Consider the following 140535-nt stretch of genomic DNA (forward strand, 5'->3'; position numbering starts at 1 on the left):
CAAACAAACAAACAAAAACAAACACATTCAGTTTTTCTTTATCTGACAAGCTGTTCATCCATCAGTCAGGGTGGGGCTCCTCCTCTTCTTCTATTCTTTTTGAGTGTGTGCGTGCGTGTGTGTGTGTGTCCAGCACGAGGCTCGTTGTCTGAGTCAGGATGGAGAGATGAGGACGGGGCATCCCACTCACCCTCTGCACGGCCGGAGACACTGCTGCGCTGCTGTCATGGCAACAGCAGCAGTCACCACCGCCAGCATGGGCCTATAATGCACAGGCCAGGAGGAGTCACACACACACACACACACACACACACACACACACACACACACACACACACACACACACACACACAATGAGAGCATCACATGCAGAAAACTACCTACAGAATCTAATCTACATAGCCACAGTTTTTCCACCTTTTCACATAAAAAGTAAGAATTCAGTTAAAAATGATGCATAAACAATTCTATTCATGTTTTATTTTTCTAAATTATATTACTTTTGTTTGTGGATATTTGTATCACTGTAGAGACTATACATCATCAGAGCCTCTTCTTGAAGAACTTACTTATTTGACTGATGCTTTAGGAGAATAAAAACAGTTTATTCAATATTTTTTCTTCATAATTTATTTCAAACAAGAGTCACACAACAATGCTGCTGGTCTAAATCTCAAAAAGAAGGCATACATTTCTCACAGGGCATGATTCCTTTAAAGATATTTTATTTTCTGCACTTTCACCCACATTTTATTCTTCTGTAAATCATCATCCGTGAAATATAGTCGTCCGATCTCTAGGAAACTGTTGTTTTGTTTTTTGTTTTTTATTTTTTTTCTAGCATTTTCTTCAGACAGCATCAAACAAAATCTGCCCCCACCCTCTCTTCACCCTCCACGTCTCCAACTCGGACATTTTCTCTCTGCGTCTGCGACTTGTAAACCACACGCTGCTGCTGCTGTAAATGAAGCCAGTTGTGGTGCAGAAATGAGTGTGTGTTTTTTACGGGATAGACGGAGCAGACAGTGCGAGTGCAGTGCGGATCACATTCAAACAGGTGTGAGGAGCAGAAACAATCCCAGGTGGCGCATGTTGATCGGATATGTGGCTGCACAGAAGCTCGCTGTGAGCATTTTTTTGTAAGGGTTGAGCAACCCGCATCTGAAAATAGTGTTTGCTGTTAGAAAGTAGGTCGATAGGAACTGAGAGCGACGTTTGTTTCCACGCTTTTGTCTGTGTTCTTTGTTGTTTCGTTTAGCGAGGACTGTGGGGTTTTTTTCCTCTACCCTTTTACGCACAGGTGGGAGATACCCGCTCAGCGTACTGTAGGACAGCCCCCCTCTCTGCTCCTCAGCGGAGGATGTGAGGAAGTGACATTTTTCAGCGCTGCGGTTCGGGACAGCTACTGCTCCTCTGCAAACAGGTGTGCTGCCGTCCGGGTCACTTCAGCTGGAGGGGAACCATCGCGGAGTGGCAGCGTCCCAGAACCAGAACCAGCCAGGCTCCAGGACAGCGGGACAGCAGGGAGCAGCGGAGGAGAATCAGCCCGTTCAAGTCTTTTCTTTATTAGCCTGGGTGTTTGAACAGAGGGAGGGCGAGAGAGGGGGAGAGGGGAGCGATGGCAACGAAAAAGGCGTGCGTGGATGCGCCCAAAAGGAGCCGGAGTCCGGTCGTGCTGGAGGCGGAGATGTTCACTGAATTTCAGGACTGGTGTCTTCGGACTTATGGAGACTCCGGTAAAACAAAGACCGTCACCCGGAGAAAATACAACAAAATCATGCAGACACTGTTGCAGAACGACGAGACGGATGGCGTTTATATCGACAACAGCCACATCAACGCTAAATTCAAATTCTGGGTGAAGTCGAAAGGGTTTCAGGTCGGGACCAACGTTTTAGGAGAGCACAACAAGAAAGGAGCTCCAGGGAAACCCGTGTTATATGTCCCGGTCAAGTCAACGGTAAAGTGTGTGCGTGCATCTGTGTTTGTGTTTGTGTGACAGAGACAGAATGTGCGCGAAGTCCACGCGCATGAGATGTCCCGTTACCGTCTATAAGTTGTCATTATCTCAGGCTGCACGCATGCATCCGTCACGTGAATTTAGAGATAACTTATGAATGTTCTGTGGTCCCGGCTCGCCCTCGTCGCTCCTCATAAAGCTTCACTTTGTCCACATCCCAACCCGAGCAGCCCTACTCTCATCCCTTGCTGCCATAGCAACGCCGGTGCCTCCTGGCAGTCGCGATCGTAAAGGTAGACTATCGTGCTCAGCCATCTCACCACTGAGGGTGAAGTCCTGTCAGCGGCACGCGGCCAGCCGCAAAGCACGAGATAATTGACTATTGACAACATTTAGTTCAGACCGTGCTGTTCGGGTCTCGTGGAGACCGATATGGTGATGCTGTGCGCGCGCACGTGGATGCAACGGCATGTTCGTGTCGGGTCGGGTATGTCAGGGGTACTCCCGCGTGCTCATTGACGGACCGCAGACTGTTAACGTTAACTTAGACGGTGTCAGGTCCAGCTCCCTGCTGAGACCATCACAAGCTTTAATTGTCGCCGGTTTGTCAAAGGGCACGCGCCCTCACTGTCCCATCTGAACCGAGCACAACGGAGCGTGTCCGTGCGTCGACAGCATTCATTAGTCTTCCCCAGACTGAGAACAGATATGTTTGAAAATACGTGAATGTTTTTCTTTCTGGTGATATTTTCATGTGTGTGACAGTGAGCGTCTCAGTGCTTCTCACTTCTCATTGTCCTGGGCGGGATGCGGATCGACTCGCAGTCACTCGCTGGTTGCTCTGGCAACACCTGTGTGGTCCAGGATAGTCTGCATCTGCCGCATTTTATTGTGCACCTTCAGTCATTAAAAACCCTCTAAGCCAGTTTGATTCAATCTTTGCAAGAGAAACATCAAAAATGATTTTCTTTTCTTGAGAAGGGGAGGCAGCAGCTGTGCGTAATTGGTGACCACGTGAGGGGCTGTGGCGGAAACAAAAGGGTCTGCTCGGGACTGATAGCGACATACGCCCACAGTTAGAGCTCACACTTCACTCTGACATGTCTCTGGTGAGGTTTCAGGTTGGGGGGGTTGGAGGTGAGGTGACCGCACGACCCGTTGCACACCACTCTGTCTGCAGGTGCAGGAAGGGTTAAACCACACATTCTGCTTTTTAACTGTTTGCCAAGATAAACATGTACACGGTGAACTGTCAGCAGTGCCCTCAGAAGCTCTCTCTGTGCACACGCTCAAGATGTTTTGGGGGCCTGCTGTGCCAGAGAGGAGAAAACCACCATTTTAAATAAGCGCCTTCAGGGAATAATCCCCCCTCCCTCCCTGCTGGGACAAAGTCTCTCTGGACCCTTAAAGAGCAGAAACACATTTTCTGTTCACAAACTGGAAGAGATTTTGGCACAGATTGCAGAGTGAATCCTTTGATTTAGGTTGAATAGCACTGATCCCTCCACAGGTGCTTTACCTGTGTGAATGCTCAATTTAGATTCAGGCGCAGTGCCTTTACAAAACTCCTCTAATCTCCACTCAATATTAGGTTTCCCTCTGGGCCCAGAGGGCAGGTGTGATGTGTCTCTGCAGGTGCAGATGGTGCCTGAGACAAGCTTTTGATTAGCTTCAGCCTGTGCTTGTTGTAATTTATTGTTTATTTAAATTCTTACTGGTCCTTCTGTCCTAATCCAGACAGAATTTTATTTCATTGGTAGAAAAACTAAAATAATTCTCTGAAGTCTGATTAAACAGTTTCCGAGGCTGAGAAAGTCTCACATGTGCACTCACTTTGTAGCAAACATAAAGGAGGGGGGGCCTCCCCCTGACTCAGATCCACTCGGGAAATTTAGACAACAAACAAAACATCAGCCAAACACAAGCAGCTTCTAATGATGAGTCAGAGGCAACAAATCAAACTATTTATATGCATGTGTCTATTAGGAAGTAGGTTTTTCTTTTTATTTTTTTGATTCAGTATCACAGATTTTATAAATAGGCCGTCCTGGGCCAGTGGTGAAGTGACACACACACAATCAGACACTACATATAATGGTCAGTGGCTCCTCGTGCGGCTGCAGGGCTGGGGGCGTGTCTCTCGAGCTCCAGCATTGGATCCCCGCTGCAGCTGCTCCCAGGGTGTGCCAAGTTTGTGCACGGGGGCAGGCAGGGGGCTAAATGGCGGGCGGCTGGGTGGGGGAGGAGTGGATGGAGGATGATGTGCAGACAGAGAAGGTCTCTTCTATGTGTCAGTGAAGCACACAAGGCGGCTTCAGTGTGTGGCGGGACAGACGGGCAGGCCAGCACAGACTCAGAGTCCATCTTTTCAAGCTGCACTGAGAATTATTTCTGTTTGTATCTTTGTCCTCTCGCTCATGTTGTCTTGGCCTCTTTCTGCTGCTCCGAGAATCCAGCAGCTCTCAGTGTTGGAGATGCAACCTCGTTTAGCTCTCATTATGTCCTGATTAGAGGGGGCCGCAGAGGAGGAGGAGGAGGGGAGCAGTACCAGAAACAAACACAGAGATGCACCACATCCCACAGGGTGTGAGAACAAGACTTCCCAGAGTCTGCTGCATCCCATTTCAAAAGAGACGCTTAAATGCCCCGTGCATTTCCCGTCGGCTGACATGAGCATTGTAGTGAAAAATTTGAAGTACTGCGAGCTGTTGCTTTTTGTTTCCATGCCAACTGAAATCTGTAAATATCTCTATTCGTTCTCAGATTGGTGGACATGCTCTCACATACACACAGATATATGGATATAAATATATACATGTAGCCTCACACTTGAGAAACATTTCACATGACGTGTAGAGAGGGGAAAGTTGAGCTGTAGCTTCTTCAAACATCTTTACTTTGACTCCATTCATTAGAAAAATGGTCCTAAAAGTCTATGAGACAAAAATTTACCAAGTACTTAACTTCACCTGCAAAACAGGGAAAATATGGTTACATGAAAGACATGAAATCAAAATTTATTCAAATATAAGAAACGATTTGTTTCCTTTAGGACAATGTAACAGCAGGACTCTCGACAAGTCATCAGTGATCATTAATGGTTGTTTATGTGCTTCCCAGAAGTCTAATTGTGTTATAGTTCTGACCAATCTCGTTTTAGTTGCTCTGGTTGTACACAGAAAAAAACTTGTAGACCAAAAGAAGCAGAAAGTAAAAAATGGAAATGGAGTCCAGGGACAAACATTTAACTATCCTTGCAGATAACCATCCCATTGTGTATAGATGGTGATTTAAGCCCATCCATAGACTGTGTAGTACATGGATGTAGTCAATGTGATGTCACTCATCATCAGGGTCCTCACCTGTCAGTCAAGTCAGCTGTGCCTCAGATTCTTCAAAACTCATGACAATAGCATCTTACAAGCTGAGTTATAAAACATTTAACCTCCATCCTGCATATGCCATAAAAAAAGCTATTCAGAATAAAAGTATTTTTTCGATGCAAGGCTGTAAACATGTAAAAGTCTGCAGTAAAAAAAAAAATTTGATTGGTGTGTATGTGGTTTCTGGTCCTTCCAGAGCCAGCCTCAAGTGGACGCTTAAGGAACTGCAATTTCCCGCAGTTATCAGATATCTATCCTGTAGATATCTGTTCTGCTGATGTTTACTTTTGACACAAAAGAGGCTAAAATTTCACTTGTGGGTTCTGGGACTATTAAGAAATGAACTGATAACCACTTTACGTCTGCATAGATCTTTTATTTAAGATCTTTTTTAGATTATTATTAACACTCAAACCAAGTGTTTCCAAATGTACTGTTTGGGAAATGTAGACCAAAATTTAAGACACTTCAGAAGTAAACTCAAATCAATAAGTCTTAAAACTTTATTCAACTGATCAACTTCTTGATTTACTGCTTGCAACCTTTTTGTTGCTCAGTGGCTATTAATGCAAAATTCAGACAGTTTTTGGTGTACAACCTCTTACATGGCAGTCAGCTGAAATCTTTAAAACCATCAAATAGAATAAGAGCTCCCCTGATGCCACATTTTTTGCAGCATATTCTAGTATTTGAACAGCAGAAATAATAACACATTGATGAAGGATAATTGGCAGATAAATTAATCATGAAAATAATGGTTAGTTGCTGCCTCAAAGTGACGGGACAGAATCAAATTAAACATGACTGCCCCAAAGAGCGGGTTTCTGAGCAGAGGGGTAATCTTCCATCAGTTTTTAGGATAAGATTCATCTCGGGACGTCCTCTCCTCTAACCACCATTCAGACTCCTGAATGTTTGTACCTCACAATCAGACGAGGAAGGCGAATATCATCATTATTATCTGATTAATTAGTCCACATCTCCCCTGAGAGCTCCTCTTTGGTGGAAGGGCCACAGAGTCAAAAGAATAGGGCCCTATTATTCAGCTGCATTTTAATTCATGCTGTTTTAGCTGAGAGGAGCTCCTCTGCTTTGTCCGGTGTGGGTTTGTTTCTGAATCAACCCTCTGGCTGCTCTGATGATCACCAACATACACGCTGTATGTCACGGGCTGAACTGTAAAATCTCAGTTTGAATAAGAATCTACCTGTGTGTGTGTGTGTGTGAGAGGGAGTGTGTAAAGCTGTGATTGACACGCTCATCAAGAGCGTAAAGGTGGAGATGTGTGTGTGCGTGTGTGTCTAGAGCACACATCCTTAAAGAAATTACTTTGAACCAATATGTGTCTTTCTTACTACCAAGTGATGAAATCCGCCCAACTGCATGTATGTGGTAGTTTTTGTGCGTAAATGTGTGTGTAAGTGTGTGTGTGCTCGTTGAAAGAGGGGGTCGCTGATCGCATGCTCTGTGTTTCCTCCCTTCAGCACCCTCTCTGTTGCCATGGAGAGACCGTTCTTTGCTTTCCCATAGGAGGAGAAATTAACACCATTTTTAACTGGCCCGGGGGCCTCCCCCCTGTGTGGGAGATAGTCTGAGTTCTGCTGCTGCACACACACACGCACACACACACACACTCACACACACACAGAGTCTTTAAGACGGCAATAATCTTCCTACCACACCGCTACAGTCATTTTTAATACCTTTGCCAGGCCGACGTGTAACGAAGTGGGACAGTATGATAATAGCTCCAAACTGGCAAAATGGACTCTGGGATGTGATGATGTATGTGAGAGTCCTTGCATGTGTTTGTGTGTGTGTGTGTGTGTGTCACTTACACTCCATTTTGACTCAGTGACTGGAACGTCAACAGTGCCAGGCCGCCGGGCCGGTGGGACCGTCTGTGTCTCCGGCTCTGTGGGATATTGGGGATGTCACACACTCTATCAAATAAAGCTCATCATGGGAACAGCTGACAAAAGACACACTCACACACACACTCACACACACACAGGGACGTGGGACAGAGGGGAAGAGCTCAGAGCACCTAATGTGGATTTAATGACGGGGCTTTATAATTGAGGCAGAGAGGAGGAGGATTGTGTGAAAAGAGAAGAAATAGGAGGGGATGGATTTTATTTGAAGAATGGGGACAGTGTGGAGGTAATAGTCTGTTTCATCCTAGTTTTTTTTGTCCCTATCTTCTTTCCCTTGAAGCACACAGACACACACACACACACACACACACTGTCTCTCTTACACACACTGAAGACACAGGGATTGCTCCATTTATGTGTCCATTAGCCAGGTGATAGATTTACAGAGGGGAGATGGGGCTTTAAAAGATGACCTGTTGTCACATCTGCAGTGAGATAATCTGAGTCATGAGTACTGTTGACACAGCCATACTCACTCAGCACTCACACACACGCACACACACAGAAAATACCCTGGCACAACTTAAGCTACTTATGTGCAGCCACCTCGTCTTGTATGCTGCACCTTTGACTTTTACAGTAACATGCAATGCTTTATTAAAATTTCTGCAGAAATTTGTATCATCTGAAGCTAATTTCTTGCAGGATGCATCTTTTTTCTGTCTGCACTGGCCTGCCTTTGTGACCCAGCTGCTTCCCCATGAACCCCCTCCTCCTTCTCCTCCTCCTCCTCCTGCTGACCTGCCTGTGTGCAGGACTGCTCCTCTCTCCCCTCAGCGACTCTCTGCTACAGTGTGTGTGTGTGTGTGTGTGTGTGCGACTGCCAGCGGGGGTGGGGGCAGCAGACTCAACCCCTCCAGTCTCCTAGCAACAGAGCGGTTTGGTGCGGGACAGGGAGAGCGCACAGGGGATGGGGCCTGGTTGTACAGTGGCAGGGGAGAGCAAAGTCCTCCGGGATTAGAAAGATAGAAAGAAGGAGGAGAGGAGGAGAAGAAGGAGAGGAGAGAGGGAGAGGGAGTGAGAGTTTTGCTGTGTTGTTGGCGATTAGGGATGCTGACATGTCTCCTTTTGCTCTTTAAAACGACATGCTGCTGCTGAGGAGACCAAATATGTAGCTGGCTGTTCAACAGCTGTTCTCCTCTGAGATGCTTCAGAGCTGTGCCCAGTAGACATGTAGTGCACTTAAACACACATGGCAAACACAAACACACACACTCAGAGCATGTTGTGTTTGGGGGTGAGTGTTTAACTCCATATTGACTTGTGTTTGGGATGTAAAGAGCTTATCAGTACTGATGAGCTCAGGAAGGCCTTCAGGTGGCAGGGCTGACGCAGAATGAAATGATGTCATGGTTTAAAGTTCTTACTTGACGAGTGCTGGTAAACAAGAGCAGAGCAAAGTAACCAGAAACCATATGAGTTGATTTAATACTCCAGAATGCAAATTACTCCTTTGTGTGGGCCTCTTTCAGCTGCAGACAGTGTTGTCTCTGTTTCATATGGCTTTTTCCTACATCAGAGTCATAAATACTGCAAATTTGCCATTTTGTAAGGGCTATAATTCAACTTTTGTGTGCCATAAACTGGGCTTTAAGTGTCCTAACAATCATTGTGTAAGGTGAAAGCAGTTTACATTTACATTTACATTTTTCTCCAGACCAAACATACATATTTTTCTCTCTGGGTGTTTTCTCTCCTGTCATCAGAGTCAGAGAGTACGGGAAGTCAAGTGTACAGCCTAAACCTCCCGTAAGGTTAAACTAACTTTTAAGGCCCCCAAATGTGTTGTATACCTCAGTGGTGGCTGCTGGTCAGTCAAGGAGGGGAAACTCATTTTTTTCAGCCTACATCATGAATTTGTTTATTTATTTAAACGTAAATTCTACCCTCCGTTCCTTTTTCAAGAAAATGATCTGTGACCCTGTCGTACCAACCAGGTGTTTTTTCCAGGGATTTAACTAGTGTTCTCTCGATGCTCATCATTTTTAAGAAAGGTAAACTCGCTGGGGATCAATAAAGCCTCTGGATCAGTCCAGAACAACTGAGAAGATGCTCCAATGGACGGTTATACTTCAAGATCGCTGACTGGCTCATTTCACTGTCAATCAAAAAGGGATTCTGCCCCAGGCCAGCCCAATGCCTCATAGACCCCCAGAGACACTGAGCGTCCGATGGGCGGGACAAAGCCCAGCTTTAATCCAATGACTGTCCAGTTTCCACAGTGGAACAATCCACTCCAGGCTTCCCCGCTGAAGTCAGAAGACGCTCAGCATCCGATTGTGTTAAAGCGCTGAGACGCTGCGGGGATGAATGAGAAGGAGGTGGAGCCAGTTACCTGTGATAGGTAGCTGATTCTGAACAAAAGATGAAGGAATTCTAGCGCATATCTTGTTAATGAAATGTACACACAGCAGTTCATATCACCACTTTTTTGGGGACATTTTAGGGGAAGCTGAGCTTCCCTTGCAGTCTTAGAGCAATCGCCACTGGTAAACCTAACTTAGCAAAACATTCACCCCTTTAATAATCCAGATGATGTAAACCCCTTTTGCTACCCATCCATCATGTTAGCTTGTAAGGGACATCAGGGACCATATTAGGCCATTAGTAGAGAAAAGTTGTGGGCTGGAGGAGTAATCTGAAAGGCCTCATCACTGAGCCCTCATCCTTTTCATTACAGCATACATTAAGTATCTTGTGTTTATTTGAAATGCCACTACACTTGAACTGACTGAAGCACAGAGAACTTGATCCAAGTGATTTGCAGTTGAGCTCATGGTGCAGTCTTCCTTGATATAACTTCCATTATTAGTGTTACCCCTCCTCCTCCTTTTAAAGTGGACCCATCAGTTAAAACCAGTCCACAAAAAGACCAAAAACTGTTCACAGAAAACACTTAATAACAGTCTAAACTGCATGTCACCTATATGAATAACTATATTATAAGACTATAAGACTACAAGAGATTAAAACACAACACTATGAGAATAAGGCTGCTGCACCCAAGCCAAAAGTCTATACTACTGTTATCGCGACAGGAGGTGTAAGCATCTGGACAAGGGACAAACAGATCTTTAGGTTTATCAACTTTGTTTTCAAAAAGGAAAGATTAAAAGAAATTAAAAACCATGAGGACAGGCTCTAATACTTTCCTGTGTGTTTAACCCGTATAAACTTGGAATATTTAACTTATTAATAATGCACCATTTATGTATTAAAAGAGTAGCGCTGTTGCTTAAATTAATGTTTCATTTTCTCCCTGCAGTTGTAAAGTGTTACAATTTGTAACAATATATTTCATTCAATTTCTTTGTAGCCATTCTGTTAACTTACATAACAAAAAATGTGAATATTTAACAATAAACCTAGATCCCAATACAGCATTTACTAGACATGCACCAATTGATTGGTGCCGATTTCAGGGATTGGTGATCAGCCTATCCTACATATGAAACTGATCTTATATACATCCAGGGAGGTCTGACAGCCAGCCTTTGTTTTGTTTTTTTGCTCTGAGACCTAAAACTCAGGACACTTAATTGGTTGGTTAAGTTAAAATGTAAAGATTTTATTGTTTCACAGGTATTGTTCAGTGATTTTCAATAAAACAAGATTGGAACATTGAAGGTATATGATGTCAGTTGTGAAAAATAAAAAACGGTATTGGCAGGTCAGGCTTTTTAAAGATCGGTGATTGGCCCGAAAATTGTGATTGGTGCACCCCTAGCATTTACACTGTTGCTACAACAGAAATGCACAATACTATTCACGAGTGTTAAAATACTTCAAACCATTTGAGTTTATCAAGTTAAATAACTGTGAAAAACTATGCAAACATTTGACTGACAGCACAATCTATATAAAAAACAAAAAAAAACAAATAGCCAATATATCAGACAATAGAAGGACTGAGGACCTTAATTTTGGGAAAGTACAAAAATAAAGTAAACTCAAGTGTAAACAAACAGCTAGGCTTGCTGTTAGCCGCTAGGATGGCCATTAGCTTTAGGGCTAGCAGGTAGCAACTAGTGGGGCTACAAATAAACGACAGAAGCTATCACATAATTCAACAAACTACCAAAAGGAGAATAAAATCAATTTGTTGCTTTTATTCTAGTTTGCGCCTGCCGACCACACACGTAACACAGTAACCTATTTATATCAAGGTTTTGGTAGATATTTTTTTTATTTGCCTTCAAAACTAAAGTCCATAAAAAAAGCAAACATGTTACCCCAATTTCTGATTTACAGCAGAACCTTAACAGGTCTGTTTAAATGTTGGGGAGGGAGTGAATTGTGCTATTTCACAGACTTTTAATAATCAAGTGTCTTTCTTAAGGTTGTGGAAAGTTGGTCAAAATAACTTGCAGGTGACTAAGAGATTTTTATAGCGAGACACCAAAGTGGAGAAGGTCTGCTGCTCCTAAAAAGGTGAAAACTTTCTGGGAGATAAAAATAAACTTATTTTTTATCTAACATGAAATTTGAATGTGCATTTTTCATACATTATCACAGAGAACAGTCTCTATGATAGTGGTGGTTGCAGGTATACTCAGGATTGTAAATATGGGGATCAGATTACCTCCAGGTTTAACACTGCAAAATCTCTGAGTGTATCCTTTAGGTGGGAGAATACACTCCCAGCAGAATATCCAGTGTGTGTATGGGTATGACTGTGAGTGTGTGTGTGTGTTTGGGTATTATGCTGGGGTTGAATTCAGCAGAGGATGCAGCAGCAGTGTGGGTGCACTGCAAACCCCACAGTTGTATGAGATTATCTAAATCCAGCGTGAATGGACCTGACACCATTGTCCCAACAGCAGCAGCGGCGGCAGCGGTGGTAGCAGTGGTGGTGATGATGATGTCACCAGGGGTATGTTGATGATGATGATGATGCCTCCAAGTGCGATAGATTACAGCTGTGATGATGAGGTGGAAGATCGCTATTATTTCATTTATTATCATTACACTTAGCCCGTGCTGACAGGGGAGAGTGGATGAAAAGAGGGAGAAGGAGAGAGGGCCGGATTAAAACAAACCCGCTCTGTGAGCTGGTTTTAGTTGCCATGGCAACGATCATTACCTCGCACTTGGGAGAGCAGGAGCAAGGAGAGAGAAGGGGAGGGGGGTAGAAGAAGGAAGGAGGGGAAGAAAGACGGGACAGAGGTGTGGGATGAAGACATGGAGGGAAGCATGTGGGGGTGAAAACAGGGAAATGAAATGTCAGATCCTGGGAACTGTGCAGAAATGTCAAGAAGGGGGGGTGGAGGAGGGGAAAAGTGTGATTCCTCAATGCCAGAGGGACAACTTTTTTTGAACTCGGGACCCTCCTCTCACTCACACAGCAAAAGATCACACCCCACTTTGAACAGAAGCTCCGGTAAATGTCAGAGCTGGGCTCGCATCTGCATGAGAGAGGAGAAAACCTCATTAAAAGCTCAAATCCTGATAATTTTTTCATATTTTAAGCCAACTGAACCATGAGCAGGTGCAGAAACATGGAAACAAAATCTGTTGAGAAGTGTTCTTTCACAGGGAGCGAGGAACTTGGGAGAAAAAGATGAAGGGAGAAGAGGAGAAAAGCCCCATGTGGTGCTGCGGATGGAGGCCGTTGTCCTAGCGATCCCACTTGTACACTGTGTCACATGACCCTTTGCCCAGCACACCTGCCCGGGAGAAATCAGCGGCAGTTTCTATGGTGACAGGGTCAGCAGCATATAGAGGTGGGGGTAGGAGGAAGAGTCGGGCCTGTACGGTGTCTGTGGTGTTATTTTTAAACACTGCAGATGTGTAGTGATGGTTGCAGACCCAGTAGGCCTCAGACTTCGGCCCGCCTGGGTCTGCAACCATCACGTAACATCTGAGAGAGTGGAAGCTGGAGGAAAAGGATGAGACAAAGCAGTTATTTGAGTAGATGGGACACCTTGTGCGGAGTATGACTGAAATCACGTGACCTATGACTCATGAGCCTAAAAATCCGTCTCACGTCACACTGGTGCAGGAATCTCATATACTGTCTCTCTATGCAACACATAGGATGATTTTTTTTAAACATCAGAAGTGATGACTGATTTATCTCTTTAAACCAATATCTGCTTACGAGTGCGACTTACAGCCAGCCTCTGATAGCTCTGCTTGTTGCTGCATTGTGAAAGCAAATCAGTGATTTCCTGGACTGCATGAGATATAATTGATCCAATCTCCACTCAACAAACGAGCTGTTGAAAGTTGTTTTTTCTCCTCCTGGGCACAGACCTGACACAGCTGGAAATTTTACTTTTTGAAAATTGGTATCATAATGGTGTTATTTACTGCAAAATTGAGACTTCTACATGTAACTCACATAAAAATGGCTTCCTTTTTAGAGTTCACGTTGCTGAAGTAAAGCCTTTAAAATGCAAGCATTGGATTAGTCTGCTAGACAGCGTCGTATTTCCTGCATTGGCCGTACATTTCCACTCCTGTGATGTCTTTACTCTGTTTCTTTTTGCTATATTTGCTGAATGAATGTTAACATTTATTCGAGATTAGAGTAAGCAAGCAGAAAACATCAGACATCAGAGCCCCTACAAGCGATCCAGCAAAGTGTTACAGAGCGGCATTGGCCACAAGAGGCCAAATACACCAGATCCATCTCTTCCAAGTAGCGATTTACTGATATCGACCGGTCATCGATGTATCAGTATCGGTCAATCCAGACAAACAGCTCCTTACCTTTTAGTTTTTTTTTTACCAGCACTCTTTGCTACTTTATTTGAAATGTTGCCTCTGATGGACTTGCTTTGTTTTTTGCTGCATTACCAGTCAACAGGGTATAACAGTTTACATTTGAAAATAACTTTTGTACACTCTGAAGAATTGTTTTGATGGTAAACATTTAAATATTTCATAGTTTAAATGGATATTAACTTAAGTAATTCCATCTACTCATTTTTGCCTTTTACCCAAAACATTACCACAGTAGGGCATGCTGGTTATTATTTAACACTGGTATCGGATCAGTATCGGTTGATACCAAAGCCTAGGTATCGGTATCAAAACCAGAAAAGTTGGATCCATGTGTCAAAACAAACCAGCACCCCTCTATTGAGGCCCCATTTACACGACAACGTTTCATCTGAAAACGCTAAAACCCAGTGAAAAAATCTGTGTGTACTAGGAAATGCCGAAGGACTAAAAACGCTGTAGTAAGCATGCCAGGCATGTAGGTGGTGCTATAACTGTCTTGTCCAGAAGCCGCTTTTGGGAGATCTCCACCGAAGTAGAGTTGAGCCAGTTATCTGGTGTATTGGGGAATACTAAGTTAAAAAGTGGAGCAAAAGATGCACATTTTGTTGAAAGACAGTCAGCAGATACAGCAGATTGAGCAACACAAGCACAACACGACGATTGTAACAACGGTACTGTTGTCCTGTTGTATGCGCGCGCTCGAGGCGGAGTGTGACATCAGTGTTTCCACTGAAAACGCCGGCTTACTGTTTATGCGGCAACGGTGTCAGGAGCGTTTCAGAAAAATCCCACTCTGGAGGCCGTTTTCAAAAGTTTGCGTTTTAGGTCGGCTGAAATGCCGTTTCCGTGTAAACGCGAGGCCGAAACGCAACAAAACTTTTGCGTTTCACCCTAAAACTGTTGTCTGTAAACGGCCCCTGAGTTTGAGCTGCGTCTCAGCTATGAAAGGTCGGAGCTCACCTGGTCAGATACGCAAGACTTCTATTTTTGCAATGATCTATTGCAACGATGCATCAACTTGCACAGAGCAGACTGAGCAGGACAGGAAGTCTTGCAAAACAACCACATAAAGAGACCCGCTGACTTTCAAAATTAAATTCACTGTGTCAACACAAGATTGTAATTATAACCGTTAAACACGAGTGGAGACAGTTTGTTTTTCATTAACCAGTGGCTACGTTAAAGTGCTGGCCATCATTCCCAAGGGCGATTATTGTCATTAGATGATAGCCCATATTTGAAGAGATCCTCTGCTGTAGATGACACAAACATGTTTCCTCTGTAATCCCAGAGGTAGACATCAAACCTTTGCCTCTGTCTGTGTTTCAGTGTTCGGATGGCAATTCAGCCCAAGACAACTCCTCCCTGAAGCGTGTCGCCGTGGTGGAGGACTTCTTTGACATCATCTATGCCATGCATGTGGAGATGGGTGCAGACCCGGGCAGAGCACCCAAACATGCGGGACAAAAGAAGACATACAAAGCGGTGAGTGAATCCTACTTTGTGCCTCTAGTTTGCAACACAGATTAGCAACAGTGCTCTAAGTCTCTCTCTGTACTTGTCAATATTGAGCATGTTAACAGCAAAGTCAACATTACCCTCTGGTCTTTGCTGCTTCATCCGTATCTGTACCAAATGCTGGGCTGCTGCTGGAAGAGCAGTGCAACACAGTGAAAAAGGAAACTTTGTCTTTGCACACTGTTACTCATGTGCTCTCCAAAGACAACTTTTCTCTGCGACACTAAGAAGGAAAAATGTATTCAAGCAATGAACACTTAAAAATATACAAACAGCAGTCTGCGTTGAAACTGTCAGGCAGCTACATGCTAACACTTTGGTTTGTAATCATTCTCAACAACATTTAGCTAACACCAAGAAGTTTTGGTAGCACAATGTTGACCATGTTTATTTCACTTTTTTGTAGGTGCTGAGGTGCTAATATCTGAGTTTCACTGCTAATGTGGCTAAAACTAATAGCCCCACCTACACCAGACATACATGAGGAGGTCATTGGATTGGGGGTTCAAAGAAACCTATTACTACAATATCAATTTGAAAAGATGTAAAACTAAGATATTTCATCCTCGGTTGAACATTGGGGTTGTTTTTGATTTAGAATTACAAGAAAAGCTCACAAAGATGATGAAGATGGTAAATCCGTAAACCCTGTTTTGTAGTTGAATACCAGGTTGTTTCATGTTTACTTTCTTAATTCTCTTGAAAAACTCACTCTGAGTGTCAAATCCTTAGACTGTATATAGAGTGGACAGCGTGGCTCAGCCATTTACCATTGTACGGTTTTGAAGCCAAGATTCCCCCATCACAGGCGCCACCATTGTAGCGGTTGTGCAGCCAGAGTCTGCGCAGTAGAGACTGTGAGGGATTCTGGGAGGATCTGAGTGGAGCCGGGTGACAAAAATAATATTTTTTTTTTTTCTTTCACTCTACCTCCCGACATATTTTACAATCCCCGAAAAAAATACACAAGAACGGCAGCTGTCAATCATCGTTAAACGTGACGTAAAGCCTCGTTTTTAACCTCTCATAGCTACTGAAAACAAAACTTTTCAGAAAAAAGAGGACTTGAATACAAGGCAGCCAAATGATATCTTCAAATCACCACAACAATCAGACGTGAGAAACATTTCTACGAGGTGTATTAATTTTTTAAAGTTTGACCACAGCCCATCTGGAATGACTGGAGAGCTGGATTTTTTGACTTATACTGCAGCCAGTCAGCAGGGGGAGCAGTTTTTGCGGCGACCTAACCTTGTTCATTTTCTACCAAGCAAGCTCCTGTTTATTCTTGTCTTTCAGAACTGTACAGTTAAGGTGAGCAGCACGGAGACACAATACGTTTTTTGTTGATTTTTCAGATGAATAAAAACTTGTCAGTTCATCAGAAACATCATACGTCACCAGAGGATTTCCGTGCTTATAGGCCATTATTTGCTAAAGATCAAACTTTTCATCTCTCACAAATAAGAGTATGAAACCACTAGCAAATTTGCACCTTTTATGCATGTAATTCTTCATGCTATTCAACACATCACCCTATACGAACTGGCACCTTTACATCGAGTTGGCGAGAAATGATTTTATTTGCATCTTGTATCGACATAACATGAGTTCAAGTGTTTCAGTTCAAATCAAAATGAATTTGCTCCTGTGTCCTTGTAGCTCCTTAGTGTAAGAGGAGTTGTATCTTTAGGTCTTTAATTAAAATAAAACCTCTGTCTTACATGGGTTTTTGAAAGATCTTGCATCACTAGACCACAGTGTGCAGAAAACCTTTTCCTTTGTGCGAGATTTGTCCCACAATGAAATGCGTGAAGAAAAACCCTGATGGATCGTTTTGTTTCTCTAATGGGCCTAAAGTGAGGTTATTTTCTGTCAAGGGACGAACCTCACCCTCAGCTAAGGGCCTGGTAAACACCCTGAGACCACCGAGAATTGTTCTCCCTGAGAGAGGCAATAGACCTCACTTCTTAGCTATAGCAACATAATATATCATTTTTAGCATCAGGAGTTACCAAGGGAACAACTCTCCACCTTTACCAGGCTAAGTGGACTTGAGTTTTTAGAGTGTGGCAGAAAATGTCGCAGGAACACCGACTCCTGTGAGGTCTCAGTCGGGTGTGGTGTCCTGTCTGAACGAGGGTTTTTGTTTGCAGCTTCTGTGCCTTGTTGGGGTGGGTGTTGGCAGGACTGTGGCATCCCTCCCCTCCTCCTCCTTCTCCTCTTCCCCAACCCCCCAGGAATGAAAAAAAAACAGATCCAGTTCCTCTTGCCCTGTAGAGAGGTCCTGTCACGTCTCATAGAGTGTACCCTTTTGAGGAGGCAGCATCAGTGGGGCAGGGCATAATATGGAACTGTCACTGTGGCCTTCTGGGAGGTGCACGCTCCTCTGGGTGGCCTTTCCCTCTCTGCTGCCTCAAGGGGGCATGAGGGGTGGAGGTGGGGTGGAGGAGGGCAGGTTTAAGGGGCAAAGGGGACAGGGGGTTCTGGCAGTGAGATTGATGGTGGTGGTGTTGGTGGTGGTGGTTGTGGGCTGGTGGGGGTGGGCACCCTGCTGCCTCTCCATGGTCACGTGAAGGTCGCTTTTTACAGGGAAACACCAGAGGGGGTGAGGAAGGGATGGTGGCATCGCAGCAGACACAAACAGAGGGAGGGAGGGAGGGGGGGCTGATGGGTGGAGGAAGAAGTTGGCTACACCTGAGAGAAAAGAGTAAAAAGAGTTTAGTTTGTGGTTAATGTGCTGACAAATCATCACAAACCCTAATGAAGGTAATGTTTACACAGGTTTGATTAAAGGTCTAGCTCTCACTATTGACCGTAAAGTATTTATTAAAGCTCCTGTGAGCATTTTGTGGCTGGTTACAAAACAAACTAAAAATAATACTGATGCCTCTGAATGACACACAGAAGCAAACCAAACAACCAGCAACAGCACAGATAATTTCCACTTGTTTACGTTAAAGCTGATAACTGTCGCTGCAGGGTAGGTGTCATACATGACAATTAACAGCACACAGCAAACACAGACTTTTTTATTTTCCACAGCAAAGATTTACAGTCAAAATTTTAATCTACTTTTATATGAACAGAAAAATATAACAAAAAAAATGATCTGCTGTTTTGTCCACAAGGGGAATCAAAGTTCCTGACAGGAGCTTTAAGTCATCAAATCTGCTTTTATGCAACATTTTAATGCATCTTGTGCATTTCTGTAAAGTTTCTCTGCATTGTTCCTTTTTTAGATGAATATTTTTTAATTTAATTCTTTTTTTATTACCCTATTTGAGTTTCTTGGCAGAGAGACCACTGCTTTTCTCACTTCACTTCCTATTTTTACTCTATTTATGTCTAGCATAATGCACTAATAACATCCAGATTTATTCTTAGGATATTTAAACTTACTTGAGTTGGAAATAACTGTTTTTCACCAATGTCATGTGCATTTTTGTAATTTCACAAGTATATGAGGAGGTTTTGGGTATCGGACAGTGCTGTAGTCTGGGTATCTGAGTCTGTTTCAAAAGAAAAAAATGTTATCTGAACATCTCTGGAAATATATGCAGGGCCTCGGCTGGAATTAGGCCATCCGAACGTACAAGAGAGAGCCTACAGGGAGGATTCCTCCTCATGCCACATCGAGATAACACATAATCACTGACCCCAAACTTCTACACATGCACAGTTCAAAAACACCTGCACACAGTTTGACTCCAACCACAGCCAGAGCCAAATCTGCTGCCTCTTTTTTTCCTCTTTCTTTTCTGCTGCTGTAACCCGGTCTCCTCTGCTCGTTCCCTTGACACAGATAGCGGAGACCTACGCCTTCCTGCCCAGAGAGGCGGTGACTCGCTTCCTAATGAGCTGTGGAGAGTGTCAGAAGAGGATGCACATCAACCCCAGCACTGCAGAGTTCAAAGGTAACAGCACGCTTAAAATCCTGTGAATGTCTCACTAATTCTGGGGACATCATTAAGTGATGTTCTATTTTTGAGATTAACCTTTGAGAGCTCTCAGATCCTTCAGCATCAGGTCTGGGGAAGGGTTAATAACTGGGTAGAAAGATTGTAGAAAGGTGTCTGACCAGTTTTTTGAGAGCTTTTCTGAAATTATTTCATCAGAGGATTTATAAACATGTCTGCGCAGTGTTCCACATAAAGTAAAGGTGTTGGGTTTGTGCTTTGAATCTAAATGACAGAAACAGTAAAACACTTAATATGAACTGATATGAACTCAGGTGTTTGTACTTTGAAGACTTTCTGAATCGAACCCTCATGAATAAAACATATTGTATGCATCCATCACCAACATGATGTAACAAAGACTCAAGAGGACCACATCTCTGGGATTGTATGGACCCAATAAAATAACCACAGACCCCCTCTTGTGGCCAGTGTGGATACTGCAGACATCTCTCATTCACATTATGTGGAGTCAAAGTCAGTCTATGTGAGGATGAGTGGATTTCAACCTTTGCTGTGTTATTGCACCAAATATGTCTTACTTAGAGAAGAGCTTAATGGAGCCATTCAGTGTGGAAGGGCACAAAAACCTTTGATGTTTGCGGGCTATTAACTGGTTTAGTTCTACTCTTGACACAAGAGGTATTAAAGTGTTTACACTGTGACTGATGGAGATGTTTGTGTGACTGTTTGTTTTTTTAACAACAGGAATTATTTCATATTTTTCTCTGGCTCTGTCAAATTAAAAAACACACAGGTGAGACACATAACTCCTTCTCACTGTTACTCAAACTTTCTGAAGATTTTATTTCTTAAATACATCTTATAATATCCAGGAAAATATCCCAAGTAACATCAATAAAGTGGCAAAATGAGGCCTCAGATACCCCCTACATGCTTTAAAAATGCCTCAGTCCCTTAGAAATTAATGTCTTTTATTTCCATCAGTCTCACAACTTAATTCAAATTCATTATAAAATCTTACATCTCACAATGTAAATAACATGAAAAGGCTCTAAATTTGACAGAAATATAAACTACTTGTGTGGTTCCACAAATGATCACACTTACGAGGAGGATTCAAACATCTGTTTGGAAATGTTTTCATTATTTAGGCCAAAAACCCTTCAAAACAGTTTATAGTTAACACTGAAATGTGCTTTGAAGGTTCTTCATGTAGTGTTTTGTACCATTTAGCAGAACAGGCTAAGTAGAAATTAATTTTAACATTTGTAAGTATATAAAAATTGGAGTGGGTCCCTTTCCATGGAAGTTGCCATCTTTAACTGTCATGTTTCTACAGCAGCACAATAAGGACAAACTAGTAACAGGCCTTGAGTTGCCAACAGAATGTACTGCTAGGAAGGTGAACAGAGAAATATTTTTTCTGATAAACAATGTTTTTTTTTTTTTTTGATTGTTAACCTCAGCAATTGGAGAGTCATAACACACCACAGGAGCTTCTTGTCCCTAAAAGCTGCCGTTGCTTCACAGACAAGAAGGATGAGCAAGGGAGCGCTCTAATCTATAATCTTACCACTAGATATCACTAAATATTTCAACCATTTTAATAAATTTCTTCATCTTAAAGGACTCAATGTTTCTTGTATTTTGCTCGTGTTGTTATATCTATTATGACAGAAGAATTTTTAGGACATACAGTAAAGGCGAAAAAAGTCTTCTGGTTTTTTTTCAGATTTGTCAGGTGTTCGAAGTGTTTTCGCCACTTCTGTAAGCTGATGTTTGTCTGGTGGAAAATGGAAAAAGTCTCAAAAAATATAGCTGCCAAAAAACTGCCTGTTTACCTTGAGTATTTATGAAATCGCTAAGTTTTATTGGGAAATACAGCTCAGGTATTAGGAAATATTGTGATGGCATTGACCTATCTCTGTCCTGGGCTGTAGCCTCTATACCACCTGAACCAAAATCAACACCCATGTGTGTTTTATTTACTGTAACTTCTTGCTGATCTATTGGAACTGTTGTGGTTTTTCGTCTTTTGTCAGAAAATGACCGGCCCACCTCTCTGGTCCCTGACCTCATTGATTACAACATGCCTCTTACTGCCACCTACCTGAAACAAATGAAACTACAGTGCATGACGGCCACTGAGAGGGTGAGTATTTTCTGTTAGTACATCCTGAATGTCAATGAACTCTGAACACAGATAGATGTAAAATGTCCTGGTGGATGTATTAGAAAATCAGCAGCTGTAAGGATCTTCTTTTGACTGTATCCTTATTTGTTTGGCTGCACACAAACTCTCTAGTTTGCTCTTTGCACCAACATTAAAGCTCTGATGGGTAACACCATTCAGAGTAAGACACCCCTTCCTTTAACTTTTAGTTCAGTATTAAACAATCACAGCTCTGTAAGGAGGAGGGGCTCCATGTGAAACAAGGATTAGTAAATCCTCTGTGCCCACTGACGTCACTTGCAGACCACTCCCATGTGTGGCTGTGACAGAAACACTCAGGAACCACTGTCACTAAAGTGCAGAGAGCGCTCCTTGATGATGATAATGTCGACCCCACTCGTGCATAATTAGGATTATCCGGAACAATGACCCAGGCTGTGATTTGTGGGTGAGTACAAATTAACAAATGCTCTGAGTGTTCGCCGCATCTGTGTGCAGACTGAGAATGAGCAAAGCAATAATTTAATTATTAACCATTACAGAGGGTCATTTCATTGCTGTGGGAGAGTTGTAGTAATTTGGTTCAGCTTGAGCAGCTGCAGATTTGTTCTTTATGTCTAAAGGAGGAACAGAGATGACTTTGTGGATGTGTATCATGTCTGTTACAGTAACTGCTGACATGATGTTCTGCAGAAGTTTGAAGACTGCGCCTATTCAGCTATCTCACTCCTTTTTGCTTGAGTAAAAGAAACAAACCCAACTTACTATTCTGTCACTATAACCCCAAAGGTTCCTGTCAGTTTCCCCAACATACTCAGTGTTGTAACCTCTGTTTGACTTTTGAGACTGAGTTAGGGCCTATAGGTTTATGTGACTACTAAAATCAAGGATTAATATCTTCAGGGAAACAAACAATAAACTTATGTTATATAAAAGGGAGAAAAATCATTTAAAGATTGAGAATAAGAACTAAAAACTGCTTAAAAAGGTTGAACATAAGTCAAACTTTACTTCACTAGTAATAAGTGAGCTACAACTTAAGAAGTGTGAAGTATGATACTAGAAATTTGTACAAATTATTCATGTAACTCTGTAAAACTCAAAAAAAAAACTCAAAAAAAAAAAAACGGTAGTTTTGACTTACTGTTGAGATTTTTTCCTCCTAAATTAAACATATAGTTTGATATCTTTACAGAAATGTCTACATACACAAGGGTTTCAATCTTATAGCTCAGTGACTCATGTTGGACATTTAAGCTAATATGTCACAAAATAAATCCTTTCACCTTTTAAGTAGCTTAATTTTAGAGTCCGGTCAATTTTAAAAGCATTTTTGAAGCTACATTTACTACTTGTTCATAGAAAGTGTAATTAGTAAGTCCCTCCTTCTCTGCCTCCTCTCTCTGTAACGCTCCATCGCTCACTTGGTACCTAATGGAGCTGTCACTGAGCATTTTGGTCCCCCTTAAAACCCCACTCGCAGAGGGACAAACAGATTCCCATGAGTTGAGACCTATTTTTGTACTCGTGTATGGTGAATGATGAACTGACGGGATGTATTTCTGCTCTGTTTCCGTCACACAGTCGTAGTTTTTGCCCCTTTTCTATCTTCCAACTGACACATGACGGCGCGCGCGCGCTTGAGAGGCCACCGTCATGTTAGCATGATGCTAACAGCACAAACCTGTGTTTCCTCGGTATTTCTCCAAAATGTCTTTCGGAGGATGATTTAATTCCCGTAGTTGGAAGCTCTTGGAATAGTTTGTGTGATTATTCCGCTCTCTGTTGCTAATCCTTGCCCCCTGGTTTACTCGTACTCGTGTTACGCTACAACAAACATCTTCAGGGTCTCTACGTAACGGTTAAAAATAGCAACACTCCAAGAAACGTTTGCTTAACAGAGTAACTCCTGCATTTCTGCACTCTCCAGGAGAGTTCAGTCAAGAAAATGTGCATTTTAGTGTAGTCACGTTGACCCCTCATGTATTAACCTGCTTCATAATGAGTTCTGCAAAAAATGAACCACAATTCAGTTAAAGGTAAAATAAGATCAGTCTGGTGTAGCTGAGTAGGGTAAGGAGATTTCTTACTTAGGTTTAAGTGTGTATTGACTGAATGTAAAGAGAAAGACTACAACCTGACATTTATGCTGGCCTGATTTTATGATTGATATTCTGCTTCATTAGTTCTGTACTTTTTGTTTGGCTGCCATTGTCTTGACCAGATCTTCTTTTTAGAGCAGGTTTTTCAACAAGATTAGAGGATAAAAAATGATTAGATTTTGATAAATACCAGCTTTGAATACTTCTTTGTGCATAAGAGTATATCAACATTGGATTTTAGAAGTTTGACCCTGAAACAACCAGACATGTTTAAACACTCCTCGCCTCTCCTTTTCTTAGTCCCTTATCTAATAACTGGAAACTTTGATGTCGCTTTCTCCCCCCTCAGGATGACAGTTCGATGAGCAGCGAGGACATGAACAGCGCTGAGCCCACATGGGTCGCAGCTGAGCCTCCCCCAGTGCCTGAGCCCAGCCCGCCTAACGGGGAGAGAGTGAGCAACCCGACAGCCAGCGTCAAAGAAGAGGACGGTAAGACATCAATGACACTGATATTGAGAAAAAGGTCTTTCTGTTTATATCTAATTCCAAAGGTTTGCTCATTACTCAGGATGGTGACGGCAGCTCAGCGTTTCACAGGGAACAGCTTGCCTCGTTCTTAGTGTCCTAATCCAAATAAATCCATTCTTACAGGGGGTGGACACACCACCACAGCCCCAATCCACCGTGCACCCCTCTCTCTCAGGATGCAGGCTTAGAAAAGTAGGACAAAGGCCGATGTTAACCTACACAGATTATGAGGCTGTACAGAAAAATAACATCAGGGTGTTTTATTTGTCAAGGGAGGAAGAAACCTAGATTTCCAGGTGTAAACAGAACAAATTTGGAACAAAAAGGTGACATCAGCACATTGGAGTAAAGTGGGTTAAAAATCGTTCATATGCGCGCACCAGGAAGTGAAATCTCCTCCCCCATCAGACCCTCCTTATCCTCTTCCTCATCCCTTACTCTCTTTGCAGCTGAAACTCCTCAGATTCCACCTTCTTCCCTAACTTTCATTTATCCTGACAGCTGACCTGAATACCCACTTCCTTAATATGGGACAGGAAGTCCCACCCCCTGCACCCCCCTTTTGGTTGTACACAAACCTACATTAACACCGAATGAACAAACACACATCCACACCGCTCATCTTCGTCCTCTCGTCCTCCTCCTCCTTCCAGATGACGACTCCTCAGAGAGCGGCAGTGCCAACGGACTGCCGGCCCTGACCTCCCCGGAGGTGTTGGCTGCTGGTGGGAACCCCCCAGATGGTGGGGCCTCCTACGGGGAGGTGACAGAAAACGGGCTGGGTGCTCCCCTGGACTTCAGCACCACCTCGCCCTCGTCCTCCTCAGAGGATCAGCAGCCGGTCAATCTGAGTGACAGACTGCTGCCTCCGGGGAGTTCACCGCAAAACTCTTACCCCGCAGAAGGAAACAGGAAGTACCCTGTGAAAACAGAGTTCTCCAACAAGGTAATGAGAGAAACTTGATTTGATTTATACAAAAACTTCACCTTTATTGCATGATAGTTTTGTCTTAGCTGGTGTTAGTTCATGTAGCCTATACTGATAATGTTTGGTGTATTTTTGCGTGTGTCCAGTCCCCGCCTTACAGCTCAGGAAGCTATGACTCAGTAAAAACTGAACTGAGCATGAGTGCAGAGGACTTGACCTCTGGGCGGCCTCAGATAATTGATGATGATGACGACGATCATGATGACCACGATGACAGCGACAAGATCAACGATGCTGAGGGGATGGACCCGGAGAGACTCAAAGCCTTCAATGTAAGTGACCCACCTCGCTGTGGATGTGTCATGCAAATCATGTAGAGAGAAATATAATCAAGTCCAGATGGAGAGTTGTTATGCATAGATATTGTACTTTTATTCCCACACCTAAAGCCAACAGAAGGGAGTACTCGGTCATCATGATTTAAAATATGAAAACCACAAGCTGTGCATTCCTGATTTAAATGAAAATGAATAAAACAGGAGTGCTTCAAAAATGCGCACACAAGTGAAAAAGCAAACAGTAGAAATATTGTCCTGAATATGAGCAATGACTCTATTTCCAATCTCTTGTTTCCATCTCCTCCCCCTCCCTCCACTCTACCTCTAATGCTCCCCCATCCCCTCCCTGTCTTTTGTTTTCGCTCCTCGCACCCCTCTCCCTCTTCTCTCCCCCTCTCCACTCTACACCCCCACTCCATTTTTCTGCTCTACATCCCCTCTCTCCCCTCCCCCTCCGCCCGTCTCTGTCAGATGTTTGTGCGTCTGTTCGTGGATGAGAATCTGGACCGCATGGTGCCCATCTCCAAACAGCCCAAGGAGAAGATCCAGGCCATCATCGAGTCCTGTAGCCGCCAGTTCCCGGAGTTCCAGGAGCGCTCCCGCAAACGCATCCGTACCTACCTCAAATCCTGTCGCCGCATGAAAAAAGGCGGTATCGAGGTACAAAGTGCCACCAATCCAACATGCAGTCACTGACTTTCAAAAACATGTGTTTCATTCACATAACATGTAAAAATCTCACTGACCCAATGCCAGATACGACCCACACCTCCTCACCTCACCTCCGCCATGGCTGAGAACATCCTCGCTGCTGCCTGTGAGAGCGAAACCAGAAACGCTGCCAAGAGGATGCGGCTTGATGTCTACCCAGCATCGGTAAATGTTCTGGTGCATGATGTTTTGGAAATCATCCAGCAGTGATTCAGGGAAACCAAAACATGACTCACGATATCAAACACAAACTGAACACGCTTCATTTCTCACAGGACGAGCCCGCTCCTGTCGACAAGTCTAACTCCAGAGACCCAGCAACTGTGGCTCCGTCAGGGTTCTCCATCTCCAGCGCAGCTTTTGCCCAAGACCAGCTCTACACCAACGGAGGCCTCAACTACAACCTGCGAGGATATGGGACAGTGGGGAGCAACCAGCAGAACTCTGGTGCTGCACAAACCAACGGTGAGGAGCTTTTACTGGTCCAACTTAAACTTTAAAAACTTAAAAAAAGCATTTCCTGAATGTCATAAACTTTGAAATCCTCTGGCTTATCTAAAAAACTCAAAGAGCAATTTTATTTTTTTCCTATAATAACACACTCCTTCACTTTGGTGTCCACAGGTCCCACAGATCTCAGCATGAAGGCAGTCGTCCCAAACTCCTCCTCCTCCAGCTCCAACAGTCACGGTCAGGGAGGAGGCGGAGGTGGAGCCTCAGCTCAGCTTAGCCCGCCGGAGGTCACAGCGGTGAGGCAGCTCATCGCTGGATACCGGGAGTCCGCTGCCTTCCTCCTCCGTTCTGCAGATGAGCTGGAGAACCTGATCCTGCAGCAGAACTGAGCCTGTCAATCATCTCTCCGCCACACGTTTGGGGGCAGAGTTGTATTCAAAGACACAAAAGTACACAAGTGAAACTGCAGTGCACAGTGGGTCCTGTAGGTATGATACCTTTACTTATTCCCACATGTTGATGTATTCTGACGGGCCACACCGTGTCCCAGGCTGTTTATTTATGCATTTGGTTCACTTTGACCTTAGTGCCCTGTTATCTGTAGCCATCCATCCTCCATTCAGTTCATGTTACCACCTCAACCCTCATTCGTCTCAGGAAGTGATGATCTATGTGAAAAATTTGATCCACATTAGTACGCAGGGAAGTTCGAGAAGTGTTAGCTGCGAATATGACGCCGGATTCAGCTCATTCGTGTGGATTTCTGGGAAAATTAGCTGTTAGATAGCGGTGGTTTCGTGTTGTTTCCTTGTTTCTACTTTTATAGAAATGTAAAATACGCTGTACAGTGGCACAATTTGATTGAGTCTCCAAATTAACTGCTGCTTCACAGAAAATCTGAGGCACAGTTTTCTGAAAAAATCAACGAATCGCTGCTAAATCCACTGACCTGTTAACCTCAACAGCCTCTGAAAGAAGCAGAAAAAAAAGCAGAGGGGGAAAGAAAAACAGGACGACATTCGCTATCCTGACGATGAAATCAGTGTTTGTGGTTAAAACTCGACCTCAGTCCTGCTCTGTTGGGGTGATTTCCAGATTCTTTGGCATGTGGTGACTGAAAGACAAAGACGCATTTTCCTGTGTGACTTTATTTTCAGTTCATTAATTATGAATATTTCTACCACAGGCAATTTCATGACTCAAAAAGAAAGAAAAGACGGAGGCTTTTAAGAAGCATGGGTATGCAAATTGAGGTCGCAGACACCTGTCAGGGAAAAACGGAGATTAATATATTGTTTAGACTCGTGGTTTTTGAACCAATGCTACCGGAGAAAGGTGCAATATCAGAGATAATCAGTGAAGGTGTGCTTACAGAAACGGCTTTGTCTCACAGGGAGGCGTGTCACACAAATCTCCCCCCGCCGTAAAAAGAACCGATATCCCATGCAGCATTGTAGCTAATTTCAGTGTTGTCGTTTTGTGTGATCTTTCTGGATAACCTCATAACTGAGGCACTTTTTATGTATTTGGGATTCGTAGTGAGAAAAGGAAAAACAGGACCTGGCAGAAAAATGAGACTTTATGTTGCATGTCTGATCACGGAGTCATTTTGTGGAGTTTTTAGGTTCAAACGGGCACATCGAGCTCACACGCTTCTGACGGTCAAATGAACGCAGCTGTATCCTCACAACACACACACAGCTTCGCAGGATGCTGTGAGCGAAAACGACCATCCGTCTCTCCATCTGTGTGTGAGTCTCATCCTCTCTGACCTCAGCACCCTTTCTCTCATCTCCACTCATCAATACCACGTCTGAAAAAAACACACTGTTTGAAAAGAAGCAAGAGACAATCTTTGAAAAGATGTAATCGCATCACAGTTTACTCTCCCAGCTTTCTGCTCTGGTGTGTGTGTGTGTGTAAATGTGTGTGTAAGTGTGTGTGTGTGTGCGTTTGAGGGCACAGCAGAGCACTCAAAGCAGATCTAGAGCACAGTCTCACAACAGACACTTTTAACGGTGAGTCACTCGGCACAAAAACACTTGTGTAAGTGTGTGTGTATGTGGTGTGTGTGTTTTATTTTTATGTGACGTGTTATTGACAGTTTGTTGATTTTTTTTTCATGTATGTGTAAAAGTGGAGTGACCCAGTTTGTACAACATCAATCTGTGAAGATTCATGAATTAAGTCGGCTGAAACATTCCAAACAAGGGCATCGACTCTTCAAGCAGCCCAGAAAGAGGCGTGCACCTTAACGATCCGTCAAAGTTAGAGAGATATATTTCTGTATTTATCACAAATCTATCAGTTATTCATCATCCTCAAACCTCTCAGCGTTAGCAGACTGCTCTAGAGCAACAGATCCATTTTATTACCCATGTCACGATTGGGCTGCATCACATTTACATTTAAATGATCTATTGCAAGTTTGGAAGCACTTTATAGCTCAGGATTAAGGTAACACAACACAGAGATTGGAGTGTGTCTTTACCTCATTTGGATTATCAGATTCAGCTTGAACGTGTGGAGAACTGACGGCTGAAGAAGCAGCTCTCGGTCAGCTGCATCGATGATTTAAGAAAAAAAAAGAAAGAGCTTGTGTTTAAACTCACCAGATTGTAAAGTCCGCCGTTGTTCATAAAGCAGGATGCGGAGCAGGAAGGCTGGATCGATCCGTCTCATAAAGAAGGAGGCATGAAAGTTATGATTGATCTCTAAAGAAGAAGGCGTGATGAGGTGAAGCTGGATTGTTTTATGGCCTCAAAATAACATGCATTAAATGTAAAACATGATGAAGAGTCGAGTTTTACAAAGACAGAAGAGCTTTGGCTGCTTGATGACAGGTGACGTGGAAGATGTTGCTTGTCTTGATGATCCTACAAAGGTTTTTCACCTGAATGTCTTTCTCCCATTAGATTCAGAAAGTGTTACAGCCACATTTATTATCCTTTACTCCTATGTGTTGGTTCTTTAGCTGCTCTTAAAGTTTCAGCACAATCTAACACTTTTTATATCAAAGCTAAGGGTGACATGCGGCACGGGACCCAGGGCTTCTGTGCAGGATTTGGCAGGTAAACTAATCCAAAGCTCCAGCTTAATAGAATTTTAAACCAACCAAATGCTTCTTGTTTATCTCCAAACAACACACAAACAAACACAGTAACAGACTAAAAGGAGAAAGATGACTTTGGATTGTTTTCATGATGTAAACATGAACCTTTAAAAGGAATCAGGCTCTCACTTTCTTCTCACCCCTTCTTTATGAGACCGATCCCTGCTTTCTAACCTGACTCCTGCTCTATGACCCACCTCTCTGGACTCAAACAAACGTAATCATAGATATTTGTGGGACCCGAGTCCCCACACACGTCTTCCTCGTCTCGTTTTGTTCCTGCAGCCACAGCAGATCCTCTCCACTCCTCGTCCGACTCAGTGATTTCTTGTCGATCTTGTCCACATTTAGCTTGCAGATTTGTAAAACTGTCTTAAGTCGACGCTGAGCAACATTTTTAGCTGTTTGCTGGAGTTACTGTGATCAACGACAACGACTACGTGTTTGTTGTCATGTTGTTGTTTTTGTTTTTTTTTCTAATGATGCCCAATGGATTTTTCTCTTTGTATTGACTGGACAATGTAATCTATTGGTGTTGATTAAAATGCCCTGGTAGCTTGTGGATTGCTAAAGTGGTCAGATAAATGTACTGTATAGCTGTACAAAGAGTGATAACAGATGTTTTAAACTTTTCTTTTTTTGTGGGTACAGCACTGTTTAAAAAAATCAAAGTGGTTTTAGCCCTTGCCTGTTTTAACTTATCATTTGGTGGTCTGTATTTCTAATTGTTATTTATATTATTTCGATTGTTGCCTCTCCTGCACTGATAAGAGACTGTAGCTCTGTGCAGGAGGTCGTACTGTAAACCTGTGTGAAGCTTTGTAATTCTCCCCTCTGGTTTTGGACTCAGTGAAAGTGTGATGTTTACATGTACAGTTTTTCAGAACTTTACGTCTTATTCGGGCTAGTTTCTTTCCCCTCTCCTCGATCTGTGTACATTTGCTCAGATAGTTTTCCTCTTTTCTGTTGTTCCATTGCATCAGATGAGACCTCTCTGGCCTCGTGGTCACAGGGTCGGAGTGTGCCATGGTCGGCTCGGTGTTGTGATGGCTTCCAACATTTTTAAAAACTTAATCGCAAGTGAAAAAAAAGAAAAAAAAAAAAGGAAAAAAAGGGAGCTTCACAACTTCTCAAAGTGGACCAGCAAAGATTATCAAGGATCAAGATGACTTTAATCAGCTGTTTTAGAAATTTATTGTGGCCTAAATGGAGATTGGTGGAGTGTAGGTTCATTTATTAGACTACATGAAGTGCTCAGATTCTTTCTTTTCCCGGCTTTCGTCAGGGAAAACTCCTTGTCCTTAACCTGACTGGTACCCTGAGAAGGTACACTTTGACCTGTTGTAATATCTCCTCAATATAACACAAAAGCCATTCCCCTCTCCTGGCCTTTAAAGGGGAACCCATAAGCCTCAGGAAATACTGAATCTCCGAGTTTAGTTTTTATCCGCTGATTTCTTCTGAGATGAAACAAAAACCATTAACATTTATATGAGATGTCTATTGTTTTGTACATTTATCATTGTGATTTAAAAGTGGAGCTTTTTCCAGTACCTGTGACTTAATATTTTCATTTGACTTTTTTGGAGTGTTTATAGGTATGGATATTTATTATTATATGTGAAACTACAAAAAGACAAAAGAAAAAGGTTGAACCTGTTTCATTTGTATGTTTCATGCAAAACTGTCCAGGTGAGATTCTCTCTGCCTCTTACATATCACTAATGAGGGACCTGTGTTAGTTTGGAAAAATAGCGCTTTTTCAGTGTTGCATCAACGCTATGAAGAAAAAAAAAGAGAAAAAACAAACAAAAAGAAAACAACAGTGGTTTACCAACAGCAGAGCTGCAAAGCTCTCCTCTTCTCCTGAGATGTCAGTCATTGAATAAAATAGTGCGACAAGCTATCTAACTCCAGTTTCCTGTGTCATTTCCTTTTTTTTTTATTTCTGCAAACTCTCAAGTCACTCATAATTGTTTAGTTTGGTGTTTACATGTGTGTCCAGTGTCCACTAGGGGGAAGCAGATTACACAAAGTTATCTGTGACCTAATCACCACTTACTTCACCACTTACTTCAGCTTTAATGAAAAGCCCTCAGTAAAGATTCCCTCCGAGTGATGTTTATGATCTCATAATAAGACATGTCTCTGACCACATGGCGCCTAATGTCCCCAACACATGAGGATAGATGGAGATCAGCAGAGAAAGCCAGCACCTCAAGAGTTATCAAGTCAGCACTTCCCTGTTTTATTAGGTAGGGCCCATAACAGCTCAGTGAGGCTCATTGAAAAGGAAGAAGAGCAGAAAAATATCAAGAGGTGTTAGAATGAGGACAAGGAGGGCAGATTCGGAACAGGAAGTCTGTTTGAGGTAGAGCTCACCTGTACCAGGTAAGACAAGCACTCCATCTCTACCCAGTGAGGACTTCTTTCTGGTATTGATGAAGTGACACTATGACTAGAATTGGGGATAAAGACTCTGCTTCCCATCAGCTCTATCACCAACTGTCATTCGGACATGACTCTTACCGCTCTTACCCAAGGGTCGACATCCGGTTAGTAAAAATGAAGCCTATGTGGAAGTGCTAAAAGTTGCTGTTCATTGAGAATCCGCTTGAGGCTGGCTGCAGAAAAACGGGAAGTCACGTACACACCCAGCCATAAAATTGGACTTTTACGGCATTAAAAAGCACATTTACGGCCTGGTTTAAAAAAACGGCTTGGGTCTAAAACTTTGATTTCATTATCGGCACACGTTGAACAGTGAGTAAATTTTTTCTATCTCTGGGGTTTAGAAGTTATTAAGATCGTTTGATTTTCCAATCAGGGGTAAAGCTCTGCTCACGTGACTGCCGGGCGCCCCCAACTGCTCGAAGAAAAACTCATAGTCGGCGTCATAGCGAATGTGGCTGCGTCCGCGGATTGGCTTCATTTTATCGTTTCAGGAACAGACAGGTGACGTTGCAGATGCTTTGTCCGTGTTTTATACAGTCTATCCTGTTACCAAAGTGTGTATTTGTTTTGGAGAGCAGAACAACAATTTTCTTTGTTCATGATAACGTTTTGCTGGATGCAAAGTGACAAGGTAATATACTCATTTGTTTAACACGTGACAACAAGCAAACTTTTTTAACTCAATTTGTACTGTAGTTTTGTAACTAGCTATATTTAGCGCTACTCACAGCCTGGTGCTCTGAGACATGTGTCTAACGTGTAACATTAATGAATCCTGGTTATGTTCTACCACTGCTCATCTACCAACTCCAACCTCACCAAGCAGAGCTAATATAACCTAGCTCTTTTGAGAGACTCTTAGGTTTGAACGGACCACTGCAGAAATGAACATTATCACAAACAGAGTAACTAATTTTTTAGCCTGTGCTCTATCACTCTCCTGTTTAGCTTTCTTCTGCTCTGACGTCTTTTTTCTTTTTGACAGCTCGGCTTCAGTTTCCACCATTACAACAAAATAAATCCAAGAAATTGTTTCTACAACAAAAAAAGAAAAAAAGTTTTCTTCACAGTACTAAGTGTCACTGCCCAGCGTCATGTTGTCAGATGAACTTTCAGTGTATATTCAGTAAATGATATCTGGGTTGGGTTGTCCACAGATACTAAAAAACAGCATTTAGAAATAACAAATTTCGACCTGATTATCAGATTTTAAGTCATGGATTATGAACAGGCATACGTGAAAGCTTTTTGATATTCTTTGATAAGTCCTCACAGGACCTTTGAAGGTTGTAAACTTTTCTGTTTTATTTGTCATGACCAAAATACTCTGACAGGGGAGCTGCAGGAAAGGTTTACAGTTCACTTAAGTTGGGGCACTGAATCCTGAAGGGGACATGAACGCTTGAACTAAAATTCTAAGTATTTAACCTGTAAAAAACCTCAGTGTGAAGCTTTTAGTTGTAATAGATGGAGTGTGATCAACAATGTAAGGCCTGGTGCCATTTAGCACACAGTCTACAGGACAAAGCTGGGAGAGGGAGGGTGGTAACTTTGTGTTCTTAAAAACAATCCTGTCAGCAGAATTTCTAAGAACAGTTATATAATTTGTCTTTCTTTCTAACTTTTATCCGTCACATGTTAACTGATTACGCTCTTCTCCTCATCAATAAAGCTAACACCAGCAGGTGTGCAGTATTTCTCTGTCAGGTTGACCTCACATATTCATCCAGACTCTTCTAGTCCAATCTAGAGCGACCTCAATTCACTTGGTTTATGATTTCAGGCTGGAAGTGGAGTGGAGATGTTGGCTGAGCTTTTGGCTCGAGTGGATGTGGGAAGACGGACAGCTGGCTCCAAAAACAGGACTCTCAGGTAGAAACGGACGTTGTGTTCCACCAAACCAAAGTAAATGATCCACCACATGGAAAACAAAACAACAATGACCTCATTATTTTTCAAGCATGGACAAGTTTTCCGGACAGGTTTCAAAACATGTTTAGTGTGAAGAATTTTTTCACTGTTTTTTTTTTTTTTCTTTCATAAATTGTGTTTTTTTTTAACCACCAGCTGTGGGACATCATGTAGTTCCCATTCAAACTTTGCTGTCTCTGAAAACATAGTCTTAGCGGCAGCTTATAGTTTTAGATGACCATTAGTGAAGCTTTTCTTTAGTAGTATTTTAAATTGGTCGATGTATCAATCATTTCCAAATGTGGGGGAAGGTTTTTACTGCTTCAGTCCTTCACAATGCATTTTAAATGAGACATGCAAGCACAGTGAAAGTAGTAAAATATATTTTTTGTTCCAACAAAGTGAAGAAATAACATTAAGAGAAAAAAAAAATAAGAATCCTGTCAGTAGGGATGGGTACCAAATTAGGTAATTTTATAGGTACCAACCAAATTCTGTCAAAAGTACTGGGTATCGATTCACATGAAATCGAAAGGTAACATGTTTAGGTACCTAAATGCATCCTTGCTGGACATGAAGACAGCATTGCAACGTTATATATTGAAGAATATCTGTTAAATTGAAAGAAATTGAGATTTTATTGTTAAAAAAATTTATTACTACCAGATAAACACAAAAAGTACCAAAAATTGGTACCGTTGAGTACCGATACCAATTGCCAGGTACCTGGCATCGGTACTATATCATTTCAAAAGTGAAAGGTACCAATCCCAACCTGTCAGTCAAAAGACAACAGGAAAAATATATTTCATGTGACCATTAGGGAAAAAATGACCTCTTTCAGATGATTTATTGTAAAAAACATTTTCATATTTAAAGTTTCCACATAAAATCCTGTGTAATCATTATTTATAAACTACATTAGGTGCAAAAAAGGTATTTTTAGTGCTTTAATTTCTTAATTAACTTATTTAAAAGTTGATTTTAGTTTATAATTACACTGGGTGAGCTGTTTCTGTTTTGCTTCATGAAATCAAAAACAAAATAAAGCAGCTACATTTATATAAAGATTTCACCACGTCCTGTTTTCAAAAAGAATAGATAATCTGTTCAATCAGATGTTCGTTTAGCTGATATTGTCTAAACTGTTTACTGTTGACCTCTATTCAATTGAGGAGTATGATAAAAGAGGTCATTGCAGCACTCAAACAGGACCAATTCATCCTGTGTCTTCATAAAAAAAACTCCACAGTTGGCCCATTAAGACCACGATAAACAACATGACCTGCAGAGGAAATCGATAATAGTGCGACTTTTTCAACGTGCAACTCTTCACGTTGACATTGAAGTCTCCTCAGTGACACGTGGACCCACACAGGTTCAGTTGTTCACGCAGCCTACTCGTGCTGCCGATCAAATATAGACCTAAAACAGGGACGACACCTGAGCCCCTGCAGACAGTTTGAACCCTCTACCTACAAAGACAAACAGATAAATTATACAACCTTTGTGCCTGTCACTTCTCAGAATCAGAGCTGTCTCTCCTTTTTCTTCGCTGAGCTAAGCTGTATGAACTTTAGGGGGCTCTGTGGGAGTCTTTGGCAGCTCTGAGCCTGAGTCATTGGCCAAATGCCTTTGCCCCAGATTCTTCATTTATCTTAGAGCCAATTGGTGTGCAGGAGTGCTCTGTGTGGCCATGCCAACATTTTCCACTGACTATAGCAATCAAAGCCTATCAGAGTTTAAAAAAGACTCTGACCTGAGCGCCTCACAAAGACATCACAGAGAAATACCATTTAAGAAAACTTTGATCTGGCTTCACACTTCACAGACTAATAAACTAAAGCAAACTGTGGCCTGCTGCACCAATCCTGATTAACATCCCTCTGTCAGTAGAGCCGTGTTTGGGTTTGGTAAAGTTACAGGAGAGCATGTTTGGTTTTTCATTAAACTTTAATCCAACCAAACACAGAGATTCTCAGCAGTGTTTCCTGCAAAAGTTTAAAAGGAGTCAAAACACACACACACACACACACACACACACACACACACACACACACACACACACACACACACACACACACACACACACATAGTAACTTTTTTTATTTAATGCATCACTCTTTAAAAATTGGCACTGACATAAGGTTAGTCAGGGATTCTGGTGTGTTATGCTAACTGTGGATAAAATAGCTCAAGTGGATATAAAGAGCTAACTGCAGTGATCTGGTTAAATTATTCATTTTCATCAAATCCTCTAAAGGTTTCACATTTGAAATATTATTTATTTCATTTACAACAAATGAGACACGTAAAAGAAATGTGTGACGCCTTCTTTCCAACAACTAATGTTTGCTAGGCACCGCCCTGTTGGCTATGGCTGCCCTTTTGCAGCAGCTCTCTCTTCTTTGTCCGTTTCTTGTAATTTTTCATCTCTTTTTTTGTAATCTTTGTATTTGGAGTGGATCATTACTTTGTATGACTCATTTGTTGGTCATAGACACCAAACTTTTTGTGGCTTCAGTGATATTTTTACTACTTTTTCTCCTGTGTTTGTCTGGAGATCCTACATGTAACCATGGCTGCATTGTTTACATGTGAACTCAGCTGTTAGCAGCCTGTTGCTAACTGGTGTAAGGCCTGATGTCTTCCCACAAGGTGAGGAGAAGGAGGTGAGGATGACGTGCTGTTACTCAGGTGTGAGCTAAGAAGTGACTACATCAACCTGTGCTTCCATCCATTGTAATTAGGAACGTAAGATCTATCTCCAATAAGATGGACGAGCTAGCTGTGCTAACCCAGCAACAGAGGGAATACCAGAGGGCAGAGTAGCATCATGCTATTCACAGACATGGCTAACTGAGCTAACACCAGACACCAACGCTACATTGGAAGAACTTCACCTGCTGTGAGTAGACAGGATCCAGGAGACAGAGATAGTAAAGAGTTAACATTAAAAAGATATTGTACCGTTTGGTACCCTGCCAGACTGATATGTTTATTTTTGGCTCCAGCACCATTTATTTCAGTAACATCAGAAGTATAATAAGTGTCATACAGGCCCTTGTAGCTGTAGTTAGCCAAGCTAATGAGGCAAACTGAAGAAAAACCTTTAACACAGAAAGTTATAATTTTGCTAGCTATTAAACAGCTTTCTACAGTTTAACTTTGATATGTCATGTGGGAAAAAATAACACTTTCACTGAGGAAACAAAATTAATTTTTGTTACAAATCCACACAACATGGGAAAAAACAGTGTTTCAGCCAACAGATGAGCAAATTAAAGGAAAAGTGTGCTGTTTATTGATTATTAATGTCAACTGATATAAAGTGTGGTTTAAAAACCACTGTTGCATCTGGAACAAAAAAAAAATAGTTTGTGCATGAGCAATAGTAAGGTCAATTAGTCTCTGCAAGATTGCAACATTAGCACATAATATAACTAAAATATGTACATAATATATGGTATTTGCACTGTAAACATTATAATTCATCTGCATAAAATAATAATTATTACTTCATGAGACTTCAGAGGCTCCATATGATTAAAGAAGAGTTCAAGTTAGCCCTGTTAAAGGTCATAGAAGTTGTATGGACTGATTTTGAGAGACTTTTTTGTTTGCTCTAAAACTCTTTTGCGCTCATGTAAACACATGCCCTGCTTTTCTGTCCAGGATTTATCAGCCTCACAAGACCTTTCCAAGACCTTTGTGCTATTTGACTTCATTCTTGTACTTATTTGGCCTCTGCATCATCCGTGTGTTTACGTGCATGCTCTTTATATTTGTCCTTCCTTCACCTTGTTCTGTAAACTTTGCACAGAGACACCCTAAGTGCCCTTCAGGAGGGAATAAAAAACAAGCTGCATGATGGGAGACTCCCTTCTGAGTGAAGTGACACGAGAGTGCTACTTGGCCAGGATCACAGGACCGTTTTAGACCCCGCTGCTCTTCTGATAGGTAGCCAAGAATAGTTCAGCTTTGTAGGCCGAGGAGGACGGATCAGGCAGCTTTTAGTCAGGTCTAAAAAAGATGAATCACATCTTTCCTCCTGTAAATGCCAAAACATTTGCTCCAGTATGTTGCTCTAAATGCTCAACACGCACCGATGGATCGTCTGACCCTCCAGTCTGAACAGAGAGGTCATATTACAACAGAGCTGGTCACTGACCTGACTTTGTTAAGGCTATTCTTAGTCCTCTGTGTGATCATTGCAAAATGTTCCTCACCTTAGTTCTCCGCAAAATCGATAAAGAGTATTTTTCCTTAACAGAGAGCAGTCTACAGCTGATGAAATCCCTTTTATGTTATAACATTATAAAAGTTTACATGAAAGTTTCACTGTAAAAGGAACCACAGAGGATTTTTGCCTCTAGCTTTGGAAAACTGATGCTTGATGCAGTAAATTTGGGTGAAACTGTCCACAAGATTTTCATCATATAGTATATGCATCAAATAGATGAAGTTGGGAAAGTTAATACTCCAGGGTGGAAGCTTTCTCCTTCCACCCTGTGTAACATGACCAGACTTTTCCAAGAAGTGTGTCGCAGCATTTCAAGAATGTATTTAAATAAAATTTCAGCATGTGCAACATGTAAAAGAAGCAGGTGCTATTCTTTATTCTGCAGAGTGCAGAATTTATAGCAGCACATGTGACAGACTCTGCAGCATGTCTGTACTGTAAGCAGCAGCTTCCGGATGTTTAATTCATGCATCCGTAGATCTGCAAACATGAATGAAACACGTGTGCGTTAATACTTTCGATGGAGGAAGAACATGTAATAGTCTTAACCTTATTTTTTTGGGAGCTACTGACCCACATTTAAGAACAGGTGAGGTATTATGTAAACTGTATTGTAAGTTGTTGCTAATCATACCAAAGCTGATCGGATTAGTTTGTTTGGTGAGTCAGCTTCATGCGATCCCACTCTGAGTTATAAAACAGCTGCTCTTCTTTGTGGATGGACTAAAGATAGACCTAAAATTTTTGAGGTAAAGACAAAAATGTGTGTACATGAGTTCTCTTTTTTGTTATGTATGAGTTTTTGAAGTTTCTTGTATATGATACATTAATAGAAATAAACAACATTTTAGATGTCTTAATTCTGAAATTGAGAAGCCTGGGTATGCTACACAAATCACAGAATCCTTAGATAGAAAAGTAATGAGCAGAAAAACTCACTTTATGTTCTGTGCATAACAAAGAATGTTCCAGAACTCCTCAGGATGTTGCTGGCTGCAGCCTCATTTCAAGGAGCCTTCAGGATTTTTTTTAAATAAAAAAGGATGAGGTTAAAGATACTGTGCTCATGTGCAGAAAAAAATAAAACAAAACAGAAGGATGATACAAATTCTCAATTTGTGTGCATACATGTATTCTCAGTTGGATCAAGCTTCCCAATAACAAGATGTGGCTCTTAAATAAAAAAAAAAAGAAAAATATTTCTTAAAGATTGTGGAGGCCTCAACCTGGTTTGGGAAACCTGGATGGATCTGTGGCGACTTCCCAAGAGGCTGAGGTTGGGTTGATTCCTTTTTAAAACACTAAATCAAAAAAAAAAAATTACTGAAATCCTCTCCAAAATGTGTTTACCTTTCTATTCATGAAAAAATACCATCAACTTATGACGATGTGCACAAAACTGAATAAGTAAGGTGATCCCAGAGGTCAATGGAAACAAAAAATATCAGCTCACCCTCTTCCTCACTGAGTCCAATCCATGTGACCACCCAATGAACTATATCATAAACAAACAATAAAAAAATTACACCTGAAAGTATAAAAGCAATACATTAAAAACCCTTAACTTAAAGCTAGATATTGAACATTGTGACAGATTCTTCATGGGTCAGATAGACGTCAAGACACTGTGGCATGATTCTTTAATTCATTTGTTTGGGACAAAACAGGAAAGAAAAAGAGAAATAGAGAGACATGAATACATACATCAATATGTTGATGCATTTATTATCATATATTTTATCTTTTAAATTATATATTTATATTGTTCTGATAGTTTTGTGACAGCTTTGCATGATTAAGAGACTCTTTGCTTGTCTCATGTGCCTTTGACTACACTAAAATCACCTACTGTCTCTTTAAGAACCCCGGCATTCCAGAACACAGCATTCTAGAACCCCTTTTTGCTGTTGCCATGCAAAAATGTTGTTTTTCTCATTGTGGAATTCTCATGTCACACGTTTTCCTCACAATTCGAAGCCTTGCCCACGCTCAGAGTTGATATCCAACAGTTATACTTCATATTTGTTTAAAAAGAAATTGAGAAAAAATGAAAACTACCTCCTTTAAAGAAGGTATAAAGCAAGACTCTTGATAAGACGTTAGGAAGGAAGAAGAAATATATCTCATAAAAAAAATAATAATAATAACAGACAATAATCACAATCAGAGGTTTTGTTTTTTCCAACTGTGAAAATTTTATTTATTTTCAACAGTGTCAAGTCACAAGAATAACATGAAAAAACTTTTTACATACTTGATAGTTTTAAACTCTTGGTCATAATAAAAAGATACTATACACAAGCAAATATAAAAAGCAAACTCTATATACTAAAGGCGACAAACACCTTCGTCTTCACCATCTTCATCTTCATCTCCAGTGTAGGACTATGAAATGGACGGCAAGCTGAGGGTGAGGGAGGAGCAGAGGGGTGGGGGGTGGACAGGGGTCAGGAGGTTGAGGGTGGGGGTGAAGCCTAAGAGGAAGAGGAAGGAGGTGTTGATGATTCAGACTTCCCACTTTCACTGCTCTCGCTGAGTTGTCTGTTCAGAACCATTTCTCTGGCGACGCAGGTCACCTGACCGTTGGCCACTGTGTAGGTCCTGTTCAAAGACACATGGAGAGTTAGTAAAACACAACACTGGACAGATCACTTAAAATTCTGCCTTGATATGTTACAATGCTCACTTTTGGTGGTCAGATCCATTCTGCATGCCAGGTTGGTTTGGTTTAGCAAAGAAAAAGGAAGTCCACCAGTGGCCAGAGTCCTGCCTTGGAAGTCCTACAAAGAAGCAGATGTATATTAGAGGGGAGCTCAGCGTGGTGGAGGTAAACTTTGAAACAAACTTTGACATTTCATAGTTTTTTTTTTTATCTTACCTGGGTGGTGTGGAATGAACTCCCCTGTGTACTCTGCGCTTCCACAGGAGCTGTTGCTAGAGGCGGACCCAAGGCGCCCTGAAAATTCAAGAAATAAAAGACACTCCATTTCAGTAACAACACTCGAGCTGTCAAAAACAAATTCACAGACAGGATGAAAATAAAGGAAAGCATGCACAGTGCTGATTGACTCACTTCTATAATAATCATGAGTGGCAATGAGGGAGCCACTTGATGGAATTGCAGCCATTTCTTCCGACCTTAGGTGGAAAACCGCTCAACGATGGAAATTGGAAACCTGGAGGATACAAAGGAAAGGTATTATTAGGCTGGAAATAAAATAACCCAATTGCAGCCTGTGGGTTTTTACTATCATTTTAGTGCAGTTCATTTTATTCTCTTCCATTTTTTATCCTGCATCCTTCAGCTGATACAGAAGTACTTGTGAAGACATAAGCAGGTCTGCACTGTAAACATGCCACTCAGGACTCATTTTAGGGAAGCTCTTGCTACGTGTGTCCTTGCCCTCTGTGTCTCCTCAGTCTTGTCCACAGGCCCAGTGATAAATCAAGAGACAGCTGCTTCCAAGAATCTGGTTTCCCACGGCTCAGATAACTACAGTGTGTCTAAAGGCGTGACCACTTCACATGTCCAGCTGATCTTGGATGCCTTGGTGCACGAGTTGGCAGCATGACCACCAAGGACTGTGCCAGCATTCTTGATATAGAGGACACATTTTGCTCAAACTCAAGTAGCAAAAATCAGTCATATCTGAGTATCTCAAAAGTGGATCATGCTCTCTGCCTGGAGCCAGAGAACAAGTTGAAGGTTGTAGAGCTTTGCAGGTGAACAGCAGGCGGCTTTGGGGATTTCAAAGGCCAGACAAATAAGCGTCTGGAAAAACAAAGTGCTGACACATAAACACCTGACTTAAGGAACGGCTTGAGGTCAACTGTACCCAGAAACAAAGTTAACTCACTATGTGTGCTCCCAAAACGATAACAAAGGAAAACAAAGGAATAATAAAATTCTTAATAGCAAAAAAAAAAAAAAAAAAAAAAAAAAAAGAGGGAAAACTTTGGAAGATTAAAGAATAACAGAATGGGATATTTTCAGAGGTCAGTAGACTCAAAGCAAAAACTTCCCCTTCCTTAGACTTAGTTAAGTTCAAGTGCTAAAGATATGAGCTTTTAAAGTGTTTATTTTTTATGAATATTTCAAGAATTGAATGACTAAGACCCACCTGAAAGGTTAAGATGATGTCGCAGGCACCAACTGCGGTTGTAAGGAGCGGATGGCTTGAAGTTAAAGAGGTGTCAGTTGTTAAAAATGTCCCATTTGTGGATGATCTCTCTTTGTCGACCCTTCAGGTCACTACTCTGCTGGCACTAACTGACTGCGTGGTCAACAGGGCTTATATAGGGTCTGTCCTCTGCGCGTGCTGCTTGTGGCACGGGGCGGAGCTTGAGGCAGCTCGAGTTACGGAACGTGCTGTTGTTCTGTTTGACGGTTAGGTCGGTCGGGAACCCGATGACACTGACACCAGACGAGAGAGGCTTTGGAGTGGCTTAAATTACCCCGGTGATGTCAACGCTTTACAATGAATGCTGTATGTTGAATAGCTGGATTCAGTACATAGCGAATAGCTCTTACCTTTTATCTACATGTTCTCTGCGAGCATTTAAAGTCATGTCAAACTCCACATTTATGTTCACAAACCTCAGAGCTGCTTTAGACTGTACCAACGGCTGATCAGTCATGTCTATTCTTACTTGATTTTATAACAAACAACTTGAGTGAAGACTGTTTAAACTCCAAGAGCGTTTAGCCAACTCAACAGGTGTGCGCTGTTTTCTTGACGGGTAATTTTATTGTTGACTAGTCGTCGGTAAATTACTAAAACAAGGTCGATAACTCAGACAAATCGTCGAGTACACGTCGGTAACATCTTGGGCTAGCTAACAGGCTAACTTCAAAACACTGATAAAATGTCTGATAGGAAATAGTGTCCAAAGGATTAGGTTCGAGATGTTTTCAAGGCATTAGTGCTTTACACCTCCCTGGTGGTCTAGTGGTTAGGATTCGGCGCTCTCACCGCCGCGGCCCGGGTTCGATTCCCGGTCAGGGAACATCTTTTGGTCTCATGCCTCCAATATTCTTCTTTGTACTGCTAGCTGATATTCTATTCATGTTAAAGTCAATTGGATGAGGATAATATCATTTACCATTTCATGAAATGCAAGTTAGTAAGATCCAGGAATCCAAAAGTCACGAAAACTTTAAATTTAAAATGATCCATGAAATTCTTCTGTACAAATTAACTCTATCTTTAAATATCCTGTATAGGTGTGCATTAGTCTCTGCTATCAAATATTTAGTTTAAATTTATTTGATATTCTGTTTCACATGTTTTATTATATGTTTTTCAAACAAGTAAAGTACCCTGGAGTCTTAAACTGTAATTCTTCATCATACATGTATGATATTCAGTAAATTCTAACCTTAAGCTAAATACAGTATTTCAAAGCCAATGTTTATTTAGCCCTTTTTTCTTATCCTGGTTTGAAGTCTTAGCTTGCTACCTGCTGTATGAAGGGCACTTGCATGATAAAACAAGCCTACTAACACATGAAAGACTCTTACGCCACCTAAAGGCTAAATTCGAAATAAGACAACCATTAACTCACCTCAGTTGATTTAATTCAATTCGGTGACAAACCATGACAAAACAGCATTCAATTGACTTTAATTGAAAAATATTTTAGTAGAAAAATACTTAATTTAATTTTTTTACGTTTTGCTAATTTAACAATTAATGTCAATGAATGTATACTGCGTATAACACCCCTTAAATGATAAATTCAGTACACTGCACTGATATGTCAAGATTAATATTAAACTTGATCAACAATATATTTACATTTTAAATTCTATTTTTACTGTGAGGTTGACAATAACTTTCAAAAGTAGCAGTATACATTCTATGAGTGTATACAGTCAAAACAACAGTCAAAAGTATCAGTGAGCAAAGTTCAAAGGTTGAGAAAGCAAAATGCATTTTTTGTGGGGGGGTCGCCGGTTTTGTTGATGCTGTTTTCACTGCGATTTGTTCATCTCATGTGCTGTGACGTGAGAATCTTCTGTCAAACCCAGCAGTGTCTCCGTTGTTTGTCGAGTTGCCAGTCACTTTGTCCTGTTGTGAACAGCACAGCTTTGAGCAGGTGGTAAAAACTCAAACATGGTGAGAACATTGTGTGCCGGGTGCAAACCCACCTTCATGTTGCCAACCATTTCCTCGAAAGACTTGAAGGTATTGGAATGCCTACGGAGAAATGAAAAGACAATCACACCATGTCTCTGTTCCAGGGTGATCACAATAGTGAGAAGTAAACTTAGCAGTAAAAATATGAGGAGTTTTACCTCATAGCCGGCACACTGATGGTGTGGCTCAGAGTGCTGTGGACAGGACAATAAAAAAAGTGGGATGAGCACTGTGAGGAGTGAGCAGGGTTCAATGTAACTGAATTTAAAGAAGTTTTTAATAAAATAGACAAAAAACCTGAATTTGTTGGTGATAAAAACTATTTGCCTCTGTTCTTGTAGGATATCTATTTTCCATTAATCTGATCCTTATGTTGATAGTGAATATATTTTGTGAATATCTTAAAACATTCAAACAATCAGAACAAGTTTATTGGCCTAGTTTTTAAAAACATGGATAATTACAAGCTGTACCAATCACACACTTAATGTATTGTAAATAGAGAAAAATAGTGAAATTTAAGGACTGCAAAGCTGAACAGTCAAGGTAAAAAAAAAACATTATGTAATTTGAAAACCTAGTCTGAAATGTGTTTCAAAGAATTTGATTACAAAAAAAGTCAACCAACTTTTCAGACATAAAGTGTGTGTTATTACCCTGTTAAAGCATTTAAATTTGAACGGTTTTATGGCTGAAAAAATAATAAAAAATTTAACAAATAGAACTGAAATATAATTTTCAAAAATATAAGTAATATTATATTATTTCAAGATGAAGTGTTATTTTTAACAAGCCTCAACGGTACAAAGGTGGAGCTAATCTTAGCACCACACCAGGGCTCATCAGTCCTCTCACAGTCATGACTTATAGATCTTACCGTGGAGGGCCTGGGAGCGGCAGAGCTCTGTGGAGATAAAGACAGACACACAAATGACGTCACACAAACGTGTGTTTCCACATGGGTGAGAACAACAGACTTATCAGATACCTCCGCAGACGCCCAGCTGTACTGATGTGATTGGATTACATTTGCTTACAGGCTGCACACAAACGTAGCACAGAAGGCCTCCAAGCTTCATGTAATTCTTTCCCTGACAGCTTATTTATCCTTCACAGGAAATCCACAGTGGAAAGTAATACACACTGAGCCAGGAAATTGAATATGCTATTGCCTGATAATAATATTTTGCTCCCAGAAAAACAACCTGATTCAATAAATTAGCTGTATTTTTGTTTTCATCAAGACTTGTTAGTGAACAATCTCTGCCAGATAGAGTTAGAATGTTTTATGACTTGTGTTTTCAGGAATGAGGAATCAGGAGCTCAGCCATTCACGGGATTACCTCATCTCTGCCAGCCTCCTGGTGATGGCCATGCCCATCGCAGACAATGCAGAAGATGTGACATGGCCTGCATGAGAGAGACTCTCCTGTGTCCTCAGGTAGCTACAGGTCAAAAAGACACATCACAAGTCATAACACATTTTCAGCACACACTAATAAAGCTGAAAAAAAATTTAAAAACAGTCTATGACAGATCCGTATAGAGCAATGGCTATGGTCCATCTGGCTTCACACCAGTGCTTCAGGCTAGCTTTTCTGTTGCCAGTTAATACTACAGCTCCCAGTGCTAAGTCAGGTTGTAAAGCTATTAAAAGGGCAAGGATCCTATTTGACCTGCAAAATCCCATCACTTGTTTCTTTGAAGATCCCTTTAAAGAAACAAGGGATGTCCCCTACGAGCAGGAGACAAAAACATGATGATCTGCACTCACACGTTGGAGTGGCTGATGTCATCCAAAGTGGCAGAGGCTGCGAGATATCTGAAACAATAGCAGAACACGCAAAGGTTGACAGATTATAACTCTGGCTTAAGATCACAACAGTCATTAGTAATTAGTGTGCTCTCTGGGGTTACATAACAGTGCTACACTAATACACTGTGGGGTAAATGCCCTGACAGCAGGGTGTCTTAAACCAGATAAGACAGTGGAGACGCGTAGTGGAAGTTTGACCATACAGCGGACCTTATCAGCACTTTATATAACAATGAACACACAAAATTAAAGGCTACACTTGTTTTCCCAAAAGGCAACTTACGGGGTTGAGGTCTGGACGTCTTGCCAGCCTTTGGACAAGTTCTGTTTGATGTTACTGAGAGGACCCAGACCCAACTGCCTCCTGATGTCTGCTGCATATTTTTCTTTGGCAAAAAGCACTTGCCGCAAGGTCTGAATTTCCTCCTCCATCTTTAGTGAAGAAAAAGAATATAGAGAAAAAGTGACCTGATGTTTTTAATATATTTAAATGTTTTCCTTTCAGTTGTATTTAACTAAGATCAACTCATCGAATAAAAACCTCTTTTTCAAGCGTGTCGTAGCCAAGACAAGATAGCCACACAATTAAAAAAGTTTCAGCCAGAGAGCAGCGATTTGAACACAAAACAACTGGTTATTTTCATGCAGTGTGAGGATAGAATTAAAAGTTCTTACAAACATAGTTTGTCTTAGCAGCCTCTTTTGTAACAATTGTGATTTATAAAAAAACAACAGCGTTACATCACCTTTATCAGCTCAATTCGTAGGTTGTCTAAATCCTCCTCAGTTAGATCTGATGGAGATAATCCATTTTCTGTTATCCTTGTGGGGAAGTTCATGGCTGAAGAAGTTGGACCAAAACCTAAAAAAAGATGCCAACAAACGACAGACATGATACGTAGTGATATATATATATATATATATATATATATATATATATATATATATATATATATATATATATACCTTTGTTTAAGTACATACAGTTGTACTCATAAGTTTGTATACCCTGACAGAATTTTTTTTACAGAACTAATAATTTTCTACTTCTTTATTAAAGTTGGATCTCTATTATTTGGCATTTTCAAATCTTTGGATCTCTTTTTATATCCTTTTTCTGATTTACAAAGTTCAAGTACCATTTCTCACAGGCCCTTGCACAGTTATTTTAATTTCCCCATGGCTCAGCATCAAGTCTCAATAAAATAAGAGACAGGTGTGGACATTAATGTCTAATAGCCATTTAAACCTGTATATGCCAACCTGTGTCACTAACATCAGGCCGAACATTCATGGGTATGTCAATTGCAATTTAAAAAGGGTATACATAGATATATGATATGATAAATGGCTTCACTTGACCATTATCTTTAAATAAAAAAAAAGCTTTCTGCATGATCATATTTTTCCTTGTGTCATATCTTCCAAATTTAGGCCAATATTTTTTTAATTCTCCGAGGGTAAGTAAATTTATGAGCACAACTATACATCGTACGTAAATATTAAGAAGAACACCAGTTCACACGACGCCGTTAGATCACAGTGTTTGAATGACTATAATTATTGATGTGAGAATATGCACAAATTATATAAGTGGCCCAAAGAAGTAGACCCTCTTACTTATACACTTTCTTACTTATAGACTAATACAAGCGCTATAATACAAAACGAGTAAGAAAAAGGTGAATTACAAAAACATGGGATGGAAAGATGGATGAAGTACGTAAAGCAAGAACCTTAATTTATGTCAATTGCTGGAACATTCTTTGTTTTGGTAAACGCTCGGAGCTATCCTCGGTGCTGAACTTTACTTCGCAGGCTAGCTACAGCTAGCTCGTCAAATGCTCACGTTAGCTACCTGTTGCTCACGAAACTGTTAGCTGTAGTCGACAGAACCACAACACAAAGACATGCTCAAGCAGAACACGCGTAACATATTCGTAAAACTTCAAAAACACTGTGTGGTCTCGTATGGTCTTACCTGGTCGGTTCATCGCTGCCATTTTAACTCGAAGTGTTGTCCCTAGCTAACCAAATGAGCAGCCTCCTGTCCCCATTTACTCAGCTCAACAAGCAGGAGGAGGAAGGAGCTTACAGGATCATTGAGGCTTTTTTACACTCATAAACACACACACACACACACAAACACACACACACACACACACACACACACACACACACACACACACACACACACACACACACACACACACACACACACACAGCACGCCCACGCTGACACTGACACACATACACATGCAAAGAGTAAAGATGTCTAGCAGGTCAAAAAATAAACAAATACTAAATAAATAAAAATCAATAGAACCAGGTCCTTGGCATTGTATCACTTTCAAACATAAGAAAATATGATTTAATTTTCAAACCAATAATTTTAGATCTTGCTAAAAAGTACTTAAATTCTTAACTTTTGTAAAGGTGATAGTAATACCACAGTGTTAACAATTATACCTCCAAGAATCTATAAAAGGAGTCTTCATCGAAACCTACCTTATATTTCAGTTAATAAAACTGCGATATACATGAGCCTATATTCTAGCAACCCATTAGACAAGCATTTTTGTACAGTCTGGATGCGTTACAGAAGTTGAATATGTCTGTAATCCAAATTTTAAAAAAGCAATTTGCAGGGTAAATCTCTTCACTGCCAGTCACTGTGTTATTCACCAATACACGCTACAACCATTTCTAAGTTAAGTACAACTAAGCTTATGATTGTCCTTTAGAACAGAACCTGAGTACATGTGTTTCTTTTGTTAATGCTGTGCTTTCTTCTCCAGACATGAGGAAAACATATCCATCTTCCACAAGACAGATCTACTATACTGTACCTAAAAGGTGTAATGAATGAAAAAATAAAAAAATAAATAAACAAAATTGCTATATCATTACAATATCTTATTTATTGAAAATTGAGAAATATGAAAACATACCCCAAAAGACTTTAGAATGTGGTCAGCGAAAGTTTGAGTCAGTCAACTAATTGAAGAGCCAACTTAAATCATGATGATGCTGATTACAATCTGTCTTTGTAACCGTAACTTTAGGAGTCATATGTATAATTAAAAAAGTGAAATAAGACACAGAATGACTGTTCCAAATCTGTCCACAGACTGGACCTTATGATAAGTTGCTATAACTCAGAGGCTTGTCTCCATCTGCTGGCAAAATGAAGCAACACACAACTGGCATGCTTAGGGTGAGGATCTTCTTAGCCAAAAACGTCAACCAACATAATCCTAATAACAGCTTAAAAAATCAAGAAAGGAAGTTTCTACATAGTAAGTTTGTTCTGTGTTGGCATTTTATGGTCTTCTCCCAGTGCTTCCACATTGAGGGTGGCAGTCTTCTTCTGCGCTTCTACCGTATTTGCCCAGGGCTTAGCTCACCTAATCTCTGAATTTTAGAGCCTCTTTACTGCCAGGTAGTGCTTTTTTTTTCATACTTCCTCTTACATCCTCCATATTTTAGTAGCATACAGAAGAACATTACATCATATGCTCTGAGTCCTGTAGAACTGGTTTTGACTTTGTTGTGGACAAAGTAGTGCTGAAACCTGGCTCAAATCCCCCTTTATTTGCCATTCATAATTTATTTTCCTTGAACAAAGAAGAGACTCTGATTCAAGCTTTTAACAAATATTCCTACACTCTGGAAAACCCTGGCAGTAGTTGTGTGCCCAGATGGATCCAGTCTTAATCATTTTATTTTATTTTGTTTTGAACAAAAGTTTCACACACACACTTCTAGTTACTGTGCAATAATGCTCGTCTAAGATGTTGAAATCAAATTTTCCTCTGCTTAACATAGTGGGGAAGACATGAACGGACGATGAACACAGCATGTCCCAACATTTATGTTTTCTGGACACAGTGGTTGGAACTTTCCAGTCACTGATAAAAGCAAAATGAGAGAAATTTTGAAATGGCTACCGGTCAAAAAACCCCTGCTTAGCTATAATCCATGCTTACCGCCACCAATGTTCAAGTCGTGTGGTTTATCTTTATCATGTGGTTTGTCTTTTAATCTTTATGTTTTCAGTGTGATAGATAAGATCAGTCATTGTAGCCTTCGTAAATCCAGTAGGATTTGAGCCTTTTCTCCAAACAGTACAGAAACAAACTCATTCATGTTGGTATGTGAAGAGTAAGATGAAGAGACAATGTTCAGGAACATTTATTCAACAACAGCAAATCAGATCAATGATCCACTTGTTTTCTTCCAGACACACAATTACCATGCTACAACAGAAACGTTAAGGTTTATACTCTATATGGGCCAAGTGTATGTACAAGCAACCTTAACCATTAAACCATTCCTGCAAAATGTAATGGTTACATTACAACACCATACCAGTTAAATTATAGCCAATCATCATTTGAAACATGACAAAGTATGAAATAAATAAAACTCCAAAAATGCATCATATAACCATTTCACTATAGTTACACTATACACTATGTTGTATTTTTATGGAGTCATTTCCTGATCATTGATCTATTATTGTTTTTTTTAAACACACGGTGCATTCAACTTAGAACATTTACAGTAGCATTTTCAGTTTCTCAATGAAAAAGCCATGACAGGAACATCTATGTTTAATCAAGGGTTACAGGAAACATCATACAAGGGCCACAGAGGTCAACATCCATACCGTTAATAGCAGAGGGTGGGCAACAGGAGCTCACCAATTGTAAACCATTAAAACACATTATTAGCAGTCATGATAACTGACAGTGGCAAAGATGTTCATGGCAATTTATGGCAAATTTGCGGGTATATATGCAAATCCAGTTGTATGAAAAATCTAGATTGATTTTGCGTGGAGCTGCCTGTAGCACTGGCTCACAGATGATATGCCATATGAGCTTCTTTACTCTACGAGGATTCAAAAAAGTCAACAATGATAAACGATCACAGCATCAGACAAAATGTCAGAGTCATCAGACTTGAATTCAAAACACAAGGACTAAAAATGCAATGAAAAAAAAATCACATTTCTCACTACCTAACAAACTCCAGTGTCAGCTTTTTTTCCCCAGCCGTGAAGAGCGAAACATGTTTTCCCACATCACATTTACCACTTGACATATTCAACACAGCTTAAAGTTGAAAACATGTCACCCTCTTGGGCAGGGCTGCTGCTCCACATGATTATTTCTACATGTCAACAGCTGGATTAGCTGGACACCTTTAATATAGATCATCAAGAAAACATGAATTTCCACAATAAGACTAGCTTCGTTTTTCAATCTCTTTAAGTTCTGACATCTCTTAGATAAATAAAGATATGTGAAATGGAGAGCAGGCCTTTTATAATATCCACAATAGCCTGGATCCATCTTCAAACTCTAAATATAAAACAATTCAGAGTAGTCTTTATTCTTGGTAGGCTTGACTTAAAACAAAGCACGACACATAAAATAATCCTCCTTTGCTGAAACTTGCCATTTAGAAAAATAAAATTATACATCAACATAAAAGATAAAAAACTGTCATGACTACCTGTGCAGTGCTGCAAAACCAACTGGAGCCTAGCTTCTTACCTGCAAAAATGGGCTGAAACAGAGCTGAAGCAGAGACAAACCAGAAAACTTAAACTGATAAATAACGCAGAAATATTTCATGTCTTTGTTTCTGCAAAGTCTGACTGTAAATAAAGCCCTGTGCCTAAAATGACCATCTGATGATACAATAAGAACACTCAAGGGAACACACGAGACACAAACACAGTGCCAAAGACGAACTGTAGGTCTGAAAACTGCAGGTGGCAGTTTGAACTAAAAACAGTACTGATTGAGTAAAAATTGCACAAATATATGACAACTCTGGTTTTGAAGATTACACGATGGCACCGACCACCTCAGCAAATAAAACCATCTCTCTGTCCTGCACCTCCCTGAGCCATGGCTCTCCTTAGCTTTAGCTTAAAATATATTTCACCACCATCTCCTCCTCCTTGTGAGCTTTACTCATTTGAACATATTGCACGCATGTATGTACCTACATCATGAGTCTTGCAAAGTAAAAATGTCGCTAAAGATGAAAGAAAGTCTGGAGACCATGTTTTATAAACAGTGCATGCTACACCATGATGCAAAATGTGGGAGAGGGGAAAGTGGGGGGTAGGCGACCTGTGGTTAAAGGCCAAGAAATACAAAAGAAGAAATAAAAAGGAAACAATTTAGCTGTTTCTCTTTTCTTCTCTTACTGGGGGGAGGGGGAATTGCGGACCAATCAGGAAGGAGTTTAAGGGATGTGACATTATTAGTTCCTTCCATGGGCCATGCTTACTAGTCCCTCTCCTGTGCATGGCTCTCTGTCTGAAGCGGAAAGATGGATGCCCCTCTTTTCTTTTCTTCTCGCAAAGGTGGAGCAGGGAAGCAGGCAGGACCGTAGGGGGGTGGAGGGTTAGTTGAAGCCGGTGTCGGTGTGGTAGGAGTGGTACCCATCTGATGTTAGCTGGGTCGTCTCTGTGGCTGATGGTTGTAGCATTATAGGGTCACCTCCAGCCTCTGCTTCAGAAACACAAAGATCACTAGTATTTGCTTTAAGGCCCCTTTTGTTAAAATCCCTTAAAATTATATTCAAAATAGGAAAAATGGCACGGGTAGTTAACCCTCACCTCTCTCGTCAGACTGCAGTTGAGCCTCGAGGTCCTCAGGGGACACATAAAACTCTTGCTCCTGGCCCTCCCGAGGCCTTGGTTTACATCTTCCACAGCAGCAGTTACAGCAGCAGCACAGGCAGCAACAGAAGTAGCAGCCGGTGGCCAGGCCGCAGAATACAAACAGAGCCTGCAAACCAGAGGAGTCATGGATGAAGAGTCAATGTGTGACTGAAAATGAACACAAGGCAAAGAGTAATGTACGCTGTCTTACCTTAGCCCACCAGCTTGAAAGGACAAAGTAAGTGTTAACATTCTCCTCTCCGAACTGCTCAGCCACATAAAGTCCCAGAGAGCCATATTTGTCGTAAATGTTACGCTTCGTGGGGTCGTTCAGGATTGCATGGGCATTGTTAATCTCCTTGAATTTATCAGCTGCCTCTGGATTGTCAGGATTCTTGTCAGGGTGGAACTTCAGTGCCAGTTTCCTGGTGTAGTAAGTTGGTGATTGAAAAAAAGAAAATGAAATCAAAGTATCTACAGCACACTTTGCTGTGTTAGTTACATTTTGTTGGCAGTAGTGAACCATACCTGTAAGATCTTTTGATGTCATCTGATGTAGCCACTTTCTCCACTCCCAGCACATGGTAGAGAGACTCACCAGCGGTGGACAGAGAGCGCTGCCTCTGGTGCTCAGCCATGTTGACTATAATGCACACACTTTGAACAGAAACAGAAAAAAAACAAATGCATTGGTTTGGATCCGTTAAATGCTTTGAGACCAGATCTAACACAGGCTGTTTAATGCAACATAAACTTTTCAAAATGTAACCAGATTAAAATGGGGTCTGTAGGATTGAATCATCAAGACTGCAGGCAACAGCTGGTCAAAATTAAATGCATCTGAAGTGTGCAAGCTGGGTACAGGGACTCCCATCTCTTTGAGTTATGTATAAAGTAAGTCCAAAGAAAAACACACAGGATTTACTGTATTTTGCTGGAGTAATGTCATTTTCAGTGATATTATAGAAATGGTCAAATAAGAGTAGACTGGAATTAAGACATCCTAGTAGGCCAACTGCCTTGCTCTGCTGGTATGAGTAAATCAAGCTCTGACATCCTAACATTCTGCAAGAAGAAAATATACTAATGATTTTAAAGTGATGCTGCAAGGTAAAGAAAAATGAAAGGCTTTCTGTCAATGTAGCTGCTTCCAAATGGGTGTCTTCTTCACACTAATGAATGGCCACTGGTCTGTTTGAAGCCCTGGACACCTTATTTCAACATTTTGCCAGAAAAGAGCCTGTTCTGTCCAGGGTGTGTCGAATTCGAATTTGTTTCGAATCGCATCTCGTTGTATATTGTCTATAAGTAGGATTAAACCCTTACTATACGATGCTAGGAGCATAATCTCTGTGCAAGCATCAGCAGCAGCACTGCTATAGCGCACAGCATCCATGTTGGTTTGCTTCCTGGCCTATTCTTGATGCAAGATAAGGATGGATCGTCAGCATTAATTTTCAAGGGCAAGGGGCAGCGTGTCGAGGAAAATTAATGGTAGAAATATATATTTCAGACTTACCTTTCAGTCGGCTCTGATAAGCTGCAAAACTAACGATCCCAGCGGGTTATAATTGTAGACTGTGTGGCGTGACTATGGCTGCATCTCGAACGTACCCGGACCCTCTCTGGCTCCCACTACGCAACCATGGACAGCTGCAGCAGTACGCTGACTCCGCCCCCAGAACACCCCATGGCGACCCAACGTGCGCGTGCACAAACGGGCTAGGGTGATGGGAGACAGGATGCTGGATGCAAAGGCGAGCAAGTACAGTACTGCCGAGCACTACAAAGGGCCAGAGGAAGGCTAAATTCTGCTTATTATCACAATACGATAAAAGCACAATTATGCTCAACATATCAGAACACCGACCATTTTTAAAATGTAAATTAAGGAAACGCTTCAGGAAACATGTATGGTCGTTGTATTTGACACATTTAACGCTTTAGAAAATGTGACCCTATACGGTTGATCGACAAAGCTAACACACTTATCAGCCTACTCTTTTAAATACAACAAAAGCCAAATAAAACTAATTGCAAGCTGTATGTGTTTATTTAGTTACTCAAAAGTGAGAATAGTCAACATTTTGGATGTTGTGTGAGGAATGTTTGGAACGATTTTTGGCCCAACTCAGTTGCCAGGCAACCTGGGTAGATTCCAGGAAGTGACAAATCACGACCCGCATCAGTGTACCGCTATGCTCCCCCAAAATTTGGAATTTACACTTAATATATTAGAGTATTTATCGAGCCAAATGAAATATTTTAACAACTTATTTTAAGTTACCTGAAAATGGTCACCATTGATGAGCCAGCCCAGTCATGCCTGTTTCCAGTTTGAAAGCTAGGCTTGATTGAGCCTGACTTTGCCCTGTAGCACAGACATTGTATTGGTAATAGTAATAGGGTAAGGAAAGTAGTGGTATTTTGATTGATGTCCCCTCAAGGTCTTGGGACTGAGTCAGGAACCAGAACTTCCAGCACTAACGTCAGTTAAATGATTTATTTGCATATGTAAGCCCAAAGCAGACTCATATCTATACCTTTTGTCATGAAAGGCCTTATTTTCAGCCAATATTTTGTTATAAAACTAAACTGATTTCCCTGTGGTGAGGAGTGCAGCACTGTAAAATCAAGCATGATATTGAAATAGAGCCATAAATTTCTTTAATGAACAGAGATAAAACGAAGCAGGAAAAAGTGAAAAAAAAAGTTTATTTGAAAAATAAACCCAAAACTTAATAAAAGTGTGTGTGTGTGTGTGTGTGTGTGTGTGTGTGTGTGTGTGTGTGTGTGTATGTATATATATATATATATATATATATATATATATATATATATATATATATATATATATATATATATATATATATATATATATATATGTGTGTGTGTGTGTGTGTGTGTGTGTGTGTGTGTGTGTGTGTGTGTGTGTGCTTTAACCTGGCAAAACAGGCTTCCGTATACTTATGACTTATTATCCACTGATTTCAACTTACTGTGTAATAATTACTTAATTAATTGCTTACTTGTTATCTGATCATTTTCAGTTAGTATCTCGTAACTATGAGTTAATGTCTCATTGTTTTTAAGCGTAAAAGTCTTTTTTCATTTTTTATTATATTAATGGCCAGGACTCTCTTGTCAAAATGATCTTACATAAACAGGCTTCCATAAAAAACATTACTTTATTTATTGAAAAGGGAAATTAAAACGTGATGTTGATTGAAATGCATATATATAGGCTTTAAAAAGCCCTCCAAATTCTGGATGAATAGGTTGAAATGCTGTGGATTTGTCACATCCATGTTCGCTGCTCTGTTCGGGATGCAACTGTTCCTCGGCAACCGTGACGTCACTGTCCCCACCAATCCAAGAACTCGCAGGAGTGACGTTCCTATCGCGAGGATATCACTTTAGCTTGGTTGGTTAGCTAGCCGCGAAAAGCTCGACTGTGTGCCTGCAGTTTACACTTTTCTCACCTCTTCAAGCTCTAAAAAGACTGCACGTTTCTGTTTGATTGTTGTCTTCTAACGTCTTAAAGAAGGGAAAATCGCCGGATATTGTTTGTCGCACGGTAAGTTGCACAAACGCACACAGCCTGCTAACTAGCCCGAGCAGTAACCCAGGAGGAAATGGGTTTGTTTTGGAAGCAACGGGGAATTTCTGAATTACATTTTATTGACGATAACCAGCCAGCTTCTTAAATTTCATGTCTCGTGTCAGATATTTTTATTTGGTATTCTGAAAGTGGAGTGTTTATTTTCTACTTTCTCTGAATCCTTTGTATCTGTCTCCTTAACGTTAATGTTCATGTAGGTACAGACTGACCAAACTGTGTCAGTCTTGCTCACGTTTCGCTGTGTCTTCAATGGCTTCTCCACTTTCCAGGACCCCAATGATGAGTTATGCTGAAAAGCCTGAAGACATCACAAAAGAAGAGTGGATGGACAAATTAAACAATGTGCACATACAGAGGGCGGACATGAATCGGCTCATTATGAATTACCTGGTGACAGGTGAGGCACTCAGCCGTATCAGAGAGCTATTATTACCTGTTCCTATTGTTTTGTGAAGCACTTTTTTTTTTTTACATGTATAGAAAAGTGCTGAACAGAGTTATCGTCATTAAATTGTACAAATAAAAATGTCAAATTGTTTATGACTTATAATGAATTTTACATGCCTGCCGTATATTTTCTCTTGTTTTTTAAGAGGGCTTCAAAGAGGCAGCAGAGAAGTTTCGCATGGAGTCGGGGATTGAACCTAGTGTTGACCTGGACTCTTTGGATGAGAGGATAAAGATTCGAGAGATGATCCTGAAGGGACAGATTCAAGAAGCTATTGCACTTATCAACAGTCTACACCCAGAGCTGCTTGACACCAACCGATACTTGTATTTTCATCTGCAGGTACACTTGTGCACTTTTTTGATCCCTGTCAGTTGGTCTAACTTCAGTGTTCCGGATTATTCTGATTTATCTCAGTTTGTCAAAGAAAAGTAACACAACCTTCCCCTGAAACAGTCAGTAGAAGAAACTTTTGTATTGTGTAAAGAGGAGGATCACACAATTTGATAGTCACCATTTGGCCAACCTTGTAGGCTATTACCTAAACTTCTGCTTCACATGATGAAATTTTGTTCCTTTCTGATTTAATTGGAGCTTCAACTTTAACTTTAATTTCTGTGTGTTTTTCTCTTCTTGCAGCAGCAACATTTGATTGAGTTAATCAGGCTAAGGGAGACTGAGTCAGCACTGGAATTTGCCCAAACACAGCTGGCCGAGCAGGGGGAGGAGAGCCGAGAGTGTCTTACAGAGATGGAGAGAACACTAGCTCTACTGGCCTTTGACAACCCTGAAGAGTCACCCTTTGGAGACCTGCTTAACATGATGCAGCGGCAAAAGGTAGGCTTGTTTACTGTGACTTAAAAGTGTTAGTCATACAGAATCAATATTTTTTTTTGCACTTGAAGACTTCACATTTGCATTTACTGTATATATTTGGTGGCAGTTAAAAGAAGAACCCCATGTTGATCGTTATTCTACAAGATGTAGAAAACAGGCGAAGACACAAGAACTTTTTTTTTAGAAAGGGCTTGGCAAAATTAATTGGTAAGGAAATATGCTTGGATTGTGATGACTGCAACTCTTAATTTGATAAACAGGTTTGGAGTGAAGTGAATCAAGCGGTGCTGGACTATGAAAATAGGGAGTCAACGCCCAAGCTGGCTAAACTCCTCAAGCTGCTGCTGTGGGCACAGAACGAGCTGGACCAGAAGAAGGTGAAATATCCCAAAATGACTGACCTAAGCACTGGAACCATTGAGGACCCAAAGTGAACCCATGCAGAACAGAACAGCCACCTTCCACATCCCCTTTATTTATGATCAGTCAGTGACTGTGTGACAACCAGGTAACATATATGTATAAACAGACGACACATTGTTTTTCATGTTTCATCCATGAGAGGTAAGACTTAACTCATTGTGCAAACTGTAAATTGCTGTATTTGCAAATTGAAAGAAATTATTTAGTTTAAATACTGATCCAGGATTTTTAGATTGATCCCGGATATGAAAAAAATCCAAATTGCTGTTTTATATTTTGTCTTTCTAAACTATAAGCTAAACATTATTTATTGTGACTATCATCTCCACCCTTTTTGTTTTTCTGCAGAGAAGAGAGTAAATTATATAAAAGTTACTACATTATGTTTCGAGCCCAAACCAGGGTTCCTAAAGATAGCAGTGACTGCGACTGTAATTCTGTCAGATGTAAAGAAGAGCAAACACAGTTTTCGTTTTTGTCTTTTAGTGAAGATATGTTTACATTAATATGACACACTGCAAGAATCAGAAATAGGTGTAAAATTTCATACACAAAATGTGAGTATTTTTCAATTACTTGGAAATGTACACTTTATTAATGTAATATAGCGGTATTTAATATAATATTTTATGATTTTATTTGGTATGATGTTTGACAATTTGCTTAAAATTCCACCACTTCCTTTCTGAACCTGAAAACTGCCTTGTGTGTATGAGAGGGTGAAATTCATCCAGACTGAGGGGTTTTGACTGAGATATGCCTTTTAGACTGAGTTTGGCACCTTTAGGTCTCTCTGGGTCAGCAGGAAGCTCCCAGCAGGCTTTTAGTGGTGTTCTGTAACAGAAGGTTAGGAAAACTTTATGCCACTCTGAATGATGGAGGGGTGTTTATATGGTGAGAAAGGGCTGCTTTATGGGAATGAATGACGCAGTCTGTTCAAGACTTTCTCCAATTTGACAACTCTCATATTAAACTGTATCCAGACTGGCTGATACTCTTGTAAATTTGCTCTGTTCAGTTAACAACAATTGTCAAAAGCATCGAAATGTTAAATCTAAAACAGGCATTTCAGCAAGACTTGATGTCCATTTTGACTCTATAAAGCCGTCAGTGTTTTCACTTTAGCTGCATGTAAGTGTTCTTTTTTTTCAATGGGAGGAAAAGCACTTTTTTTGTTTCATTTGTTTATTTTTATATTAAAAAAACTTGCTGCTAGCTGTCCATTTATGATTTCTTTTTAGTATGTATTGTCTTTATAGTTGTTGGCTTTGACAAATACTGAGTCCCAGAGATCTCACATCCCTTTTATTATTCCACATTTTTAAATCAGATTTGCAAATGAAAGAAATAAACAAAACTTTTGTGAACCATACAAGACTATTTTTATTCTTTTATAAGTATTTATTCATGTGTGAGAATTTAAGCTCAGTCTTATAAGGCAATCAGATCAATTACCAGCAATGACCTTACTTAAACATGAGGATAGTTTTTTAACATTAAAAAACGGAAGCAGGGTATTCATCTTCGGTAGTGACATCACTCAAGTCTTTGCTGTTGTTCTTTTAAATCACGAGCAGGAACTCTTCTTGAGTTTTTGTTCCAACACGTTGGACCTGTTTTGGCCTGTCTGCTCGGGGACACAAGGTAGAGGTGCAGCATGCCTTTCAGACCCAGAGAGCTGGTAGACGAAGAAAAGACGCCAGTGCTCTCTGAATGGCTCACAGGAAAACAGGAGACGGCAGGAATGGCTGTGGAGTTTTCTGCACATATGGTTCTTCAGATGAGGAGCCAGAAGACAAGAACCTGTGGCCGAGGTGAGACTGAAGATTGAGGAATTGATTCTCGCTATCCTTCTTTCCAAGCTCCAACAAGTTACATTTTTCTCTTCGAGCAAAGTAACACTTTCTGTTTTAAGTCTAATAGACTGATTCAGTATCACAGAGTGTAGACAATCTTAAATTGAGCAGGAAGTAAATTATTTGACTGAACAAGTGTTGCCTGTTGGGCTACCTTGGCATCCACTTCACTGTCTTGAAAACCACTTCAGATACTAAAACGGCAACACATTCACTGAATATATTTGAGCCTCTTTCTTTAGCAATGTTGGACTGTAAATCTACTACCTTTGACTGAAATGTGTCAGATAGCCTATTGCAGTGAAATCTGTGTAAACATTACAGCTCTGACTGATCCTTTTATCTGTCTTACATCCATGAGCTTAACATTTCAGGTTTCTGTTGAATCAGCTCTTAATTATATTTGGCGCTGACTATTTTTTTGTCTCCGGGCCATGGATTATAAAAAGCTTGGAGATTTTTTTGATTTAAGCTCCACAACTGTTTAAAGGTGGTAATGAATCCATACTTTTAGTTATTGACAAATAGATATAAGATCATGCTACAGCGGGAAGCTTAGGAGTAACTTGCTTTTAGTGCAGATGGGGAGAGTTTGAGTTAATGCCTGTGTCTTTCCTTTCTTCCTGCTTGTTAATACAAGTTTGTCATTAGCTGGTCCTTCACTGGGGTCAAGTATGAGTTATTTAAACAACTAAGAATGTATAAGAGTAGTATTTTGTACACACAACTTGTCCCCAGGTAGTCTTTTTGATATTTTTGATCTCAATGTTTACAAATACATGATGCAATGCAACAGGAAATTTCCAATCTAGGAAGCGTGTGGATATTTTCAATTTATGATGACATTTCTGTCCAAATCCTTGCTTGTGTTGTACATTGCTTTGGACAAAAACGTCTACTAAATGAAACTGTGGAACTGTTCTTCATACTTTGTCTCACTGTCATGTCATAGGTCTGAATTTTAAATTGTCACGTTAGCATGCTTATACACGAGTAATGTTGAGTTTATAATAATACAATTATTAAGACAAAATTCTTGCTTTCAAGGATACCAATATCACCTTGTCAGTGGCTTTGTCATTAGCAATATCATTTTGTCACTGTTCCCATGATCTCCAAAACCTCTGCAGCTTGTTTTTGTGCCAATTTATGGATTTATAGAGGATACTCCATGAAGACTAAATTTATTGTCAGATTGTTTTACCTTGTAATTTAATTAAAATTGCTCATTTTGAAGATTTAAAAGAAAAGAATAAAGGAAGAGTCTACAATTAAAAATCAAGAACAGAGAAAACTTGTCGGTTTTGCAAACAATGCAAAATATAAAACAAAAACCTAATTGTTAAATCATGCCTTTGACTTATTTTATTTCTAGTATATGGAGTGGAAAGGAGTTACACTAATTAATTCCCCCTCTCAATTATCAATTAAGAAATAATAATCTAGTCAGCCTTTTTTTTTTTTTTAAGAAATTTATTTTGACATTTACAATAAATCACTTTTCTAAGGGATTCACTAAACTGCTCCAGCATTCAATGAAGTATTATATAATCTGTTGTTACTGCTCATATTAAAATAGTAATACTATACAAACATAAGTTAGCCATAATAAATGTTTATTATAAACATTGAGAAACATTTTAACATCAACAAAATGGATTGCCATACAATTTTGTATCAACATTCATGGAAAACCAAAGGGATATTGGCCTCCTGTCAGGAAAAATTAGAATAACCTTTGTGACAAACTAACTTACATTGAAAATTTAACTCCCACTGACACCTGTCTCACTGTCTTCAAAAGCAATTTAAGGATAGTTTGCTAAAAGACTTAACTTAGACCAAGTGTGACTGTGCTGTAAAACAAAATTGTTTCATGCGTGATATGGGGCCCATCTCATTGTCAGAAGGCCCATGAGTCAGAGGGCACATTAGTCAGAAGGCTTGTTAACCAGGAATTTGGTTTTGATTTAGCTGATGTTCTTAAACCCAAATAAATTTTCTGACTAAAGGCCAAAATATGACATTTGTACCCATATAAAGATATATGTGACTACAATGAGAAGCTTCTCTGATGTTAACAAGGGAAATACAGTAAAAGAAAAGCTAGCTTTGTGTTTGGGCTAAGTTAGTTTAAGAAAAGTTAGTTTTAGCATTAGCTAAAAGCACAGCCTCAAAGAGCTGCTGTCTGTGGATGTTTTATCAACCGCTGGTGCTGCTTTTCTGGCATTTACTTACAGGGTGTGTGTCTTTTCTTCAATGACAGTTGACAGTTCACATGCCCCTGTCATTAAGTAGATTCTTCTTGTCCTCCATGTTTACAGTCACCTGGCTCAAAGATGGATCTCAATGCTCTTTGTGGGCACCTGTCTCCTCTACTGTGCCAGGATGGCCATGCCAATCTGTGCAGTGACAATGGCTGCCACTTTTCATTGGAGTAAGATTGACTGTGGGCTGGTTTTAGGTGGATTCTTCTGGGGTTACTGTTTTACACAGATCCTAGGAGGACATGCCAGTGACAAGTGAGTGAATAAACACTTGAAACAGTGCACAACAAACACACATGACTGTTAGATCAATGAGTATTTAAGTGTATGTTTTTTTTTAAAGGTTTAGAATTAATTTCTGTAATTTTGTCTTTTGTTTCCCAAGAGTGGGAGGAGAGCGTGTCCTGTTCATCTCTGCAGTTTCATGGAGTCTGCTCACATTTATTACTCCTCTTCTGGCCAAACTAGGCTCCCACACCTTCGCCCTCATGACTCTGGCTAGATTCCTTATGGGACTATTGCAGGGTGAGTATTGTTCCAGCCACAGCTTCAAAGTGGACACTTAGTGGAATAAAGGAACTGGAAAACATATCATTTTCTTGAAGCATGTGAAGCAACATCAAGCAGACGAATAGCACTCAAGAAAATAAGCCAGGATTAACCCAAGCAACAAAACCCATTCACAATTTTGTTCACTGTGCGGGAATTGAAAGTTGTTTAAATATGTTATTCTTGAGCTGCTACCAAGCAACCCACAAGGCTTATCGAAGCCACTGGCAACAAATGAGGAAAACACTTTCCCAATGTAAATCTTATACGTAGACATTAACATCCAGGGCTGAACGAGGAAAAAAATGTAGTCAGTAAATGGCAAAATCTAAATCTTTTTTTTTTGCTTTTAGGTGTTTTCTTCCCCTCTCTGGCCAGTCTTTGCTCACACCGTGTAGTTGAAGGTGAAAGAGGATTTGTAATGAGCACCATGAGCAGTGGCAGCTACCTGGGGTATGAACACACACACACATCCACTATTAATGTATATCATCCATCTCTGGTGACGTTTTATTCTCTTTGTTTGTGTCTCAGGACATTAATAGCAGGTGGGATGGGATCCCTGATGTTGGACTGGTACGGCTGGGAAAGCATTTTTTACACTAGTGGTTTCCTGTCAGGACTCTGGGCACTAATAGTCTGGCTGTTTTTCTTAAAAGGTACCTACACAGCTCACCTCTCACATGTCTCATTTGTGCCATTTCTCGTTGAAAAGCTACGGAGGGATTATCAGTCAACGTCATCATAAAGATGCGCACGCATCTCGACCGCAAAAGCAGCGTTTAGCTCCATTCTATCAGACGAGTTAGTATTTTTAAAACACTAAATTCAACCTGTTAGAAGCATCAAAATGTACGATTTTTCTGTGGACAGCTGTCAAAAACAATACTACACAATAGAGGCAACTTCTGTCAAGTGTCGACCGTTACTGCGCAACCGGTGTTTCGGCGTTAATAGCGACCATGCTAACTGGTGATTTACAGCCCACGGCAGCCGCGATTAACGGTCGAGAGTCAACAGTTAACAGGGTCACACTTTACACTGATACACCAGCGACTTCTGCGTGTTATTAAATGTGTCTTTATCCAACCTCAGTTAACCAGGTTTGACTGCAAACAAGCAATAATAACTACTTATACAGATATGACTTTGCTTAGGCTATTTGATGAAAAAGTTGGATTGGGGTTGAGGTTTTGACCAAACATGGACAGTAGGCCCAAATAGCATAATGAGTGAACCTAAAAATTATGATTATCAGAAACGGATTTTATGACCAAAGTAAAATTAGGGAATATTATGAAACAATGTTTACATCCTGGTATGTCACAGTCTGATAAGTGTTCACGGATAATGCAGTCATGAGCATCGACTGAGAGTTGTGTTTCCTCTCCGGGTACATGCTAGGTTTCTCTGCTAAAAACGTCTGTCCATCTAATATCTGTTCACTTGCTGATCTCTTCTGTCCACTCGATGCTATTTCATAAACCTAGGGGCATTTTGCCGTTCATCAAGGTGATGACACAAGTTAAAAATGTGTTTTTGGTGGTAACTCCTCGACCTCTGATGAAAAACCGTTATACTCTGCAGTGCTTCTGCACCTAAATTGCGCGCGCATCCACCATTGTTGATTAATAAATAATCCCTCTATATCAAAAACGTTTTAAACGACTAAACAACAGAATCACAAAATCGTCCTTTTGTGTTGTTCAGGTGAGGTTATCCTGAAACCGGTGAAATCCAGCGCTGCCTCAGAGTGGAGTTTGTCAAGAAAACGCTGGCTGAGACTTTTTAAGGAGCCACCTGTCTGGTACAGATTTTTTTTCTTAAAAATATCCCTCACTGTTTAAAAAACACTGCTTGGCGAAAAAAAAAAAAAAAAAAAAACAGTCGCCACCAAAGAAACGTGCAATATTTTGTTGGACCACCTTTAGCTTTGATTATGACAGGCATTTGCTGTGGCATTGTTTCAATAAGCTTCTGCAGTGTCACATGATTTATTTTCCATCCAGTGTAACATTAATTTTTAGTAGTTGTAGCAGTAGTGAGATGTATTCAGTCTTTAAACATAAAAACGTTATTTTTCACAAGACATTTAAAAAAACAAAACACATTTTTTTTTGAGAAAAAAAAAACAAAGTTCATGTATTATGTATTGACTTAAAAGGCATAGGCAGAAGCAGGATGCTAATCTATGTCTAGCCAATGTTATTAACAAAATTAACAAAATTACCAAAAAACAAATACTTGAGAAACACTTCAAAAATAACTTTACAAACCATTTTCCTAAAAATTGTGAATTACACCAAGATTGCAGTGGTGATGGTAGATTCTGACCGCTGTCAATCAGCAATCAGTGAGGCTAATTGGAAATAAAGGCTTTAGTTTGCTAGGGAACATCAAGATTGGACTCTGGAGCAATGGAAGAAGGCCATGTAGTCTGATGAGTCCAGATGTACCTTGTTCCAGAGTGATGGGTGCATCAGGGTAAGAAGAGAGGCAGATGAAGTGATCACCCATCATGCCTAGTGCCTACTGTCCAAGCCTGTGGGGGCAGTGCTATGATCTGGGGTTGCTGCAGTTGGTCAGGTCTGGGTTCAGCAACAGTCTGTGCTCAAAGAATGAGGTCAGCTGACTACCTGAATACACTGAATGACCAGGTAAGTCCATCAATGGGTTTCTTCTTCCCTGATGGCACGGCCAGACCTTAACCCCATTGAGAATCTTTGGGATGTGCTGGAGAAGGCTTTGCACAGCGGTCAGACTCTACCATCATCAATGCAAGACCTTGGTGGAAAATGAATGCAACACTAGATGGAAATAAATCTTGTGACATTGCAGAAGCTTATCAAAACAATGCCACAGCAATGTGTGCCATAATCAAAGCTTTTTTTTGTGGCAACTTATTTTTTGGCCAGACAATGTTAGTCTTTCAGATTTGTACTCCAACTTTGTCTCTTTTCTTTCTCACAGGGCCATGGTGTTTGCTCACATGTGCATCTGCAGCACTGGTAACACCTTACTGTCCTGGCTGCCGACATACTTCAAAGAATCATTTCCTCATGCAGAGGTATTTCTCTTTAGCCTCCATACGTCAAGCTGTGATACACCCTGTACTTTCCCAAGCGATAGAAAGCATTGTGTCGTTCAAACTTCATAAGATGATTGTTGGTTTAGTCCACTTAACCTGTCATTTCTGCAGCTTTGGGCTGGTAATATAATCCCCTGGCTGGTTGCAATACCTTCAGCCATATGTGGCGGATATGTTTCAGATTTTCTCGTCAACCAAGGTATGAAACAGGTGGAACTATTCTTTTATCATGATTTGGATTATAAAGTCTACATCTGCACCTGTCCTGGAAATTGAAACTCTTTCCATCCTGTTTCAGGATATGGTGTAGCGACTGTGAGAAAGCTAATGCAGGTAAGTGTGCTGCAGTGTTTTTGTTTAGTGTATCTGTGAAAGTAGAGTGTGAGTTTCAAACATGTAGTTACAAGCTGGGAAGCAGAGTGCTGTTTGCCACTGTTACATAACGAGCCAATTTACGGCGTACCTCTTGTAGCAAAAATAAAAACTGCTCCAGTCAGTGATGACACTGTTAAGCTTGACTCAGGGAGTATTTGACAAAGTGCTCATCTTTAGCTCCACTCCTTTGTTTGCATTTTTGTGATTTCTGTTCTTCTAGATAACAAACAAAATCTTGAAGTATCTTATCTTCATGTCTTTCTTCTCAGTTTTTTGCCATGGGTGTATCCAGTATGTTGTTGACACCCCTGTCTGGAGCTGTGTCATACCCTTGTGCTGTAGTTTTGCTCTCTGCCTCTTTGGGGCTAATCACCTTTTCAGGCGGGTATGTTGGACAATTCAAAAAAGTGTTTTTGTTTAAAATGATCAAATAACCCATAGAAACTCCTGGGGCTGAGTCGGTATTTCAACTAATTCACACAGAAAAAATTATTAAAAAATAACAATAGTTTGCTTATTTCCTCATTGTTTCTGAAAAACTTTTCTAGACGTTACTCATACAGCGTTGTTTGCTCAGCCAGGAGTGATGACGTGATGTTTAATAGCACATTTTGCAATTTCATTTCAATACTGTGTCCTTTTTGCTCCACTTCACTCCTGCTATTTCCTACAAGCTATGATTTGATACTCAGTAAATTCAGATCAGTAATGCTAAAGAAAATCAACACATATAAACATGTTTTATTGGCAGTTAAGAGCAGCTTTAGGTAAGATGTTTTCAGGCGCTGTTCAGGCTCAGGCTGGTTTAATGTTGGTTCCCTGGAAATAACAGAGCACAGTCTAGACCTGCTCTGTTTGTAAAGTGCCCCGAGCCAATCTTTGGTTTGATTAAGAGCCTTAAATAAAGATTTAAAACCTTTAAGAGCAGCACCATACATTCTTGTAAGAATTGGCAAAACATATTGTAATCCACTGATTGGGATTTTAAATGGTCTGAACTCAGGCCTTTAAAGTGGAGGGTGATCATTATTACTCAGTTTTTAAGATGACACGTAGTAGACTGTGAATTGCCCACTTCAATTGGACACCATGTATCTAATGTTTGTCAACTCATTGCATTTGTTTAAATAAAAAGACAGATTATCATAGAATAAAACTTTAAACTGAGTTTTAGACATTTGTGGTTGTAATAAAGTATCATTGTTTTTGTTTATTGGTGTTTCTGTACAAGTGACAACTTTCCTTGTGTTTCAGAGGCGTGTCTGTTAATGTGCAGGATCTCACTCCATCATGTGCTGGAGCTCTATACGGTGAGTTTATATCAGTCTTTTCTTTTAACTTCACACATCTGATGATACTCGATGGACTTTTAATCACTGCTCCTTTTTCTGCTACAGGTTTTATGAACATGTTGGGAGCTTTTGGAGGTAAGAACAGGATGCAGCTTACAGGACATGTAAAACCCTCTCCTGTTACTTCTGGGAGCAAATGTAAAACCTTCCTTTGTTGTGTGTTTGCATGCTTCACAGGGCTGCTGCTGATCTCTGTGTCAGGTTACCTGATCGAGGTCACACAGTCCTGGGCCTGGGTCTTCTCCCTCATCACTCTTGTGAACATCACAGGCCTCGTGATCTTCCTTCTCCTTGGAGATGCTCGCCGTGTTGACATGAACGGTTACAGTCCGGTTATTGAGCTTTAATAGACCAGATACTGAACTGTAGTCTCGATCAACAGTCATCCTCACTGTGTCCTGTTGGTTTGATCTTTGACTTCAAACTTGCTGCAGAATCATTGAAAGTGTAAAAAAATGAAGCAGCATCAGATTAAGGTAAAGTAGTTTTTCTTATTCATTGTTTGAAGCTGAAGGTCACAATTTTTGCTGATCAAAAAGGATCTTATAGATTCTGACAAACTCTAATTCTGTGTTGTTTTCGGTGCCCCCTGTGCACAATGTGGTAACCGTTTAGTTCTTTGCTGGTTTTATTCTTCTCATGTGGAAGCAGTGTTAGCTCACAAAGAAACAACTCCACCTGGCATATTTTAACATTCAAATGTACGACTCATCAGAAATCTTTGCAGAGAAAAATTACAAAATTGGCTGTTTTCATGACGACAAGCACTGAAATTATTACAAAGAAATATATATTTTTCCAATTTAAAGGGACACTTACCACAGCTGGTGGATTTAGATATGAAAAATATGATTTTTTGAAGAACACAAAGATGTGTCATTTGTAATTTTGGGATGAGCAAAAATCCTCTCTGGAACTTTTTAAAAAGAGTCAGTATATAAATATTTGGTGTTAGAATTTTCTGTATTTTATTTTTTTTAGAAATGTTTTTATCAAAGGTCCCATATTGTGCAAAAATCACTTTATTAAGTCTCAGTGAAATTTGTGGGTCTTTGGCTTTCCTCCCAGTCCACAAAATGTGGTATTTAATGACAAAACCTGCACTTAGTAGTGCTTGAGAATGTAAAATCCTGACCTAAAATGAGCCGTTTGGATTTTCCGGGATTTGGCGAAGTCAGAGATTCACCTTTTTGACCAATCAGGAGCAAATCTGACCTGATTGGTCCACCGGAGCAGATACCCCCGAACCCCCTCCCTGCCCACTCCTCTCCAGCAGCAGCGGGGAGGAGAATGCCAAAGTTGAAGAGCCATCACTGCTCTGTTTTTGGCTGTAAACAGCCACACAGTTCCATGCACAAGCTTCCCATCTTGGAAGAAGACAAGACTAAGTGGCTAGAGTTCATTTATCAAGGAAATGTGCCAGTTACACTCAGTAAAACTGTGCATGTGTGTGCCAGTCACTTCACGGCCGACTGCTTTTCCAACTTTGGACAGTACAACAGAGGGCTAGTGAATGGACTGGTCCTGAATCCAGGCGCATTACCAACCATTCGTCAACAAACCTCAGAACCTGGGAATGTGAGTATTTTAAATGCTGTGTGCTGTGGAGCAGATGTAAGAGCTTTTCCTCAGTGTCCCCCCTGTCTCTGTGTTAGCTTCAGGATGCTAACTTTAGCTGCGGTTAGCCTGTTGTTTTAGCCTGTAATGTTACGGTAAACGAGCTTCGCTGTTTCCTAAACATTGGGTACTCTGAGCTCGCGGCGCCGCTCTCAGTGACGCAGAAGAGCGGGGCGGTATCAGCGGTGGCTCATTTACATATGAAGGTCACGCCCACTAAATCAGAGCGTTCTGAACAGAGGGGCTATGAGAGCCTGGAAACAATGCTGCTGTGCTTGATTTATTGGCTTTTTGGACCAAAACATGTTACTACCGTTTAATGAAGATATTAATGATGCATATTAAACTGCAGAAAAAAAGCAGAATATGGGACCTTTAAGAATTACCTGTTGAATATACGCTGCTGATATACAAATGTGGCACAAAGAGCTGTTGAAGCAAAGTGAAAAACCTGTCAGAGTTGTGTGAGACATAAAGGCACCGTTTACTTCAGACTTCAGTCACTTTTGAATAGTTAAAAGCTGGACTGGGTAAATTTTCTAGGGTTAAATTATTAATAAGTAATAAGTCTCTGTATGAAATTCATAATGATCTTCGGTGTGAATACGGACCGTGAAAGCAGAGCCTTACAACCCTTCTGACTTTTTGTGTTTTAAGTGGGAGGTGTCAGAAATGTTTCCTTTAATGTGTCCGTGTACCTCTCAGGGGTTTTAAAACTTCTCCGTCTCTCTGGCAGTATTTTTTCCTCGATTTCATGCTTCATGGCTGCAGAACAAACTGTTCTGTCTAAGGGACAGATAAATGTGTTACTCATTAAGTTATTAGAAGTATTTATTATACTTGGCATGTTTTGAAAGTTATTCTTTTTTATGTGACTTTGTGGTTTCTCCTTCATGTTTTTTAACAGAACATTTTTTATACAAATGAGAGTTTGTGTGAATAAATGTGAATGTGAAAATGTGAATAAATACATTTTTTAATCACCAAACAAATGTTTCTGCGTACTTACTTCTGTTTTCTTCACAGGCCCTTTTGTCACTTTCTTTTTGTCAGTACCATGGGCTAGAATGTAACTCTGTAACAAACAAATTAATGTTTTCTTAAATACCAGATTAATGATCTGTTACATTAGGCCACACCTGAGTCCACAGTTGGTAGTTAAAACAAAAGCCAATGGCTTAGCAGAAAAAGTTTTCCTTCAGAAGGAGCAACAAGGTCAGACTTTCTAAAAACTGAAGCTGAAGCCTTGAAGTTTCTGTAAAAAATATTGTTTGGTTTTGGCTGCACAGCTTCATGTCACCATCAGGTCAATGTCTGTTTTTAAGTTGCGCTAATTTTATTTATTTATTTATTATGTTTATATTTATTTATTTATTTATTTATTTATTTATTTATTTATTTATTTATTTATTTTATTTTATTTTATTTTATTTTATTTTGTTTTATATTCTTGTATTTTATTTATTTATTTATTTATTTATTTATTTATTTATTTATTTATTTGGGGGGGGGGGGGTGTAAGTACACAAAACAGCTTAAAGTGGAGCTGTTCAACTGTAAAAAGGTTGACGAGGCGCCCCCTGGTGGATATGGTGAAACATATCAAGGGCAGCTTTCACTTTTTGAATTCTTTCTAACTTTAGCTAAAGAAAAATAAATGATAAATTGCCAAATCACAAAAACACTGATGTAAAATTCGAAGAAGGAAATCATTAAAATATTCATGATATTAAAAAAAATTCAAAAAGGGCTCCAAATAATCAAAAAGCAGAGGATTTGTGAATGTAATTTGGACTTTTCTGCTTGATCACTCTGTTTTTGCCATTTGTTTTGCTCTCAGGTTAAATTTGTTTGTCCTTCTCTGTTTACCTTGTAAGCGGAAGTAGCCTTCTTTGCATTTCAACTAAACTAGCTCTTTGTATAGTGACTCATATATTATCTTCTCATGTGCATTAAGAGTTTAACATCTAAGATTTAAATCTGTGCTTCCAGTGCCTTCTTTTGTAAAGTTGTAAAACGAAACAAAAATGTTGTTTGAGGTAAATACACTAGAAAAAGAACACACACTTTATGCTCTCTCTGCGTAAGTCAGGGCCCCAGTTGTGCCACTCCAGTCAAAAAGAGTGTGTAACAGCCCCTGTTTACTATAAGCCTTACACTTTTAAACAGGCACTGAGTTCCCCTTTAATAAGGTAACTGAGGCCTACATTCACTGACCTCACAATGACTGAAAAAAAAATCAAATTAAAAGGAGCTGGACATCAACTGTCCTGTCTCTGAAGGAGAAATGATTCACTGTGGTCTCTGTGGTTTCAGCACCCCGGTCAGCGCATCACAAAGCCCGCAGAGTCCTCCTCATTTTCATCCACCGAGATGGAAAAACTCAATAAAGACACATGAAATCTTACTGAGTATGTCTGCTTTAACGGGGGGAGCATCCAGCGTTTTTGATCGGGATTTAAAATCAACGTCATGACGTTTTTCCTTCAGCCTATGAGGACCGAGGATGAGAGGCGCACGCAAATCAGCACGGAGAGCGTTTGATGTACAGAAATATCTCATGTACTAAAAGAAAGGAGATAAATATCCATTTCTGTGTTTTATTGCGGAGGTATGCGTCAACTGAGACGCGTTTTTCTCCATCGTGGCGATAAACTCTGAGCGGACATCATCACCGGGCCTGTTCGCCTGTCTCCTCTGGTGACAGCAGCGCTGAGGACGGTATTGTTTGGCCTCCTTTCCCTCCATCTCCATCTCTTTAATCGCATAACGCAGGATGTTTCCTGGAGGAGAGGGTGACCTGATGATGAAGCTGCCGTGCTGCGGAATGAAGGCACGCAGCTGTGCGCGCCGGAGCCGGACTCCAGGAATTAGACATTTTATTTATGGCGTTACTAGAGCTTCCTGCAGGTTATTACCAACAAAGACGAGGGAGATAAAGCGTGTAAAATCTAATGAGCTCAAAGTCTTTAATCGTGTAATGTCTGTGAAAAGCCCTGTTTAATTTGTGTGACGTAAAGCTCGCGGTAGAAGCGTTAGTTGATACCTTTGCAGTGCGTTAATGGCGCCCGGGCCCTGCGTAATCACTGATGTATTTTTATTGTGTGTGTGTTTCTTGTTAAACTTCCCCAAAGCTTCGAGGTTTCCCGATCAGACACAGGATTACCGCTCCTCGTGTTCACGGCGGACCTTGATTTATTAGCCATACAATTAAGGCACGCGGTGAATGCCAAGAGAGGAATCACACACTCACACACACACACTCACACAGGAGTCCTGCATCCTTTATGAAGATGGAGAGACTTCAAACACCAGCAACAACAAACAGGAGGAAGGACACCTGGCTGTGCTTGAGAAATTCTGACTGTTTCTGTCAAAAATGTGACCAAACTGTCGTGCTGTTGTCGTTTTGTTGATGTATTTATTAATCTGAATCAAAATAGGTTTTGGAGTACCTGGATTGTAGTCAGCCTATTTAAATCCATGCTTTGTTGAAAATAAATTTAAATTGCATTAAAGAAAACAAATCATGGTGTACATTGTGCAAGATAAGATTCAAGATGAAACTGGTGACCACACTGTAATTTAAGCAATTAAAGAGTAATATGTTTACATTTACTTGTCTCATAAATAATCTGTTGGGTTTTTTTGTTGCTGTTGTAAACATAAAATGATTAAGTGGATTTCTTTGTGTGTGTGAGTGTGTAAGGGGGGTTAATAGTTGAAAATGCCAAATAAACAATATCCTCTTTCTTTTTACATTTCTAAACCTAAGGGAAGATAAAATATTAACAATGCAATTAAATTGATAATTACTGCAAAAAGTACTCATTTAGTCAACGTAGGAGCCTAGTCAAAGAGCTTAACATTGGCTGTCAGTAAACTCAAACACACTGCTAATCATGCTAGTCCTAATATCTTCCAAACTTACACGTTATAAAAACAATCGCCACCTATAAGGGAGAAGGATTGGTTATTAGGATGAGGATATTAGAACATCCAGCAAAAGTGTTGTATTTTTTTCTATTGTGCAAAGCTATGAATGCATTTTCTTCTGCTGTAAAAATGGACATCTTAATATGAATTGTTTATGTGGACTGATGATCTTTTGGTGCCAGTCTCAAGTGGACACTTGGGGAACTGCAGTTTTTTTTTTTTTTTTAACTTACACAATTTTGCATTTGGCCCTTTTTTAAACAACACCTGGTCTAACCCAAAGGTCTTCAACCTGTGGCTCTCGAGCCTCATGTGGCTCTTTGACTCTTTTGCAGTGGCTCCTTGTAGCTTTAAAAAATATTATTGAAATTAAGAATTTGTATTTCTCTTACAGAGGGTATTGATGATTAAAGACACTGACACTGAATAAAATCACATTTTGTCAAACTAAAAATTTATCGCATCTGTCAACAAAGCCTGCCAACTCTCTTCTTCAAGACAACTAAATCTACAAAAAGACAAATCTGTCAAATTTATACATACATACATCTATATATATATATATATATATATATATATATATATATATATATATATATATATATATATATATATATATATATATATATATATATATATATATATGCTTGATTTGTGGCATTTTATTTCAGATTCTTTCTTTTTTTTGCAGTTTTGAAATTCAAAAATAATTACATTTGCAAATTTATTAAATTTCAGAATTTTCTGGAACTTCACATTTTTTGCATATTCATGAAATTACTTTTTTTAAATTTTAGGAATGTCCATTTTTTTATATTTTCTTTTCAAAAATATACAAAATATGAAACATAGACATCACATGTACAATTGCAGGGATTCAGCAATCTTGTTGTTTAGATAATTACTCACTAGATTTTAACTATGCTTCAAATTCACAGTAGTAGTGTACTCTTTGTCTTTGTTGTGAAGATACAGCAGATTTTGTGACTCATTAATGACTTAAATCCAGGTGAGCTGAGGCAAAACGGCACCTATGAAAGTAACGGTTCCAGACCCCTGGTCTAACCAAGAGCCAAAGCCCAAAGTAGGTAGACACATTAAATCTTTTCATGTAATAAAGAACAAATTAAATCATGCTCCCGAATTCTATATTGTATATTTCACAACTCTGCAAACACAACCTGAGATCAGTCCGAGCTTTCAAGATCAGAATCTTACTGAATATTGTGACTGGGTCTTTTTTTTTTATCGGGCATATTTTTGTTCAAGTTGGAAATCCCAATGGATTTTGTAATATTGATTTTAAAAAGCATCCTTCATAATAAAAAATACATCAAACCAGCAGCTACAGATAAGTATATCTTTAATAATGAACATGATTAAATCTAAGAATGTGATGGTGACCTCTGATACAATGGATATTTAATTCAGGGGTGACTTAAAACTTTTTTTTGCATAAATTTTCTATATTCTGATACCAGTAATATAACTCTGATTGCTCCACAATCATACTCCCTCTCTTCTCTTTCACTCCTGCATACACACAATACAGCAAGCAATTATTTTTAGAAAAAAAAAAGTCACAAACATAGACCATATAGGCTAGTCTCTGGGTTTCTCATACACTTGACAATAAATCAGTTAAGTATAATGCTACAGTTAAACATTTTGAGGCGATCTCAGTTAGAAATGCCGGTACATTAAAGCTTACATTGTCTGAGGATGATGTTGACAGGTTATAGTGATGAAAATAATGAGAATGCCGAGATTATAATTATGTTAGGAAGAGACTAATCAAAGAAAGAAAAAGTGACAGGCCTGGCTTGAGTTTAAAAGCATCACATGCTACATTTCCTCCAGATTTTCATATCAGAGACCTCCAGATTAAAAAGAATCTAGCAGGGGATCAGACAGAATCTTTGTGTCGATAAAACTCAAACTCATACGTTAGGTTTGTTTTTCCATCCTTTGAATAAGAAAGAGAGGGACCACCTTTAAGAGCTTTTGATCTCTAGACATCTTTTCCCTGAATCTCTATAGCTGACATTTTTGAGGTACAATTTCGAAAAAGAAAACAGATTTAAATTACACTAATGCTGAAAGAAATGTTAAGGCTCCACTCTGAAGAGACATTTTCTCCACCTAAATCCAAATCATTTGTGAGCCAGGTGATACATTTTTCAAAATATTCTCTAACATTAACGCTCTCTAACATCACAAGTATGTCTATGCAAACAGAAACTTTCAGTGTACACATTCCTCCACCAAAGTAAGACACCCCTCGACATTACAAATGAAAGAAATAAAACTAAAAAAAAAAAAACTGGGGAGGGGGGGTCGTTATAGAAGCTCTTTTCTTCTGATAATGTAAAACACAACTGGCCACACACAGATAGCAGACATTTGTCAATAAAGTGTTGTTCACTCGTTAAGATTAACCGATACAAGCACTTAACATTTCTCCAACACACAAACCACAAAGTGAACAGTCACTGAATATCAGCAGCATGTTGTCAAGAGATTTTCAAAAACAGACGTGCAGATATTTGTTACTTATATTTAGTCAAGAATGCAAGTTCCAGGGTTAGCAATAAAGATTCATAAGGCTAAAAAAGACCAAAAAAGAACGAAAAGAAAATATATATTATTGAAGCGATTCAACCGGTGGAACGAGCTTCATCCCTGCACGCATCTGAAAAGAAAAGGGGACCAGGAGCGATGGGGTCAAAAGTTTGTCATGGGGCCAAAGTCAACAAATTAAATAGAAAAAAAATATTAGTTTTCAATTTCTTCATGTCCTTGTGATTTTTCCTTTAAATCTAAATTTCATCAACAGCCGTCTTCTGTCTACTTCTGGCGATCCTGGAGAGACACAAGGGACAGAAAAAAGGACACTTTTAATATCTTTTAGCAACGTTAAGAAAATAAATATATTTCAAAAAGAAGAAAGACTAATTAGTTCAGACAAGTTATTATCGATGTCTACATGTGCAGTTTTTCTTAATCTTTTAAAACTGGATCTGACTGAACAGATCTGTTAGGTCTGAATAAAAACCATGTTGACTAAGTGTTGTGAAAACAGTAGAAGATACTGTTCCCTCTTTCTGTTGCTGTTATACATACAAACACCACTGTCACTGTCACTGTACATCGTGTTATGAATAAAGTTTTTCTTTTTTAAACGTCACAACATGCCGCTGAATTTTGCTTCTCTGCTCACTCCTGCGCCAGAGACTACATTCGTCTTCTCATCTCGTGTGACTCTGAATGTCTGTTTCATGAATTAATTAATCGTTTTTTTATCTGCTTATTTTATTTGATATTTTCTTGACTATTAAAACAATCAACAATCCATAGTTCTTTTAGAGTCTTCACTGAGAAATCCATGTGAGCTTACATGTTAGTTTTGCTTTGCTCCCATCGTGTTTCTGTCATTTCTAGCAAAAGAGAAAACTTTTCACGTCATGTAACGTGGACATGCAGCGTTTGAACAACAAACAGCATGAACCACGCCAGTTTACATGGGTCTAAAAACTATTCAAAGCCATCTAAAGAAAACTACTGGAACCAGACCATATTTTGCAGATGTTTCTTAAATATTCAATAGATTCTGATTATGTTAAGGCCAAACCTATAAGCTCGTACATGTAATTTAGCACACATGCTATAAAAATACAAATATTCATCCGTTTTTCCAACTCAACCTGCTCTGATAAAGACAGATGATCAAGATTTCAGACTTTACCTGATCCATTCGGGATCTGCTCTGTATCGAGGCAGGTTCATAGCTCTGTAAAAAAAAACATACAAAAAACCTGTTTAAAGTCTCACTGGAACCAAACATCTTTCTACTTTTAAAACCATAATGCTTAAATGATTCATCCAGAAAATTCACAAAAAGTTTAAATGGGCAATAAATGGAAACAAGAGGGGTAGAAAATTGTAAAGAAATATGATAAATGCCTAAATGATAATCCACATATTTTTGTCATAACATTTGGAAAAATAGTTGAACCAAAACCTAAAATTGCATGTTTAATACGGCATCACAATGTTTTCCTAGTTACTTGAAGCAATTTCTACTGACAGAAAAAGAGATTACAAATCCTATAAGACCTGTCTATTTTTTGTCCTTTTATATGGATTGGAAAAAACACATTTTATTAATAATGCACTGAAAATTAGTGATGTGATCAAAATGTGAAAGTTTTCTAGTGGTTGTAATCTATAAGCTTTCCTGAGCAAAACACACATTGAGCCATTTCAATAATATTTAATCCCCAAACAGTGGTAAGCCTGAAACTACTCAATGAAACTAAACCGACCATGAGTGCTGTGATTGGTCCACTGGGAAGCACAGGATTTCCCACATTTACAAAATTTCTGGCCGTGCATTCCATCTCTTCTCACTTCTCATTTTTTATTCTTCAACAGCAACAGCTATCAACTCAAACTCAACACAATACGCTTGCAGTCGCCAAACGTCCCTGAGCTCAACTAACAGAAAATAGGACCAAACTATCACAGTACTTAGTTCTGGACCGGTAGGAGTGATGGCAGGGACACTCAAATCAATCTGCAGACAGGAGTCCAAAACACCCTCTGCCTGATGATACTGTGGCAAAAATGGTAGACCAAGACACTGCTTCACACCAGGGTCCAGCTCATCCTGTTAAGATTCTGATCTGCATAACCACCTGTTTACCAAACATCATCCCTCTCTTATTTTAGCTTTTTATTTGGGGTAAAGTTTCATTTTAAAAACAAAATATTTGCAGCATTAACTTTTAAAAAGCATCTTCATGTCTCCTTTAATGGAAACTATCATGTGCTAAGACTGGATGTTGTTACCTTTTTCACCACCTCCTCCTCCTCCTGCTTCTTCTCGTAGTGGGAGAAGTCATCAAAGATGGAGGTGGTGTGTTTGTAGGTGGCGATAATCTTCAGCACCTGCTTGGCCTTCTCCAGAGGAACCTCCTGGGTGTCCCGAGAGTTGGTGACTGGCTTGTTGTCATTGTTCTCCAGGCGGATGTGGCGCAGTTGGCTATTTGGCACGTCCTTAACAAACAACCAGTTCACGTCAAACTTGCCCTTCCACTTGTCCTGCGCCCAAACGCCTGCGCTCGTTCCGTAGTCCACTGGCGAACGCATCTCTGCCACGCCGCAGAAATGACCGCTGCCGTTGACGCTGAACAACAAGTAGACAGGACCTTTGGCATTCATAGCTCTGAAGGCTGAGTCCAAGCGTTTGTTGCCGTGCTCCGTGCTGCACCAGATGGAGTACTTGATGGAGCGGTGGATGTCGTCCTCAGAGTAGCTCTTGATGATGAACACGCGTCCGTTTTTCAGGTTCCAGTCAAAGTCCTTGGGGTTGTAGCTGTGGGCGGCTCGCAGCTTCTCCAGCACAGGGTGGGACTCTGACCCCACCTCTGAAGGAACACCCCCGCCCCCTCCACCTCCGTTACCAATACCGCCACCATTAGAAGAGCCACTGCTGTCCAAGCTTCCACCGCCGTAGCACAAGTTGCGGTTGCGTGGGGCTACCCAGCGGGTCTGAGGTGTGGGGGCAGAGTTGTGGTTCTGGTAGGACTGAGGAGGAGGAGGTGGAGGACCTGGCATGGTCATCTGCTGCACCAGGGACTGGGCAGACTGTATGGACTGCTGGAGAGGGGGTATGAGGCTGGCAGCATGGGAGTGGAGCTGAGGCTGGTGCTGGTGGTGGTGATGGGGGGGCAGAGGAGGGGCCATTTTGTTTAGGGGCCCTTTATTGTCCCATGTGTCGATGTCCATGCTGTGTTTGATGGCTGCTGGAGGGAGAGGCCCTCCAGCCATGGGCACTCCAGGTTTGTTCTTGGTCTTTTGTTGCTGCATCTTGGCAGGTTTACTTGCAATTGCAGCCCACGATGTAGGTTTTGGAGGGGGCATTCCTATTGGTGTGCCGCCGTTGCCCGTGGCAACAGCTGCAGCTACACTGCCACCACCACCGATCACAGAGCCTGCACTCTTCACACCAGAGCCACTTCCTGTCACATCCCCACCTATTTTTAGACCCAGCATGCCTTGCTCCAAACTATTCATACCTGGAGCCTTGCTTAGGGTGTCACTATGGAAACCAGTCTGGCCATCAGGGACCAGGGTCCCTCCCAGAGAGCTGGGTGGGTAGCTGTAACTCCCCCCATAGGCTGAGCTCTGAGTCTGCTGGCCCTGAGAGCCACTGGTACCCCACGCAGAGAACGCCGGGTTCTCTGGGAAAAAGTTGAACCTGTGAGGATAGATGCTGCTGCTGAGCCCGCCCGGCTGTCCGAACACTGTGTCGTGCATGAAGTGATGGTCTCCATTGCTGAGGGGTGCATACGGTGTCAGGTAAGGGATAGGTGGGTCACCTCCTGTTGACCAGGGAGCCTCACTGAGAGGGTAAGGAAACCCAATGGAGGGGGCGTAGTAGCTGGACAGGTACGGGTCTGTCATGGACTGATAGCTATTATTCTATCAAAAGGAAAAAAATTAAAACAATCTATTAAGACTGGAAGAAGAAGGCATTATTTAAAGTTATATTTAATAAAGAATCACAAAGGGCAGGTAGGTGTTGAATACCTGATTAGACTGGCCTGTGAGATAAGGCTCAAAGTCATTGTCATGGACTGTATCCTTCTGGTGGAGGGAGCCATTCTGCACAGACACTGGAAAGGCTGCAAGGAAACCAAACTTCTGTCAAAACTGGACCTCCCATATTACAAGACATACTTCCAAACAACTTCACTATTCAACACAAATTCAAAGAATCTGTTTTATAGGAAGTTGTAACAGCAACATTGTACTTTTTCATACTCCACACTGTAAAAACTACAGTGAACAGACGGCAATCAGTGCAGAATATGTAAGCAAATCTACAATAAGGTCATTAACATGACAATTGCTCAGTTTTGTATCACAATACTAAACAGTTTTGCTGTCTGTGACAGAATCGTGGCTGGATACTGGATTAATGTAACCTTTAGAAGTGCTGACCTTTTCAATGTGGTTGTGTTTTCCTAGGATGAGCTGTTTCCTACAGAATAATGAGTATTTATTGCTGCATATACAGTAGTGGACAAAATTATTAGAACACTTAGTATATTTCAAGGGTTTCAGCTGTTTTTGTTGAATTGACCACTGAAATGCCCATGAAACAAATGAAATAAACATCTTTATGCTCTATGAACCATAGAATGGAGCAATTATGAGGAGATTTAGGTCATCGTCCTTATTAAAAGCAACACTGAAAATAATGGACTGGTCCCTCACACTATGCCAGAGACATGTGCTACTGTAAGCGCTGCAAAAAGGTGGACAAACCAAATACTCATGTTAAACAGCCGGACCCACTTCATCTGATTTTATTATGCTCAGAGCGACCATCTGCATGTTTCATAATCATGATTTGACAGCAAAAAAGGTCAACATTTTCACATCTTGATAGGTTTTCTAATAGTTGCAGCTGCAAAACATTTGCTAAAATGTGTACTGACTGACATTTTAAAAATATTTGGAGATTGTTGTAATTTCTCTGTTGACATGAGAGGGACAGGAGCAAATTGGTATGTTGAAGCAAATACTTAAATGCTAATACAAGAAGCTAAAACATCTTTATTAATAAGAACATCTGGAGTCTCAAGGATATGCTTCTCTTACCTTTGCTTGCATCTTGTCCTTTCGATGTCTTAGTGGTCATATCAAAAAGGGGATGCATGTGGTAGGACAGAAAGAAAGCTTGCATTGGTTTCCAATGTTTTACAAAGCATCAAACATCATCTTAGCTGTAAATTGGCAAATTAAGACAGCTGACTGACTCATGAGGCTCAGTAAAACTGGTGGATGGGGAGTTGTGCTAGCGTTTCCCAGTCAGGTGTGCACTGGTAGCTGTGGTCCAGGCCTTTGGTAACCAGCAGAGACCAATTTTCGAGCTAACCTCCCCTCAGTAGGCTAACTAGCTGACTAGCTGCTGATGGTGGTATCGTCGTCAGAGTGGGATGCACACATCGCACATCTCGGCTCTCTGAGGAAATATGAAAAACCCGGGGCTGAAAATCCTCCACGGTGCTTACCTGAGGGTCAATGCTAGCGGCAGACATCATTCATCCAGCAGGTGTTGTGTTAGACTGAAGCCCTGATGAGACGTACAGTGTATGATGAGCAGCTCAAACTCCGCTGTGTGAGAGGCTAATAGCTTCACAAGCTGGTGCCCTGCTAATAGTTAAACAGAGTTAGCAGCAGCGGTTAGCCGGGGTCTCCGCTCGGTTTGGACAGTTTGCTCTTCGAAGCCCTGCTGGAGCTCTTGGCTGCCCTGTCGACATTAATCCAGAGGGTCCTCAATCCGCTGCGACCCCCTCTCCGTTAAATTAAAATCCACTCAGCCTCGGTGGCCCTGTTCGTTTGCCCCAATGGCAGCTTCATCCGGGCTCTGAGGGGGGGAAATGACGTCCGTGACGTAAGCGACGCACTAACGGCTACCTAGCAGCGGCAGATCGGTGTATTTTGTTCTGTTTATTCCGAAGAAAGCCTGTAAAACACTTTATTTTCATCCCTAGAGCTTCTTAATTTGAATAAAACCACAATATGTTTTAAAATGAACACAGTGCCACACATTTTTCCTCCCGAAAAATACACGTTATCGAAAACTAGAGCAGCAATTAAGCAAAAATTGCAAGCGCGGAGCAAAACGTTTAACCTCCTATGGGGTCAGTTTTTGACCAGTTAAGAAGCAGCCTAAAATTAATACTTAAAACCTGTGTGACATTTAAATGCAAATAGAAATACTAATAACAAATATACAAATGATTATAATGACTTTATTTTTAAAGCACTTTTCCATACATGTAACAAAGTGTTTTACAAGAAAGTAAAAACAGTAATTAAAACAGAAGAGGAATAAAGCAGAGAGTTAAAATAAGAAAGTATAATTCAAGTCAAGATGATGCTCCGACAGTGAAAGTCGTGTCATCTTTAGTTATAGTTTTGAATCTGGAACAGCCAGCAGAGGATCTCAGACTGCATCTGGGGCTCATAGGGGAATAACAACACAGAAATATAGGGCAAGTATGTATTTCCTTAGAGTGTGTTAAAGAATCTTAAATCTATTCTAAAAACAACAGGTGATCAGTGCTAACATAGTGGTGATGTGGGTACATTTTTCAAAAGAGCACAGTAAATTTCAAGGATAAGTTTTCTAAATCCTGAGTCACAATTATGGACTTCACCTTTGCTAATAAAAACAGGATTGGACAACTTTCTTTACACGTAGCTCAAAGCACAAGTCCTGATAAAAACACCCCCAAGGTAATTACACAATGATGTATAAGAATTGATTTTTCTATGCCTATTAATAACTGATATCACTGCTCCAGGGTGGGTGTCAGGATAGATGATTAACTGCAGAAACAACCGTGTATTACATTTTCAGCCCTTGGTGAGTGATGCATTGGGCTGTTAAGAGGAAACATAAAACTTAGATTAAATAAAAAATTCTACTTACACATGTAAAGAACAAAAGCCAACAATGAGATAACACGTACTTTCAAGATCACAGCAGGACTTTGTAATATAAAGAACCATGAGAGGGACCCCTTCACAGAATGTAAAACAGATGTGGTTTATTTAGCTGGCTACGATACCACACTTTACACAGGTTGGGTAAATTGCTTTTTCCAGCCAAAAATGACTTAATTTAAAGACTTACACATTAAAAAACATAAAAAGGTCTACTTCTCATTGTCTTTCATTCACACTTTCGTTATATTGTAGTGCTAAATAATATCTAGTGATATCTATCCCTCTTTCTTACACGTGTATACAAACTCACTCACACAGAGGTAGATTTACAGAATGTCAGGCCTGAGGAAACACATCATAGCTTACATGTTTTACACAGTGATATCCTGGGAAATTCCCTTCTTAACTCATGCAGTGTGTGCATGACAAAGTTCTGCCTCTGGGGCTGTTTTTTTTTTTTTATCGACAACAAGACTACAGGAGTTAAACAGTGACAGTCTTTGTAAGTTGTCTCCACTTTTGCATCTCTCTTTCTCGGCTTGTCCTCAACAGCTTCACTTTTGGGTTTATTTATAATCTGAAAATGAAAAAGGAGTTCATAAATAACAGCAAGATGGTGAAGATGGAACAAAAGAGTATCATCATATCATAAACCTACCTGCAGGTCTTTAAGCTAGAAGAACAACTGAGACGGTTTGGATGGATGATGAAATTCACCAATAAAATTAACTACAAAGAGTAGGGAAAGAACATTAACCAATAAATGATGCAAAGCAAAGAGTGAAATATGAAAAGAAAAACAAGATTATGAACCAAATAGTTGAAAGGTTTCTCTCATTGATCAGGATCATACTCACAGGTGTCTTCCTCCTCTGAGGAAGTGCTGACGATGTAGCAGGCGTAAACGAAACCTGTGAGCTGGCAACAAGAACACAAAATGGGTCAAACTCAATCACTAGAAATAAGACAGATTGTCTTCTTAAAGTGTGTTTTGTAAGTACATAAATTACCACAGAGGATACTATTGAGGTGAATGCAACCTCATATGTTTAAGCATGTAAGGTTAGTTAAAGAGTAACAAACTCTTTCTATATCAGCTGCAATAATTGAGATTTATTTACGAGACTCCAAACTCCAGATGAATTTTCAAAAAATACAAAAAAATCTGGCAGATGGTCAGGGAACTTTTTTATGCTAAGTAAACTGTTGACCAGGACAAGTAACAGCCCCTTGAAAAGTTACATGTAAGGGCTCCCAGACGCTCAAGGAGGATGCACATCCCGCACACACACACCATACTCAGATAACCATAAAGGAGGTTCAGATGTTCATTTTCAAAACCAAGGAAGGAAACTAGAATGAATCTTTTTGCAGTGCAACTCCGTTGCGTTGTGTCTTGACTGTGTTTGTCAACTTACACCAGCTGTGTATTCAGTCCGACAAGCTGACTGACTGACAGACAGCTGGAGTCACAGACCGAGGATTTCCAACATTTTCCACTCCACTGATAAGTTTCTCTTCATTCATGTTGGGCTGTAAAACCTCGAACTTGTTCGCTCTGGTCTGGCTTCATTTGTGTCCTTTCTTTTATTGTAGTCCAGCTTTAGGTAGTTTCCGGTCATGACTTCCTGTCCTGCTCAATCTCCCCTTCGCTGAATGTATGCGTCACAGCTCTGTGTCCCTCAAAAATAGGATGGCTGTGTTTTATCTACAACATGACGGAGCAGCCACGCCTACGTATTGCAACAGAACGGATCCAGCGTAAGTTGACAAATTGACTTGAATGGAAACTTATTTGATCCATTTGTCGTGACGATATGCAGACACACTGCAGACGCATCTGGTGTATTTTAACCATAATTTAATATCATTTAATCAAAGATGAAGGTTTTGTTTACAAAGTAAGTCAAATGACTAATTGTAGATTAATTTTTTAGTTTGGGAATTTAAATGATTTTCCCCAATATCTTTTGTTCCTATCTCAGATATCTTTTATTTTCTATGAGCTGATCTTTTCCAGAGCTGCTACATTCAGCTAAATCACATTAGCTGCTAATTTATTCTCTGATGTAACAGTGACTTGTTGTTGTCTTGTTATTTGTGTGAAACTTTTGTTGCTGCTGTCTGCACCACGACTCCCTTTTGTATCTCAGAGGGAATGTTGATGATAAAATGAAAGGTCAATCAAATAAATATGCACAATTTAAAAATATTGACTCTGATTCCGTCTCAAAGTGTCATTTTCTCTGTGGATCTCTGACTCTTCAAAGCAGATTTGTGTTGCAAAAATAGGAAAGAGTATCTGGATGAATAACACAGGAGCTAAAGTCACTGCAGCAGACGTACTCACACCAGATTTTGGTTTAATAATGCCGTGCCATTTTTAAATGGTCCAGGCCTGTCTTTGTTGCTAAGCAACAGTCCTTTTTCTCATGAGCAGATGCAACATTAAAACAATATTACAGCACTCTCTTACTCATCACCTGGCTGTGATTGGTCAAAACCCCTTGACAATGGTTATTAATTCTGAATAGCAAAGGCGACACAAACAACAATCTGATCACACAAGTTACACACATCATGTTTACAAATCACTTGGTGGAAAAGATTTCATGTTGAAACCTTAACAAAAACATTTTTCCACAGCATCACAAGAAAACAAAGATGAAACTTTCTAACACTCTCCATTTTTAGGAGAGCACAAATCTCTACAGTCACAGCTGATCCATCACCAGCACAAACCTGATGAACCTGTGATTGAAAATGTGTGAATGTGTGTGTGGTGTTTGTGTTTGAGTGTGAGACTCACAGAAACCAGGAGCTGGATGATGCAGTGCAGGATTTCGATGTACTGGTACTCCAACCAGCAGCTCAGTACAGTACTCAGCTCCGGGTTCTGATGGTTCTGCCACTCAGAGGAGGGAAGCTCCCCTCTCTCACAGCCTGGCCCGTTGTCCCTCCACCAGGAGCGATGTGAAGATACTCCCAGGGTGAGCATGTCGCTGTCCTACAGGGTCAAAAGAGGCAGAACGGATACGTCAGCTCTCAGGGTCTTTAATGGACGCAAGAAAGTATCAAATCACAGCTTAAAAAAGATGGAGGAGAAATCTGATCTGCAGCACAATCAGGTGTAAGGTGGACATGATATGGATTCAGTGTAAACTGGCTTCATTAGAGGTCACCCATAATGCCGCCCCTGCCTTTTTTCTTTCTTTAAATCAGTTTAAAAAAGATCATGGTAAAATTTTGTAGCTTCGTGTTGCTTTGTTAGCCTCAGATGCTCTGTCTTTTTAAAATAAGATGTGTTTCTTGGCCTTTTGAAAAAAAATGAAAAAGTAATGAAACATTCAGTTTCATGTGGACGGGATCAGCACATTATTTTGGAAAGACTGTAGATTTTTATTTTATTTAAGCGTGGTGAATGTCCTTGCTCTTACGTCTTATAATGCAAAACTGCAAATTAAAGGTGGAAAGCAACCAAATCCGCTTCAAACCACACATAGTAACACCTGTATATTGTCTGTCATTTTTGTTAATTAAATTAATTAATTTTTGTAACTTAAGGCCCAGCCAACATTTGTCTGGCCCACCCTAAACCTAAATCCTGGGTCTGTCCCTGCTGGAAACATTGAGAAAGAAACATCAGCAACATTGTTTTATTAACCTTGTCTAACACCTATGATGAATGACATGGAATGAGAGATATATAAAACAACTATATTTAAAAATCAGCCTTTTTACTGAGTCTGCTTGTTTGAAAAAACTCCTCACAGGAGCTTTAACTTCACCAAAATCCTTCAAAGACAAAATTAAATTAAGGTCTTTTCTGCTGGACACACAGGACTTCTAAACTTTATGAAACATCTTGTATCATGTATTGTAACAGAGCGTGCTATAAAGGAGTGCTTTTATACATGAGGTCTTAGAGGAGCTGAACCTTGTGTTTAGGGGCTGAGACTCTGTGAGCCTTTAATTATCCAACTCTAAACACGACCATTAGACTCACCTTTGAAAGCCCTCCTAAATCCAGGTAGAGGCAGCTCACAAAGACATTCCAACCAAGCCACAACAGGGTCCACAGCAGGTACTGAGGAAGCAAAAGCATGGGATCAGACGACGATCAGATAAACTCAGAGAGCAGCGGAGGAACTGCTCTGTTTTCTGACAAACGTCCTCTCTCTGAATGTTCCTGAGATAAATCTGAGGCGTCACGGGATGATTCAGAGATAAACAAGGACAAACTCAACAGGGTGTGTGGGTTCCTCTAGACCTTATCTAAATGTCCTTAGAATAAAACAATCTGTGCTGCACACACACACATCTCAGATATCCAATCAATGATAACCTATTCTACTCTGTGCATTTGGTCTCTCTGAAGAAAACTATGTTTGTTTACTGATGTTTATCTCATCATCATGGCTTGCATGGCCTTATTAAATGTCAAACTCTTGCTACATTTAAATAAAGTTTAATACAAACACACTAGTTGGTCCATGTTTGAGGGATAGTTTTCTATTTCAGGAAACATTTATTCAGGATTATTTGAGAGTGAGGTGCAAAACTTAATTTAAATCTCGTGTCTTTAAACTGAGAATAAATATGCAGCCAGGAGACGTTCAGCTTAGCTTTGACTGAAAAGACTCAAAACAACTCTTCGATTAGGATACTTCACTTTAAAAATAAGTTCACAAAATTAAAAAACTATAACGTGATTATTACATATGCCTATGACAGGCAAATTTTAAAACCTGGAACACTGATTTTTTGTGAGTTCGTTATGATGGTTTTGAGTCCAGATCAAACTATCAAGTCTTGAGTAGCGCTTATTTGATGTTTTAATCTACATAATTGAGATAAACATTAACTTAGGTAACTTGCTACAACATCACTTTTTCTAGTGTCTGAAAGAAATCTCAATGAAAACCAGTTTTAAAAAGCACATTATGTCAGAAATAAACGTCTTTAGGGCTTGGAGCAAAACAAGATCTGTGTGGTTTATTTCTTTATTCATACTCAATCTATAGAGTTTTTTTAACCCTTAAGTTTTGATAATATTAGGCTAAGTGTTATATATTTACTTAATCAAAGCTAAGCTAAGCTAACTGCTGCAACCTCTAGTTGTATATATCTTCTAAACAAACTCAGTCACAGAAAACAAATAAATGATTCCTGAAACTTGAAAACCACAGTTGAAACACAATCAGCCGGTCCCCTCACCATAACCACGTAGCGAGTCCTGTACTGGATGACTCCAAACAGGCCAAGGATGACCATGATGACGTGGAAGAAGTTGATCATGATGGGAGCCCACTGGTAGCCGAGGAAGTCGAACACCTGCCTCTCCAGAGCTGTGATCTGAGGTCGACATGGAGGAAGCAGAGTTAGAGACCCCAGATGAAATTATGAATTATTTAAGACTCATACCGCCGCTTTGCTGTGGCTTGTTAAATCACAGCTCCTCCTTCCTGCGTTCCCCTAGGATGTATTTTTCATTATTAAGAGGTGTCAAGGCAATTGAGCTATGAGGCACAATGCATGCTGGGTAAAGAAAGACCTGTGGTCATAATTCGAGGTCAATGCCCAAGTCTGTCATGAAGGGGGGCAGGGTGGGAAACACAGAGGAGGAGGACAAAGTGGCTGCAGTCCTTCATTGTGGTGGTTGCAGTGGAGGGCGGTCACTGCATTTTATAACCACCTCCAACAACAATACAATCAGTTTTAACAATGTTTACAAAACAAAAGTGTTGAAAATACTAAAAATACATTAAGTATCACTTCATTTTCTTTTTTTTTTTTTATTTATGTAATGTTAAAAAAATGTTGCCATACTTCCAAGAGTCCATTGTGTTAGTGTTTGGGTGTTTTTGATTATTCAAAACAACAACAACAACAAATATTTAGTCTCCTTCACCGAAAGGTAACAAAAAAGCTAGAAGATTAAAGGAGTTAAATTTGACATTTTTTGCTCTTTAAAATGACTCTAACTACAAAAAGATCACTAAAACACTTAATGCTAATCCATTTTATTGTGCGGTCTAACCAATTCTCATATATGTAGCAGTCTGCAGTTGTCTTATAAACCTGATTTTTTTCTGAAATGTGAAATAAAAGCGATTAAATGGGACATCAAAGTATAACACATAAGTCATTTTGTTTTAATATTTTGATTTTGAAGCTCAACATGTGGATTTTATATGCCTGGATACTAAAATTAAAGCAATACATGTTTACAAGCACTGAGTATGAACTTATCTTACAAAACAAACTTTACAAGTCCATTGAAATTTAAATTTCTAAGAATATCTTTGGGTGTTTTTAGTGATTTAAGTTGCTTTTAGTATTATAAGAGGTTTAAAACAGCAGCTGGCCTGATGTCGAGGCATCATGAGTGAATGAGAGATAAACATCTTACCAGCTGCACACAGCACAGGAGGATCAGCATGCACCGAGCCGAGCAGCAGCCCATCTTTCCCGCTCTGAAGATGAAGATGAAGACGAGGAGAGTGGAGTTAACCACGAAGAGGTTAAATCAGAAAATGTGCTCAAACACGGGGAGAACACCAGCGAAGCTTTAGGTCCATTGCCAGACGAGGTGGGTAGTCGCTCAGTGCACTACACCTCATGAGGAAAACACGTAGGCTGTCCCCGCTGCGTGGAAACTACGGAGAGAGAGGAGGAGGGGGAGGGGAGGCGGTATGAGGGGGGATTAATGCCACAGCGAGCCGAGGGAAATCCCGAGAGACGACATCAACCATCAAATCCTCATGGTGAATTTGTGCACTAATATATCTGTGTTGCTCAGTGAAACTCCACTAAACCTGTATTAGGGATGTTTCGGTCCAGATGTGAATAAAGACTCTCAGATACATGAAAAAAGGTAAAACAGCAGTAGGCCTATGGGAAGTTAGCTTACTATTTATTAAAACACAAGTAGTAAAAACTCAGAAATAGCCTCACAAAGTGGTTTCTGAATCATAGTTTAAAGCATTCTGACTGCAATGGACATATTAGAAATGTTACCTAAACTAAACTTTTTGTAAACTTAGCATAAAGCAAAGAGGTGGTGTCGAGGTGGGCCTTAAGCTTCTATGCTAATATCTCTGTGCTAACCCTCCAACTTCAAAGTCCCTGTGAGGACTTTCTGAGTGATCTTAAAAAAGTTTTACTTCTAAATTTATGCCAGATCATAATCAACGATTTAAAATTAGAATTTCAGCACCTAAATGGGTGATTTTTAAATATTATTTCAGTTTCCCTGTAAACTTCGTTCAGGAAGTCTCCATGACAACACCTCTCCAGCCGACCAAGTGTAGCAGTGAGAAGATTTCTTCTATATCTTTCTATGATCAATTTGGTCATGATAACGGAAACTGGAGCTGAAGCTGCTGTGGTCTGTTCAAACTTGAAAATGAAGAGTCAGGTTATGTTAGCTCTTCTTGGTGAGGTTGGAGTTGGTAGATGAGCACTGGTAGGACATAACCTGATAACCTGATCCACTAACATTCACTAATCTACGCATTAGTAAGAGTCATGTCCTTACAAAAGTGGGTGCCAGTGCTCATGGGAAACTGAGTCTTTATCATGAAAAAACACTAGCCTTTTATGGATAGTCCTCACAGCACCTTTAATGTCTCCAGAACTAGCAACCCGTATGGTTTGATGGTCATATGTGGAAAAGTATTCGGGCCAGAAAGAAAAAGACAAGGGAGATTTTTTTAACATCATTAAATGTTTTTTTATCATCATTAAATTCAACATAAAAAAGTCAGCTAAAGTGTTGATGTAACACTAAAAGTATTTTCAAGTTCGGGTTTTGGCCAACTAAAACCTCTTTAATGAGAGACCATCTTTTATACCGTAAAATATCAGCAGCCTTTTAGCATAATTGCCTAATTTGTTTATTATAAACAGTTAAAGTATTTTGTGGGCCTCATAACATGATCGTCAGAGTCAAAGAAATGTAAACAAAACATTAAAAACAGCATTCAAAATGACAAATATACAAAAAAATGTTTTTTTTCTTCTTTTCTGAAAACTTTGAAATATAACTTTGGCAAAAATGCTATTAGGCAATAAAATGTAGCCCAAATTAAGAACAGACAGACAAAAATAGCAGCAGCATCAGGTTTAAAGGGTAATATAAGATAGAATTAAAGAATAAAATAAAATAAAAACACTACAGGAAAAAAAATAGCTAGAATTGCTCATTTAACCTTAACAATTTCTGATGACAGACCGCATCATGACGCTTCTGACCACATTAAGGCTCACATTAGAAGTCTGTAATGGTGCAAAGATGCTTGGCTTAAAAAAACACAGTTCATAAAGTGAGCCCAGGGTTTATTTTGGGTATGAGATCATTTCACTTAACCCTGAAAAGCCTGACCCCTTTTTGGGGGGCACTGCTATGCTTATCAACTCTGGACAGAATTAACCAAAAAATAAATAAATAAAATGAAATAAAAATTGGGAATTCATTTGGTTTATGATCTTATAATACTTATTTTGTATCACATTTGATAGAATTGTGTGGTTTTAACATTTTTTTAAAGTACTTTGGATTAAATATGCATTCTTCCAATGCAGAAAATACTCATTAAAAAAAAAATGCGTATCATATCAAAACTATTACAAAACTATTTGTGGTTGTCTCATTCGCAACAGTCTTTGAAAGCTTTGTTTTGATGAAGCCTGAAACAATCCAGCCCAGCAAGGTGCTGATGGTAATAAAACATTTTGGTATTTGATACCACCTGAAATAAAAAAAACAACAACTGAAATCTTAATTATGTGATTTGTGCTGGAAAACAAGGAGTTAATTTTAAGAGGCTCGGATTAAATGATGATGAACAGACCAGCCATGACTGCTGCAAACTGAAAAAAAAAACAGTATGTTGTTTTAAAACCAGGAACAGAAGACAGAATTCATGCTGTTATCAGACTTTTTTCTGAAAAGTGACACATTTTCCCCACAGAATACTTATTTAACCCCTTAAAGTCCAACATCACTCACCACTGTCCTGTTTCTCCCTCAGTGTGGCATGAATCGACCCTCATACAGCAACACTGTCATCTGCACCCTGATAGGTGGTTACACCTCCGCGATGCTCGGGAACGGCCGGTAGGTGGTGCTAGAGAGGTTGGAGGTACAGGTGTGTGTGTGAGTGGCAAGGTTAAAACCAGCTCCAGCAAGCAACAACTGGCCCAGTTTAATACCCTCACATGTCTAACGATGAGATGAGGAACAGAAGAAGTGATATCACAGAATCAGAGTTCATTTTGATCATAGTTTATATCTGAACATGTAGGGGTCACACTGGGTGAGGTCTTTATTTTGAAGATTTTATCACAGATGTGATTTAGAACAGTCTCCATGCATCTGCCAGACTCATTGTTGTGTTTTGTTTGTTCATTTTGCAAAAGTCAAATTCATATCCAGCTGTTGAAACTGTGATGTGAGGACCTTAAATGATCTTTAAATCTGTCTCTGAAATTAATCACATCCCCGTGCACCTTCACCAGTGCGTTAGAAATCCTCTCAGATCGGATTCAGCTCGTTTATCGCCCGCACTTCTCCATCCCACCGAGCGATGACGCTAGAATCAAACGACGAAGCGCAAAAATTGGGGGGTCTCCAGCTCTGCCTGTGTCACATGGAAGCACAGTAGCGGAGCCGAGGGGATGCGAGTACAGATGGAGGGGGCTTGAGGGACTGTGGAGGAGAAAAACTGGCTCTTGGAGATCAAACTGGAGATACAGCAGCGGCATCAGAGGCGGACAGGCACTTTCCCAGCCTCCCTTCTGGCTGGGGGAGCAGAGGAGCGGAGGACAGGGGCGCATGAGAGGGTCAACGGGCTGCTCGAAGGATGTCACATACGAAATATGCTGCATTCGTGTTTTGTGGACCCCGTGGAAGCCAACTTATCGCTTTTGATTGATTATGCTGCGTTTGGTCCGAGTGGAAGCAGACGGAAGCGACCAGGGTTGACGCTGCGCCTCCCCAAATCCCTGATCTGAGTGAGTACAGGGATGCTATAGCGCAATGCTCTGTGCCCGTGGCTATGTGACAGGCTGGAGGGAGGTGGGGGGAGGAAGAGGGGAGGATGGGGGGGATCATTCATATGTGCCTATAGATCCAGGTCGATAAGCTGCACGCACGTTTAGCACGTAAAAGCCTCCATCCAAACAGGAGACATGTCTGCTGTGCGCTTTTTCTTTGTGCGTATCCTCTCTGGTCATACATTTAACACAGACACGTGTGCACCCACCTTTAGCTCCTACTGCATTACGATTTAAGCCCCCAAATGAAAGCATTCATCAGAGAAAGTCAGTGTGATTTGCTGAGAGGAAGGCGCAGGAAACCTCGGATCATTATTTTCCTGCATGTGCATCATCCCTGCTGACTGTGGAGCATGAAGATAATTAACGTTAGACCTTCCGTTAACATTTGCAGCCCCCTCCACCCTCCCCTCCTCCATCCCTTACTCATAAATAGGGGGGGTGTGGGGATCTGGCTTTGTCGTGTAAGTTGCCAGCTGACCTCAGGGACACAACATCCTCCACCAGGCTCACTTTGATCTGGAAATGAATCGGAAACGCTTTGATGATTAGAGAAAGAGAAAAGAAGGGGGTTAAAGGAAAGAAAAAATCAGATTTGCTATAGGCGTAATGAAACAAAACCCTCTGCATCAGCCTGAAATTCCTCATTTTCTCTCCCTCCACCTGCACAGGCATTTTATTTCCCATCCAGAGTTCACACCCTGCATGGCTTCCTGCCTCAGCCGGCTTCATTTGTAACCTGTTGTCACCGAGCATCCCTGCAGTTTGAGGTGTCAGCGCCCAGAGAACAGTCACCCGGCTGTGATTGATGCCTCCTGAGTGGGTGCCATCATGAGCTACACATTCCCCTGACACACAGCTCCACATGCAGGATCCCTTTATCGCTCCAAACATGAGAGAAACCATGATGCTCCTCCAACTTCCAGCCTCCCTGTGTTGTGTTTCAGCCTGTTTCCAGGTCTTTCTCTCCATCTCTCCCTCTTTGCCAAAAGCAGCTGGAGAGGATGTGAATAATGTGGTCACAAGAAATTACAATTATGCACTAATTTGCTGTGAATAATGTCAGGCGGTGTTTGTATCAGAGGCGGCGTGGCTCCGATAAAGACAGAGCCTCCTCTTCCACTCTGGCTTCAGCTTTCTTCCTCACAGGGGCATGGTTAATCGTTGTTGCAAGCAAACATTTGACCTAATTCACATTCTCACACAATAGCAGCCTCCACTCTCTCTCCCCCCACCTCACACACACACACTATGTCACACACACACATACACACACACGGCTGTTATTTGTGTCACACAGAGGGTGAGGTTTTCGCTCCACATGAACTCCCAGGTGGTTTATCAAAACCTGAGCAGATTCGGAGCACAGACCACTGCTGGCTGGCTGGTTGGTTAAAAAAAGAGGTCCAGTTGATTAATAATAAACCCACATGTACATTCACAGCCGGTTCCTAGAAAATTAAACCCCACTGGTGTTTTTTTTTTCACTGTGGGGCTAAATGTGTTTCTGAAAAATAACATTTTTTTAAGGATTACAACATAAGTCCTTGTTCGACGTTATGGCCTCTAAACATGAACATTTGCTTTGTGCTAAGAAGGAATGAGACAAAAAGCTTCTGTTTTGGTTTCTGAGATGAGAAATCGTCCCTCAGTATGAGAATAAAGACCTGATCTGATTGGCTGAAAGCATGTTTCACACTTCATTATCAGGCATGTTATGGCTGAGAGCAGATCCAAGTCAACAGGTGACATTTTTTGGCATTCATTCAGTCATGTAGAGCAGAAGCTGATGATTTTCTTTTTGAATGCTCGGTTAATCACCTGAAAACATGGAGATTTATCTTCTGTTGACTGACAATCTGTCCACATTAAAGTCCTTAAATTTCTAAGCCGAATCCAAAAATTGATCAGCCAAAAACTGATCTGCCTCTATCATAAACTTGAGGTCACTCTCAAAATAAGGTCTTCATTTTTGGTCCTTGTTTATCTTTTCTGTTTATTTTTACTCTTTGTTTGGGGATTTTCATGTTTTAACCACTTAAGACCCAAGCTTTTGACTGGTGTGCAGTTTTCAATTCACCTTGCTATTTGGGATAAGTAAGACCTAATAAGTATAATAACTAAACTTAGTCTTTGTATGGGAGGGAAAATGCCTATCTGCCATTAAAACGGGTGTAATGTTGTGATTTCACCAAAAGATGATGTAGGCAGTGCCCCTAATTGTGGCTAATAGGTCAAAGTTTGAGAAAATGAATTATCATGGGTCTGAGAGTCAGAAATGTAATGTCCACATATGTGGATGCAGGGTTTTGAGAGGTTAAATGAGATATAAGACAATGTGCAAAGTTGGAAAACAAGATAAAGGCTGAGATAAACCCCAGGGATGCCACTCTGATTAGTTGTACTTGACTTTAGGAGTGATGAAACAAAAGGGTTAAATACTCATGTGACCACCTTTTTATATTGTTTTCTTTGACTAGTTGCAGTGATTCTTCAGTTCATCGGAAAGTATCAGATTAATCTCTAACTGACTCAAATATTTATGTAAAATGATCAAAATAGATGCAGATTCATTGTCTAAGACATCATCATTGTAGCTGTTGTGACTCGAACATGTAGCTGACAGGAAATTTTTGGATTGTTCATTTTGCCATACAATTTTAAACAAAAGCCCCTTTAAGAAGATTTTAACTGACTGTAAACAAACTGATGCCTCTTTATGATCTGTAAAAGCAAACAACACCATCATCAACATGACCGGTAATATCTGGATTGTGATTTTAAAGCCTGTAACCGCTGTGAGATGAGACTGTTAGCAGCTATTACCTCATCTTTTCCACAATGAGTGATACATTAGACTATTAAAAGAAAGCAGGATGGGATTTAAAGCGGAAAACACAAGGGAAGCAGATACTGCTTTGTCCACAGGGGGCGCCAAAATCAGCACAAACAGAAACTTCCTTACAAGAGCGTTGAGATACATGTTAAAACCATAAACTAGCTTCTATTTTAGCTGGTAAAGAAAATAGAAATCAGATCTTTATTTAGCTCTTTATTGATGCATTTTATTTAGGTTCCTGGAGTGCAGGTTGTGTATATCCTGGGGCTGGGATGATATGCTGATTCGATTTAAATTACGATTCTTCGATATTTCCGATTTTTGCGATTTTTAGTTTGCTTTCTTAACACCATACCATGAGAAAAAGTTAAATGATGATGATAATATCTCCAGACTATATCAGAAGACATATTTTCCTATAGCATAAACATCACGTGAGTCAGGTCGAAACATTTCGCCATCTGCTGGAGAAAAGGGGTAACTTCTTACCAATGTAGTTCATAAACAAAGACTGAAATGAAGAAGTTGAATTTGAAAAAAATGAGATTTTTTTTTGACAAAGAACCCTTATTTTGATATTGTCAAGCGAAAAATCCTGATATATTGTATTTTAATTTTTATCTCCCACCTCTACTATCTCCTGAATTCATCAAATGAGTTATTAATTTTGTTATAATATTCTTCTCACTGCTACATCCCAAACGTTTATACTCAAATTATGCTCTCAACCTTCTTTAGATTTTTATAAATAATATTTTCTTCAGAAATTTTGATGGGATTTTGTTGTACTTGTGTGTTTGTGATGCTTTGTTTTGGTCTGTGAGTATATACGAGAACTCCTCTGATACATGGTGCCACTGCCATAATTATAAAAACACACTTGGATAAAAGAAAATACTGTACAATAACTTCCTCACTTTCCTGTGACTGAGCAGACTCTCTGATCTTATAGAATATGGTTACTTAGGCATCATATATGTGGTCTAATGACTGATATAGATGCCTCTAAAATTTCTGCTAATAAGAAACCAAACAACGTTCTGTATGTTTGCTTTAAGTCAATGTGTCAATTCTTTATATATTTCCGGTGTGGCTCAGATAAATGAGCCGATCTGACCACAGGCCTCAGGCTTTAGTGTTCTGTTGAACAAAAGATTTATCAAAAGTAATAATTGGCAGATTGATCAATAAGACAAATAATTGCTGGCAGTCTTCAGGAAGGAGAAAAAAAGAAAAGGAAGCTAAATAACCAGAGCTTTAAGGCCCATTTTTACATTTTTGGGAGCTTTCAGTCACGTCTTAGTGTCAAGCTGTGTTCATATTTTTTTAGATATTTGTTTTTTTATGTTAATCTCTTTCACTCGATCTTAAAATGTGTGATTTAGATAAAAACAAACTGGATTTTTGTACCAGTGATGCTCCAGTTCTTTAATGTGGCCCCTAATACACAGTCAGAGCAACACCTGGCAAACTGCCCCCTCCAGGTATTCACGTGTAGTTTGTACGGAGCTCACCAAGCTTCACAGGCAGGCGGGGGTGTCTCTGTCACCGAGGGACGAGTGGGGGGCTTTGTTTGGCTGGGAAATCTGCCGGGGGAGGGTCCATCCTTCCTCCTGCTCAGAGCACTACGTCCAATCGGCTGGCTGTGACGAGGCAGCTCGAGGGCCAGAGATTACACCGCAGTGCTGAGGCGTCACTCTCGCTGAACACCGCAGGCGGAGGCAGGGAGGGAGGGGAGAGAGGGAGGGAAGGGTGGGGAAGCGCGTGGACACACTCATTGAGACAGGGGAAGGGAAAAGGAAAGGAGAGCACCTTGTTAGGAAATGTGACAGCCTCATCTCATCATCTGCGTTCAGCGTCTTCAAACACCTGCCACAGGACTCCCACGCTCATCATCCTCCCATCCTCGCTCTGCTTTCTTTTCCTCCACACCTACACCTTTCCCCTTTCTTCTCTCTCATCACCCTCTTGATCTCCACTCGTCCTCTCCCTGTTGTCAAATCAGCACAGAGATAATTACGCTGACAGTGAGGCTACTATGTTCTAAATGTTCATTTCATCAAATGTGCGTACTCTTCTTTAAAAAACAGCTCTTATATTCCAGATTATCACACTGGAGTGGTTCTGCTCTCCTCTGCGAGATGAATTAGTGACATAAAAGCAGGTCACAGTGTGTGAAATCTCTGACATGTTTGCTGGCTGCTGTTAAAATTCACCAAAACAGTTTTGAAAGGCATGCTGGGAAAACATGTTCTGTGGTGCAGTCACTTTTCAGACGTGCTCTAAACCCTCACTGTGTATGTTTAACATTTAACTTACTGAACACAGATAACATTGACTGATGTTTTATTTTATCTGAATAAGAAAACAAACTGTTTCTCTTCTTGTTCTGAACTTAGAATGAAAACTAAAAGCAGTGTGCAAAAAGCCACAGAGATGTCCGCGTGTGAAATTTGGAGCAAATTGGATTTCATGCTGAGAACAGTTGGGTTCACGGCTGGATCAGCTGGAAGAGGCACAAATAACCAAAAGTCTGCACATCTACGGCGATGCGGGGTGTAATAAACTCCAAACCCGTCTGTGCTCTGTCTGTCTGTCTGTCTGTCTGAGAGGAAAGCAGATATCTGATACAGCTTTAAGGTTAATTAATACAGAACAATCTGGAGGTTTAATGAGCGATGATTCGATTACATGGATATAAAGAGAAATCAATTATCCATATTATCTTCATGAAACGCTGTGAAACATCAGACACAACCAATCCACCAGGATTGATTCTGTATCAACCACAGGACACTGAGTCTCATATATGGAGGAAGATTTTGTCTCGTCAGTTATTGATAGTCGACCAAATGCTTAGACATCATCATGCTTACTGGTCAGTGTCAACATAAACTGCAGGTTAGATTAAATATTTAATATATTTTGATGTCACAAATGCTGGGATGTGTTTAACGGCAAAATTCCACCAGATCCAGAACTGGTCCGTCTCTGCATCGGAGCTGATAGTTTTTAGCTAAGTGTTTACTTCTGTTGAGGAAATTTTAGGAATCCTGACACTTGATGAAGAAGACTCAGATGACTTAAGTTGAAATAGTTGAAACGGTTGGATCAAGGAGAAAATGACAGACAGTACATATGGGTGCCCAGTGTACTGCAGAGTCAATTCCAACAGACCAGTCCGTGTGCTCAGTATTCATCAATCCTGAGATTGGGGCTGCTTTGTCTACCGATAAGTCAATGGGTTCAGCTTAGCCTGGGAACTCAGTGTGTGAAACAGTGTCCAAAGAGACAGGAACGTGTGAATCGGATCCAACCCAGACTAGAAACACACTGTCTCTGTGTACAGATAACTTTAAGGCAATTACAGGTATTATTGTGACACATATAGAGTCAATTTAGAGAAAGGCATAAAGCAATATGAAAACTCAGCCACAACTTCCACTGGCTCAGTTCTGTTGTGTTCCTGTTCTGTTTTGAAGTCCACACCCCTTTACAGCCAAGTGCAAGACTACTATTTTTGGCAGATGCCAAACCAGGAAGTATTAATAAGGGATGTTTGATACCACTTTTTTTCAGACCAATACCAGTAAGATTACTCTCTCTTAAGTACTCACTGATACTAGTGCTTTTGATACATAAAATTTGAATTCACAGTGACAGATCATTTTGATCAAGGATTGCACAGTCCCTCTGACATTAAGTCCAAAATAATATTAAAATTGCACAATAAAACTAACAACTGTTAGAGTTTAAGTATTTTAAGTCTAGTAAACTGAAGTGCAAAATAAAATGGTTTAACTTTTAAATTTCCCTGGAGGACTTGCTTGATGTAAAATTTTCTTGCCTTGAGTATCGGCTGCTGGTATGGGCAGCCTACAAGAGTACTGGCACCTTGGAAAAGAGGCTGGTATCGGCCCGATACAGATACCTGATATTGGTACTCGCCCATCCCTAGTATTAATTGCACAAAACAGATCGAGGGGTACTGGAAGTCCAACCAAAGGAAAATAAAAACAACAAAAAACACTAAAATGTGGCTTCTTTTCAAATTAAACCCTCTGATGGCTTGCTGCCGCGGACCATAGACATAGAGTGGACAGCGAGGCTCCGCCGTTTACTATTGTACAGTTTTGAAACCAAAATTCCCCCGTCACAGGCGCCACCATTGTAGCAGTTTGCAGCCAGAGTCTGCGCAGTAGAGACGATGAGGGATTCTGGGAGAATCTGAGTGGAGCCGGGTGACAAAAAAAATCATCATTTTTTTTCTTTCGAGAGAAAACTTGACTAAACTTCTTTTACCATCCCTGAAAAAAATACACAAGAACGGCAGCTGTCAATCATCGTTAACCGTGACATAAAACCTCATTTTTAACCTCGTGTAGCTAATGAAAACAAAACTTTTTCAGAAAGAGGACCTGAATACAAGGCAGCCAAATGATATCTTCAATTCACCACAACAATCAGATGCGAGAAACATTTCTACCAGGTGTATTAATTTTTTTAAGTTTGACCACAGCCCATCTGGAATGACTGGAGAGTCAGATTTTTTGACTTATACTGCAGCCAGCCACCAGGTGGAGCAGTTTTTGTGGTGACCTCACTTCGAGCTGAGCAAGATGACGTCCATTTTTTTTTAAGTCTATGCCACAGACCCATAAGTTTCACCTTCACCACCAACACAACGCCAAACTATGAAGATGTCTGTCTAATATGAGTCTGGTTCTGTCCGAGGTTTCTGCTCATTAAAGGGAAGTTTTTCCTTACCATTGTTCCTTGCTAAATGCTGGTGAATTAAGATGAGATAAGACTCCTTATCTTGTCTTGATTTTGGGTTTCTGGCAATAGAATTTTATCAACATTTACGGGTCTAGACCTAGATTGATTGATCATATTTTGCTTAAAGACATCCTCAAATTACAGTCATGACCAGAGCTGGGCCAGGAGTCAATAGGCTAGAGAGTTTCAGGGGTTTATAGAGACGGCATGAAGAAGGAGAGGCTCCTCAATGGGCCAGAAAAACTGCTGAGTCAGTAATCGGTGCAGGAATCCTCCGTCTTATGTCTCCAGATGTCCCTGGCGGTCTGGTCACATTCTGCATTCTGGGTAGTGACAGAAAAGAGAGCACAAAGCCAAATGCAGTAGAGACAGACCACACACGGATCTGGTGGAAGTCTGGTGTAAACAGTAGCACAGCCATCCTCCACAAGCTAAACCTTTAGCTCCTGTTTGCAGCTACTTTCTTTACGCTCTACAACCTGGATGTAAACAAGCATAGACGACAGGTGGAATCTCATAACCGTTTTGCAGTGTTTAGATCTTAAAACTAGAAATGAAGCTGAATGTAGGATGTGTCTGTGTTGAATGTGAACCTGCTAAAATAACCAAAGGCTGGTGCTACTAGCTCTCTGCTAATGTTAGCCCTGCTTTGTAAACTGATTTGACAACATATTCCAGTAGTTTCCATGAACCTGTTAGAGAGCAATGCTTCTGTTTGATTTTTTGGAGTGTTTTCAAACCTTCAACAAGTTATTCAGTGAGAATTTAAATTTCCATTTACACAACCTGGAAACAGCCCACTTCAGAACAGCCTTCAGAGTAAAGTACAGATTTACACTCCTGGTGCCTTTTGTAGTCAAAGCAACTCAAATTTCATTCATTCATCTTCTACTACCACTCATCCTGTTCAGGGTCGTGGGTGGCTGGAGCCTATCCCTGCTGTCTTCAGGCAAGAGGTGGGGTACACCCTGGACTAGCTGTCAGTCAATCACAGGGCTGACATCCAGGGACGGCAGCTCAGTGTTAGAGTGAAATGTATTCACAGGGAAAAGAAACCAGAGAGAAATAAAGATAATGGAACATATTCCTCATAATGAACATTAACAGCAGATTTAACAGAGCTGAACACTGGTATGAAGGATAGAACAAACCACACCCTTTATTGAACCGCTCTAAAGTTCGGCTAAAATCGATTACCTCTGGGAATCATTTGTCCTGTTTTATGTTCTGAGAAAAAACTGATTCAGTTCCAGTCTGCATGGATGGAAACCTCATTTCAATGGAGCCAATCGATTCTGATATGAAGCCGTTTCAGCAGCCCGCTACACAAACAAGAGCCACTTATTTTAAACAACACATCACACAGACTTTAGCCCTAAAGTCCTTTTATTTAAATCACAAACATACACGTGCTACGCTGCACCTTAAATTATCAGCCAAACAAACAGTTTTATTGTAAACATACCTGCTTCATGGGCCATCTCATGTTTGGTACCACAGACTGAGTGAAGGAGGGTGTGTAGGTCATCAGTAGCAGCTGCCACTAAAACAAAAAAACACTGGAAAATTTAAGGATATTAGTCTCTGAAATGTATGGGACCCACTTGCAGCAATTTGTGTTTTAGGGTTTTTGCTATTGCTAGTGACTTTTCTATTCAAAATGTTGGGTTTATTCGGCCCTCAATGCTTTGACCTCACCTTCTGATACATTGGTACATGTGGTAGCATCATTGCATGTCATGCAGACACATGGTAGCCTTTGTTTTCTTCAAACATACAAATAACCGTTGTGATGAAATCATCCTCCAGATTCACATCATAGACGGTGGAACATGGAATGGACGGCATGGCTCCACCTTCAATCATTTTACAGTTTTGATGCCAAAATACCTCAGTCTAAGGCGCAAAATTTGCAGCTAGAAGTTGTTGGCCTCTACTAAGTGTCTTTATTTTTTAGAAATTTGACCACAGCCCCAGTCACATGAACAGGGGAGACAGAGTTTTTGACCTATACTGCTGCTAGTCACCAGGGGGAGCAATTTTTAGAGCAACCACATTTCGAGCTGAGTGTCATGACGTCCCTTGTTTTGTTTGTTTAATATTTCAAGCATTCGCACATCAACTCACCCAAACTTTTTGCAAAAAATCCACCAAAAATGAAAAACTTGGTACAAAGTCAGGTTCAATTTTTGTTGTTTGCGTTCACACATGCAGCTTGGCCTAAAATCTCCAGTAGTTTTTGCATGTGTGTGAATATGGCTCATGACCCAAGATTTTCAACAAGTGCTGTATTTAAAAAATGGCAACGTTTTATGAGTTTTGAGTCAAATGTTGGTAGTTCTGCAACATCTAACCTATTGTGAGACCAGTGCACCAGTCTATTCAGTCAAATGCCACCAGTGTTTCACCATTAATCATTCTCAATATTGATAAAATGAATAAAATGTAGTTGCTGTTTTCAAAGAGCATTAGTTGGTATGGCATAAATTTACTTGACATTCATTGAAGAAATACCACTTTGTAAAACTATATTAATCATGAAACTACAAATACAAACCAAAGGGCACAACACGTGACCACAATTTGCAATATGGAAAAAAGCTTTGTCATGCTGTTAGCTCATAGCTGCTAGCCACTATCTAACAGCTATCAGCTGACCAAATTAAACGTTTTTCCATAAAAAGACTCAGAGGCTTTTCTACTTTAGCCTCTTAAATCATAAACATCAAAAAACACAATTCTAACTGGAAAATAAGACAGCAAAGCTGAAGATAACTTGTTGCAACTTGTAAGCTAACTCCCTACACTTACAAGCACTAAGAAACATTAGCCCCTGACATGCTAACACAGCTAAATGACAAGAAGCGGTCTGTGTGAAAAGAGAACTAACAGTGTTAGATGTGCAGTTTTTGTCAAACTACAAAACACTGAACAAGTTCCATTTTCATGTTAGTGCTAAATCAGTTTTTTAAAAAAAGACTTTTTATGCCAAGACACTAACAGATACTCAAACTTGGCTCTTTTTGTGTTTTTTTTTTTTTTTTTTTTTTTTTTTTTTTTAAACTTTTCAGCAAATGTGAACAAGCTGGACTATTATTTAATCATTATTTGCTAGTTTGAAATATCAGCAAGCTAGATTTTATTGTGAGCCTGCTAGCATGTTGATGTTAGCATATGCTATGAGTAGTAATATTTGTTGCACATATAAGGCATTCACCTTAAAGCATTTCTCTGCCTTTGTAACCAAAAGCCTCACATCTTCCAGTATGATTGTAGATGCTAAAGCACTACCACAGAGCGATCTTATAGACTACTTTCTGTTGTGTTTCTTATATTTTGGTAATGTAAAGGTGATGTTTGATACATTTAAAGGAAGTTGGGTCTACTGGAGAAGCTTTCACCATCTAAATGAATGAATAAATAATGAACATGGTGCTGAATTTGGTAAGATGCGTGCCTGATCTAACTTGGCAAACATGTCGGGCTGGTTGCCACTCTTGGCATGACTTGGAGAAATCATTGGCAACACTGAGAGAATGATTTACTACTAAAATAGATGGAGAGCAAAACACAGACCTGAGCTACTAAAAATAGACGCTTGCATCTTTTTTCAACAGACTCCAAAGGGTCTTTCATGAGCACATATGCTGACAGGAGATGGACTCGATAGCAAAAAGCATGACTGGCAAAACTGAACACAATCCATGCAGGAGGAAATGTGGGCTTTACTAAATTAAAAGGCCATGAACGGATGGTTTTTATGAAGAAGAGCAGAGCAGAAATTCATGCTTGAGTTTCTTAAATCCTTATTAGGATTCTAACTTTACAGATCTGTGCTGCAGTACTTAAGCTAGATTACTGAAGCTGCTTTAGATTGACATGTTGGCTTCAGAAACGCTCGCTAATGCGCTGGTTTCTCCTAAAGCAGCAGCAGCAGTCCAAGGCTTTGGCAAACTTTCAGGGAACACACACATTGTTCAAGCGGACTACAGACAGATTTTTAAAGTCATTTGGACTTTGAAGATTAAATTCTGTCTGGGAGGAAAGGATCCATGTGGAATCAGCACATTGTTCAAAGTGTCAGATCTGATCAAGAGCGAGGAGGCTTGAGGAAGAGTTTGTCTCAAAGATCAGCTACGGAGCGGTTTGTTTGGAAGGAAGTCTGTAAACTGAATAAGTACACGGGAAACAGAGAGTTAAGTGATATAATCCCCCAAACTTCAGCTCTTTGGACAAACGAGGCGGTCTGTTTTCTGCAGACTGTCATCCGGCGTTGTGTTTGCTGACGGACGTGTGACAATCACATAAACACACATGAAGCCACACTGTCACAGCAGACAGATGGCGTGATTTGACAGAGATTAGAAGGGGCTTGTTGTTTAGTCTTTTTGTTATCGCTCTGTTTTTCTTTTTTTTTTTTTTTTTTACTACTGTTTATTTGAAACATATTACACTGCCAAATGTGAATTTGTCTGGCAAGCAGAGAGGAGAAGACAGGGAGCAAAAAAAAAGATGTTTTCTGTCTGCTCGCTCTGCTTTCATTCTCGTCTCCTTCAGTGTTTCGGGCTTCTCTGCCTGCTGGCGTGTTCGGCTTCTCTGTGACTCATTGTGCCTTCTCAATATGTATGTTTGTTTTTCTTTGAATGGTTAAACAAGAGGAAATTTGTCTTTTCCCATATGCATCGTAGGAGCTACCTGACAAACAGAGGAATCTCATGAAGCTGTGTTCAAACATGAAGGACTTTCTGCTTTATTTCACTTTAAAGGCAGCAGCTGATGTGTAATATTTGGATTATCTTCAGAACGAACTCACTTTACGACCTTGAAACCTGAAAACCTTTGTTGGTGAGCAGGTATGCTGTTGATGTCCATGTAAGTGTGACACATAAAGCTCAGTAATCCCTCAAACAAGGTAGAGCAGAACACACGCCTGAGGCATAATGTCTGTTCACTTCACTGCCTCAGAGCTGGATGGGAATTCTCCTCTCTCCTCTTTTCAAACTGCTGCCTCCCTCCTGCTCTCTGCAGCGTGAATATTTTACTTCTGCCTCTGCTGCTTTGTTAACCTACTCAATGTTTCGTAAAGGTTAGATCATTTTGTAATTAAGCCTCACTCTCTGCCTTCTCCCTGCAGATCTCAGAGCGACCGTGGCACCTCCCTGCGTGCATGAGTTGTAAGGGTGTGTGTGAGTGTGTGTGAGTGTGAGAGCAAGTGAGCGTCAGCGCTCCCACATGGCCTCCATGCAGGACGGGCTGAACTTCACGGCTCCTCCCTACGGCAAGGTCCTGCTGCTGGGCGCTATCGCTGCTGCCTCAGCCTTCGTCGTCACCATCCTCATCGTGGTGCTCTGCGTGGGCTGCCAGAGGTGAGAGCAGGCTAAGAACACACACACATACATAAACATGTTACACTCATTAACACATGCATGCAACTGGAGGAAGGAGTTAAGTTCTAATCAGTTATTTTCAGCAAACTTAAGAACAAGGTTGAATTTCAGTGTCTCCTGTCAGGATCTTTTGGTTCGTGTTGGTTTTGGAGCCCCCTGTGGCCAAATCAGTACCTTGCTGCTCTTGTCCTGTACAAGCATAAGTCAAATTTATGGTGGGAAAAAAAAAAAAAAAAAAAAAGCTGGTTTCTTGTGTTGAGAGTGTTGTTGATTGTTTTTTAGGTAATCGTGAGGCTTTATCAGTATCCTTTTCGGTCTGTTTCAAAAGCAGTGAAAAACTCCTTATAGTGGCTTCAAATGGTTGATGATCGACTGATGTCTGAACAACAATTAGCTGATGTTCTGTAAAAGGTTGGGCTGTTTCAACTTGAGTCTGACTGATATGGGATGTTAGAAATAGAGATTTAACACGGTAAAATCCATGTATTGCCAATATTTTGTGTTAGCAACAATTTGCTGGCTTGTGCAAATTGTGATATGGCTCTGCAAAGTTTATGAAAGCATAAATGTAACATCACTGATGCCTGCTTTGTTCTTTGCCCCTGGGATCTTTGCTGCTGCTCTCCCTGCCTTTGCTTTTCATGTATGCAGATGAAAGAGAGGGGAGGTGTGCTCTCCCTGCTTCAGGCTTTGGCCTTCCATAGAGGCACATGGAAGGGCAGGGAGTTTCCAGAACTGACTCATAAAATTCACCTTATTACATACAAAAAGTTAATCGTTTTGATGAGAGTGAGGCTGGATAAAAATATCTTTGTTTTAATATCAGAGCACATTGGAAACATACTTTAATACCAATCATCATATACTGGCCTATGTAAGCTTGGTCATATCTGCTGACAGAGACTGTAGTTCTGACAATTTTTTTTTTAATTAACCCCAGAATTTGGATGTCAGAGCTGGTAATCACATCAGATCCAAGTTTACAAAGTTCCGGGTACAATCTGAAACAGCTCCAAAAGTTATTTAGCCATTAGCTGTTGTTGTTGTTAGAACTGATAGCCTGGTCCATGTGATGGCAACACAAACTGTGATATTTTGTTGGTGGAAGCAACATGAGAGCTTATCCACACATAGAAATAATACGGTAATGCTTTGATTTGATCTGTTGAGAACACTGAGGCTGACTCTGAAGCTGAAGCTGTAGCAAACCATTGACGTGTTGTTGTTTTTTTATTTATTTTTTGCTTACGGATTGGTGCAAAAAAAAAAAAAAAACCGTTAGGTCATAGCTTATTTATTGAATCATGTAAGATTTTCTGAATGATTGACAAGTAGGACCTGTGCATCTGTTAGCAACATGGGTGCCAAAAAGGGGGGTATTCTAGGGTCCCATTATTGACAGGTGCCCCAAAAGGCCCCTAATAATACAATTATAACACTTAGAAAAATAATATGGCGCTATGAAGTTACTTTATAATCAAAAATATACATCAATTATTACAATATACTGGTAACGTTCCATCTATTTTTATTGGAAACATTTCTCAACGGTCCCCCTGTCCAACGGGCTCCCCCTCCCTTTTAACGTAAAATGGTTCAGTCCTTCTAGGAGCGGTTCGCTGTGTGCAGCAGCTCCGTTGATCGGTCGCCCACAGCGCGGTGTTTCAGTCTGACCCGGGACAGCGACGGCAAAATGCCACGCGAATGGCACAGCCGAAAAACAGGACAAAAAAAAAAAAAACAGGTTTTAGGAAAAAAGTAGAGGGACGACAATATGTCACCAGTTTTTCCACAAAAAAGGTGGGTTTGGTTCATGTGGGAAAGTTCTGAAACATTAGCCTGTTGTTGTTTCCTAACTATGTGGTTTTTAAGCTAGCTCACTTTTCTCCTAGCTCATATTTTTAAAGAAAACTGGATTTTTACATTTCACTGTTCAGGTCTAGCAAGCTGCCCATATTAATATCAATTAATTAATAATGCTGCCCAGCAATATTTCTTTTCATGGGGCCCAAAATCCCTGGTGGTGCCCCTGGTCAGCAAAGAGACTGTCAACCCTCCTTAGCTCCAGTGTGTTTATAGACTGACTGAAAGCTAGCATGAGTCAGCATTTCTAACATGAAAACTGTCAATGTTTGGTTTCAAAAAGCCTCTGAAGAAACCAATGAGTGACTTCACAGAGAGTATGAGCATGTTTTATGCGTTTATGATTCTACTCAGCTACTTCTGTTCGACTCTGAGGACAGAGACACTGACAGTTGGTGGATCAACAGTCCAAAAAAAGTCTTTAAGAAGCAACTGGTGGAGAGGACAGAGACAGAAAGGAGGATGGAAACACTGGTTTGTACAGAAGAGCTCTGATTGGCTAGTTAATTGCAGGCTGCTTCTGATTGGTTGTTTGATTATTTAAAGAGAAATCTAAATTTAACATCATTAGTGACGTGTAACAATGAAATGTACTGTTTTTACCACGATTTTATAGAATGTCCCTCTCTCCCACACACAAACACACACACACAAACACACAGAGTCATAATCTGACTCAGACACACATGGACGGTGAATCAAACTGCAAACACACGCACAGTTGCATCAGTGTAGTAAGTGTCAACCTGTGTGACTGAGTGTTTGTGTTTACCACAGGAAAGGGAAGACACACAATGTTCCCGGCGAGGGTGGAAAACACCGTCTCATGGACATGGTAGGTATCTGAGCACAGACTCCACGGTGGAATCCAAAAACCAACCTGGAGAGATATCATTCAGAGGACCTGCTCAGTCGTGATTACTGTTAAACCAACCTTGTGTGTGTGTATATCTGTGTGTGTGTGTGTGTTGTCAGGGTATACTCAGGCAGTCGAAGCTGCGGTCCATCAGTAAATCAGACACAGAGATGAACAAGATGAACTGCAATGGCAAAAGTGAGTCCATCTTTCACATACACATCTCCTTCTGTGTGCTCCTGTGTGCCAACTTTTCTGGGACTGCAACAGCCTGGACTGCATGACAAAGCATTTTTGTCATCAAAAAGGAATTTTGGGGAAGTCTCTGAGCCCTGGAAGTATAAATAAACAAACAAACAAAAACATTTGAGGAACAACTAACAGAACCGGAAGAAATCGGTAAATCTAGGTGCAGATCAAAGCCAGAACTTGAATGAAACATTAATCTATGAAAAATTTACATCTTCAAATTGGCTGATCCCATGCATTTCCATGTTTTTAACGTTCCTGAATCCTTATCTCCATGCGCCCAGTTTCGTTTCCGACCCTGAATCCCTAAAAACCTTCCTGTAACCAAATTTCTGACCACTTAAGAGTATTTTTCCCAGAACAGAGCTCACATTATGTTTACAGCTCAGTCTAATTTTGCTGAACTCTTCAGTCTGAATCTGCAAACATATCGTTCTCTTGCTCAAAGACAGAAATGAGAGCGCCAAGACGAGTCCTGGAGCTCCGTCACTGACAGTCAGCAGGGAGCTGTGTTTGTGGGCACGGTGACAGTAGCCTGAGAGGGTTTGAAGAAACAGAAGCATATGTCCGGCTTCATTCTTGTCCTGCTTCCATTGCGGTGGAATGAAGTCAAATTGGACGCTTTTTCTCAAAGTCGACGTCAGCTCCCAGTTTGCTGTCAGCTCCAGATTCTTTTTAAAAAGCAGAGAGAGATCTTTTCATGCTCAGAGATGAGTTGTAAATGTGTGTGAGTTCTGTTTCGTGGTGGCCCCGGCTGTATGGAGTGTATCCACCCTGCAGAGGCCTCTCACAGATACGTCCAGCCAGCGTGGACCTTCTGCAGCAGCTCAGGCGCCGGTCTAACTCTGACCTTCGTCTTCAAGGCAGGCAGCTTCCCCAGATCCCCTCTGGGACTGGAGAGGACGGGGAGCACACTTACTCTGAGGTGGGCCGACGCTCCTCTACCTCACGTACTGACGATGCCCTCTACGCCATGGTAGGCAGGGCCGGGCAGACGGACACCCCGGCCCCTCCCGCGGTCCCCGCCAACACCCCAGCCCCCCCAGACCCAGACGGTGACGTGGAAGGAGGGCTTCCTGAACCGGAGGCTCAGGTCATGACCCCGCCTCACCCTCCAGAGACGGCCGAGTACGCCTGTGTCAGGAAGCTGAGGAAGGCGGACAAGGCGCCGCAAAAGAGGGACAGCGGGACGGATATGGGGGAGCCGCCGGCGCCACCTCCGAGACATGCCCCGCCTTCACATCCCGCACCTCCTCCGCCTCATCCTCACAGCACGAAGCTGCCCAGGAGAAATCTGGACACCTTCAACGTCCCGGCATTCCCAAAGGTCAGTAAAGAAACTTCCGTTTTATCTGATAAATCATTAAACCATTCGTGTCCAAACTCAAAATGTAGTCCACAGGTTGACAGAAAAATGTATCAAACTTCTCAAACTTTTCCAGAAGACTCGACATTCATGAAGGAATGCAGCCCAGACTCAAAGAAGCTTTTGTCCAGGATCTGGGGCTTGGGCTCAGGTCATAATTTGGTATTGGTGGTGTTGGGTGTAAGCAGATTCATACAAAACGAGTAGAGATGATTATTTATGGCTCTGTTTCAGGATCTGTTCATCAGTCATGCTGATTTTGTTGAGCCTCTTTGCCCTCTTTCGCCCCTCCACTGACAGCCTGAAGCATGTCATGTCAGTGCCAGGAGGTGGAGAGGATCAGGTTTATGGGCCTTTAAAGGAAGTAATGGCTGGAGGGTGGGAGGAAATTAAGTCGGGTCACTTGTGGTTCTCCAGAGATTTGACTGAAGCAGCATATGAGATCATAAGAGGCAGATTAAGTCTTAACTGGACCTCAAAATGTGGATTCATTATCTGAGCTGTTCAATTTGCATCTGAGACTTTGTGTGTGAATGAGTCAGTCTGTCGATCAGTCTGTGTCGGGCTCTGTTTTTGACTGAAATATCTCTGTTTTTAAAGGGCAGACATTCGTGGTCCCCAGAGGACAGGCCTGACTTGATTTGTTGTTCTCCAGACTTTACTTAAGCCCCCACAGTGAGGTTGAAAAGTGTTTATATTCCCATGAAATTCATGTCAGATATTTATGAAATTTACAATGGACTGTTTTGCTTTTTAGTATTTTTTTCCAGGGATTTTACCAGTTTTCTCTCAATGGCCAGCAGAGCTAGACTGCTTAGACGGCCTTGGCCCATTGTGTTGCGGGTGTAAGACTTGAGACGCTTTAAAACAGGAGAAGCTACTCTTGACAGAAGATGCTCCGGTGGAGGGTTATTCTTCAAGATCGCTGACTGGCTCATTTCACTGTCAATCAAAAAGGGATTCGGCCTCAGACAGATCATCCAATCAAAATGCAGAAGCCCAGCGTCCAGGCCAGCCCACTGCCTCATAGACCCCCAGAGACGCTGAGTGTTCGAGGGCTGGACAAAGCCCAGCGTTTATCCAATGACCGTCCAGTTTCCACAGTGGAACAACCCACTCTACACTTCCCCGCTGAAGTCAGAAGACGCTCAGCGTCCGACTGTGTTAAATCCCTGAGACGCTGCAGGGATGAATGAGAAGGAGGTGGAGCCAGTTACCTGTGATAGGTAGCTGATTCTAAACAAAAGATGAAGGAATTCTAGCGCATATTTTGTCAATGAGATGTACACACAGCAGATCATATCACCACTTTTTGGGGACATTTTAGGGGAAGCTGAGCTTCCCTTGCAGTCTTAGAGCAATCGCCACTGCTACTACCCAAATGTAAACAAGCACAGATCACATCTTGCAGCCCTGTGTAGTTTGTTTTGGATAAAGGCTACAGGTTGCTAGCTCTGCTATTGTTAGCCACAAGAGGCTACAGAGTTTGACATTATTTGCATACAGAGTCTGATCCTGTTAACTTTTTCTGTTTTTCCATGGAAATATCCACAAACTTCATCACTTCAGTACCTTGTTTGTATGTTTCAACTTGTTTTCTTCAGGTGAAATGTTCAGTGTAAGTTCTCCTCAGGTCACTATGATGAAATGAGCCATCATATATTTACAACCTGTAGCTGAAACCTCTCAGATTAGCCCGTCTTCTAACGACTTCACCATCCAAACATCTTTCTGAATCACACCCATCGTCCTTCTCTCATAATTCTAACTGCAAACACATCTGTGACCAGCGTCTTAAGAATGTGAGCCTGTGAACCTGGAAATGACCCAGGTGAACTCTACCTGTTCCCGATCAGCACATTAGCATTGTGACTGCGAGCATGCCATCATTAGCATTCAGTTCAAAGCAGCACTGTCTCACAGAGCAGCTAGCGTAGCCGTAGCAGCTCAGACTGAAAATAGCTCAGTGTTGGAAAAAAAAGAATCACAAAGCTGCTTTGGTGTGTTTCTACAGGTACGATTCAGCGAGTCCACTTTGAGTTTCAGATCAGTGGATGTAGAGGCTCATCAGATGCCACATCCCTGCACAGCTATTTATAATTTTACTACTGACGTCTGGACGGTTAGCTTGATATGACCTGTTTTACTTTATCTGCTGTCAGTGGTGTCCTAGTGAGCAGAATAAATATAAACCTCAGTCTAAATCGTACAATAATCAAAGAGGAACGATGTGAGACAACACCTCCTTACCAGATGTCACTTTTAGTCAGGTTGGGTCATATTGACGCCTTCATTCTTCCTGGTGCTTATGGGCCTAAAAGGTGTTATCTGGAAGTTTCTTAGGCTCAGATTTATGACATTCAAGGCATTTCACTGCTCGACATACCTGCTGATGTGACTTATTGGCATGTCTCTTTTGACATCCTTGAAGTACGGACAGTGCTGTGTTTATTTGTTGAACACTTCTCTGGGATATCGGTGTATTCCTCCTCTCAGCAGTGTCACCTCCTCCATATGTTTGCAGCAGCAGGAGCGTAGGCAGACGCTCCCATCTCACTGTGGATATGAAGCTTTGTGCTCCCCTCAGGGTGACAGTGGGAGACCATTTGCTGCCCTGTGTGAGGTCAGCGAGGTCACGCTCTCGGCTGTGACCTGAGTTCAGAAACACGAGCGTCTGCGGGCTTACATGTGTACGCAGGCTGCTCACAGGGCTGCGCAGCGCTCATTTTCTTGAGGATGACGCAACATGTTGAAATTGAGTCATCCAGAATATAAGCACATGGTTCCTCTCGCTGCAAGCTCCACCTTTCAGGGAAAATCTCTTCAATACTGTATGACATCCATCCGATACATTTCTTACGCTCTGTGCTACTACTCCTCTACATCTTTAAAGAGGTTAATTTGTCTTTTATGAACCCCTGGGTGCGTTTCTAAAGGCCTCTTTTCAGATTCACAAATACTCCAAGAAGGCGTGCATTAACACATGACCGGCTCTGCCCTAAATGCTATTTCTCGTCTCCCTGACAGGAAGTGATGTTTATGGGAAACGGGGAGCAGTACATCTGGAAGCCTCCGGAGGATGAAGAGATGTTCATGCACCAAAATAAAGCCCTGGGATCGCTGGGTGCTCACACGATGGAGAATATACAACCATCTGCTGCAGTGGTAAGTGAGCGCTCTTAAAGCTTGTTAAATTTTCAGCTCCTGTCTTTTTAATTTGGTAGTCTGAACACGCTGTTGAGCTCCTGTTTGTCTGATATTGAAGCTTTTTTGTGACTGAAAAAATTGATCAAGGGTCCAGAAATGTGGATTTACCTTTTTTATTTGTACTAAAAATAATTTAATCCATGTTCCTGCTCTATTTAATTATTTATCTGTATGTTTTGGGTGCCTGTTGATGTCATGTTGTCACTTTTTTATATCATAATTGTGGTTGTGTATGAGTATTTCCGTTAGATGTTGTGGTTCACCTCATTTTTTAAAGACAGTATTTGAAATAAGACTCTGCTTACCTGACTGCAGGTGGCCGAGATGTACTCAAAGGTTTGTAAACCTGGAAAGAAAAAGAGAGCAGTGCCGGGGTCTCCCCCGTCCAACCCCGGCTTCCGGACCTTGGGTCGTGGTGACCGGGATCGAGATCGGGACGGGGGGTTTAGTGTAGTAGTCAAACCACAGACGTGGGCCCTTCAGGATGGCAAAGCGATCGGCGGGCCCCTCGATGACCACTGCTACGAGTCCATCGGGACCGAGGAGTGCGATCCGTCCTACGAGAACATGGAGGGCGCCTGGAAACGGGAGAGACCCCCCAACACGTGTGCCACCCTTCGACCCAGGAGGAAGAAAGCCCAGCAGCCTTTGCAGCAGCAGCAGCCCCCTCCCCCGCCGCCAACGCAGCAGACCCCCAAGTTACAGCACCTGCCCGCCAAAGCCCTGCTGCTGCCGGGGGAGAACCTGTACGAGAGCATCGGCGACTTGAAGCAGGGCTCCGCCACCTCCAGCACCACCACCATCTTTACTTTCAATGACGGCATGGAGATGTACGTTACAGGGCTCTGAAGCGGCAGCTGCACTGTGACCCCGACCCTTCAACACAAGGAGCTGAGCTAACACCAGAGGAGTGACGGCCGGGCCCCTGTCATGCTCCCCCCACACATACTGTTTACATTCAAGTCATAACACCAGGCCTCTCACAGGATGGGCAGAAATGTTGATCTGTTATGACCTGGGCTGAATCAAAGTCCAATCTATCGACCTGTAAAGGAATCCAAAGGTAGTGAATATTAAATGAGCACAAGACCATCGCAGAGCAATCTGTGGGTAACAGTAGCACTTCTATTTTACTGAAACATGTGCAAAGCACAATAAAGTAAAAGCCGAAATTCTTCCTCATCTTTAGCGGGTAAAAATAGTTGTTTTTCCTGGTCTGAGCAGGAATCCTATTTGGGGAAAAGGCACAGCATCTGTGTGAAATCTTTTGGTAGCACTTAGTCTGTCACAAACAGGCCTTCCCTGTAGTCTGTCAAGATGTGATTCAGGACGAGATTTAAATGATAGGAAAGAAATGAATTACCAATCAAAGTACTTGAAAGCTCAGGGACCAAGAGAATCAATTAAGAGAGTATTATAAAGAAAAATTGCACACATTTTGCATTCCTCCTAAAAGCTTCGACTAATTTCGACCATAATCATGTTTCAAACCGACCGGAAACTTCCCTCTGTCACGTTTTGTTTCATCTGACATGGACTGAACACTGTCTCCACTGCTGTCTGTAAATGAAGTGTTTTACTTTGTTGATCCTGTTTCTGCACTTTGCCTGCTACAAGTTGCATGCTGAAAAAAAAAGTGGAAAAAAAAGACAAAAAATCAAGCACTGTCATGTGGTACCTCTATATGAATGTTTTTATTTTATCGTCGTTGGTTGTTTTCTTTCTTTCAGTGTGTTGCTTTATTTCTCTGTAGAGCACAAAGCCAGTTCAGTGACGGAAGTCTTTGGCTCGGTGGGACTCTGTTCGGCAGAGAGGAGAGGAACTTTTCTCTCGTGGTTTGCCTGCTGAAAGCAGACTAAAGAGAACTGCTTGAGTCCTACAAGGTGGAGACAGACCACTCAACCCCTCACACACACACACAAACACACACTCTCCCTCACACACATACCTCTTCTCATGTCCGTGGACCGCTCATCTCCATCATCACTGCCTTGTGCTCATATGAATCTGCTTTGGGTTTTCACCATAGTGCAGCTTGGAAAGCTCCAGTAGAACTGATGTGTATTAGCAAACGTCATGTCTCATCATCACCCCATTGATGAACTCTCTCCTCTTTCTCCCTCTCTGTTATCTGTGTTAAAAATATCGCAGAAATGACAAAAATGTGAAGCAAAATGTTTTTTTTGCTGAGCAGCAGAGCATCACCTCGAGGATAACACGCTCAATTCTACATCCCAATCCTGGACAATAACCACGTTTTTTCATTTGACCAAATATCCCCAGCAAACAATGTGATTATACTGTATGTTGATGCAATGTGTATGTACATTACAAAAGAGAAAGAATAATAAATATATCATCAGTGTCAAGAAATCTATCTTTTTCTATTATGTTTAATTGTGTTTTGGAATGACTTCTCTTGTGACACAAACTGCAAAACAGCTGCAATGTAAAAAACTTTCCGTGTATTCTGTTTGTTGTTTTTTGAAGCCATGAAGCTACGGTGTGTTCTTGGAAAGCCCGGCTAAGTTAAATGTGGCAGCTAATGTTGTGTGTTTGCTATTCAGACTACAGGGTCTTGTACTCAGAAGCGTGTAATTAAGTGCTAAGTGCAAAAGATTGTAATGTTTTATATCAAGATTACTATTCATGAAATGTCAGTCAAGTTTATACTTTTGTAATAAAGTGGCACTTTAAAAAAAATATGCGTTATCTCATAGTGTCAGTTATTAAAACTGAAGGGAGAAAATATCGCCCAGAGTTCACACTGACAGATCAAAGACTCTTTTCTTCTGATCTTAAACGCTGCCTGTAGATTCATGTCTTCAGTCCCATCAAAGGGAAAATCTCAACTTATCTTTGCACTTTATTTCCTCGGGGTCAAACTGAAAGCCGAGTTCAAAAATGTGCATTTTTCCACACGTTTCATCCGTTCAACCTGCTCCTTTTGTCCCTCACCTCTTTGTGTGTATGTGTGTGTGCTTTCATGTGTGTGTGTGAGAGTAGCCTTCCCATGTTTTTTTTATCTGTCTGTGTGAACATGCACGTGCGCCCAAGTAGTGGGGTCTGCGTCTGAGTAGCGGTAGAGGGGAAGAGGAGGAGGAGGAGGAGGAGGAGGAGGAGGAGGAAGAGGGGGAGAAAAGGGGAAAAAAAATAGGTCACCCCTTAAAACAAAAAGCTTGCAGTCAACATCGCAACCGTCTGCTGAATTTTCATTGGCGGGCTTGTCTCCATGGTAACAGGTTAACCTTGAGGCAGTAGTCACATGGGCGAAGCGAGTCTTCTGCTGTCTTGGAGGATACGGCGTGCGTCGTGTGACATCCGTGATCACAGTGTCAGCCGCTAGGCGAGGAGGAAAACAAAACAAACAGGAGCGGGAGAAGCTGTAGGTGTGAGGATGATACAACATTCACAGCTTCTGTGATGTATTAATCTGAGTGTGAGGGGCATGAATGAGTGAATAAACACATGAATGAGAGCGCAGCATTCATTGAGCGTGCGTGACAGCGATGAGAGACAGAAATCAGACAGCAGAGAAAATGAGCAGAAGGTCGTAAACTGGCTGAGGGAATCTCATTATTTTTACCGTCTAGCGGGGCGAGGCGTGTTCACGTTTGGAGTCGACACTGAGCACAAGAAGGAGCGGAAACCAGGAGGCTCCAGGTTTTTTTTATTGCTCATTTTGTGAACCTGAAATCACAAACATCATGATCTGTAACATTTTTGTAAGAAAGCTTCATCACACTGCATCCTGCATCAGAAAAAAAACCTCCCACAAAGACGTCGTTCTCACGTTCATGACAGCAGATCTTAGATGTTAAACTCGTACGATGGAAGTGAGTCAGGTGAGTCTGTGCATTCTTCTGTTCTGTGGTTTCTCAGGGACTATAAATCAAACTGAAAGAGAAGCTAATTGTGAGCTATACTGACACCTTCAGGCCTTAAAGTGCATCACAGGGGGGAGTCAGGCAGCCTGTGTGTGAACCCTGAGAGTCACAGGAGCGTGGAAAAATACTCAGAGGTGACCGGCCGTGACCTGGAACACGACGATCCAGCTCACACGGCGTCGATCAGAACATCTTTTATACGAGAAGTGGGAAAAAGGCAGTGAGACGATGTCAAAGATGTTTTTATCCCCCGACTTAGAGATTTACTCACATCTGTTCTATGTTTAATATAAAACTTCATATATCTACTCTATAATAATGTGTTTTTTAACGGGAGTTTTTCCTCACTGAATCACATTATACCATCTCTGAAAAGCAGCTTAGAGTACGGAGGTAAAATAATGGACTCGCAGTCAAACGTGTTCCTGTGCCAGTTGCACCAGCTGTTCATAAAGCTGTTCAAACTTTGCTATAATTAGCCGCAGTTTCTCTGCCTTTCATGTGTGAACACCAACATCGCAGTCACTGAGCTGTGAGGCAGATTTTTCTATCTTTAACGGAAACTCTGAACTTTTTTTTCGACCATTGGGTTAAAAAAAAAAAAACTTTAGAAACTGCAAAACCAAAATAAGATTTTATTTCTTTTCTGAAAATGTAGTGTTGCCTTCCCAGGTTTTTATTACCAAGTTTTGCTTTTTCTTTATAAAATAAAAGCCATCATTTGGTTTCAGCTGGAGAACAAAATCTGTCACAAAATTAGAAGTATCAATAATCCCGTCTCTGTCTCAGAGCAGCAAACCATAGAGTCTGTGTGAAATTTATAAATACGTGCTGCTTTGCTCAGACTTGAAAATCTCACACATGTATTTAATAAATCTAGAAAGAATAGGGATGCACGATTCATCGGTATCAATATCGGTATCTGCCGATATTTACTAATTAGCTGTCTGCCATTTTTAGAGTATCTTGAACAACCTTTAAAGACCCAAATAATGTTGTTTTCTATGACTATGTAAACACCAAAACTACTTAAGAAGAGTGGACTCTCGTCTTTTATGTCTTTCCTCCTGTTTTTGATCCAAAAAACAGACAAAACATACTTTTTTGCTCACGTTCATCCCAGGCGCTCCATCCTTAGATACCCTCCATGGTCGTCTTTTTTCACAATTGCACCACTCTTTCTCTCTGAACTACCACAACACATCATCTCAGACTGTTTTTGCTTTGTTTTGTTTTAACCAACATCGGCAAATATCGGTATCGGCAAATACCCGTTATCAGCCATAACAACAATATTAATATCAGATATCGGTAGTGGCCAAAAATTTTCATTAACATCCCTGACACTGATGATAAAAAATCTTTGGCTGTTTACTTTGTTATTCCTGTGAGCTGCATGCCTCTGCAAACAAAAATGTTGGCTTATCTTTCAGTCTGCTTTCATCCTGACTGAATGTCTAAACAAATATTCAATGGATTTTTTTAAACAGAGTCAAATATATATTTCTCATATCATGTTAAGATTGGATCATCTGACCTTTTCTGGTTTAACATTTTTAAGTCAAACATTAAATCATAAAAAGACAAACATGAGGAATTTTGAGCATTTCTGGACCTTTAAAGATACAGTCTTAGTGATATTCTGCTCCTTATAACCCAATCGTTCAGTCAAAGTCCACACATGAACGAGTTTCAATGATACCTGATACTTTGGGCACCGGCATGGACTAGCAGTCTAGGTGGCGCTCTAAAAGGCAAGCCTTTGAGAGGTTGGCGTGGGTCTGGGTCCAACCTGTAGTGCCTTTCCTGCATGTCCTGTCACTCCTACCCTGTTATTCCTGACCTGATCCTGTCCTCTGAAAAAAGGCAAAAAGATACCTTTGAAAAAACAAACAACAATAACAAAAAAAACCCCTGAAATCCTCATCCTCATCATGTTGGCAACCTACATGCTTACATGCACTGTAGCTGTTAGCATGTTGACATTATTTAGCTCATGCGCCATCATAGAGCTGCGAGAGGGGGCGCCTTTGGCTTATTGTATACAGAGGCTATAGTCCTCATCACAGAAGTTTCTGCTTAAAACCAGCTGTTCATCATTTGCTGCATGTCCCCCTTCACTCTCTACGCCCCATGTTTCCAGTCTTTCTTTAGCTGTCCCATCTGATAAAGGTGAAAATGTCCAAATATGACTAAAAACATGTTGACTATGAGTAACTGATGTTAAAACAACACGAACATGACATTAACAGCTGGTGCTACCCTGTTTTAACTCTTTATTTGGCTGTTTTATTATATCCATCACCTCAGAGGTCATGGCACTGTGACCCTCCTGTTTGTAACTCCTGTGCTCACCCCAACAAAGACTCACGTGTTGTTTAGAGTATAAAACCTCATGTACAGTAAAAAAAGAGATTATAAGAGTTTTTGTTTTTGCCCGTTTGTGCCTGAAGGAGAGAGGAAACTTTAAAAGAAGTTTTCAAGTAGTGTTCGAGTTTCTTTTCACAGAGGCTCACAGAAGTGTGTCAGTACGACGGCTGGTCCTGGTCATCGTCGCTCCAGCTGTCTGTTCCGTCTGTGCCAAAGTATCGGTCCCCGAAGTCACCTGAAAGGACACAACAGCGTCTGATGTGTGAGAAAGAGTCAAGTCTAAGCATTAGAATAAAAGGTTTAAAGTGATTTGATTTGAGTAAAGACTGAATCCTACATGTGAAAGATTTGCTTTGTATTTCCTTTAAAGTTTCAAATGATGTTTGTTTAAGTTTAGTGAAATGAGAAGGAGCTCATCAAACTGAAGGACGATACCCTGACTCAGAATAAAGACAGTTTCAAAAAAGAGGCCAACAATACTGACCTCTTTTCTGTCTGATTAACTCGTTTTGTAGATTATCTAATATATATTTTAAAATCATCTTAATGTTTACAGAGCATCTTTAATTATGTAGTTGTGTGTAATTATCTGCGAACAGACGGGTCTGTTTGATGTTCGTTCTGTGTACTTTGGTTACAGCTGTGATCAAGAGCAGTGTTTGCTCCAAATTTATGTGACATGAATATAAAATTAGAATCTGCTGGGACATGAAATAAAACTTGTCAACTTGAAACAAAAATATTTTTATCTGTGTCTTCTGAAAGGCTCAGGACATTTTCAGTCCAAAACTTTGATCATGCCCTAAATCCTGCACATAGAGGTCAGGGTGTTATCCTGAACATAAGATCATCTTTAGATGTTTTTCAACCAAAGGGAGTTTGCAGGATGAGTGTGCTTTTTGTGACTCACCAATTCCAGGGGTTACGTGTAAGAAATCGTCCAGACTCTTGTCCACGGCGGTGGTGATGATTTTGACCTTTGGGAAGGCGTAGGCCACAGAGTGAACGCCGAGCTCTGCCATCAACAGCGACACCAACACGATTTTATCCTCCTGTACCTCGTGATCCTGATCAGGCACACACATCACACACGAATGACAATGGATGCCTGAGTCAACCCTCATCATCATCATCATCATCATCACCATCATCATCTTCATTGTTATCAGAGGGACAATGAGTTGAAGGAAGACCTTTGCAGAAATCTAGCCTCAGCAGGGTGAAAATAATCTCACAAAGTAAATATGAAACACAAATAAAGAACAAAGAGCAGCTGTGCCTTTAAAAGCATAATTAAAGCAAACTGTGATTAATAATCTTAAATTAATAAAAGAGGAATAATAATAATCTGAACCCACCAGCAGGACTCTCACTGCCATCATGGCAGCAGCTCCGGTAGAGACAGTGCTGTCCATTAGGATGACATGATCTTCGCTGATGTCTTTGGGCAGACGCAGGTAATGCAGCTGGCAAGGCCGGAGAGGAGGAGACAGGTTACCATGGTTACAAAAGCAGGAAGGGTAGTTACCACGGAGACACACATCATGTGGAAGAAAGAAAAAAAAAAGTCAAACATTTTTAACATCTTTGATTTTTACGACACTGTCCACCCAGCCTTTCAACAGCACAGACACAAACACACTCTAAAGATTTAATGGAAGTTGTTTTTTGTTTTTTTTACTAAATTTTTATTTTTTTATACCTCTGGTTCCCCTGAGTCGAGGTTGGTCTGGATGAGGATCTTCCCAATGCGCACATCTTTGCAAACCGCCCTCAGAGCGGGCTCCATTGTCTCTCCCGCCCTCAGGACTGACACACCGGTGATCTGTGGAGACAAGCAGAGAAGAGTGTGACAACAAAACACACACACACAGATACACACACCAGTTTAAAATGAGTTAGCAGAACTGCATCACTGACCCCTTTCCCGTTGTAGCTGCGGCCCTCGTACTCCTGACCCTGAGGAGTCTGAACCACACATGGCTGTAAGAGAAAACAAGAAGGAAGTTTACAGTCAGACTTCTCCAACACAACCAAAAATACGTCGACAACAATTCAGTTAAGAGCGCTCTCATCTAAAGAGTTCAGTATTTACGTGGAATAACTTAAACTTTGCAGCATGGCCCTGCTCTGAGAGCTCCCTGCCTTTTCACCTGCCGATGTGGAATGCTGAAGCCTGAGATAGTTTGTTCTTAAATGCAGTTTTTTCTCTCCAACACATTCATCACAGAATGTGTTTAATCAACTTCACTTCTGACAGTTTCTCCAAAAAGTTTTGCCTCGACTTGAACTTCCCCTGACACCCCAGCGATGTGAGCATTTATTCGCTCCTCTTTTCTGTTAAGTCCACAGTGGACAGCTGTAATTGTTGTGAAAAGCTTCTTCTTATTGGTACATAAAACAAGATTTTTCATTAGATATTCTAGACAGAATCAACCAGCAAACATTGTAAAGAGACAGAGATTAATTAAGATGCTCTAAAGCCGTTTAGCACTTGCATGCATCAAAAGTGACATTTTCAAAACAGTCCCCTTTCTTCATCTTTGTTACCACGCAACAATAGCTGTGACACAGACATCACTGTGATAACAGTCAACGCCTGATTATTATAATTATGTCTAACGAGTAATTATGTCTGTAAGTTGTTTTACATAATATAGAAGAAGAAGAAACTTGAGCTGATGGCTGCCTGAAGAATGAAATAAAAGAATCAAAAAACAGATGTTGTGCTTGTAAATCAGAACATATAAAGGTTTAGTAGAAGTCGTATTAAATGGCCCATACTGTGAACAGACTGTTAAAGTTAAGGTCTTTGAACACTGAGTCTGATTTTTCGAATGCGTTTTTTGGATCTGTAATCTGAAAAAAAAAAAACATCACGCAAAGACACCTTGCACACTGAATCTGATGTGTTTATTTTTATATATTCACAGTACCAGAAAAATGGAATTACCAAGCAATTGATCCTGAGCAGCGGCTATCAGTATGGATGGGAATCGAAAACCGATTCCTGTTGGGACTCATTAAGAAATGTTTCAATCCATCGATATTGTTAGCCTTTGTGCTTAACGATTCCCTTATCAATTCTTTACATTTTGCCAGAGCTGCCGGGCCTTACATCAACAAGTCTGCTGCAGCTATCTTAGCTTAGCAGTTAGATAACGATTCCCAAGAAAACTCTGATTCAGGATTTTCAGCTTGAAGTTTTACTGAAGAACTGACTTCACAAAATAATGAACATTACTCTCTCAGGAGATTCATATCCAGTACATTCAAAATGGTATAAATCACCTTATTTACCAAAATAACAAAATAGCGGAAGCTTGATGCTAACTTATATGGGAAATGCATTGATATGCTAGCAGTTAGCATACATCAGTATAACTTCAGCTTCAGAATAGAATTTCAACTTTCATCACAGAAACATATCACATCAACTCTTTGTAAAAAATACTGAGAATTTCAAATGTCAAAAGCTAACAGGTAATTGAAAGGCTCATGGCTGACTTCATAACTACGGAAAGCTTCCAAACAACTTAAACCATTGCTATAACCACTTTGAGACACTAGATGGCCTACTTGAATTATCAATATATTACAACACAGTACATCAACGTCACATTGTGCGCAATTTTTACCTGTTTCTGTATAATTATGCCCAGAAATATCCAGATTCAAGGACCAATTACATTTTATTCACTTACAGTATAAACTCAATTAAATGTTGTTGACACAGAAAACCTGTAAAGCTACTTTTTGTACCAAGAAAATTCACAACAGGAATTGTGAAGGGAATTCATAAAGAAACAGATCGATAAGGGCACCAGTATTGACAAAATCGTATCAATTCCCATCCTTAGCTGTCAGTATGTTTGAGGTATGTGCACAGGCACACACACACAGGCATACAGACACACCGTCGCACACAATTTCACAAGTTTTCATTCATTATCTAAACAACGCCAGAAATGTGTAGAGAAAATATGCCAGAAAATGTGAGAATGTGATTTTGCAAGTAGCCTACAGCGTCTCTGAATGGTCAAACTACTCAGGAAAGGAGCTGGGTGGATGGGAATGAAGGCAAAAAATTGAATCTTTGAAAAAAGAGAGAGAAAGTTCCAGAGTGAGTGTACAAATGTGACTCAAAAACATGGGATTGAATGGGATTTAATTTCTTTTGTGACATGCGACACTTTCAGACAAAATAAAACAGACTCACTGTGCAAAGACCTTTACTCACAGGGTAAGTAGAGTATTTGGCTGCACAAGATTTGGATGGTTAAAGCGGCTCATTCTTTGGGATTAGGGATGGGTATTGAATTAGGTACTTTTATACGTACCAACTGAATTCTGTCAAAAGTACCGATTCACTAAAATCAAAAGGTACCATGTTCAGGCACCTAAATGCATCCTTGTGACTTGAGGTAGAGGAAGAGTGATTTTCCATACTAGACATGAACACAGCATTGCAAGGTTATATATTGAAGAAAAATATGTTAAATTGAGGAAATTTGATATTTTAATATTAAACAATTTGACATTTTTTACGACATAAACACAAAAAAGTACCAAATGGTACCGTTGAGTACTGGTACCGATTGCCAGGTACCATTTCAAATGTGAAAGGTACCCATCCCTATTTGAGATCAACTTTATTTTTGACAGACTTTGCAGGTCATCCAATAAATGATGTCAGTGTAAATAAGTCAACCAGTAACAGTACAGTGAGCTGTAAAATAAAGAAATAAAAGATGACGTTAAAGCCATCCTCCTACAGGGAGCTTCAGCGTCAGATGAGACTTTTCTGTAGCTTACTACAAAGAGTGACCATATTTATCATAACACTATTAAATACAGCCTTGTGATTATTTACTAAGTAGTTAAAATCCACTCACCTGGGATGGTAGAAATGTCAGCGCGTGTTCGATGAGAAGCCGCATTAATCTCTTTGAGTAGAAGATAAACTCATCCCTGCTGGTTTCTTTATTCCTGCGTTACACAAACAGAAAATGTGTTTTCAGTTTTCATTACCCTGTGGGCACTGTGAGGACTCAAAACACCACAGGTCAGTACCTGATGATGGTGTGCAGGCCTCTGACCTGCGGCGTGCTCTCCAACACGCTGAGCGTCTGAGGCAGCGGCTGAGTCTGCTGAGCCGAGGCCAAGAGCGCCCTGAGAGCAAGCAGAGGTAATGAGCAAAAGTGTTACCGTTTTATTCTGCGACACTGAGGAGATATGAAGCAGTCCCACATTCAGATGGAAGGGTTAACCACGTAGACAAATAGTGACAGAAAACACAAAGTGATGACACGTCTACAGGAATGAGAAAAAGCAGGGCGCACATCAGCATACCTGGAGCTGAGCTCACGCTGCGTGCAGAGAGGGTCAGAAAGAGAAAATGTAAGAGGTTAAAATGTGGTTAGTGAGGAGATCCTGCTGTGGATGTTAATATTCATTTGAGATAACACATTACATTGTGCTATAATTAAAGGACACCCCTCATCTTTATCATTCCTCTATGCTCCACTGATGATGGATTCATAACAAACCACATGAGCTTAAATGGCATAAACAACCTAAACAGATTTATTGTCTATTAAATTTTTCCTTCACTGCCTCCTCATCTGCCAAACTATGATACTTGTAGATCTCAATTCTGTTATCTAATTACTCATCTTGAAAATTTTAAGTATATCATGTACTTTTTCACTGCAGGAACTTTCCCCAGGGATTAGGATCTTTTTGAGTTTTCTTTTTGACTGCAGGTACAAGGATCTAAATTTAGTTCTGGGTCATATTTTTTAATAACTACTAAAAAATCATGTCTTTTTATTGTCTAATGGCAGGAATGAGTCTCCATGAGCTCCCTGTGTGACCCTTTTCCACCGGTGCCTTTTCGGTGCTAGTTCCAGGCCAGTCCCTGACTTGGCACCAGTTTTTCATGTTTCCACTGAGAAAGCGCTGGCTCCAGGTGCTAAAAACTGGTGCTTATCAAGCACCAACTCTTTCCTGGGCCAGAGCAAGCACCCACTGCGTCACGGGGGCAAGGGGTAGTGGTAGGGGTCAGAGGGTGGGAGGTGGGATTATCTGACAATCGCCACTTTTAAAGCTAACAAGCGATTTGCATGTTGTTTTTCTAAATTTGGTCTCAAGAGATGGACATGGATGCTAACCAAAAACAACAGTGGACAGAGGAGACCAAGTGCTTTCTGTTACTGTGGTCCTCCAAAGAAGCGGACCAAACCAGTTTATGAGAAGTTCCAGCAGGAGATGGCTGCAGCCGGCTACAAGCGGAGTGTCGAGCAGCTCCCAAACAAGCTTAAGAAGTTGAAAAAGGACTTCAGAGACCACAAACGGGAGCTTGCGTGCACCGTGGCTGTATTTCTCCTGGCGGCACACAGACTTCTCTGAAACAAAGTTTGATTGCACTTTGTATCGAAGAGCTACATGCTAATCACAGAGAGGACAAAATGCTGCATGTCTTCCATCTGTGCTCTTTGTTTAATGTGTCGCGTTTTTCTTCTTCGTTAGATTTATTAGCGGGGTAAGCTGCTACGGCGTCACGCTATTGTTTACAGCTGCGGCCTCCAGCTTACACGCCACCCACGAGAGGGCACAGTTTGCTGTGGAACCAACCCGGACTGCTTGGTGGAAACGCGGCTTAAACACTGGGCTGGAACCAGTATTAGCACCAGTTTGGTGGAAACGAGGTATAAGTGACACTGTAAACTGGACCTATAAAACTAAAAGTTCCTGGAACTTCTGGTTGAAAAGAACTTGTATAGGGTTAATCCCATTTTTTCTAAAATAAATGTGTATTATTAAACTCATTGCTGTGGTGTTGATACAGTTGTACAAATATCCGACTTAACAACAAACATTCACAGAAACTAATAAACCTGACTTTTCACATTTTATAGTTCTAGTTTAGTGGCTAGTTCCTGTAGTAACTGTATTTACATCAATTGTTCCTGTAAAGTTTCTTGTGAAAATCTTATTCATTTTATTCCTTTTTTTATGTGAGAGTAAATTCTGAGTTTTTTCAATTACATTTAATATCTAAATATTGTTTTAGAGTTTTCTGCCCTTTTAGCACTGTGTTTACCATCTATACTTGAAAAAAAAAAACGAACAAAAAATCTATTTTAAATTCTTATAATTGTAACAGTTATACATAAAATAAGAGAGAAATTTCCACTCAAAAGATTTGAAATGGATTAATAGATAAAAATTTCAATTGATTTCATAATTGAACTGTGTTTATCATCATCTCCAGCAACAGTTGTGACCTGTGTCATAGAGAAATAAAATAAAATGATTTGCAGAGAAAATGATAAATACAGAGGAAAACCAGAATGTATTTCATTCCTGTTTTTTGGAGTAACAGAGATAAAAACTGGACAATCTGCTTATGAAAATATCTGATTGGTTTTAAGCAGTGGAGAGCTTCACTTTCTGTCTGTATGCTAAACCTTTTAACCACATGATGGCGCCACCCTCCTGTGTACAGTCTGTGTTTTACCTCCTCCAGCTGGCTGTGAACATGCTGAACAATCAGATCGATGGCCACCATATTCCCTCCACCTTGAAGAAAAGAAATGTACACATTACAGTTACAAATTCTGACTTAATCTGTTGGTTTAAATGTTCCAGATTTTTCCCAGGCTCACCTCTTGGCACCACGATATCAGCCAGCCTCATGGTTGGCTCGATGTACTGCTCAAAGGCTGGCTTCACAAACTTGTTGTACTGCTTGATGACGCCTTCGATGTCCCGTCCACGGTCAGTGATGTCTCTGCGGAGCCGGCGGACGAGCCGAATGTCCGAATCTGTATCTACAAATATTTTCATATCCAGGAGCTGCAGGCGGAGAGAGTGGTCACACCTCAGTGCACAGCAGCTGCTCAGACATGAACTCCTGAAGGTGAATTCTTCAGGAAGAAAGGAGCAAAGAAAACACACAGCCTCACCTGAAGGAGCTCTTTGTCTGCAAAAGACATAATTCCTTCAAATATAATCACACTGGCTCCATAGACGTTTTTCTGCACACGGAGGAAAGAAACAGAGCTGTCTTCAAAATTGGAAAGGTATTTCACGAGGAGTCAGTTCAGCTTTTCAAAAACACAGCTGCAGACTGAAGATATTCCACATGCACTGAAAGCATCACAACAACTTCTTTTCAGTCTTACAGGACACATATTTTATGCTCAGCTTTCAGAAAAAAGCTGTTACTGAGGAGTTTTCTACAGATCTCACGGCTCACCCAGTCTTTTTGTCGTCTGTGTGTGGTGAAATCATACACTGGGATCTTCACGCTCTTGCCTTGCTTCAGTTTTCGTAGAGTGGCCACCAGCAGCTCAAAGTCAAAGGCTCCGGGATGATCAAAGTTGTAGTCATTGTTTGCTGCCAACGTCTGCTCCTCTGGAGATAAATCCTGTAAAACACAGATAAACATTTAAAATGTGAATCATCATTTTACTGATCAATCATATTTTCTCCTGTTTTGAGAAAAAAATGTGTGTTTTTAGACTTGATATGAGCCCTTTTCACCTGACCAGTCTAGAAAGAAGATGAAAATGAGGTCTAAACTGCCTTTAACAAGTAAAAAAATCTGCCAATGGGGTAAAAGAAATGTGCTTGTCAAGATTACAATCTCTTACAGACAGTTAAAGCTATGGTCTATGATTTTGGAAGCTTTGTACATCTTAATAACACCGTTTATAGGGCTGTAATGGTCCTATGGTCCAATCTACACAATATAAAGACCAAAAGGAACTAAAATCCATTCAGTATATCGGCTGCAAAGCTGCATATTAGTTGACCAATCCAAACCGCGCTGGCATGCACGGTTCGGATTGGTCCGTGAGTCTATCCAATACCCTGTCCAATACTCACCGTCATGCCCATGGTCCCGCCTCCTCCCCACTAACTCCCTTATATATCGGTGAGCAGCTAGCAGCATAGCTACTGAAGCATTATGGAGCCGAAAAAGACTAGCGCCGAAACCAGGAAGCCGCTTCTGTTACCCTCCACATTGAAGGAAAGGAAACGTAAAAGTTTTGAAGAAAAGGCTGAAGTAAAGAAGAAATATGAGCAATACTGGTCCCACCGGAGAATGAACATTGGAGAATCGTACAACCTGTGGAAAAAGCGGCAGAGGGATTTGGGACTGAAGACTGACGCTGAGACAGCTGAGTTTCTGTTGAACAGGTAATTACTTTGTTTACCACAGTGGGAGAAGTCAGCTGAATGACTCTGGTTAGTCTGTGCCTACACTGGCTAATGACTGAACGCTGCTGGTCGGAACAGGTCGGCTCTGTCAATAGACTTTAGCATAAGTTAGCCACACAACTTTAGCATTGTAAACTGAGCTGGTGAAGACACGCCGAGAAAGGTAAGGCCTTGCCCACAGTCGGCTCTGCTCTGATCAGCTGGCAGTGGCAACGCCAGACCTGCTTCGCCGGCTAATTCATGGTTTTGATTGCGCCGGTCCTGAAAAAGCTACCACTGTGTGTTACAAGGAGGATGACAGTCTTGTTTGTTACATTTTCTGCCGGCCGGCTTCTTGCTCTGTTGGAGTGGTCGTGTTGTTAGGAGGCGAAGAAGGCTGATACGAGCTGGGGGCGGGATCTTGAAACACGGAGGCGAGGGGTGAGTGAGGCTGCGTTTTTCAAATGTGTCTCATCGGCCAAACTGGGTTTCAGATCGTAGACCATAGCTTTAAGACAATTTTTTTTTTCTTTAAATAACTTGAAAGAAGAATTTTTTCTGGACTTGTCAGGTGAATGTGGCACATACTAAGTCTCAAAACACATTTTTACTGAAAATGAGACAAAAACACCTGATAAGATTTCAGTTTTCTGCAGTTTAACCAATTCTTAAGTTAAGTGTTAGTGAACGTGCACCACATGCATATGTGGAAAATATACACACAGGCACAAACAGGGTCCTGTGAGCACTAATAAAGAGATATCACAGTGAGGAGATGCAAATTGACAGGTGCCTGAGTAGTCATGATTGGTGCGACGTGTTTAAGGTGTGATCACTTCTCCTTGGTCAATTATTTCTATAAACAAAATAAAATGAAAGAGAACTAAAATATTCTCAAACCTTATAGAAAGAATCCATGGATAACAGCACCACCCACGGCACATCCAGAGCCTCGATGATCTTATTGGCCACGGTGGTCTTCCCTGAGGCACTGCCCCCACACAGCCCTGCAGATGCACACAACATTCAAAGAGCCATTATGTGTGTGTTTCAGAGTGTGTCTAATGTTGTCTGGCGGTATGCATGTGCAATTGAATTAAAGTGTTTATGGGAAGTAAGACAGAGTGGGACAAAAAGATTTTACTGCTTAAAGCTGCAACATGTAGTGAAAGACAATCATGAGTGGAAACATCGTGAGGGAGTGTGATACCGATGACAAAGGCCTCTTTGGACTGCGCTCCGTGCTCGTCATACCAGGGAGGGCGGCCTGCCGTGTAGATGGTGCGTGTGCCTGTGCGGAGCAGAGGAGGCTCTGTTTTACTCAGTGAGGTGGTGCTCTTCCTGCGAGGGGCCCCAGCAGGGGGAAGGAGCCGGTCCAACGAGTCCTCCCCGCTCCCACTGCAAGAACCGAACAAACAGAGGGGCAGGTTAGAGCATGAAGACGGACAGACACACAATCAGGTGCATTATGTCATCACTACAGTCTGCAGGCGATAATCAGCTGCTCCTCTCCCAGGGTAACAAAACATGTCAGAATCCTAAATGGAAAATAAGATATAAAATCATTTTTTAAATTTTTTTACATCAAAAACTTTCATCTTACAGCTCAACAAACACATTTGAACTTCTGACTGTCTAATGCTACAGTCTACAGCCAACTACCCACCACTGGTGCCGAGCATGAGACGTGGCTACAGGCTCCAGACCTCTAATCAACAAAATAACATTTTTCAGGTAGAGTTTGGTGTTGTTTTTTAGGTCAAGGTGATTGGCTCATGGGCCCAGTGCTCCCTGTCATTATTAAAGCTGCCACCTCTCATTTTTTCAGGATGACTCTCTTCATGCACCTTGTTCAGTTTCTTTCACCTCCTTTTCCACCATCATCTGCACTCTACACACACCCAATTTGATTTCCAGCATCATAACTGAGTTTTGTACTTATTTTCTTCATCCTATGTATAATTTAACTTTATTTTGTTGGGTTTCTGATCTTGGTTAGAAAAATAAGAACACGGCTGAGTTTTTAGCAACTTTTCTCACATTAGTTAGTAAAACAGGCTTGACTCTAACCCAGGCCCAAAGACAATAAAGTCAATATGAACATTCAAAACAGGAAAGATGATGAGTTACTCAATTTCAGAACAGTGCTCCATATCAGTTCCACAGTACATGTGTTTTCTGTGTGGGAAAACAGACCTTAAACCAAGAATTACAAGATGAGTGCTCATGAGATGAGACTTTTCCTTGAAGAAGAAGAAATCTCGAGCCTTTCAGTCAAATGTGGTATGTGTAACACCAGCACGTTAAAATCATGTTGGGCAAAATACACAGAAACTGAATTTGTTTGCGTAATTCATTCTGTATTTGCATACTTAAAGAACCTTTAAGATTTCAAATATTTCCATGTTTCAGTGAGTTTTGCCTGTTAAATAGGAATAGGTACTGATTTAGGTACTTTTATAGGTACCGTCCAAATTCCGCCTGTAGTACCAAGTACAAGTTCACATAAAATTAAATGGTTCCATGTTTAGGTACCTTAACATTTTTTTGTGACTGTGAAGGAATGGAAGAGAAGGCAATTTTCCATGCTGGACATGAACGCATCATTGCAATTTTATATATTCAGGAATAAATATGTTAAATCGAAAAACTGTAGATTTTATTCTTTAATTGATTTATTTTCCATACCCCTTATCCTGGGCAGGGTCACGGGTGGCTGGTGCCTATCCCAGCTGTTGTTTTAGGGTGAGAGGTGGGGCACACTCTGGACTGTATAAAACATGGACGAAGCATCTGCAACGTCACCTGTCTTTTCCTGAAACCATGAAATGAAGCCAATCCACAGACGCAGCCACATTTGCTATGACGTGGGCTGTGAGTTTTTCTTTGAGCAGCTACAGGGCACCCAGTGGTCATGTGACCTGAGCTGTGTCTCTGATTGGAGAATCAAATGTTCCTAATAACTTCTAAACCGCAGAGATAGAAAAAAAAAAAATCGCTCATTGTACAATGTGTGCAGATAGTGAAATCCGCGTTCTAGACCAACGTTTTTTTTTTTTTTTAACCAGGCTTTAAATGTGCTTTTTAATGCCCTAAAAGTCTGTTTTTATGGCTGGGTGGGAACGTGACTTATGGTCTTTCTGCAGCCAGCCTCAAGCAGATTCTGGACGGACAGGGACTTTTAGCACTTCTGCATAGGCTTCATTTTTACTGTGATGTTGCCCCTTGGGTACACCCTGGACTGGTCACCAGTCAGTCACAGGGCTTGAGATTTAATAACCAAACAAATTAAAATTAACAAATTAAAATTTGTATCCACACAAATGTACCAAAAATTGGTACCGTTGAGTACTAATACCAATTGCTAGTACCGTACCATACCATATTGTTTCAAAGGTGAAAGGTACCCATCCCTAATGTTAACACCGCACTGGAGAATTTTAGAGGTGAAATTCTAAAAATGTGAAAAACCTGTCTTGTTAGAAAAAAACATTTAGAGGACTTACACAAACACACTGTTGAGTGTGTTGTTGCATAAGACTGTGCTGCAGAGTCAAATCCACCTGCTGTTTACTTCAGGAGGAATCTGAGCCACTGTTACTGCAGCTTTTCCGTTGAGCACTCCTCAAACTTCAACTGTTTTAAATCTTAGACCATTTCACCGCCCGTTAGTGATAATTAATTAATCTTAGAAGTCATTTTCCAAACAGGCGTTTCAAATTAGCTGATGCTATAAATACTGTAGTGTGTGGCATCAGTTCAAGAGCCGCATTAAAACAGAAAAGAACTCTAATGAAAAGAGTAAACATTTGCACCATGATAACAAACTAGCACAGTAAAGCTTTAACTGTATTGCAGAATCTAATAACTGACTTTACACACCCACAGGAACTTCTTCTCTCTGCTGTGAGCTCTGTTTTATTTATAGTTTTGTTACAGAGTTAGTTTGGTACTTGTACTCTGCAAAGGGCCTGAAGCTAATTCTCCCATCACTTCCTGTATTGTCTTAAAGCTATTTTTGCTAGAACAGCAGACATCACTTCAATTAAGACTGTGCTCTAACACCACTGTTTACTACAGACCAAATAAGAGTCAGCTTAGCTTTTGCGTCACACTCAGTGATGCTACATTTAGGCGCTCTTGCATTCCCACTGGCGATAATTAAAAATCAAATGAGGAGCTCTGCTGGTTTCTTACATAATGCACAACTTTTCTCTCTAATTCAAAGACTCCAATTTAACAAGGAGGGTAATGAATGTTTTGCATATTCCAGCAACACACTTTCAAATTCCTGTTCAGCACTGACACACTTTACACAACCGTGTGACCTAACACAGAAAAAAACACATTAAAAAAATCCAAACCAACCTACATCCCTCACTTCCTCTGACCTCTCTGCAACCCATGTTTGGTGACTATTAATATATCACTCACATATTCATAGAGTGTGAAAAAATAGCATCCTTTCAGCTCCGAAAGAAAGCAACACCCACAGTTAGATCTTACCTGCCATCAGATCTCAGAGACCAGCATCCTGAGATTCTGGCCCCTGCACAGTCCAGCAGAGTCGAATCTGCCTCAGATGACATCCTCCTGCCTTCCAGCTTCCCTTTCTCTGTGGTTTCTTCCCAAAACAGCAATAACACTAACCCAATTCCTGTGTAAATCACAAGTTTACTCCTTTCATGCTCTACTTTCACGAACAGGAGAAGTCTGACCTTATCTCTGCCAGCTACCCTCCATGCATGCTTCTCCTCTGTCCAACTCCATGTGTGTGTTTGGGTGTGTGCGAGCATGACAGACATAAGAGGATCACTGCAACACTGGCAGTACAGAGCTGTTTGGCTGGTATTAATAGAGGCACCTTCATGCAAAAGCAGGACAGGTCGAACTTCTTCTGCTGATCCTTCCTCTCAGTCTACTGATCTGACCCACAGTGAGCTAAAGAAACACTACAGCACCAACCACACTGAGCTCATTAACTCACAGTTACAGATCTGGAAAAACAGTTCAACAGATCTCCAGAGCCTGATGAAGAAATTCAAGACCTAAAGTCAAAAGAAGAGAAGCTAATTCTTTTAATTCAGCTGTATGTAATCTGCCAATCCCAGCAGTAACTGGGCAAGAGGCAGGGTGCACTCTGGACTGGTTCCTGCCCTGGTTACGGGCTAACATGTAGAGAGCAACAACCACTCTCACGCACTCCCACCTATGGATTTAATTTTGAGCAATTCGTCTGACAAGCATGTTTTTTTGACTGTGGGAGGTAGCGAGCCCACACATGCACAAATCGAACCAGGGGCCTCTTTTCTATGAGGCGAAGCAATGCACCACGATGTAGCCCTACTCTGTCATCCTATAACATAATTTCAATTTCACGACAACTTAAGAGTCTCATATTCAATTTGAAGCATATTACAATCCAGTGTCAAAATTTTCCAAATACTTATTCCAAGCCTTTCCACCCCATTGCCTAATCTAAGCCAAAATATGATTGAATACTTAATCAAAAAGGTTGTTTACATGCGTCTTTTATGCATAAGTATGCTTCCACTTGAGTACATTTCTAATTTTTCTAAGAATTTGTGTTCTATTAACACATTTCAATACTTGCTCAATGTATGAATGCTTTCATTTTACACCAAAGCAACAAATTTGCAACCCTATACAATACTGGACTACATTTTTATATGGATGGTTGCAATAAAGAATGTATGAATATAGGTCATAAAGTATGGACGCGTATTGCATTCACTTGAAGAAAAAAACAACAACTCAGGTTTTTCAGAGTAATTTATTCTTCAGTTTGTTTTTTGTGGTAATTAATTTTGTTTTTCTGATTAATATTTTTTTATTGGTTTGTTTTTTTATGATTATTTGTGTTTTTATGAGTAATTTTTTTTCTGTTTTCAGATTACTTTATTCCTGTTTTTAGGAGTAATTTTTTTTCCTGAAGTATCGAGCTACTTCGAAATCCTGTGAGAACCTCCAACCTGCAGACGACTCCTGTGGATGTGTGGTGGCTCCTGTGTCCCCCACGGATCAGAGATCATATATTCACATATATGCCTTATCCTTAACTTTATACCAGTCCGTACCGGGTCAACAAAGGTACGGTATTAGCCACACACAGGGTATGATACTCTTGTTATGTTTTTGACTTTATCCTTATATTTTATATAAGCTTATTGTTCAATGTAATACTAAAGGAATAGACGAAGATGTGGCATTAAAAAAATGCATTGCTTCTACATTGGAAAGCCGGTAGAAAGTTAAGGATAAGGCATATATGTGCCTTACAGGATCTCTGATCCGTGCGGGACACAGGAGCCACCACACATTCACAGGAGTCGTCTGCAGGTTGGAGGTTCTCACGGATTTCGAAGTAGCTCGATACTTCAGGAAAAAATAACTCCGAAAAACAGGAAAAAAGCAATCTGAAAACAGAAAAAAATACTCATAAAAACAGAAATTATTATAACAAAAAAACAAACCAATAAAAAAGTATTAATCAGAAAAACAAAATTAATTACCACAAAAAATACCCATAAAAACAGAAAGAATTATAACAAAAAACAAACCAATTTAATAATTATAACAAAAACAAACCAATAAAAAATATATATATATCAGAAAAAAAAATAATTACCACAAAAAAACAAAAACTGAAGAATAAATTAATTTGAAAAACCTGAGTTGTTTTTTTTTTTTCTTCAAGTGAATGCAATACGCTTCCGTAATAAAGGGTATCAAGGTGAACTTAAAACAAAGGAAAACGTGACTAATGGCAATCTTCAGGGATAATAGTCATTGTGAAAACATTAACAAGTGCAATAAGCTTCATATTGAATGTACTTAAAGCTTTATTTTTCAGCCTGTATGAGGATTTTCTGGTCTGTCGTAACGCAGCCTGTGACGCACAACTGTGTCAACATGCAGTTCACCTACTTCTAACGGGCTCTGCTTTTCTATCGCGTTTTATGAATCCAATAACTCTATTTTGACACTTAATTATTACATATATCCCTTAAGACAGGTTTTTGTATCAACATTTTTAATACTAGCAGCGGAAGGAGTCATATCTTGTTGCTGTCTGTGGGAGGATGAGGGAAGTCTGTGTGATTAGCGTAACGGTACGTGGATTAAAATGGAGCTGGATTATCAAAATAAACGTTACGTAGAAAATTCAAACACAGGTGTTAAATTACTCATAAAATCATGTACCTGTCCGAGCGGGACGACATTAATTTCCCGCACTCCGTTTCCATGGGGATCCTGCGACCTCGAAGCCGGCATCGGCTGGTCAGAGCCATGGATTCCTTCTTGGACGCGCTGTGGGATTATGGGTAGTGTAGTTTTTCATCACGTGCCCCCCCCTCGCAGCTGCCATATCAAGAGCAAAGCACACAGGTCTGACCTGAGAAGCACTCATTTGCACTACAAAGACTTCATGTTTCAATGTATTCCTTTATTTGTGCTGTTTTCAGACATTAAAAAAGCTTCACAGAGAGAGACAGAGGTAGAGACAAAAAAGAGAAACTCTTCATAGTAATGAAACACAGAATGGGGTGATTGAACAAAAACAGATTGTCACAAAGCTTCTTCATCGTGGTTCATGGTCAGTCCTTAATTGTATCCACTTATCGTGACGATAGGGAATCCAAAGCTGCTAACTTCCACATAGTATCATAAGTCAGGATATAACTGCTTGCTGAATGCATTAGTCCCAGAGATGTGTTTCATATTTAAGTTCATATGAGTAAATATCCACAAATCCATAGCATCCACTTGGTCCAGCAGACTTGTTATGATATCTTTCCAAAGGAACCTGTGAATGACAAAAGATAAATACTTTTCAATGAACACAACAAGACACATTTTGTCGTTTGATACACGTTCATTTGTTTTCAGGTTGAGAGATGAAGAGGATGAAACTACTCCTGCTTCTGTACTTAATTTGTGGTCAACACAGACTGTAAAAAAGACGAGAGCCAAACAAAAGAAAAGAAATACATACAGTGCTGACTGCAGTATTGATCATAAAGCCTGCCTCCTTCCTAACTGATTGGAAATCCGCGAAACTATAAGTGTTGAATACACTTAAAGTTTTTCCTCAGCTCGGTTCTCTCATTATAGTTAGCTTTCACCTTGCTAATTTGTCAAGAGTTTCATTTTCCTGACGACTTTCTTCCAATTAAGCTAGTGAACAAATCTCTCTCTCTTGTACTGTGATGTGCATCAAGTTAGCAGTGTAACAGTGGCACAGCAAATGTAAAACAGAGTCCCCAAGAGACCTTGAACTTTTCATAGTTTGGCACAAGTCAGAAAATCAGTTCTGCAATTGATTGCACCACCCTAAGGGATCTTTGCCGTTTTATTTTTATGTTAAAATTTCTTTCGATTCAGGATGGAAACCTGGTGGCTCCATCAGCTGATCACTTTCCCGCCTACGCTGACTCAAAAAATGTCACTAGCATGTGAGTACAGCGGTCACTTTCTGTACAGTTAGAGAGGCTGGTTATGCTCTATCCGATGTTTAATTGTAGATAAAAGCATTTTAATAAGTCTGCTGCTTCTATGCTAAGAGACTAAAGCAGTTATCCCTGGGAGGAACCAGGACTCATATATATATATAATATAGACACTTAAAAATTTAAATTTTTGCATCTAACTCCCAACATAAACAGAGTAAACTTTATTTACAAGATGTTGTAATAACCCTTTAAGGTCACACTCAACACACCCTCTCCTCTGCTGAGCAGCTGCAGGTTGCGCCCCTCCTCCTGTACCTGGAGCTGCAGCACCTGCTGCAACAGCTCCTGTCGAAGTGTTTCTTGAACGAGCCCCATTCTCTGCAGCTTCTCTCCATTTAGACGCAGCAACGCACGGCCTGCAGGGTCACAACAAATGTTAAAATTCTGGAAGTTTTTATTTTGTAATCCTTTAATACATCTCCCATCCATATGTCTTCTAATGGTCTAAGAAGTGTGACCTGTGATTGCGTGGTGTGAAAATGCCTCCACATAGGTTAGGTAGTTATGTGGACAGTGTTTCTTCAGCCATTTACAAACATCTTGTTGTGACCAGAGCACAACAGGCCGGATAAGGCTGGGCTGTGTCGGGCTCGTGTGATAGATTCCATAATTGTCACTGGAGCGATACTGCAGACACACAGAAGAAAAAACCTCTGTTAATACAAATAATGTATCAAAAGTAATGACATTTTTTTAAAAAGATATTAAGAGTGAAACCCTTTTGCTTACTAAATTTGAAATTACAGCTCTCAGTTGTTAGCTCAGCTTAGCACATCTATCTAGAAAGAGGAAAACTTCCAACCAAGGTCTGTCCAAAAGACACAATCTACCAATGAGCACTAGTAAAACACAATGATTGACATTCCAGGTTTACTCCACATTGAAGATATGTTGGAAATGTTTGTTTTCTACGGGAAGCTAAGTATGGGACTTTTTCATGGCTTTGTTTCACTCTGTATTAGCGTTCTGTTGATTATAAGAAGCTCACATAAACACTAACAGAAATAACCATGATACAATATCCCGATGAATCACACATTAACATCCTCTGTGAGAGCATTGCAGACACTAAGGTCACTGCAGCAAGCAGGCTTTTTTCAAAGGCTAAGTTTTTCTTTCTAGGTGCGTCCCCCACAATATTTTCTTTACCCTTAAATCTGACCTTGAAAAGCACTGTGGCATCAAAACATGTGTCTACTTGTCGCTGTACATCATGTTGTTTCTTTGTTACATGGCAACTGTGAAGCATGAAAACTAAAATCCAGTGTCAAACACTGTCAGAAAAAACACTTAAGGTACAGATTCGTTGATGGATGTAGACTTAAAGAACTGACAGGAGCAGCTTGAACAGGTTTTAAACTTATATGTTTGTACATGCATGTACATAGAACACTCAGTACTGAAGTGAAAACGTCTGTCAGATTAACAAACGTGCAAAAGCAACAACAGAGTTAGAGGAGCATGAAGGCGAGTGTGATTGTGAGATCCAGCTCTCTAATCTTAAAGGATATAAAGTTATGGGGGAAGAACCAAACCAGGCCTTTGATCCATCTTGCAGTTTTAAAAATTCAGCAGGTTCAGCGTTTCTCAGATTTTCTCAGATGTGGGAGAGGTTCCTCGAATAAGAAATAAAAAAGCTGGCTCGCATCCAAGACTAAGGGATGCTAAATTTGTGCTGCCAGGTTCATCTACCAGAGAGCAACATGTATCCAATGAATAATCAGAGAGCGTATGTAAAGCATAAATATAGTTCCCTCTAAAATAGGTAATAATATTCCTCTATGAAGGCCTTTAGTGCATTTTGGGGTGATGATTTGCCTTTCTGTGAACCGTAGCTTTATAGTTACAGCTTCAGGGGGATTAAGATCCAAAATATAACATAATGACCAAATTATCAGCTAAAATATCTGAATACCAAAGGCCTTTGGTTGTGAATTGCTCCGGCCTATTGCTCTAAACCAGCTGAAGTAGCCCTTGTACAACTTTTATCTCCATCTTCTAGATCAAAATGCTTACAAACAGAACCATGTTAAATGTGCTTGTTTACATCTGGGTTGTGGAGCATTACACCAAAGTGACAGTAACCACCAACTAGGGATGAGTACCTTTCACATTCGAAACAATATGGTGCTGATGTCCGGTACGAGGCGATCGGTACCAGTAAATAACGGTACCAATTTTCAATACTTTTGTGTGTATATGTGGCAAAAAAATATCAATTTGTTTAGTAGTAAATTATATATTTTTTTCAATTTAACATATTTATTTCTCAATATTTAAACTTGCAATGCTGTGTCCATGTCCACCATGGAAAATCACCTATTTTTTCACACCCTCATAGTCATAAGGATGCATTTAGGTACCTAAACATGGTTACCTTTTGATTCTATGTGAATCAGAACTCTGTACTTTTGACAGAATTCGGCCAGAACCTATAAAAGTACCTTGTTTGGTGCCCATCCCTACCATCAACTGGATTTACCAGCTAGTGGATACCATAGAGCTTCTCAAGAATACATTACTGGCATTTCAGCCCCTCGATATCAGAAATATTATTAATTTTTTTTAATGATAAGAAATTCTAATGGTGGAGGATGTTCAGCTGCTCTGCTGAACAGACCAAAACAATAACTTTCACACTTCTAAATTACATTAAAAAAGAAACGAGTAGAGAACAAGTTACACTTAAATGAAATCAAAGCACAGCAGTTTAACCAAATAGTTGGTCCAGGTTTGGTTTTGGTGCTCTTTTATTTTGTTGTATAACTGAGTCTATCTCATAAAAAGACACTGGAGTAAGTGTTATGTGGTGGATAGTGAAGCAGCTCTTTTTGCTCTTTATCTTCCATACAGTAACCTTCGGAGTAGAACATTTAAACAAGCACAAGTCTGACTTCCAATACACAACACTCGTTTTTTCTTATTACTTTTTATCTGAAGACTTTACTCCTCATCACTTGAAGTTCACCAGTTCCCTCTCTT

General features: G+C 40.6%; 11 protein-coding genes and 1 non-coding gene across 16 annotated transcripts in view; 5 read left to right on the forward strand and 7 right to left on the reverse strand.

The window, feature by feature from the left end:
• Positions 1-916: 916 nt before the first annotated feature.
• On the forward strand, positions 917-31708 carry nol4la (nucleolar protein 4-like a). The gene is made up of 11 exons (XM_074681787.1): positions 917-1960; positions 15339-15494; positions 19333-19444; positions 21493-21602; positions 24075-24216; positions 24909-25201; positions 25330-25515; positions 25993-26181; positions 26278-26397; positions 26508-26697; positions 26857-31708. The coding sequence occupies exons 1-11, from the start codon at positions 1619-1621 to the stop codon at positions 27072-27074; spliced, it is 2058 nt and encodes a 685-aa protein (XP_074537888.1). The 5' UTR covers positions 917-1618; the 3' UTR covers positions 27075-31708.
• Positions 31709-40624: 8916 nt separating this feature from the next.
• ppdpfa (pancreatic progenitor cell differentiation and proliferation factor a) lies at positions 40625-42779 on the reverse strand. Its single transcript, XM_074681584.1, has 5 exons — positions 42527-42779; positions 41479-41581; positions 41284-41361; positions 41092-41185; positions 40625-41006 (listed from the first exon to the last, which is right to left on the reverse strand). Exons 2-5 carry the CDS (start codon positions 41531-41533, stop codon positions 40880-40882), a joined length of 354 nt encoding a protein of 117 aa, XP_074537685.1. The 5' UTR covers positions 41534-41581; positions 42527-42779; the 3' UTR covers positions 40625-40879.
• A 561-nt stretch (positions 42780-43340) lies between these two features.
• trnae-cuc (transfer RNA glutamic acid (anticodon CUC)) lies at positions 43341-43412 on the forward strand. Its single transcript has one exon. It is a non-coding gene; the product is annotated as a tRNA-Glu (tRNA).
• A 671-nt stretch (positions 43413-44083) lies between these two features.
• On the reverse strand, positions 44084-48482 carry LOC141799359 (tumor protein D54-like). Its single transcript, XM_074681583.1, has 9 exons — positions 48343-48482; positions 47108-47223; positions 46645-46793; positions 46320-46367; positions 45889-45990; positions 45423-45449; positions 44704-44739; positions 44557-44605; positions 44084-44476 (listed from the first exon to the last, which is right to left on the reverse strand). The coding sequence occupies exons 1-9, from the start codon at positions 48362-48364 to the stop codon at positions 44399-44401; spliced, it is 627 nt and encodes a 208-aa protein (XP_074537684.1). The 5' UTR covers positions 48365-48482; the 3' UTR covers positions 44084-44398.
• A 2057-nt stretch (positions 48483-50539) lies between these two features.
• dnajc5aa (DnaJ (Hsp40) homolog, subfamily C, member 5aa) lies at positions 50540-54724 on the reverse strand. 2 transcript variants are annotated; one of them, XM_074681330.1, is made up of 5 exons: positions 54569-54724; positions 53578-53706; positions 53261-53474; positions 53005-53176; positions 50540-52894 (listed from the first exon to the last, which is right to left on the reverse strand). In XM_074681330.1, exons 2-5 carry the CDS (start codon positions 53685-53687, stop codon positions 52791-52793), a joined length of 600 nt encoding a protein of 199 aa, XP_074537431.1. In that variant the 5' UTR covers positions 53688-53706; positions 54569-54724; the 3' UTR covers positions 50540-52790. The 2 variants fall into 2 exon arrangements, with proteins under 2 accessions (XP_074537431.1, XP_074537430.1); XM_074681329.1 differs by having other exon boundaries at positions 50540-52897.
• Positions 54725-56420: 1696 nt separating this feature from the next.
• Positions 56421-59754, forward strand: LOC141799180 (glucose-induced degradation protein 8-B homolog). Of its 2 annotated transcripts, none has more exons than XM_074681327.1 (5): positions 56421-56626; positions 56869-57068; positions 57265-57461; positions 57759-57956; positions 58217-59754. In XM_074681327.1, the coding sequence occupies exons 2-5, from the start codon at positions 56921-56923 to the stop codon at positions 58388-58390; spliced, it is 717 nt and encodes a 238-aa protein (XP_074537428.1). In that variant the 5' UTR covers positions 56421-56626; positions 56869-56920; the 3' UTR covers positions 58391-59754. The 2 variants fall into 2 exon arrangements, with proteins under 2 accessions (XP_074537428.1, XP_074537429.1); XM_074681328.1 differs by having other exon boundaries at positions 56422-56626; positions 56941-57068.
• A 338-nt stretch (positions 59755-60092) lies between these two features.
• LOC141798738 (voltage-gated purine nucleotide uniporter SLC17A9-like) lies at positions 60093-68213 on the forward strand. The gene is made up of 13 exons (XM_074680542.1): positions 60093-60193; positions 62560-62757; positions 62888-63027; positions 63405-63504; positions 63586-63710; positions 64762-64858; positions 66022-66118; positions 66251-66338; positions 66438-66472; positions 66784-66899; positions 67769-67824; positions 67912-67941; positions 68044-68213. The coding sequence occupies exons 1-13, from the start codon at positions 60093-60095 to the stop codon at positions 68211-68213; spliced, it is 1353 nt and encodes a 450-aa protein (XP_074536643.1).
• A 6552-nt stretch (positions 68214-74765) lies between these two features.
• Positions 74766-81887, reverse strand: ythdf1 (YTH N6-methyladenosine RNA binding protein F1). Its single transcript, XM_074681059.1, has 6 exons — positions 81504-81887; positions 81091-81118; positions 80014-80108; positions 78271-79905; positions 77165-77209; positions 74766-76281 (listed from the first exon to the last, which is right to left on the reverse strand). Exons 1-6 carry the CDS (start codon positions 81531-81533, stop codon positions 76267-76269), a joined length of 1848 nt encoding a protein of 615 aa, XP_074537160.1. The 5' UTR covers positions 81534-81887; the 3' UTR covers positions 74766-76266.
• A 409-nt stretch (positions 81888-82296) lies between these two features.
• LOC141799024 (sodium/potassium-transporting ATPase subunit beta-1-interacting protein 3-like) lies at positions 82297-89606 on the reverse strand. The gene is made up of 7 exons (XM_074681060.1): positions 89360-89606; positions 88165-88302; positions 86954-87034; positions 85757-85954; positions 83805-83865; positions 83606-83676; positions 82297-83524 (listed from the first exon to the last, which is right to left on the reverse strand). Exons 1-6 carry the CDS (start codon positions 89411-89413, stop codon positions 83621-83623), a joined length of 588 nt encoding a protein of 195 aa, XP_074537161.1. The 5' UTR covers positions 89414-89606; the 3' UTR covers positions 82297-83524; positions 83606-83620.
• A 2925-nt stretch (positions 89607-92531) lies between these two features.
• Positions 92532-116234, forward strand: LOC141799912 (uncharacterized). Of its 2 annotated transcripts, none has more exons than XM_074682331.1 (7): positions 92532-92964; positions 105759-105990; positions 108652-108709; positions 108850-108928; positions 109960-110306; positions 113373-113510; positions 113868-116234. In XM_074682331.1, exons 2-7 carry the CDS (start codon positions 105857-105859, stop codon positions 114399-114401), a joined length of 1290 nt encoding a protein of 429 aa, XP_074538432.1. In that variant the 5' UTR covers positions 92532-92964; positions 105759-105856; the 3' UTR covers positions 114402-116234. The 2 variants fall into 2 exon arrangements, with proteins under 2 accessions (XP_074538432.1, XP_074538430.1); XM_074682329.1 differs by having other exon boundaries at positions 92535-92964; positions 109843-110306; positions 113868-116233.
• A 951-nt stretch (positions 116235-117185) lies between these two features.
• Positions 117186-136355, reverse strand: uckl1a (uridine-cytidine kinase 1-like 1a). Of its 2 annotated transcripts, none has more exons than XM_074681957.1 (15): positions 136244-136355; positions 130230-130417; positions 129920-130026; positions 128073-128243; positions 127780-127851; positions 127480-127669; positions 127332-127393; positions 125162-125178; positions 124883-124981; positions 124705-124798; positions 121730-121792; positions 121512-121634; positions 121168-121275; positions 120720-120876; positions 117186-120044 (listed from the first exon to the last, which is right to left on the reverse strand). In XM_074681957.1, exons 1-15 carry the CDS (start codon positions 136330-136332, stop codon positions 119965-119967), a joined length of 1620 nt encoding a protein of 539 aa, XP_074538058.1. In that variant the 5' UTR covers positions 136333-136355; the 3' UTR covers positions 117186-119964. The 2 variants fall into 2 exon arrangements, with proteins under 2 accessions (XP_074538058.1, XP_074538059.1); XM_074681958.1 differs by lacking the exon at positions 136244-136355 and adding an exon at positions 133526-133761.
• A 135-nt stretch (positions 136356-136490) lies between these two features.
• Positions 136491-140535, reverse strand: part of samd10a (sterile alpha motif domain containing 10a) — an 11081-nt gene continuing 7036 nt past the window's right edge. The window contains exons 3-5 of the mRNA XM_074681760.1: positions 138012-138180; positions 137763-137909; positions 136491-136847 (exon numbers count right to left, since the gene is read on the reverse strand). Of these exons, the coding sequence (XP_074537861.1) occupies positions 136825-136847; positions 137763-137909; positions 138012-138180 (339 nt within the window). The 3' untranslated portion in view covers positions 136491-136824. The remainder of the gene's footprint in view (positions 136848-137762; positions 137910-138011; positions 138181-140535) is intronic.

Source organism: Halichoeres trimaculatus, unplaced genomic scaffold, assembly GCF_033239565.1.
Source record: "Halichoeres trimaculatus isolate MK-OKI-2021-1 unplaced genomic scaffold, fHalTri1.1 fHalTri1_scaffold_11, whole genome shotgun sequence".
Taxonomy (NCBI): Eukaryota; Metazoa; Chordata; class Actinopteri; order Labriformes; family Labridae; genus Halichoeres; species Halichoeres trimaculatus.

Excerpts from the sequence above, each read along its gene's own strand:
- nol4la (XM_074681787.1), top strand. The coding sequence starts at position 1,619 with ATGGCAACGAAAAAGGCGTGCGTGGATGCGCCCAAAAGGAGCCGGAGT. Across the intron at positions 24,217-24,908 it reads CAGCGTCAAAGAAGAGGACG|ATGACGACTCCTCAGAGAGC; the intron begins GTAAGACATCAA and ends TCCTCCTTCCAG. Across the intron at positions 25,516-25,992 it reads AGAGACTCAAAGCCTTCAAT|ATGTTTGTGCGTCTGTTCGT; the intron begins GTAAGTGACCCA and ends CGTCTCTGTCAG.
- ppdpfa (XM_074681584.1), bottom strand. The coding sequence starts at position 41,533 with ATGGCTGCAATTCCATCAAGTGGCTCCCTCATTGCCACTCATGATTAT. Across the intron at positions 41,362-41,478 it reads CACTCATGATTATTATAGAA|GGCGCCTTGGGTCCGCCTCT; the intron begins GTGAGTCAATCA and ends TTGAATTTTCAG. Across the intron at positions 41,007-41,091 it reads AATGGATCTGACCACCAAAA|GACCTACACAGTGGCCAACG; the intron begins GTGAGCATTGTA and ends GTCTTTGAACAG.
- LOC141799359 (XM_074681583.1), bottom strand. The coding sequence starts at position 48,364 with ATGGCAGCGATGAACCGACCAG. Across the intron at positions 46,368-46,644 it reads GACGTCCAGACCTCAACCCC|ATATCTCGCAGCCTCTGCCA; the intron begins GTAAGTTGCCTT and ends CTATTGTTTCAG. Across the intron at positions 45,450-45,888 it reads AGGAGGCTGGCAGAGATGAG|AGCTCTGCCGCTCCCAGGCC; the intron begins GTAATCCCGTGA and ends TTATCTCCACAG.
- dnajc5aa (XM_074681329.1), bottom strand. The coding sequence starts at position 53,687 with ATGGCTGAGCACCAGAGGCAGCGCTCTCTGTCCACCGCTGGTGAGTCT. Across the intron at positions 53,475-53,577 it reads GACATCAAAAGATCTTACAG|GAAACTGGCACTGAAGTTCC; the intron begins GTATGGTTCACT and ends TTACTACACCAG. Across the intron at positions 52,898-53,004 it reads ACTGCAGTCTGACGAGAGAG|CAGAGGCTGGAGGTGACCCT; the intron begins GTGAGGGTTAAC and ends GTGTTTCTGAAG.
- LOC141799180 (XM_074681327.1), top strand. The coding sequence starts at position 56,921 with ATGGCTTCTCCACTTTCCAGGACCCCAATGATGAGTTATGCTGAAAAG. Across the intron at positions 57,069-57,264 it reads TATGAATTACCTGGTGACAG|AGGGCTTCAAAGAGGCAGCA; the intron begins GTGAGGCACTCA and ends TTGTTTTTTAAG. Across the intron at positions 57,957-58,216 it reads ACATGATGCAGCGGCAAAAG|GTTTGGAGTGAAGTGAATCA; the intron begins GTAGGCTTGTTT and ends TTTGATAAACAG.
- LOC141798738 (XM_074680542.1), top strand. The coding sequence starts at position 60,093 with ATGGCTCACAGGAAAACAGGAGACGGCAGGAATGGCTGTGGAGTTTTC. Across the intron at positions 66,119-66,250 it reads AATCATTTCCTCATGCAGAG|CTTTGGGCTGGTAATATAAT; the intron begins GTATTTCTCTTT and ends TCATTTCTGCAG. Across the intron at positions 67,825-67,911 it reads ATGTGCTGGAGCTCTATACG|GTTTTATGAACATGTTGGGA; the intron begins GTGAGTTTATAT and ends TTTCTGCTACAG.
- ythdf1 (XM_074681059.1), bottom strand. The coding sequence starts at position 81,533 with ATGATGTCTGCCGCTAGCATTGACCCTCAG. Across the intron at positions 80,109-81,090 it reads AGGACAAGATGCAAGCAAAG|CCTTTCCAGTGTCTGTGCAG; the intron begins GTAAGAGAAGCA and ends GTTTCCTTGCAG. Across the intron at positions 77,210-78,270 it reads AGGAGGAGGTGGTGAAAAAG|AGCTATGAACCTGCCTCGAT; the intron begins GTAACAACATCC and ends TTTTTTTTACAG.
- LOC141799024 (XM_074681060.1), bottom strand. The coding sequence starts at position 89,413 with ATGGGCTGCTGCTCGGCTCGGTGCATGCTGATCCTCCTGTGCTGTGTG. Across the intron at positions 88,303-89,359 it reads TCCTGTGCTGTGTGCAGCTG|ATCACAGCTCTGGAGAGGCA; the intron begins GTAAGATGTTTA and ends TGTCGACCTCAG. Across the intron at positions 83,866-85,756 it reads TCATCCAGCTCCTGGTTTCT|CTCACAGGTTTCGTTTACGC; the intron begins GTGAGTCTCACA and ends TCTTGTTGCCAG.
- LOC141799912 (XM_074682329.1), top strand. The coding sequence starts at position 105,857 with ATGGCCTCCATGCAGGACGGGCTGAACTTCACGGCTCCTCCCTACGGC. Across the intron at positions 108,929-109,842 it reads GATGAACTGCAATGGCAAAA|GCAGGCAGCTTCCCCAGATC; the intron begins GTGAGTCCATCT and ends TTCGTCTTCAAG. Across the intron at positions 113,511-113,867 it reads TACAACCATCTGCTGCAGTG|GTGGCCGAGATGTACTCAAA; the intron begins GTAAGTGAGCGC and ends ACCTGACTGCAG.
- uckl1a (XM_074681957.1), bottom strand. The coding sequence starts at position 136,332 with ATGGCTCTGACCAGCCGATGCCGGCTTCGAGGTCGCAGGATCCCCATG. Across the intron at positions 130,418-136,243 it reads ATGTCGTCCCGCTCGGACAG|TGGGAGCGGGGAGGACTCGT; the intron begins GTACATGATTTT and ends CGGTTCTTGCAG. Across the intron at positions 121,635-121,729 it reads GCAGCTACAACGGGAAAGGG|ATCACCGGTGTGTCAGTCCT; the intron begins GTCAGTGATGCA and ends TTGTCTCCACAG.